At 50.4% G+C, this 143,809-nt stretch overlaps 1 protein-coding gene across 1 annotated transcript; it reads right to left on the reverse strand.

Annotated features, from left to right (window-relative positions):
* Window positions 1-5,612: 5,612 nt before the first annotated feature.
* Coro2b (coronin 2B) lies at window positions 5,613-110,133 on the reverse strand. The gene is made up of 12 exons (XM_050151744.1): window positions 109,980-110,133; window positions 62,180-62,380; window positions 27,243-27,359; window positions 16,688-16,837; window positions 15,557-15,721; window positions 14,583-14,699; window positions 13,404-13,508; window positions 12,423-12,519; window positions 11,048-11,160; window positions 10,671-10,761; window positions 10,337-10,476; window positions 5,613-7,483 (listed from the first exon to the last, which is right to left on the reverse strand). The coding sequence occupies exons 1-12, from the start codon at window positions 109,992-109,994 to the stop codon at window positions 7,352-7,354; spliced, it is 1,443 nt and encodes a 480-aa protein (XP_050007701.1). The 5' UTR covers window positions 109,995-110,133; the 3' UTR covers window positions 5,613-7,351.
* Between the last annotated feature and the right edge of the window lie 33,676 nt (window positions 110,134-143,809).

A 143,809-nucleotide genomic window follows, 5' to 3' on the forward strand; every position in this document is an offset into this window, starting at 1 on the left:
AAAAATCCAAGGACTGAGAGTTAGGCCTGGCAGGTGGTGGTAAGAGGATCAAGAAGAGCCCAGGCTATACTGCAAACTCAAGGTCAATCTGGGCTACACGGGACTCTGTCTTAAATAACAGCAAAACCAATCAAAACCCACCTCCTCTGGAAAACAATTGTGAGCTGTAGAAAAATGTAGATTTTTGTTTAAAAAAATGTGTGTGTGTGTGTGTGTGTGTGTGTGTGTGTGTGTGCATGTGCCCTCTGGGGCCAGAAGAGAGCATCAGATTCCTTGGTGCTGGAGTTACAGCCAGTTGTGAGCCAGGGGACAGGGATGCTAGAAGGGAACTGGAATCCTTCCCAAGAGCATTCGCCTCTGAGCCATCTCTTCAGCCTCCTGGGCTCAATCTGTTCGCCCTCGTGTTGAGATATCCCCTGCTATCTTAGTCCTTGCACACAGGTTCTGCACATGCACTTAAGTTATTATGCCAGACTGCATCTGTCTGAATTATGCACTTCAGTGCACTCTCTCTGAGACCAACAATGGAGTCTTCCTAATTCCTTAGTTTCAGCATCCAGGAGAGTGTAGGGTGCAGAGGGACATTCGAGGCGAAAGCATCTGACTAAATAAATTATTTTTAATAAGAATTATCCAAAATCCAGAGGGCACAAAAAATGGGAGCTTACTATTTTTGCAAATGATTCGTGGGGAAATGTGAATTTCAGGCACCATAAGAAGTCGATGGGAGATGATGTTAGGGAAGGAGACCCATGAGGTGTGAGGGAACTTTCTAATCTTATTGCTAGGAAGACCCAGAGGGTAGCCCCGGTCTTTCAGTGATAAAAGTTGCCAGCAAGGTTAGAATGTAGCTTGGTGGGTAGGGTGCTTGTCTAGAATACAAGAAGCCCTGGGGTAGCGCTCCAACCCCACAGGTCGGGTGCGGTTGCTCAAGCCAATGATTTCAGCACTAGGAAGGTGGAAGTCGAGGGATCAGCAGTTCAAAGTCATCTAAGTCATCTTCACAGCTACCTTTTGAGTTCAAGGGCATTTTGACCCCCAAGACCCCACCCCCGTCTCTCAAGAAAAAAAAAAAACTTGGCAAATAGTTTACATCTGATCTAAAAAGCGGAGAGAAACAGTCCGCATATTTTCTAAGACTCTCTCCTTCTCTCCTTTGTGTGTCGCTAGGGACGTTTGCTAAGGTCCTTGCTGTGTCCCCTTTCATAGTAGGGGTCATCTCATTTCATCTCTAGTTCCACTCCCAAGCATTCTCCTAATGTGTCCCTCAATCAAGGTCAATGCCTTAGCTTTCACCCTTGTCCAGGCCACTAGCTTCCCCCCGCACCCCCCCCCCCCGCACCCCCCAAGCTGGACTGGTGTCGCTGCTGCTTCACTGACGCCCTTTAATCCCCTCCGGTCGACTAGTATCATTTCACTCCCGGCCCTTCCTCCGCTTCTCACCCGAGAGGGGTGCAGCCAGATATCTGGCTGGCTCCACCTCATCTCTGGTCCCGGACATTTTTGTTTTCCAGGGCGGAAGGCAGGAGCTGGGGAGGACAGCTTCTGTTTCTCTCACCAGCAGCTTCCTGGAGATTGCATTGTTGGAACTGGTGAGCCTCAGGAATGGGCTGGGCGGTGACCCCCGGCTGCCAGGGTCTGCCCTGGACCCCTGTCCCCTCCCACCAGCTCCTTTCAGCCCTCCCCTTCTAGTTTCTCCGTTCTGCCCTAAACCTCTCGAAAACAGCTGTGTCTCAGGGCCGAAAGGGCCCCTCCCAGTTATTGTACCCACGGGAACCTTGCTCAAGGTCACCGAGCAGGTCAGACCCGTGCTGGGAAGACAGCCGGTGCCTCCTTCCAGCTCCCCGGCCAGCAGGCGCACAGCCCGCTGTGACAGCGGAATCTGCGGAAGGGGGAGGCGAGCGCCCTCCTCTGGCCGCTCTCTTTACGCCGTCTTCCTGGGTTTAGGAGCCTGTGGATCCCTAGAAAGCCTCCCTCCCTCACGCGTGGTTAGTTCAGATCTGAATGCCTGCTTCGCCGGGAGGACGGGTGGTCTATGCTTGAGTCATTCATTCGGAAGTGAGATGGGAGAGATGGCAGAAGGCACCCTGTTCAGAACAGACTCATAGAAAAGCTGTAATCTTTTAGATTACAGAACCTAGACCTGCTGTCTAGGTTCAAGTTTCTAGCAAATTCTTCTTGGTCCTTGACACTTGCTAGGTGAGCACTATGACCTTGAAACCTAAGCTCTGTACCCTCAGTTCTCATTCCCCTTTTCTTCCCCATTTAGGCCCCATCGTTTAACCTGTTCACACCAGCGTGTGTGGTGTGGTAGGGTGTGTGTGTGTGTGTGTGGGTGCAGTGCTCTGGAAAATCAATGGCTAACCTTAAGGGATGGAACTGCCCGACAGTGACCTCCTAGGGACTCAGGTGTTAGGGAAGGGGTCAGAATAAAGCTAACACCGTCCTTGTTACTGAATTGAAATAGTAAACTTCAGGTTATTTCAAAATAGAAAACATTCCTCAGAATTGGAATCAGCAGGAGCCTGGATTCCAGCAGCCCCCCTCCCCCGTGTGTGTGTGTGTGTGTGTGTGTGTGTGTGTGTGTGTGTGTCTTCCTTCCTCTCTCTTCACCACAGGTCCACAGACTCCAGGGCATCTAGTAATTCTTCCTGTGGCCAAGGTTAAGTGTCTGCCATTGCTACGTGCAGCCCCTGCTCTGGCATCTTAGTTCTTCCAAGCTGGAAGGCAGGGCAGGGCTGGGGGTTGTTTTCAGTATGAAATCATTTCCCACAGTGAAGAAGCAGTCAGGTTCCGCACGGGTCCTCTGACAGTCTTGGATGGCTGCCCAGTGCTAGGAGTCTAAAAATGCCTGAACCCATCTTGAGGTCTCAGGAGACTGGCTGGAAGACAGCGTAGGAGCCAGCCACCTCTCCAGACTGATGACCACCCCATCTTGAACCCATCCCAGAGGGAAGCTCCTCCACGTCCAGGGCTCTGTGTCCTGTTGGTGGTTAGATGCCATAGATAGATATGGCTGGCATTCCTGAGGCTCAGTGCCCAGTACTCAGTTATCCAGCTCTGTTGGTGTGTACTAAACCGAGATGGAAATCCAGTCAGGTTTCAGGGAAGGACAGGAGTTCTAGTCATGCCTAACAGAGGTACCTTGCCTGTAGAGACATAAAGTCCTATTCAAAGAAGAGAAGGACCTGGAATTTAGCCCAACACATCCTTACCTGGGGAAAAAACAGGAGTAACATCTGGTGGGAAGCATGTCAGTGGAGATGGTGCAAAGAGCCATAAAGGGCCCCCTCCCCTCTCCATCTTTAAGTAATTAAAGCTGTGTGATGGGTTGAATCATCATTGGCAGAGATACTAACAAAACAGACTAGGTGTAGAAGACACCATGACAGAACACATTAAAAAAAAAAAAAGACAAGGTCTCATGTAACTCAGGCTGGCCTCAAACTCACTATATAGTAAAAAAATGTTTTCAAACTTTTGGACCTCATGCCTTTACCTCCCAAGTGCTGAGATTACAGGAATATGCTATTGTGCCTGATTTATGCAGTGATGGGGACCAAACTCAGGGTTTTCGGCATTCTAAGCAAGTACTCCACTGAGCTACAGCCCCAGCACAGCATATAAAGAATTTAAGGACACATGGGAACCAATGGGAAGCTAATTATACAACAAACAGAATTTGGAAAATGGGCCGCTGAGGCGGAGGAGGCACAGGTGATACTGACCTTAGCCAGTTTACCATTATAAGCAATGATTAAAGAGTTCTGCTGTGCTCAGAATGGGTGGGCCGGAGGAGCAAAAGGATCATCCTGTTCACTCACTTACATGCTCCCCTGGGTCCAGGCAGGGTAGTCTCAGCCAGGTGACAGCTCTGTCTTCCTTCCCTGACATCTAATGAGAAGGAGATTCGGTGGCCCATACTCTGAATGGACTCAGGGTTCCTTAAAATCTAGGCTTGGAGAATTGATCTAGAAGCAGAAACTCCAGGAGTATCTTTGCTCAAACTCATGTTTGGCAATGTTGCCTTTGGCCCTTCCAGAAGCCCCTACTACTTCTCCTTTCCCTGGCGAGCTTGTTTGTATCACTTGTGCCAGGCAATGGGTGGTCTTGGGAATTTGTCCATCCTCTCAGCAGCTGGCATCATGGAAACCTCAGATGTTCCATCAGGAAGTGACCCTGGGAATTGCTCCCACTCCTCATTGTACCGATAGGGAAAATACGGCCCAGTGCAGAAAAGTGGTGTGCAGGATTTTCCACAATGGGGCCAGAATGAGAACTAAACCCTCATCTGCTCAGTGTCCTGTGCACAGTTCCCCTACGCTCCTCCGATGCTCCCTACTTAAACTTGTGCTAGTTCCTCTGGCTCCCTGAGTTACCTGTGGCATCCCCTTGGCAAACTGACACCCCTCATCTCAGAGAGACAGGCTTGGCGAGGGAGTACTTATGTCCACCATCTCTGATCTCATGATAGACCCCAGCATCTTCCTAGAGCAGACTCCACTCAGCTCCTTAGTCTGTAGATCCAGAAAATTCCCACCTTTTGGCTTTCCTACAACACTGGCTCAGTGACCTTGGGCACATCACTGTTCCACCAGCACAGTAAGAGAACCTAGGGAGTCAAACACATGGACCAGTATCTTGCGCTGTGAAGTGTCACTCCAATGTGAGACACCAGTTTCCCCAGCCCCCAACACAGGATTTGAAGCTGAGCAGACAAGGTCTTATATAGCCCAGACTGGCCTTGAATTCCCTTTGTAGCCAAGGTTACCTTTGAACTTCTGATCTTCCTCCACCTCCCAGGGGCTAGGATTATACATATGTGCTACTGTCCCCAGTTTAAGTAGTATGACCACATCCAGGGCTTCGTGTATTTTGGGTAAACACCCTACCAACTGAACTACTCCCTAGAGTAGACCTCTTCTCAGATAGGGTCTTGCTGTGTATCTCAGTTTGGACTGGAACTCTTGATAATCCTCCTGCCTCAGCCTCTGAGTGGTAGAATCATAGGTATGAGCCCCTATATAGAAAATACCTTTTGAGTAACTGTAGAAAGTAGTTAATTAAAAACTGTAATATTTGTGTGTGTGTGTGTGTGTGTGTGTGTGTGTGTGTGTGTGCAAGTGCACAGGAGTGCCGTGTCAAATGTGTGGTGGTCAGAGGACAATTATAGGGAGTCAGTTCTCTCCTCCTACAACTCAGGTTGTCAGGTTTGGTGGCAGGTCGCTTTTCCTGTTGAGCCACCTTACCAACCCCAGAACAGTAGTTTTGAATTGCGGTGATTCTGATATCCACAGAGGTACTAGGTGAGATTGCTATAACATCTAATGTGTTAGGTCAGGGACACTGGCCAGCACTCATACAGTGTACAGGGCAGATCCCACAGCAAAGCACCGTCGGTCCCACGATAACAAAAGTGCCAGATGAACAGAATGTGGTGGAACAGCTGTACAGGATGTGGCGGGAGAGCCGTACAGATGTGGTGGAGAGCTGTACAGGATGTGACGGGAGAGCTGTACAGGTAGCTGTCATTTCAGAAAGACAAAGGAGCTGTGTGACCATGTGGTGACCAAAGTAGGATCTCCCTGGGGTTAAATGACATGGCCATGCCCTTAGCTTAATAAGTGAAAACATTTTATTTCAATTCTATCCTTGGGAGGCAGCATAAATAATCACAGAAGACCACAAAGGTCGATGGAAAGAAAGTTCCAGAAGTGTGGAGGTGATGAGAGCGGGAAGTCTAGCTGTGGTAGTGCGGGAGGAGAAGCTACTTCAGCAGGCTGGGAGCAGGAAACATCATTGGTTGAAGAGGAGAGGCCCCAAGACTGGGGAATCTCATTTCCCAGCTCCCCAGCAGGGCCTCTGTGGTTGGGAAATTTTGCAGGGTGGCCACAGGAAGGGCAGGCAAGGAGTGTCCTGTGTGTAGCAGATCCCAGGCAATGACAGAGATACCCACATCTCCTCTGCCCAGATGGCGGTGACTGCCATAGTGCTTTTGAGTTCCGTGTGGTAGGTGGAGAATGGGAAGAGGGAATAGAGCAAGCCTGTAGCAGACCAAAGGAGATGTAGCATCTCAGAGCTGTGCACCCGAGGGCCACGTCCCTGTTTCCGTCACTGTAAATTAGGGCAGATGCTATGTGTGAGATCTACGTGTCAAAAATCTGGGAGACTTCAAAGTGCTGTGCGGATGGAGTGGCTGTGGTCATCCTGCGTGTGTAAGGCTGAAAGTGGGAAGGGAAGGCAGCAGGAGACACAGGCAGAGCATCCCTGGAAGCTACCAGACCCTTGCTCTGCCTGCCCTAGGGCCAAGCTCTGCCCTTCTCAGCCTCAACTTCCAGGAAGAGGCCTCATCTCAGATGGAGCCCCCTGGGGGGGAATGAGGGCAAAGAGTAAAGGTCAGGAGAACCCAGGGGCACTGAGTGTGAGGGGCCTCAACCGGGCAGTATGGCATGTTGGCACTACTGGTGTTGGGCAGACAGTAGATAGAAGTGGCTTCCAGGCCTCATTCTGGGGGAGTCCACAAAGGGATTGGCGTCTTAATACACTGGGAAAGGCCCTGGCCAGGGGGTCTGGATGCCAAGGGTACTTTGTCTGCTGCTGCCCCTTTGGATGATTTCGTAAGTTGAAACCTGATTGCAACCCTCAGTTCTGTCATTTGACAAATGGGGACACGAATCCCTACCCTGCCTGGATCACAAAGTCAATGGAAAAGGGGTGTAAGAGCTTTGAAGAGAACCACGGGGGAAGGCAAGGGGTCATTATGGCCTTGGAGAGTGTCCTCTTCGTTCCCTGAAGACAAGCGGGTGGGGGAGAGTTCAGAAAGAAAAGGGCAGGCTGCCGGGTGCTCGCCACTGGGTGAGATGAACTGGGCTTGCAGGGCAGCTGGGAGCAGAATGAGGCGGGAGGCGGGCAGAGCACTCCACCCTCAACCCAGACCTCACTGTGCTTCAGAAGTGACGCTGGGACCGGGAGCAACTAATCCCTGTGTAGACAGGTCCTGGGAGCCCCTCTGCAGGGGACAGGTTCAAGTTCTAAATCAGGTTGTAATCCTGCTCTTTCCATCCCTTGGAGGGCATCCTGCAGGGAGCCAAGGGGAAGCCTGGCTCATGGTGTTGCAGGGAAAGGGGCTGCCAGTCAGGGGTGGGCTCTCCAGGAGAGGCAGGGGTACTGGTATTAGCATGAAGTCAGGAGGTCAAAGGTCAGCTTCCAGTTCTTGAGGTGGTAGATGGGGTCTACCGGCTGGTCCCCAGCTCCAGTTCAGGCCCTGTCTCTGGGCTCCATAGATAAGGGGCAGTTTAGGGACCAGTAGAAACAACGGAGAGATTGGCTTGGAAAACAGCCCGTGGAGGGGCTAACAGTTCTTGGGGTTGTTGCGCAGGTTTTTCAGTTCCAGCTGGAGCTGACGGAGCCGTATGTCCTTCTGTGTCAGCTCCTCCTTCAGCCTCCGGATCTCATCCTGCTGCCTGAAGAACATCCTGAGGAGCTGGGGTGCAGGGAGAAAGCTGGTGAGGACTCTGGAGGACCAGGGCTCTCAGACATCCCATCCCACCCAGGCATGCCCTGCCTCTTCACCTTCCCCATGCCTCCTGCCACCCTGGGACAGCCAACCCAGTGCTCCCTGCAATTATTCTCCAGGCTCATCCCTCCGGGGCTCCTAGCTACCCGTGAGGAGAGAATAGAAAGCCTGCTGGCCAAGCAGACCTGCCCGAGAGAGGCCAGTTCCTAGCATCCCAAGCTTTCCCCTTCTTAGGTCTGAACCTACAGCCTTTGTTTGAGATAGGGTTTCATGTGTAGCCCACTCTGTCATATAACTGAGGCTGGCTTTGAACCCCTGATTCTCCTGCCTCTACTTCTTTTCTTTCTTCTCTCTTTTCCCTCCCTCCCTTCTCGCCTTCGTTTTCTTCTTTCTTGTAGTTCAAGTTGGCTACATCAGAACTTGCTACGAGGTAGAGGATGGCTTGAATGTCATCGGTTTCTGCTTCTGTCTCCCGAGAATGAGTGCTGGGGTACAGAGAGAGGTATATACCACCCTGCCCAGCTCCTAATGGCTTTTGTTTGTTTGTTTTGTTCTTCGAGACAGGGAACCTGTGAATGTCCCCATCCTCAGGTCCATCCAGATGGACATCTCTGTAGCTGGATGTCACTCCACTTAATCCCCTCCAGCCCTTCCTCTCCACCCTCAGGCCTGAGACAGAGTTCCAACCCTCGCTATTTCTCACCTGGGCTATCTCAACAACCCACATCTCTACACTCAAAAGGCAGAGTGCTTTAAAAATGTGTAAAAGAGTGAATATTAAATATAAACAAAACTAGGAAACAGTACCAGAAACTCCATAGTGCCTGCATTCACCTTTGCTCCGATTCTCCCACCACTACCCTGTGCTGCGCTCCTCCTGGCTATTTTGAAAAGAATCCTGTTTATCACAAGATTTCATCCATTCTAGAAATATTCTACATCGACATAACCCCACATTTATTTCTCTTCCTTCCCCCTCCTTCTCCCAGGTCTCTAGCTCAGGCTATTCTATCTCAAAAGGGCTGGGATTACAGGTGTCTATCACCATGCCCAGTTTATATGGTCCTGGGTATTGAACCCAGGTCCTTGAGCATGCTAGACAAGGATCCTACCCACTGAGCCACATCCCCAGCCCACATACACACATTTCATGCCAGTGATCAAGTTGCCTGTGAAGTTCTCTTCTAAGGCGATTCCTGAGGTCGAGTGCAGTCTGATCTTTATTAATGATGGCGAGAGCCTACATTTGTGGACCAGCAGCCTAGTCTACGATGGCACCGTGTTATTCTTTCCCCTTAGAGATTGAACTGGACCTAAGAGCTTGTGTTTGTGCTAATCGGGTATGACAGGAACAATGATGTGTCTTCTCCAGATTAGATTACAGAACTATTTTGGCTCCATCTTGGGCTCCTCTCTTGCTCAATTGGAAGCTGGCTGCCAAGGTTAAAGCTAGCACGTGAAATCCGTATGGCGTGGACGGTGAGGACTGAGGCCCTCAGTGTGACAGCAGCCATGTGAGTGAGTATCCAAGCAGGTCCTTCCTTACCTAGGGCCTGGGATGTTATTGCAGCCCTACCTGACATCGCTGCAGCTTCATGAGGGACTTGAACCACAGGCACCCATAGACACCATGAGCTGACAAACCTTTGTGAGGTGTTGTGCTTTAAGTGAGTGTTAAATGCACCCCAGAGGCTCATGTGTTTCATACTTGGTTTCCAATGGGTGGTGCTATTTGGGGAAGTTGTGGAGCCTTTAGGAGGCAATGTCTCCCCAGATGAAGTAGGTCCCTAGGGTGACAGTAGAGGTTTTATAACTGCTGAACTTCCTGTTCACTCCCTGCTTCCTGACTGTGGAGGTGACGTGACCAGATGTCTCCTACTAATGCTGCCATGATTTCCCTACCGTAATGGACTGTATCCCCTCGAACTGTAAGCCCAAATAAACCCTCTCTGCTGGCTCCTTCAGGTATTCTGGTCACAACAATGAGACAAGTAGCTAATACATGGGGTGAAGTTAATATTCTCTGGGGGAATTTATCACACAGCAATACAGAGCTAGCACAGCTGGCCTCTTTGAGCACTTAGCATGAGCTGCAAAGACTATTGGGTATTCATGCCCTGTCTCTTAAATGTCACAGCAGTTGGAAAAGTCAGGAAACTCACTCTGTCCCAGCCAGGAAATGGCAGAGCCAGTATCCACACACAGATGGGCTCATTCAGCCAACTACTCTTCCAGCTGCAGCAGGCCAAGGGCCTGGCACAGAGTAGGCAATTTGTAGCCGCCAGCTGAGCTGAGCTGAGCTGTGTTGGCATGTGGGCCTGGCCGTACAAACTGAATGGGGATAACTTCAGAGGGCATGGTCAAGAATGGCTCCACTCTGGCTCTCCCAGAATGGGCTTGCACCCATTCTAGGCGGTACAAAAAGCCTTTCAAAGACATTCAGCCTCTTCCACTGAGGCAGGAAACGTGACAGACCATCAAACAAGAAGGCTAGTGGGCTCTGATGATGAGGCCTGGCTGGATCCTGTTCGTTGGTAATTTATAATCCCCATGGCAACAGCTGACAGTAAGGCTCCATGGTGGATTCATGAGGAGATGCTCAACCCCTGCGTTAGTGAATCTGAGGTTGGAGGGGGCAGATCTTTCTGACTTCCCAGCCTCTAGTCATTGAGGTCAGAAGCAAAGGAAGCCAACCACATGCTACTTTCAGAATTTGTCACTGAAAGAAAAATGTCCCAGAATAGAGCTGGCCTCTAAGCCTGAAGCTCATAGTAGTTCCATAAAGGTCTGGCTCTTCCCGAGCCGTGGGATAGACCTTACCTCATTCTCTGTCCTGGGTGGGACATTTTCTAACAGATCTATGCCATTCACGACAACGGTCTTCTTTTCTCGGATGGGGGCTTTAAACACCACTTTTGAAGACTTCTTATAGCCTTCCTTCAAAGACATCAGCACAGGATCTAGAAAGGCAAAGGAGACAGTGTTAACTAACAGGGAGCGCCGTAGAGTGAGGGGTCCTCATTGCAGCAAGCTGGCTGTGTGGGAAGGAAGCGACATCTGGACAGGGGATCATGCAGAGGAAGCAGGATGAACTAGGGACAGGCAGAGCATGTAGCCTCTTGGGCCCTCCTGTGGCGCCTGCCTGCTGAGGTACCTCGGTTGACGCCTCCCAGCCATTCATCTGGGGTTAGAGCCGGCTCCGTGCCTGGTGTCATGGGATAAATGTCTTCTTGGTAGGAATCTGACTGCATGAAGGAGAGAGAAGAGAAGGATCTCTGGGGACTGCTGAGCCAGCCTTGGCCATCCAGCCAGGCACATTCCTGCATTGTCATTGCCCTCCCCATGCCTCCCTTCTAGCTAGAACTGTCCCCTTTCATGCAAATCAACCATCCCCCACCCGAGAGTGTTCTCCACCCTAAGCCCCAGGTGGAGCCTGAATATTCTAGTCCATGACACCTTTTATCTGGCTCTTTCTTGGCTTCTGGTTTGTACGGTCCAGCACGGGGCCCTTTGCAGCCCAGCCCCACTCACCCTCCGGGGCACAATCATAGAGATAGGTTCAATCAGGCCCTTGAGTGTCACCAGCTTGTAGAAGCGGAACACTTCACAGGCGGACACATCCAACCCATGCTTGGGCATGACACCTACGAAGAGAGGCATGGCTTTATGGGGGAATCTCTCTGTCCCCGCTCACTGCCTAATGCTCTTATTTGGGGGCAAAAATCCATCCAGCGGACCGAGGGTGACCATCATGGCCTTGTCTTCAGTCAGTCTCTGACTCTAGATGGTCACTTCCTTGAGGGGGGAGGGCAGAGGCAAGGCCATGCATTTCAGGCTGGCCTTAAACACATCATGTAAAGTTATAGCAAGGCTGCAGGGCCCAGCACCTTCTGGGATGAACTAACTGTCCTTCCCTAAGCTCTGAGTCTCAGTCTGTAGAGAAGAAAATGGAGGGCAAAGCCCATCCCCCACTCATTCAGAGGCTTTAGTACAGCCCAAGAGAGGACTTCCGTTGTTTATATTCTAGAACCAACAGTACGTGTGTGTCCTGTCTGTGTTTCCCTAGCCATGATGTCCCTAGTAGAACAGCTTCTCCAAGGAGGCAGGGTACTAAGAGCTCAGCCTGCGGTTCCACAAACTGAGTTGGAAATGGGACTCTGTTTTTCCACACAGAAGTCCTCAGGGGAATCGCTAACTCTCAACTTTTGGTTGTTTGGGCAGAAATGGCCCCGTGTGGTGAGGCCACTGGAGAATGAAGCACAAAGACACCTGCCTAGCAGCATGCCAAGCGCAGGCAGGTACCTGTGTCTCTCTCGTAATGTGAGTGTGAATGAGGGCTCTTGGTGTTTCCCACTGGAATGGACGCTGCTCTTCCAAACAGAATTCTAGAATGCCCTCCCTTCCACCTAGCTCTCCTCCTCTCTTTTTCTTCACTGCGACAGGGTCTCACTTCACAGTCCCCGGTCTGACCTTGAACTCACAATCTCCAGTTTCCCTCTTTGGGAGCTGGAATCTTAGGATAATGGTGGAACTTTTGTCTGCTCTGCTGGGCCAGACCAGGGCTGTAGCTTGGGGCTGGAGTCCTGGCTTCAGAGACACTAATGAACCTTGAACCATGTAAGACCCATTCTGGAGTGAGTCTCTCCATCTACAGAGAGCTGGGGAAGAAGACACAGCGGCCATGCCCTGCAGGCTGCTGCTGGACAGAGATGGCCAAGTAGTGCCATGAGTGATGGGCCTGGCTCTAGGGGCAGCTGCTGGCTGAAATAGCACCTGTGGGTCCCATTCCCACCTGCCCACTGAGTGTGGCTTTGGAGTCTGACTACTGTGTCAAGGGAGTGAGGCACATTGCCAACGCCATCTCGTCTGCAGAGTGCTGAGATCCTAGGGATCTCAGGATCCTTACCTAGGCCTTTCTGTGGGGCTGGGGAGCGGAACTCCATGAGGTAGCTCAGGTAGGGCTTCTCCGTGCTGATCTCATAGTACCGGATGTTGCCATCTCCCTGAGGGTGGCAGAGAGGCAGTGAGGATGGAGGGCAGGGTCCAGCAAACCCAGCCCCAGGGGGCTATAGAAGAGAGCTGCTCTTGGGCCTCAGAAGTGGCCAGGAGACCAAGGAGGTCTGTAGTTTAGACCTTGTAGCTCTACTGAAGGCAGGGGCGGAGATGGGATAGTGTACAGGTGATATGTGTGTATCACATATGTGTGCTCACAGTGTGTGTCTGTATGGTGTGTGAGATCTGGATGATATGTGTGCAGTGTGTTTGTGTGTGACCTGTGTGTAGCGTGGTATGTTTGTACAGTGTGTATAGGCTGTGATGTATATGGTGTGATGTGTGGCATGTGTGTGATATGCCAAGTATGTATGGTATGGTATGTGTATATGTATGGTGTGGTGTGTATGCATTGTGGTATGTATGTATAGTCTGACATGCATGTATGTGTAGTCTGTGTGACATGCTGTGTAGCATATATTGTGGTATGTATGTATAGTGCAGTCAGTCTGTATGGAATGTATGTGGTATGTACACTATATGTGCAGTGTGGTGTGATGTATGTGGTGTAGTTGGTTTTTTATCATGTATGCAGAGCCTTTCTGCAGTGTCCATATTCAAAGATCTCTTGACGGGTGTTTCCTCTTCTGCCATTGGTCACTGTCTACACGTCAGGGTTAGATCTTTATTCCTCCACCCCAGCTTGTCCTGTAAGGAGTTCTCAGTGACTGACGCTGAACAAGAGGGGTGCAGCTGGAAGTGGTGACAGCCAGGGGCTGGGCTCTCGTGGGTAGCCACAAAGATTAGGTTGGTTTTCTGAGGGGCAAGGCAAGAGTGAAGATCTAACGGGGACTGGAGTCTCCCACTAATTGGCCGTCCTCCCTCACCCCACTACCTTTCCAGCCAGGTAGAGCATGTGGGTGTCCGCATCATAGAATGGGAACAGGAGGCCTGAGAGCCCATCAATCTCTTCCTCAATCATTGGCATGGACAGATCCTCCTGCAGGGAGGGGGTGGGGGTCAGTCCGCATTTAGGAGAGCATGCCCCTCCCACTTCCCAGTAGAGCCACCTGAGCTACTGCCCCTTCTCTGAAGACTCCCCAGGACGCTGGATTGACGTGGGTTGGAAGAAAGGCTGCAAGTATCTCGCAGGTGGGCCAGGCATGGTCTGGAAGCCTTTCTGGTCCCAGGATCCATCTCCTGAGGTCTCTGTCTGATCCTTGCTGGTGATACCGTCAGAGGCTGTGCCAGCAGGGACCTGGCTTTCCCAGGAAGTGCCTCCTTTAACCCAAACCCAGATGGCTGCTCCTGCTTCTCACCGCATGGCTTTCTAGGCCATTCTCACTTCTACCCGTCTGAGCCATGGGCAGCTCTCCTCAGAACACAGCCAGCATGAAACCGGATGGACCTGAGGAATGGCTTTCTGTCCTCTGTGTTAGCTGAGAACAGAAAATGGGCCTGTCTTCAAGCCACACAAGGGGGTTGGCATTCACTTCGGTGATCACTACTGACCTCCAGGCCTGGTTGCTGGCCCATTTTACTGCTCCGGTGGGGGGAGGGGAGGTGGGTGAGAGGACAGGGAAGAAGACTGCAGAAGGGTGGCCACCACCCTACAAATCCAGGAGACCAGCCAGGCCTGCTGGAGGGTGGCACAGATACATGCCAATGGGCATGGAGCTGGGGCAGTGCAGCCAAGCCGAGCTCCTGCTGATTTGTAAAAACGACTCAGTGGCTTGGGGACCCTGAGGGCCCCAGATGTACGCCCATGTCCAGGTGGGTTTGTGAGCACCATCTAAGCTCCACCTGAGGCAGCCCTGTCCTGGCCACTCTCCGCACAGAATGGGCCGATGTTAAGACCTCCGGAAGCAGCGCTTCTTGGTCCCTCCTCCACACAGGCCTTGTTCCAGCCCTTTTCTTTTCTAGTGTGTTTTTCCTCCACCTGCATGGAGGCCCCAGGCACCCAGACCACAGACCTCACTCTGCTCTTGCCCCATCTGGAAATCAGAGGTCCCAGAAGCTCAGATCTAGGCTGCCTGCCTCTCCTTGCCCTCCTGCTGGCATCCTCGTGGCTGACCTGGTCCCAGAGGGCGATCTGTCTGGTGTTCCACCTGGAGACCCCTGTCGTGAGGAGCCGCTTCATGTTGCCCAGGAACACTACCCGATTCACTCTGTGGTTTTTGCAGTTTGCCTCCTGGTGGGGACAGAGACTATAGGTGAGCCAGGACCCTCAACATGTGGTTCTGTACAGAGTTGAAAGGAATGACAGTTCACCCAAGAACCCCCTGGAATCAGGAAACAAGAGCCCTGCATTACCCAGAGCAGCGGAAATAGGAAAGGCTAGGTTAACGTTTTAATCCACACATTTCCTGGAAAGAATCATTCCCCATCTTCCTGCCTCTGTCTTTAAGTTCTGGGATCCCAGGCATGGACCACACATACAGTTTCAGACAGTGCTGGGATCAAAGCCAGGGCTTTGTGCACAGTAGGCACAAACCTGTCAACTTCTTCTTAACCAAGCACTCCCCATCCCCTGTCCTGCCCATCCATATTTTCCATCCTCCAGAGCTGTATGGTTGCCATGTGGTAATTCCTTGGTAATTCCCAAATAGCACTCAGACCTCTTAATCTGAGACTCGGGGACTGACCTCACCACCAGGCTCCCCGTGTGGACCCATCTGTGGAGCTAGAGTCATGTGTCACTTGCCCCAGGATCATCCTGCGCAGGTGGCTGGGTGGTGAATTCAAAGTCCCCTCCCTCTTTACCCATGATGGGACTTGGTTAACCCCTGGGACTCTGGGACTGAAGGTTTACTGCAGAAGGCTGAAGAACCCCATTTAGAGGAGATGTCACTATGACAGGAAAGAGTCTTCTAGTCCTCTGGTTCCTTCCTGCCCAGAACAAGTCAGCATTCCTACAGGCTGAGAATGGCCCTAAACCAACAAGCTGAGCCGCAGGTGTGGGAGAGGAGTGCAAATGGGGGCCCTGGCACAACCCCCTTTTCCTCTACAGCCTCTTAACACCTCCTTCATGTCAACAAAATGCTCCACCTGCAGCACGCGGCCAGAGCGGGGTTCAATCACACGAAGCTTCTTGTCCTTGCACGTGGTGGTAAGCAGGCTGCCATCTGTGTTGAAGGACATGCAGAGGATCACGTCTGTGTGGCAGTCAATCATTTTCACTGGCTCGCCTATGTCCAGGTTCCAGATGAGGACCTGTGAAGGCAGACACGCAGGAGGTAAAGTTAGCTGCCATAGCCCTGGGTGCCTGTCCTCCATCCAACAGACCTGGCAGGAGCTGCCTGCACAAGGCCTGGGCTATGGTGGGATACAGGCACACCGTCAAGGGCTCTGTATAGAGAAGCAGATGCATCTCAACTACACTCCAATGTTTATGATTATCACCCTGACAGGATCTGAAGATTGCCTAGAAGACAATGCCCTGTGTATATCTGTGAGGTAGTTTTTGGACGGGGTTAGCTGAGGTGGGAGGATCTACTTCATGTGGACAGTACTGCTCCGTGGGCTGCAGTTGAATGAAAAGGAGAAAGCCTGCTAAGCACGAGCATTCCTCTCTGCTTCATGACCACAGATGCTGTGTGACCAGCGACCTCATGCTCCTGCCATCATGGAAGAATAAACCCTCCAACTGTGAGCCAAAACAATGCCTTCCTGAAATTGTTTCTTGTTGGGTATTTGGTCACAACAGACAGAAAAGTAACCAACATATATCCACTGAGCTTCCCCCAACAGGTCCCAGTACCAGTCTTGACTTGGTTCCTTCAAGAAACAAAAAGAGACATCCCAGGACTGGACCCAGAGGGCGGGCATGATAGGGTTTGGGGCTGCAACTTGCCCTGTACCCCTGCAGCTTGGCTTGCTTACTTTTCCTACCAGGATGTATGGCTATCTCTTGGTTAGGAAGTTACCAGGCAAAGGATATGGGCATTCTCTTCTAGTCCACAAAACTCCAGAGAAGATAGGAAAGATGCCTTAAGGCCCCAGGTTCCCCAGGAAAAAAAGTGTGCACAGGAGATGCCCAGTCTCACACAGAGTGAATGAACGACTGGATGAATGACTGAGCAAATGGACCATGCCAGTCAACAAGCTTAGGCTATGATCCATTCCCTCTGCCCCCCACCCCCAGCTCTAGCTGGGCTGCCCCACACCCGGGCCCCACACCTTGTAGTCATAGCCAGCGCTGAAGAGAATGTTGTTGGTTGTGGGGTGCCACTCAACCAGCCCCACACGCCGGCTGTGCCCATGGAGCTCCAAGAGCGCCTCAGTCATGTTCCGCTTCAGCCCGCCCTCAGGGATCTCCCAGATCCGCACCTGCAGAAGAGAGTCTGGGCATTGGTTGAATGAGCAGGGGCAGGGAGTGCCACAGAGGGCCCTGTTCCTAGGTGGTGCTGAGAGAAGGACCTGCTGGCTTCGAGCGGTAGACAGAGACCTTGAGGGGAGGCCATAGTACTAGAGACAGTGAAGAGCATCCCTGGTTGACCTCATCTTTGACCTCAGGTGTTCTCAGACAATAAACCTTGTCTTCACTTTTTTTTTCCCTTTCGGATCTAATGTAGCTCAGGCTGGTCTCACTATGTAGCTCAAAATGACCTGAAACTTCTGATCCTGCTACCATGCCTACATCTATTTTATGGGCTGCTGGGGATTGAACTCAGGGTTTCATGCATGCCAGACAAATACTCTAGCACTCGAGCCACATCTCCAGTCCCGGACAGCATGCCGTTCTTCTCCTGCCACGCTCAGACTGTCACAGCAGCTTTTCAGCAAATACCAAGTTAAAAATCTGCCGTTGTTCCTCCCCACCCCAGCAACCTCCTAAGAAAATCTGCCTCTCCTTCTTACGCCCCAGCATCTCTGTGTGTCCCCTACTCTGTCCCTGATCCTGGATGGACATCTGGGCTGAGGGAGGCTCTGGTCTGTGCTAGGAAACAATGTACTCAAGGGCAGAGTATCGGTCTAGAGGTGGGGCCTGAGCCTGGATGATGGAGCTGCTGTTTGCGTCTTGTGGATGCGAAGAAGCTGAAAAGGATGGTCTGTGGAGAGAAGGATGGGCCAAGACTGGTCCAGGTGGAGAGCTACAGAGAAGAACACACACAGTTCCAGAGAGGGGCACTGAGCCGCAGACAGACCTTGGTTGCTGATACTCACTCCAGTGGACTTCGGTGGCTCTGTCCAAACATGCTTCTCAATTTTTGCTATTATTTTTATATCCAAGCTGCAGTTTCCCCTTCTTCCTCTCCTCCCAGTCCCTTCCCCACACCATCCTCTGTTCCCATCTCCAATCTACTCCTCCTCCATTTCTGTTTAGGAAAGGGCAGGTCTCCCACGAGTATCAACAAAACATGGCATATCAAGTTGCAGTAAGACTAAGCACCTCCCCATGTATTAAGGCTGGACAAGACAATCCAGTATGAGGATAAATATTTTATTTTAAAAATATTCATTTTAAATTGTCTACCTGTCTGTCTTTCCTCTCTTTCTCTGTGTCTGTGTATGTATATCTGTGTCAGCGTAAGTACGTGCACTTGACTGCAGTGCTCAGGCAGGCCAAAAGAGGGCGTTGGATCGCCTGGAGCTGAACTTGCAGCACCTGATATGGGTACTAGGAACCAAACTTGGATCCTCTGGAAGAGAAGTAGGCACACTTAATTAACCATTGAGACCTGATATGGGTACTAGAAACCAAACTTGGATCCTCTGGAAGAGAAGTAGGCACACTTAATTAACCATTGAGTCATTTCTCCAGTCCCTTGTGATACTCTGTGATCTAGTGAGTTGGTTTGAATGAGAATGTCCCCCATGGCTCTGTGAACCCTCTGTCTCCAGCGGTGATGCCATTGGGGGAAGCTTAGGAGGTGTGGCCTTGTTGGGGGGGACATATGTTATTAGAGGAGGGTTTTGAGTGTCTAAAGACTCTTCTTTCAGTTGACTCTTTGCTTCATGCTTGTGGTCAAGGACATGAGCCCTCAGCTTCCTGCTGCCACCACCATGCCTCCTCACTATGATGGACTCTGAGTCCTCTGGATTCCTAAGCCCAAATAAACTCTTCTCTAAGTTATCTTGGTTGTGGTGCTTTCTCAGAGCAACAGAAAAGTAACTAATAGACCTAGGAAGGCATGCAGATATTCCCTGTGACATCTAGACAGAACACAGTGACTAACACTAGTGGAACAATGTGATGTCAATATGTCATGTCAACCACTTATTATAACCCCGGAGCCTAGACCATCACAGAAAGCATCTTAAAGGGAACCACAGGCAGACCCCAGTCCCAGGAGCAAGGCTGGAGTTGAGGCTCTTGACGGGAACTCCTTTGTCAAGTTTCCTGAGCTCCTTCAGACTGTGGAAACAAGGCCCTCCCCTTAAAGCACCTAGAACTCATCTATCAAGTTGGTAAGAAAGCAAGCTTTCCCAGGGAGGACTTGAGGCCACCATCTTCAGTTCTGAGAACAAGGTTCCCCTTGGTGGCTCTTCGTAAAGCCCAGTGCCCACCACCACATGCCAGTGTGCAGGAGCGACTGAAGAGGAACTTGGCACCATGACCGACTGTCTTCCGACAGGCCTGTGTAAAGACTTTGGAATGGGGACTAGTTTAGAAATAATAGGGACAGTGGAGTCAGGGTGATGACCAGGAAGGCACACATTCCTTTGCTCCCCAAAATGTATTACAAGAAGGCGACTCTGGAGTTGAGAAGACTAATGCTTGGAAGACATGTGTAACACACACACACACACACACACACACACTTTCTTCTTTAGTCCCCAAAGGCTACTATTATTCATACTATATTCATACTACATAGTCATCAACTTATTTTTTTCATGTGACTTCAGATAGTGTTTTGTACACACAGACATACCATATATATACATGTACATGTATCAGCATATATATCATATACATTTACATGTGTTTGTGTGTAATGTGAATACATATGTATATACATGTTCTTTTGTGTATGTTCATGTGTATTGAGGCCGAAAGTTGACCCATGGCCTCTAGCTAGGGTCCAACCCCACTCACTAGCTGGGTGACACTGGATGAGCCATTAACCCCTCAGAGGTTCTGACTCTTAGTCTAGAAAATAAAGAGAGTCAGGTGCTTTGCAGGGGCTTGTGGGTTCAGAGTCATGTGAACTGATCTGTTAGCATGGCAGCTGGGCTGTGCCCAGAGAATGTAAGGGAGATGGGACCCCAGCTCCAGCCCCTGGGAAGGATTTAAGCCAGAGAGAGAGAGAGAGAGAGAGAGAGAGAGAGAGAGAGAGAGAGAGAGAGAGAAAGAAAGAGAAAGAGAGAGAGAGCGCTACAGGTGGATGCCAGTGATTGTTAAATGTAGGATCCCAAGCAGGGTTTGGGGGACCAGGGAGAATCAATACCCCAATGAGAGGTGTCAAATTTTATTCGATACCTGGCGATTCTCTCCCTGCACCCAGCTTTCTCACCTATGGGGAGACAGGCGTGGGAAGCTATGCACACACCTCTACACATTATGCTGAGTTAGTTGATCTCCCAGACTTCTCTGACACCGCTGAGTGAATGCCTGGGGGAAGGAACCACTCAGCTTGACCCACAGCAAAAAGTTGGCACCGGATACTCTGAAAAGCTCAAGAGGAGCTGCTGGACACAGTGGGCTTAAACCCCCCAGGAGGGAACTCTAGTCCCTTAGAATGCATGGAATTTGCTGGAAACAAAGTGTATCTGGGACACAGGAGGAACACTGTGGTTCTGCTGAGAGGGTGTGCTGAGAGCTTACTTCAATAAGACAGGAAACAAGAGTCTGCCAAACAGGATTTGGGGAAGGAAGGGGTGGAGAGAAGTGTGGAGCGTGCTTCTCCAGCAAGCCAGCTGTGCCCGACTGTCCCCTTCCAGTCCAGAGCCAGAATCTAGTCACACTCAGTCACATTGAATCCATTAGCTAAGGTGTAGGGGGGTGGCTTCCAGGAGCACAGACACGCGCAGACAAGTGAGTGCAAGATGGTGCACTACGGACAGTGGAGGAAGCCTCAAAACAAGTGTGTGCATGGATGGGCAGGGCAGCTAGCTAACAAAGCTGGGCCGTGAGCTCGCACAAGCTCCCTGCAAATTCAGGCTCTGACCTCAGCCAACGGTGTCTGTGGCCAGGTTTCTTAGATCTTCTGAACACCTTTTCCCAGCTAAAGGGTAGCTCTACCTGCTTCTCATCTACGTTTCTCACCCACACAATGGCCAGGAAAACTGAAGAAAAACTGAATATGTACCCCTCCCCCAGGAAGATGACTAGTGGCTAATTTTATGTCGGCTTGACACAAGCTAGGCTCACTTTGGAAGAGGACCACTGTTGTCGAGAAAATGCCTCCATCTGATCGGCCCAGGGTGCATTTTCTTGATTGATGTTTGATGTGAGAGGGCCCGCTGTGGGTGGTACCTCCTCTGGGCTGGTGGGCTTGGGTGCTGTAAGAAGGCAGGCTGAGCAAGCCTTGGAGAATAGCAGCACTTCTCCACGGCATCTGAGTCAGTCCCTGCCTCCAGGTTCCTGCCCTGAGTTCCTGTCCTGACTGCCGTGGACGATGGACTGTGGACGTGCAAGTGTGATAGAAATAAATCCTTTCCTCCCCAAATTTCTTCCGGTAACGGTGTTTTATTACAGCAAGAAAAACCCTAACTAAGCCAAGGACCATGGGTTTATAATGCATACTTACATAATGCTTATGTAAAATTAAAAACCATAGACAACTATTCTATGTTTTATTTTTATTTTATGCGCATTGGTGTGTTTGCTTGCACAGATGTCTGTATGAGGGTGTAGACTCCCTGGAATTGGAGTTACAGACAGGTGTGAGCTGCTATGTAGGTGCTGAGAGTTGAACCTGGGACCTCTGGAAGAACAGCCAGTGCTCCTAACCCGAGTCATCTCTCCAGTCCCCTATAGACAACTTCTCTATAGAGCAAACTTTAGATGTGACTCTTTTTTCTTTTCTTTTTTAAGCTTTATTTATTTATTAATTATGTATACAATGTTCTGCCTGCATATATGCCTACAGGTCAGAAGAGGGTATCAGATTTCATTAAGGATGGTTGTGAGCCACCATGTGGTTGGTAGGAACTGAACTCAGGACCTTTGGAAGAACAGTCAGTGCTCTTAAATGCTGAGCCATCTCTCCAGCCCTCCTTTCTATTTTTTAAAATAATTACATTATATATATGTATACATATATATACATGCGTGATTGTATCTGTACGTATGTGTCTGTGGATACAGATGTATGTAGAGACAGAAGAGAGTGTTGGATCCCTGGAACTGGAATTACAGGCAATTGTGAGCCACCTGACAAGGGTGCAGGGTGCAAGAGCAACAGCACTCTTAGTCACTGGGCCATCTCTCCACTGCTGCTTCTCTCTCTCTTTCTTTCTCTCATTTTGAATCGGTGTTTTGAGACAGGGTCTCATTTGGCCCAGGCTTCCCTTGAACTCACCATGTACCTGGAGATGACCTTGAACTCTGTTTACCTTCTCAATGCTGGGATTATAGGTATGATCTGCTATTCCTACCTTTTTATTTTATTGTCAAAACTAAGGCACAATACCCACACCAGCCTATGCCTACAGGATCAGGATTATCATTACCTCTGTCTTTGGCCTCTGCATCTTTTGTCCCTGCAGTGTCTAGGTCTTGAGAAAAGTAAACACATGCAGCCATGGCCTCCTATAACAATAGCGCCTCTCTCCTGAAGGCCTGCCCAAGGCTGTTCCACAGTTAACTTTGATTTTTAAAAATAGGGCTACACTCTCAAATAACTAAAATTATGCACAAGCAAACAAACCAGGGACAAGGTGGTTTACTATCACTGCCAAGTGTCATGGGCTGATGGCATTATGTGCTGTGTTTTTATTTTTAAAGTTGATTTTGTTTCCTGTGTGTCTGTACATGTGTGTGTGTGCGGTTTTTAGTGGACCCTAAGGATTGGCACTCAGGCCCTCATGCTTGCACAGTTAGGGTTACTGCCCAGTGACACATCTCCTGGATACCCTCATCTATCTGTCTGTCTGTCCATCCATCCATCTGTCCATCCATCTGTCCATCCATCTGTCCATCCATCTGTCCATCCATCTGTCCATCCATCCATCCATCCATCCATCCATCCATCCATCCATCCATCCATCTTGTTTTTTGAGACAGAATTTCTCTGTGTAACAGTCGTGGCTGTCCTGGAACTTACTTTGTAGACCAGGCTGGCCTCAAACTCATAGAGATCTGCCTGCCTCTGCCTCTCAAGTGCTGGGCTTAAAGACCATGCTGGGTTTTGTACTTGCTCTTCTTCACAGGAAAGGCAGTACAGCAAGTCTGTTGACATCAGCATCAGCACACACTGTCCTGTGGCGTTATGGCGGTTACAGAGCCACCAGGCCACAGCAAGTTCCTGCAGGCTTGTCAGCTGCATTGTCCATGCTTAATGGATATACCACTATGTACTCTCCTTTTTTGGGGGTATGGAGACCACCCACTTACAGCTAGCTCCATTGTACAGGCCACTCTCCCTGCCTCCCCAGGAGGCGGATCGTCACCTGGCACAGAATGGGCACCCGGGATATATTTTCCTTCCTTCCTCCCTTGTTTGCAGGGAATTGAATACAGGGACTTGAGTCTGCTAGGCAAGTGCTCTACCACTGAGCCCCTCAGATAGGGCATTCATTAGCTCTGGGTTGTAGACAGCAGATGCAATGGAGGAGCTTGAATAGAAGGTAAAAGATGCTGAGCTTGGCCCACCAGCAAGAGGGACCTCGCTCACTGTCCCTCTTTTCCCTTGGCAATCTTCTCCCCACTCCTTGAACACATTCTCTCTCTCTCTCTCTCTCTCTCTCTCTCTCTCTCTCTCTCTCTCTCTCTCTCCCCTCCCTCCCTCCATCCCTCCCTCCCTCTCATACTCTACCATCTCCCTCTGAGTAGGGGGCTACCCTGTGAAGGTCTGGGAGCTCGAGCCTTAGAAAGAAAGCTGCTCTTCCCTGCCTGCCAGCCAGCTGCCCTCCCTAGCTGCAGCAGAAGCTATAAAAAGTACAGCCCTTCAACAATAGGTGACATCACCCAGCAGGCTGGTGAAAAAAAAAAACTGGATTCTCTGCCAGATGCCAGGCAGAGTTATGGTCCCTTCCCTCCCCCAGGATGAGGTCTCTGGGGAAGAAGCTTGGGCAGGCTCTCTGAATCCTGCAGGGATGGAGGCGGATAGACTACAAAAGACTCTCAAGCCTTGGAGGAGGGGAATTGATCCCTAGGGACACAGCAATCTTGTCTGTGCTGAAGATGTCCCTGGGGCAAGGGATGGGGAGGAGCTGCTGGAGTCTCCCTGTCTCCCTTCAGCATCCTCTGAGTGTTTTGGGACCAGAGAACAATGGGCTCAGTGAGGGATGGGCGCATACTTCCAGGGAAAAGGGCCAGCCAGACAGCAGCAAAGGCTTCTTTATGGTGTGGGGCTACTGTGCCTGGCATACCTGTGGTCCTCCAGACCCACCTCTGCAGTATGATGCACAGTAAGATGCCCGTCAGGCTGGAATGGGTTGTCGGAGGAAGCCCAGGAGATCTGAGAGCGGGAAGGCCTGTCAGAGACTCCTCAACTTCTGGTTTCAGGTCCAGGGGAAGAGGGTTCTCTCTCATGAGTGTTCAACGCCCAGCACGGGCCACAGAGAGAGGACATAAAGATGGCGTGTGCCATGGCTCCAGACTGTCAGCCTGGCATGGTTCTGAGCTCAGTTTCCTCTCCTGTGGAAACAGAACCTTGGCGAGGTAGCAGGGCAGGAGTCTGGGGAGCTGCTCGAGCTCAGACTCCCCATGTAACCCTGGCTTCAGGGTTCAGTTCTCCAGGAGCAGGTGAGCTTCACCCTAGGGTCCGTGGCTCAAAGCCTCAGGTCCTAAGCACTGGAAAGGTGTGGGAAGAAACCTGAGGGCTAAGGTGGGGCTCTGAGCCTGGCTTCTGGAGCAGCTGGCCTGGCAGCTGCCAAAAGCTTAGTCCCTCCTTGATGTCAGCCTTAATCTCCTGTCTAGATCAGCAGCCTGGGGTGTGGGGGGGCACAGGGGGCTCTTCCCATTCTCTGCAGTGCCTAGCTTGCCCTTTCCCTCCCCTCCCTACCTTAGGGCTTCTCTCTCTCTCTCTCTCTCTCTCTCTCTCTCTCTCTCTCTCTCTCTCTCTCTCTCTCTGTGTGTGTGTGTTTGTCTGTGTGTCTGTGTGTCTGTCTGTCTGCCTGTCCCTTCTCCCTGCTCATCCATGCTGTGTGCAACCTCCATCCAGATGGCTGGAGTCTCATGTCCTCCAAAAATGTGGCTGTGGCCCCCTCAGGTTCCTCCCCGTACCCGTGGATCCCAGAGGATGCTCAGATGGCCTGGGAAGCTCAGGTGTCTCAGCTTCTCACCCTGCCTTCATGCCTTGTCTATCCTAATCCTCACTTTGCAGCCTTCTCTCCCACAGTTCCAGCCATGCCAGAGGACTCCCCTTTCTTAGACATATGTGCTCTTCCTTCAGGCTTTGGCCTGGGCCAGGGCTCTTCCTGGGGTTACTTTAACCCTTTCTCTTCAGGTGAAAGTGTAATCATACTGGCAGGAATGAAGATACCCTAAAGAAACTTGTACCCTCCTCTTTCTTATTAGATTGTTGAGACAATGGCTCCCAATAAATTGGAATTCCCACAGGAATCTCATGCTGAGAGAGACAAAAGACTGAATCCTGCTACCAGCCGGAGGCAAAGCTTATCACAAGGAAAGCTTGTTGGCCATCTTGAAGAGAATGGAGCCCATCACTGATGGGTCACTGACTGGAAAGACCGTACCCCACCAGGAGTGCCTACTGAATAAATAATTCACCAAATAAATCTCATTTCTCTGTGTTTCACTATTACTTTGTTGAATTGGCCTATTGTGGATGGGTGGCCCAGGCTCTCGCCCTAATAAACAAATCCTGAGTCTTCCAGGTCCAGCCCTCCCAAGTCCTCTCTTTCTGTATCTGGGTCATCATGAGTCCCTCTCTCTTTTTTGTGCTCACAATTTGTGTGACTCCAGAGTAGCTCCGACTCATCTGCACTGTGTCTTCTATCTAGATGGTGGGCCCTGCGTCCTTGCTGGGGCTGTTTGCAGAGCAGGACCGAGACGGTGGCGTCTGTGAGGTGCCAGGCACAGGACTAGGCATGGGTTTCCTCACACCCCTTCACCGATGCTGACAAGAGTACTGTGATTATTGCCTCTGACTTGAGCAAGCCAGGGCCCAGAGAGGTGAAGCCATATGCCCTTAGGCACCCTGCTAAGCAGTGGTCCTGAGGTCTCCTCCCAAGGTCACCAGATTCTGCTGTTGAGTTCTCTTTGAACCTCAGGAGCCCATCAGGACCAGTTTGTCAATCAGTGGGTACCAACTGTTTGGTCCCCAGCTCAGGGATGAGCCCTGAGCTGATCTGGCCACACATCGTGGATGTCTTATGCATTGGCTACATTCAGGATAAAGCTGCAGTGGATGGACGAGAAGGCTGAGCTAGCAGCATCTATCTATCTATCTATCTATCTATCTATCTATCTATCTATCATCCTACCATATACCCATCCATTCTACCATCTCTGCCAGCCCATGCACCCAGATTCCAACCATCCATCCATGTGTGTATCCTATGCACATCCATCCATGCATACATCTATGTACAAGTTCTTCCACTGGTGCATTTAACTGTTCATTCAATCCACAGCAGGTATTTTTTTTTTTTAGATATGAGGTCCTGTGTTAGATGCCAGGGATGCAGAGCCAAATAGGTCATATTCTCTTCCCTCTGGAGTTCACAGTCCAGCCTGGGAAGACATGGACACAGCTCTGAAACTGTTTCCAGTTTCAGTACCCTGGACCCATGGCCTGTCCTCAGACTATGCCAGTCAGTGCACACTAGGTAGCCCCAGTGGCCTGGCTGAAAAGTAGAGTCAGTCACCTTCACTTGGGAACAAAGGGACTCCTGTACCAGCGTGGCTAACGCTTTGAATCCTTTTCTGTTCCACGGCCCCTCTGAGACAGCCCACACCTGAGACGGAGAGGGTACAAAGCTGTGTTGATGCCAATGTCTCTGGATTTCTCAGCCCCCTTCCCACCTCCATCTCTGCCGACAAAACTCATGCTTGCACAACAAACACTTGACCACCTGGAGCAGGGTCTCCAGCTCCTCCTCTTCCCTCCCATGGGTGTGGCCACCTGCTCTCCACCCATCCCTCTCCTCCTCTCTCCACCCATCCCCTGTCAAGGGGTAGGGTATGGAAAGCTGGAATTCTAGGCCCTTAGGACAACCCTCCCAGCAGCACTGTCCTTGAAGCCACAGCTCCAGAGGACAAAAACTGTGGGACGTTTATCGCCTGAGCCTGCAAAGCTCAGGAGCCCTCTGCCCTTTGCCTCACCCCTCCCTTCTCCTCTGCACTTCCCTCTCCCTCCTGCCCTGCGTCATAGAGCACAGGGAGAGGCTGAATCGCACCTCATTTTTGGGTTCTAATTCTCACCTACAAAAGCAGCACTTCCACACGCAGTCAGCCACTGAAGCACCGGTGTGCCCAGCAAAGATCCTCTCCCTCGGCCCCTCCCTGACCCCTGTCCTCCCTATCCTGGGACTGGCTGAAGGAGGGATAGGGCTGAGAGGAGAAAGAGGGTAATGTATGGACAGAGGTTCTGGGGCAGGGGAGCAGGGAGGTGTGAGCTCGATGTCATTCCTGGGGATGGTCCATTGCTCAGCTCACCGAAGTATCCTCAGAGCAGGAGGCGATGATGTTGTCAATGAAGGGGTTCCATTTAATGTCCAGCACATTGCCTTGATGCCCGCACACCTTGGGGTAGTTTGGCTCGATTCTGCCTGTCTGCAAGGGAGAGAGAAAAAAAAGCATCAGTTTTGTGCCCCTATTCAAAGTGGCTCAGAAAGGAAAGATCTTTGCCAGGGCTCTGGGGTGGACTCCTGTGCTGGGGTGGACTCCTTGCTGGGGTGGGCCCCTTACTGGGGTGGGTTCCCCTGCTGGGGTGGGCTCCTTGCTGGGGTGGGTTCCTCTGCTGGGGTGGGCTCCTATACTGGGGTGGGTTCCTCTGCTGGGGTGGGCTCCCTTACTGGGGTGACTCCTGTACTGGGGTGGGCTTCTATACTGGGGTGGGTTCCTCTGCTGGGGTGGGCTCTCTTACTGAGGTGGGTTCCTTCTGCTGGGGTGGGTTCCCTTGCTGGGGTGGGCTCTCTTACTGAGGTGGGTTCCTCTGCTGGGGTGGCTCCCTTACTGAGGTGGTCTCCTCTGCTGGGGTGAGCTCCTATACTGGGGTGGGCCCCTCTGCTGGGGTGGCCCCCTACTGGGGTGAGTTCCTTCACTGGGGAGGCTCCTCAGCCCCTTTACTCCCAGTGTCCTGATGGAAAGTCATAGGCTGTTTTGACCTCTGTGACCCAGTCAGCTGCTGGTTTCTCGCAGCAGGCTAGAGCCACAGCCAGGGCCTTGAACATTCCTAGGCTCTGATAAAGGTGACAAGGCTATTTCCCCAAATAGGGAGGTAAGAAACCCTGCCTCCTCCATTCCAGAGCCCAAATTCCTTAAACCCTCACATAAACTCCACCCAGCCCCTTCACTGCAGTGTGGGGGGTACTTCAGGAAGTCAACCTGAACCCTGCCATTTGCAGTGTTTCTTTTCTTAGAATCTTGGGTGTCTGGGGGACATCTTGAGGATGCTCTCTTGTGAGAATTATGTTATTTTTTCAGAGTATGTATTGCTTGCATGTGTGTGTGTGTACGGGTGTCTCTCAGTGTGTGTGTGTGTGTGTGTGTGTGTGTGTGTAGGCTGGAGGTCAGAGGCCAACCTCTGGGGTTCCTCAGAAGCCATCCACCTGATTGTTAGAGACAGGGTCTCTCACTGTGACATGGAGCTCACAAATGAACTAGACTGGCCGGATCCCGTGCTATCGTTTTCCCCAATCACTAGGGTGGTAAGCATGAGCTATTGGGTCCCCATCTTTGATGTGGGCTCTGGGGAGCAGATTCCCATGCTCGCACAGGGAACACTTTTCACCGAACTGAGCCGTCTCAGTAGCCCCATTAATGTTATCTTTTGTTTTACATGGATGTCTGTGTACCACATGTGAACCCCCTGAGGCCAGAAGAGTGCGCCAGATCCCCCATAACTAGGTTTAGAGACAGCTGTGAACCACCATATAGGTTCTGGGAGTCAAACCCAAGTCCTTTGGAAGAGCAGCCAGCGCTCTTAACCACTGAGCCATCCCTCCAACGACATTTCTTGTTTTATTGAGGCAAGTTCTTGCTCTTAACTTGACAGAACTCAGTCTGTAGTCCCAGCTGGCCAGAATTCCTGGCTCTCCTTCTAACAGCCTTTCAAGGGCTGGGATTACAGGCATGCACCACCATATCCGGCTTGTTAGGTGGGGTTGGGACACCAGTGCTTTATGCAATTCAGGCAAACACTCTACCAACCAATCCACACCCGCAGCCCTAGACTATATTTTTTTGTGACAAGACTTAGGCTGAGCCCTCTGTGACTCCAGGGTCTACTAAGGCGTTGTCTTTAACTCTAGCAGCAAACCTCTGAATTAGAGGTGCAGAAATGAAGGCCCAGAAAGGCTAATCAAGGCCCCCAGATCAAGCAGCTGAAACCGAGGCTGGAATTTCCAAACAGTATGACTCCTCGGGGCACGCCCTTTGAACCCTGTCGCTCTTCACCAGTGCCCCCTCCCAGTGCCCCTCAGCGTGGCAGCCAGTCTTGCTAGCGCCCCACTCTCTCCCACAGCCACGCCTTCGTCTCATCTCACAGCTGCACTTGAGTGTCTGCTGAGCAAAGCTGTCTGCAGCAAGCTGCTGGCACCCAGCCCAGTTCAGGCCACTCTGAGAGGCACCAGGGCCGGCAGTCAGTCAATAGCTGGCCATCAGGAGCACTGATCTAGGAGCCCATGGGGATGCCCTGGCAGTGGAGAGGCAGGTTTGCCATGTTCCCGGACCCTGCGAGAAGAGACAGACAGGAGCCGTGCTCTAGGAATGGAACGACTTTGCTTATTTTTAAAATATTTGTGTGTGTGTGTTTGGGTGTGCACCCCAGAAGGCGTGTGGAGGTCAGAGGACAGCTCTGTGGATTTTTACCTTGACATGAATTCTGGGGCTAGATCTCAGGCCGTCAGACTTGTGCTGTGCGCAAGCACCTTTCCCTGAGACACTTTTCCGTTTTGTAAGACTTATTTGTCTTAAAGCCCAGGCTGGTTTTGAACTCGATACCCATGGCTAACCTTGGACTTCTGTTCCTTGTGCTTCCAGCTCCTGAGTGCCAGGATTGCAGGTGTGCACCACCACTTGCGGATTTCTGCCATGCCGGAGACAGAACCAGGACCTAGGGCTTTGTGCCAGGACTAGGCAAACACCCTACCAACTGAACCACATCCTCAGTCCCAAAGACTCTTTGGGCAGATGTAATAGACGCGAAAAGCCTCGTGAACAGAGTGAAACAGTTAAGATGTGATGAATTTTTAATACTCTGTGCTTTGGCTTTTATTATAATTTACTTAATTGTAAGTTAATGTAATTTAATTTTTAATAAAGGCCATACTTAACAATCGGCTTTAAAAAATTTCTAGAAACTTAGCCGTAGGCTCTGGCAAGATGACAGACACTGACACAACACAACGCCCCTCCTCCTCCTAAGACTTCTGCACGGTTGCTACATTGACATGAAGATGAAATAAGAAGTCAAATGCCTTGCCAGACATTCCAAAATTACATACACATACATATAGATACACATCTATATACATATACATGATACTATGTATATCAGCGACAGGAGGATCTGAATCTAAGGCTAGACAGACTGCCTCATAAATAAATAAATGAATACACAAACAAATAAATAAAGTAGCTAATCCATTCCCCTTAGGGGCTGTGAATAAAGTAGACCCTCATCTGTCTGTCTCCGAGCCTGGCTGCAAGCTGCTATCTGATCCCGGCTTCCAATACTTAATGCCAGCCCCCACTAACACTCACTCTGACACTAGTGTGGAGAGATACTATTAATCTATATTAGTATAATCAAATCTGGGGCTAGAGAGATAGCTTAGCTGGTACAGTGCTTGCAGACCTGAGGACCCGAGCCTGGCTTTGTGGCACTGGGTAAAAGCTGGCTACAGTGGCATTCATCTGTAAACTTGGGGTACAGAGACAGGCAGATCCCTGGGGTTTGCTGGACAGCTAGTCCTCTTGAATTGGCAAGCTCCAGGTTCAGTGAGGGATCTCCTCTCAAAAACTCAAGGTGAAGAAGGGCTGAGGAAGCCATTTAATACTGACCTCTGGCTTATACACACACAACACACACATACAACACACGCACAACACAGACACACAACACACACGTACGCACACAGACACGCACACCACACTAACACATGCACATAAACACAGACATATACACATACCGCGCAGACACATACACACAAACACACACACACACAGACATGCACACAGACTCAGAGACAGACAGACACATATACACACAGAGACACATAGATAGACAGACAGACAGACACACACACACAGACACACACACTCAAAGGAGAGAGTGACTAGCCCAGTCTCTGTAGGGTCTGTGAACAGAGCGCCCTCTCACCTGTCAGTCTTCAAAGCAGCGCCTAGCTGTTGCTGTCCAGTGCTGGCTTCTCATACTTAATACATGCTTCCCACCAATATTGCTGCTGACTCAAACACAGACTGCTGTTATTAATATCAGTTCCATTTTACAGCCGAGAAAACAAGTTTGGAGTCCTTCGGAGTGTGCTCAGGGCCCTCCACTGTGACACATCGGAATTACTTGCAGGTTTGTATTTGCTGTGGCCCGTGGGCTGCCAGTATCCCAGAAGAGCTATGAATGGGTCCCAAGGTATTTGTAGATACAATGTTATATTGTAGTGTCAAAGGGTTGGACAGCCTTGATAGACGGTCAGTGTTGTTCCTATGGTAGGCTCCTTGGGGGTTGGAGTGTAAGATGCCAAGTGTAAGGTCCCTGAGCCTCTGACGGCTTTAACTTCCACAGAGTCAGGCCGGGACTTAGCGTAGGATGGATGGGAGGGGATCATGGGAAGGAAGGAATATAGATGAGGATTAAGTTACATGGGAATCCATTCTACCTGTCAATATTCCAAGATTGGGCAGTGGCTTTTCTGGAGTCCCCTGGGCAATATCATTCCAGTACTTTTATTTTGCTAAATTTTTAAAGTACATTTACTTACTTATTTATTTATTTAGTGTGTGAGGAAGGGCACACATATGCACACACGTACATGTACGAGAGTAAGCATGTTGTGGTGTCCATGTGGAGGCCATGGGAAAACATTCGGGAGCCAGTTCTCTCTTTCCATTACATCGGTCCTGGATCAAACTGAGGACCCAGGCTTGGTGGCAAGTGCCTCTTCCCACTGACCCAACCATCTCACTGGTTCTATGGTTTATTTTCCAGACCGCATCTCATGCAACCTGCCAGGCCAGCCTCTAACTCATTTTGTAGCCAACGCTGAACTTATCTTCCTGCCTCCAAATCCTGAGTTCTGGGGCTCCAGGCACGAGCCACTATGCCCAGTTTCTGTGGTACTAGCGCTGTAGACTGGGGCTTTGTGCTTGTAGGACAACACTGAATCACAGTGTCCCAAACTCTCTGCCGCACTTTTAACAGGCTCGTGGCCTTTGGGTAACGGGTCCACATTGAGAATTTACTCCAGGGGAGCACACAATTTGGGTTCCTACGTCCTCCACACACCTCATTTCTATGAATTTCACCTAGACAAGGTGATTTGAGAGGTGAGGACACTTGTCCCTAGCCCACCTGACAGTGACAGAGCGGGGACGAGTTTGTACAGGTTGAGAGCAGTAAGCAACACGGTGGAGTGGGAGGGCACGTCATGTTCCCTCACACAGATCCTTCATCCAAGGAGCCGGTTACAGGTCCACCCCAGTTGGCCCAGCATTAGCTCCCAAGGACATATCCTCTTCTCCTGGCTCCAGAGAGGAGAGGTACTGGGGACCCTTCTGTCCTTGGTTCTGGCAAGTGACTGCTCATAGTCCTCAGAGTGGACACACGGATCCCCGAGACTGGAAGGTGCTGAGTAGCGGTGTGTGTTTGAGTGTGGGGGGGGGGGGGGGAGGCTGGCTCTCAGGGCTGGGGATTCCTGCCTCTGCAAGTCTCAGAGCCCATGCTTGTCTTTGCTGTGTGCTGGTTACCGGCCCTTTTCATGAACCCTGTGTTAAACCCAAAGACATAGGAACTCCCTTCACCGCCTAGCCTGGTAGACCCGTGGAGAAGAGGAAAGCATGCTTTTGGGGACAAGCTGGCAAGGGGTCTGAGTCCCATCCCTTGGTTGTTCTCTGCCCCTCAGGTGAGGAAGGCAAAGAGCCGGAGTGTGCTACAGGGGACTGTGTCGCTGAGAGAAGGGTTTGTGTAGAGGGCGGGGAGCAGGGAGACTGAGGAGGGAAGCTGGGGGATACCTAAGCTGCAGGAGGCCCTATACCTGCAGATGTCTGGATCTGCTTTGAAGAGATGAAAATATTGAGAAAGACCAGAGCTGAGCTCAGATGGCTGAGGGACTTTGGCCCTGTAAAACAGTCTGGGCTTTACAAGCAGTGGGTGCCTTGGGTCATCCTAAGCAGGAGGAATGAATGCCCTGGTGGAGGGCCCAGAAGCATTCCATGTTACCAGTATTCTTGGAGAGCCCAGGGGTCTAAGAAAGGGCAGAGGGCATTTAACCCCATGAGCAGGCCTTGCCTGACATCAACACCTTCACATCCTGTGCCATTGAGGTTCCCTCCCCATCCCTTCAGCTAGCCATTTCCAGGATGTTCTTCTCCGGGAGTAGGCAGAGAGGCAGCTAAGGTCTGCAGCAGCCAGCCTACCTGGAGGCCCCTCTACACACCTGGCGGAGCTGAGCTAATCTCCAGGAAGGGTCCTCTGTACCGTGTTCTCCAGCAGGATACATGGGCAGCTGAGGCGTGTGGGCACACCTCTCAGTTGACAGATGAGAGAAACCAGAGGCTCAGAGCCAACAAAGCACCTTATTCAAGGTTATACAACACCACAGAGCGGGCCGCACTGTTACCAGACCCCGCCTGGGACGTGCTCTCAGGGGAATAAGCTGTCTATGAAGAGCCTCGTGCCCTGAGCTGATGAAACCATACTCTTCTGGCATTCAATGCCTTATGTGTGATGGGGGTGGGAAGTCAGGGGAGGAAGGCAAGACGCCAGCATTCTAACCCCAGCACCAAGTCTCTACCATGGAGTGGACTGTGGCACACAGAGCACTGTAGCTGCTGGAAATATTTAAGAAGTAGCTGCAAACAGCTGGAAGCTCGCAGGCCTGGTGTGGCGAAGCCTTTGTATTGCTTGAGCTGCTGTGAGGAGAAAGGTACTTTCTGGTTTAGGCAAGAGACAGAGAAGGATACCGGGCCCCAGCCCTGGGCTGTCATCACCAGCCGTAGACCTATGCTTTACAGGAGGGCATGGAAGTTGGAGACAGGTCCCAGACCACCGTGGTGTGAACTCAGCGACTTCTTGATTCTTGCCCTGAACAGACTGTCATCTGGGAAGAGGGAACCTCAACTGAGAAAAAGCCTTCTCCCAACTGGTCTATGGGACATTTTCTTAATTAGTGATGGATCTGGGAGGGCTCAGAACTGCGGGTGGCACCACTTTTGGGCAGGTGGTTCTGGGTGAATAAGAATGCAGGCTGAGTAAGCTAGGGGAAGCAGGCCAATAAGCCTCTGCTTCAGTTCCTGCCCTGCCTTCCCTCAGTGACCTGACCTGAGGGTTGTAAGATGAAATAACCCTTTCCTTTCCAAGCTGCTCCTGGTCATGGTGGTTCTATCACATCAACAGAAACTCGAAAAGAGGCACAGGCCTTAGTTATCCTGGCTTTCGCCTGGACACCATGCCTGCTCCAGAGGAAGCCTTCCCGGGGGAGAGGCCTAGACAGAGATGCCGCACAGATGGCCCCAGACAGGGCCACACTCTAGATCAGTCTTAGGCGAGGTCTGGTATCCATGGTACAGAGGTATCTCAGAGCACATCTTAGAGGGCCTACCAGGCCTGTGTTATTGCCTGTCTAGAGATCTCTTCTTCCACAGCTCATCAGAGCCAGGAAAAGCAGAGAAGAGGCATTGGTGGCCGGAAGCCCTTCCTGTCACCCCCATCAGCTCTTCCAGTGTAGTTGTTGGGTAGCCCCCAAGCCACGGTCACAGTTTAGACAACAGCAGCAGGTGACAAGGACCCTTCACCTCACCCAGTGGCTCCATGGCTGTTATCACTGCTTGAATTTTTGCCTTTTTGGTCTCAGAGTGAAAAGTGAAAGTTTAGAGAAAGGGCAGTTGGACTGGGTGAAATTGCCATCCTGGTCCTCCTGCCTCCCTGGCAGGCATTCCTAGTCATTTATGGAGTCCTGTCCAAACCTCATATTCAGAGTCATGGGCAGGAGACCTAAGTGGGTGTATGAGATGGAGTTTCAGTCAGCCTGACGACATGGGGTCCAGAGAGCTCTGATGGCCCTTAGCTTCTGAGCCATCATTAAGTCCCACAGAGGCCTATTCCTCCCCAGAGCCTTGTTGAGTTAATCCCCACCAAGGCTGAGCATCAGCCTTTCCTCCCTCCCTCCCTCCCTCCCTCCCTCCCTCCCTCCCTCCCTCCCTCTCTCCCTCCTTCCTTCCTTCCTTCCTTCATTCCAGGGCCACCCCATCCTCAAGAGAACTTTAGTTGACATATGTGTGTGCATGCATATGAATATTTTATTTATAGGCATATAATATATACATATATAAATATTTAGTGAGCATAGGGTGTACATGTAGACATCAAAAGACAACTTTCAGGATACGGTTTTTTTCCTTCCATCAAGTTTGTTCCAGGGCTCGAACTCAGGTCTTCAGACTTGGCAGCAAGCTTTCACACACCCTCTTCAGCACTCCCACTGGCTTCTAAACTAGTCTGCACGGACCCTATGTGGGTCCTGCTGTAATTATGACTTTCCCCATGCACGGTACCCAGCAACATCTGTGGACTACATGGCCACCTTTATGACACGTGGGGAGTCAGGAATCCCCCACTTCCTGATTTAGGGGATACTTTCATTCTTCAACCATGTTAACTCCAGCCCCAAGCGCCGGTGGCCACCTTGGGGGTTCTATACGGGTGCGCACCGCCACACCCAGTGTTTATGTGGTGCTGGGCATTGATCCCAGGGCTCTGTGCTTGCAAAGCAGTTTTTCTATCGGCTGAGCTATGTCTCTATCTCCCAATCAAGTTTTGGCTCTCCGGGTAAATCCCTGGAGCTCTGGAATCTGGCCTCTGCAGCTTTCCTGGCGCCCCAGGGCCTCGGCTTCTGCTGAGGCCTGAGCTGCCGCTGCACTGCCTGAAGAAAGGCTGGGTGCTGGGTGACTTCTGAGGTTGTCATTCTCAGCTATGATTTCTGTTCAGGCTCACAGGGTTCAGGGCACCTTGAGGGGCTCCTGGCAGTGAGGGGAGCTGTGACTTCAGAAAAGGTAAGGAAGGTAAGATATGCAATACAGTCCAGGGAGAGAGGATTTGATGACAGACAGAAGTCCTGCCGAGTCACGGCCCTGCCGATACAGATATATAAAGCATTCTGAGCCACCTCCATGCCTCCTGACTGTGGGTCTCAGGGCAGGAGCAATTGAAACCCATCTCCAGGGTTCCTCTGTATCGACCTACTCAGAGCCAGCCGCAGGCACTGGGGTGATAGATTGCAGCCCTGTCTCTGATGGGTGGAGGATAGCCAGTAACAGCAGAGTCAGCTAGAAGTAGGCAGACTGGAGGCAGCCGCACTGCAGGGCTCCTGGATGATGGCTATCCCAGCTACTGGAGCTAACCCTTACCCTCCTACCTCAGAACTGCCTTTAGTCCATGTTCTGGGGACTGCAGGCGAAGGTGGAAAGGGAGCAGAGGAGGAGGAGGGAGGGCGTGGGAGGGGGAGCACTGGTTCAGCTCTAGCTTTGCTCCCCATGCTAGATGCTGAGACTAGCAGCTGTGCTCAGCGCGTGAGTTTGGACGACCCTCGGCATGCTCACACACGTACGCACCAAGCAAATTGGACCAGAGTGAGCCTCCAATTAAAGCTGAGCCAATCATATCTCTTGATCTCTGGTCTCCTACTTGCTCACCCATACACACCGCTGACTGGATCAGGATGAATATTTAATTTAAACAGAGCCAATCAGGTTTCCTTCACCCTATTCAAAGTTTTAACCCCTCCCACACCCTTGTGCTTGTCCCTAATTATTTCTCCTCCTAGCCTTATTTCTCTTCTCTTGGGCTCTGTGAGTGCCTTACTTTATTAATGTCCCCTTCCCCCGCAACCCATTCAAATGTAGGCCCCAGAAAGGCTGAACTTTTTCTTCCCTTCCCGTCTTCCTTCCTTTCTTTCTTTCTTTCTTTCTTTCTTTCTTTCTTTCTTTCTTCCTTCCTTCCTTCCTTCCTTCCTTCCTTCCTTCCTTCCTTTCTTTCTTTCTTTCTTTCTTTCTTTCTTTCTTTCTTCCCTCCACCCTATTTTTGTCACTGCAGGGTCCCCAGCACTTCCCATGGAGCCTTGTACACAATACCATCCGGTATTCCCAGAGCATCTAATAAGTGTTAGGACTCTCTGAGCCTTAATTCGTTACTATCCCTATTTTATTTATTTAACTTTATTTTATTTCTATTTGTGTGTGTGTGTGTGTGTGAGAGAGAGAGAGAGAGAGAGAGAGAGAGAGAGAGAGAGAGAGAGAGAGAGATCAGTGTCATTAGTGCAGGTGCCCACAGAGGCCAGAGAGGACATCAGATTCCTGGAGCTGGAGTCACAGGCCACTGGGAGTCACCTCATGTTGGTGTTGGAAATTAACTCCACCCCCTGCAGCAGCTCCGCACTGTGAAGTGCCAAGCTGTTTCTCTAGCCTTTATCTGTTTTATATGTGACTGGTCCAAGGTGACAGGAGAGAGGCAGAATTCAAAGTGAGATGTTTGGGGGCTAGAATTCTGTATTAGTACACTAGCCATCTTGCATTTAAGGTTTACAAACATGCTTGTATAAACACATCTTGGGGGAGGAGTCATCTCCCTAACTTTAGGGATAGGAGACCTGAGACTCCAAAGGGTGACGGGACTTGCTCAAGGCCACCCTGTAAGTAAATGACTGAGCTAAAACTAGAACCCCTGACTTCACTTCCTCTCAGTCCCCAGTCCTTCCTGATCTCAGGATACCCAGTACTGTCGGGGAGGAGCTTGAGGAAATGAAGGCGATCTGGTGGCCTCCCCAAGGAAGGTGGAGGAGGCACAGGTTTGTTCAAGTCACAAAGGTCCAAGATTGGCTGACAATGTAGGAGGAGTGGCTAGAAGGGGCCTCCAGAGCACACTGCAGGGGGAGGGCTACAAATTCCTCAGGCCCTGCTGGATTAGCAGCATTCCGCCAGGATGGCTGCCTTCTCTACAGAACCTTCTGCTCTATTTCCCAATTACAGCACGGCTCAGAGAGCTGAGAGCCGCGGCACTCCACCCTCGGGGCAGGCTAGAATAAATGGGAGGGGCGAGATCGCCTCTGTTCCTAACCCTGCTGCTTTGTAAACGGGACTCCTGTCGGCTGAGAGCAGATTCGTTTCTTTTAGCGCATTCTTTAGTGCTCTGCCTTGCTGCTCCACACTTAGTGGTTGCTAAGGCGACACAATGGGAGGAGCCATCTTGAATGACAACGCCTACGTGCCAGAGTGCACGTGTAGAGGTCAGAGGTCTTCACCTTCCTTGTTATTTGGGACCAGGGTGGGAAGGGTGGGGGTGAGGTGCGGGGGATCTTTTTTATTGGTTTGTTTGTTGTTTGTCTTACTGTGTATGTACATTAGGTTCGTTTCTATTGCTGTGATGAAGCACCATGACCAAGTCAACTTAAAAAAAGCATTTAATTGGGCTTATAGCTTCAGAATTAGAATCCATGGGGGTGGAGCCATCTGATGGCTGGAACAGTTGAGAGAGCCCAAGTCTTGTGAAAGCAGGGTCAGAAAGAATGAACACGGAATGGCAAAGGCCAAGAGTCCTTTAAAGCCTCAAGCCTGCCCTCAGCGACATCCTTCCTCTAGCAAAGCCGCATCTCCTAATCCTCCCGAAACAACCACCAACTGGAGACCAAATGATTTAAATGTTCAAGACTTTTTTGGGTCATCTTAATTCCACCACCACGATGCTACATAACTTGGGCTGGCCTGGAACTCACGCAGACATGCTTTAAGAGTGCATGCCACAATACCTAGTGCTCTTGCTTGTCAAGACCTATTTTTATGTATGTGTCTGTGGGCCTGTGGAGGTCAGAAGAGGGTGTCAGATGCCCAGGAGTTGTAGATAAGAGTGGCTGTGGTTTGCCCGACCTGGGTGTCAGGAACCAAAATAGGGTCCGTCACAAAAGCAGCAAGTAGTGCTCTTAACCAGTGGGCCAACTGTCCATCTTTCCCACTGAGGCATCTTTCCAGCCCCTTCTTGTTCTTCAGTGTGAAAGTCAAGCTCGCCCACCTGCAGGTGTCCAGGCTAGCCCACCTGCAGGTGTCCAGGCTAGCCCACCTGCAGGTGTCCAGGCTAGCCCACCTGCAGGTGTCTAGGGATTCTCTTGCCTGCTGTAGGGGCACTGGGGTTACAGATACACTGTCACCTCTAGTTTTACATGGATGCCGTGGAACCAAACTTGGATCCTTGTAGTTATACAGCAAGTAATTCATCTCTTGAGCTATCTCCTCAGTCCCTCTCTCCCAGGCTGGTCTTGAACATTCTCCTATCTCTGCCTTCTACATGCTGCTATTACTCCCCAGGTTGGTACTAGCAGGACTGATAGCCTGCAGCAGCTGGCCACAGGAGAGGCGAGGTAGCCCCCCGATTGACAGAGGCACACATTCAACACCTAGAGGCAAATACTGATGTTATTCGCCCATTACAGGTGACACATAGGGGTCCTTGCCAGGGAGGGGCACAGTTCTAACAAGGATGTTGTACTATTGCAACTTCACCAGCAGAGGGCGACAGCTGCACGGCTCTAGGTTTCAGACAGGCGGCCGCTCAACCTTTTCCAAAACAGAGGCTCAAAAGATGATTTTTCAGAGTGGGGTCTTTCCTTCTACGTTGTGAGTCCCAAGGATCAAACTCAGGCTTGTCAGGCTTGGTGGCAGGGAGGCAGCCTTTACCTGCTGAGCTATCTTGGTGGCTCTAAACAAAGTCTTTATTACCTGGAAACCGTGAGGGATTTCTCCAGTGAGCCCAAACCTGCCCTAAGAATGCTCTCTCAAGGAAACTCGGGTTTCTTCTTCAAGTTCAGAGGCACACATCACAGCTAACCCAGAGGCAGCCTCGCACGCTGCTCTTCAAGAAACTAGGGCCAGGGTCAAGTCAGTCACAGACATGGAGTCACCTTGTTGGTGGCTGGTGGCAAGCGTGTGTTTATGCAAAGTGCTGCCTTTCTCTCAGAGGGGATAGCCCTGTGTCCCCCCCCCCTCTTCAATAGACCCACCATACTCCTGCCTCCTACGTATTTCTGAACCTGCATGGGCCAGAGTGGGTGCATGTGGTTCCCGTTAGGAACTTGACCGTTTTCAGGGAAGCAAAGAGGCCTCCGTCACACTGAGGTGTGACATGGCTCTTTTGCACTCATGAATCCCTGGATGTGGTGATACACGCTTATAATCCCAGCTCTAAGAAGGTGAGGCAAGAGGATTAGATGTTAAAGGTCATCTTTGGCTGTATAGGAGTTCAAGGCCAGGCTGGACTATATGAGACCCACACTCAAGAGGTAAGACCCGAGAGACAAAAGGCATGGACTACTTTCACCTCAGCTGAGGGTCCACGAAGGAACAGGCAGTCCCACCTCAACACCCGAGAGATGTATTATTTATTACATGGTTTTAACTGTTTAACTCAAACAAGAAGCGACTTGAACTTGAAACTCTCCAGTGACTTCTCATAGCTCCTAAAAGAAAACCCAAAGCCAACTCTAACTGCTGCCTGCCCCATGCACTGCGCATGCTCACCCTTGGGGCTCCAAGTCTATGGCACTTTCTCAGTTCCTGCCTCGGTTCTTGTCTCTCTTGCTCTTGCTGCTGCATGCCCGGCACCTTTGCATCTGGAGGCCTCCCTGATCCACTGGCCTCCTAGCCCCTCCCCCAGTTTCTGCCATCTCGTTATGGTTAGAAACAGTCATAGCGTATGTTTTCTTCCTTGTTTATCTCTTGACTGGCTTGCCAAGATCCAGAAGGTTCTCTGATCCTTTGGAGTTCCCTGGCCTCTCCCCACCGCCAGACCTGTGTCTGCAGATGGACACTGGGAGTGGCAGATGGCCCAGGCCACCTCTCAGATGGGAGCACACTGAGTGCCAGGTACTATGTACGCTAGCTGGCTCACGTTTCCCATTCTATTCTGGCCTTGTCACTTTCTGGCTGGGTGACTTTGGATAAGTGGCCCAAGTCTCAGTGTCTGGGTTTTCTCACCTGTGAAATAGGAGCCCTTGTGAAGGTCACTGTGGATATCTGGAGAGAGTCATCCAGACTTCACCAGCCCCGAGCCCATGAGAATCCCCAACAGGTACACGCTGGTCGTCCCCCAAAGTGCTGCAAGGAAGGATTTAGTGGCTTCTGGTTTGTAAATAAGAAGACAAGCTAGCCACTCATGGTGGTGCATGGCTGTACCCTGGCAGGCAGAGGCAGAGGCAGAGGCAGGAAAACCAGTACACTTAGAGTTAGGCAGGGCTACACAGTGAGACCCAGTCTCAGACAGACAGAAGAGGAGAGGCGGGGTTGAAGAGAGGGCTCAGTCAGTAATGTGCTTGCTATTCAAGCATTATGACCTGAATTCAGTCCCCCAGAACCCACAAAAAATCCAGGCAGAACCTACCTGTAGTCCTAGCTCTTGGAGGTGGAAACAGGTGGATCCCCAGAGCCTAATGTCCAGCCAGTTTACCTGAACTGGGGAGCCCCATATTCATTTAGTAAATAAGGGGGGCATACTAGATGTCCATTTATGGCACACACACACACACACACTTAGACACACATGCATGCACACATGCACATACACATATACACACTTGCACACACACGCACACATATGTACATATACACACATGGACACACATACAAGGGAAGCTAAGGCTTTGGTCCTAACTGGGCTAGGAAGTGGCTGAGTCAGCATTCTAAGATCCCCACCAATGTCCTTTCTGGCCACACGTGCTGTTTACTGCGCTGTCGCCCCTCCCTCCCCTTCTGACAGCTTCTTCTTTCTGCACAGCCCCAAACCAGCTCCTGTGTTCTTTTACCAACTGTCTCTAGTGCATGTTCCCATGCCGCAGATGAGGCTGAGAGGGAGCAAGGAAGCAAGCCCAGTGCAAACCTGGCTTCCAGACTTCAAGTTGCCGACCCCCAAAGAGGCTGTTTGTCCGTGAGGAGCGCTTGTGTGTGGAGTGGGATCTGCAGGAAACTCCACCCAGCTCCCAAAGCTTGCTGATCTCCTCAGTGACCTGGGGTCCGAAGCCTAAACCCCTACCGCCAGGCAGACCTAGACCACAGCCAGGAGCCCTCAGCACACTAAGCCACTAAAGGTCTCCTTCTACAGGACTCTGCCTGGCTAGTGGGGAGGAAGGATGGCCTGGTGTAGTGCCAGCCCCAAAGAATTAGAACCTTTGGCTCAGTGGGACTGAGCATAGCAAAACAAGGGTGGGGGTAGGCGGAGCTCGACATTCCTGACGCAAAGGGGACACAATGAGAAGAAGCAAGTGTTAGAAATAATTCTTAAGAGAAGCCTCTCCACCTATGTGAATAATTTCAATGAGACCAGATTAGACCAAATCAAAGATGCCCACATTTAATAAACGCAGTGCTCCCGGGTGGTCAGGAGCATGGCGAGGGAGAGACCATGTAAAACCTGCGACCACATGTTTCTTTTTCTGTAGAGAGCCGAAACAGCCTGTGGGAGTGGTCCTGACCCTCCCTGGGGAGGGGTCAGTGTTTGGTGGGCTTTCCTGGAGGTTTGGTCAAAAGTGAGACCCCAGCCCTCTAACACCCCATATATCTAAGGAGTCTGTGATGATTGGAAGCATCACCCCAGTTCCTGGGCCAATGGAGCAGAATGCTCCGTTCAAGCCCCTCCCACAACTGCCTGAATAGCCAAAAAAAAAAAAAAAAAAAAAAAGCTGTCTCCTTTTTGCTCATTTATCCCTCTCAGATCTGTCTAATGGCATTTGATAATTTAATGTACTGTTAACTTATAACTTCATCCATGACATTTAATGAAGTTTCCTGCATATACAAATACACTTGTTTGCAAATACAGACAGGTGTGCCTCTTTAACAGGCTTCATAGTTCAGGATTATTAGGTTTCAGGTGTATCCTAAAAGCAATAGCCTTTTGCTATGACACCAAGATATAAATCTGTTCCGGTTCTCTTACAGATACTACACAGGTTCCTGGAAAAGTTCTACTGCTGTATCAAAAATCAGGTCTGGTAAAAACTAACAGTCCCCAGAGCCTATTTTAACCCCAGTCTGTTTCAAGCATATTTTACAGGTCGCTCCTGCTGCCTGGGCCAAGACCAACTTACAAAGCGGTCTTCAGACAATGCCAGCATCTACACCAGCTCCTGGGACTTCACCATTGGTACCATCTCTCCTGGATCAAGGACACCCGCCAACTAGAATCTGGTTTTATCAGCTATTGTGTCCCATCCCACGGCTAGCCCCATTTCATAGGGCCAATAATAACGATATTTTTTTCTCCTAGCCACCTGCCTTCTCATCTCCCTCAAAGAGCAGCTGCCTGAGGACTCCAGAATGACAGCAAACCGCATGCCGCTCCAGCCACACCTCTCTCTGAGCATGAGAGCACCAACTCCCAGCTCTCCCCTCTCCCACATCACCCCATGCCTGCAGGAAGTAGCCAGACTGGAGCTGATGCCCCTATATTCAAGAACTCTGGGATGTTTGATGGAAAATGAAACCCAGCCATCTATGTCCAATTAGTCTGGGATGAGTGATTGATAGTGTCACCCCAACCTCTCACAGTCATCCTTGGGGCACCAATGGAGTACTAAAGGAGCAAACTTTAGCAAATCCATTTCAAGCCCCCTCCCCCTGGGAGTTGCCTTTGTCCAGACTCCACCTCTGGGAAAGGCCATCAAATGTTAACCCCTCCCCAGGGAGGGTCAGGACCACTCCCACAGGCTAGTTAGGCTATTTAGGCTCAGGCAGGAAAAATGAAACGTGTGGTCGCAGGTTTTACATGGTCTCTCCCTCTCTGTCCCTCTTCCCCATCCCGCCATGCTCCCAATCACCCTGGAGCGCTGCATTTATTAAACACGGGCATCTTTGATTTGGTCTGATCTGGTCTGATTGAAGTTATTTTGCGTCGGCGGAGAGGCTCCTCTTAAGATTATACCTAACAGCAAGTTGGCCTAGAAAAGGCAGGGGAGGACATGGAAGTGGGGAAGCCCAGGAGAGCTCAGTCTCTGGGCTGGAGTCCAGAACAAGAGAGGCAGGAGGTGAAGCCAAGAGGGTCTAGAAGTAGGGAGCCTTGGGGACTTCAAAATAATGAGTGACCCTGGACCAGAAAGTGTTGTCTGAGGTTTTCCATCCTGCCTGGTTCCCACAGTCGTTAGGTCCCAAAGAAATCACACAGAAGTCTACATTAGATATAAACTGATTGGCCCATTCGCTCAGGCCTCCCGTCAACTCCTATAACTTACATTAGCCCATTATTCTCGTACATGTTAGCCACATGGCTCAGTACCTTCCTCGGCGGGGCAGGTCACTTCTTGCCTCTTCGGTGTCTAGACAGGACTGGGGAGGAATGGGCTTCCTCCTTCCCAGAATTCTCCTGCTCTCATTGACCTGCCTCTACTTCCTGTCTGGTTATCCCGCTTATACTTCCTGCCTGGCTACTGGCCAATCAGCGTTTATTTAAAATGTAATTGACAGAATACAGAATTGTCCCACACCAAGAAAGGGGCTGTTTGTATGGGCTATGCTAGGGACAGGGAGCCAAACAAGACTCCCCCAACAAGGGCAGTGTTTGCCCCAGCAGAGACCCATCATCTTCCTCTGGGGAGCAAGGGCTGAGAGTCATCAATTTAGCTACAGTGATGCTGTAGTTTCTGGCAGCATGGCCACCAAACCCACATCCTGACTAAAATGCATGTGTTTTTATCCATTCATCCACCTGTCCATCTACCCTTCCATCTACATACCTATCTATCAGTCATCTTCCCTGTCTATCCAGTCATCCATCCATCTACCTACTTATACTGTGTGCATATGTGTGTATGTGAGTGTATTTAGTGGATGTGCGTGTGTGTGTTATATGTGCACACACATGTGATGATGCACACATGGAGGCCAGAAGAGGATGTCGGGTATCTTCCTCTATCGTTCTCCATTTATCCCCATGAGACAGAGTCTCTCACTGAACCTGGATCTAGGTTGGCGGACAGCAAGTCCTAGCAATCCTGTCTCCAGCCCTCAAAGTGCAAGTGCCAGGGTTATAGGTGACTATGGCTATACCTGGCTTTTTTTATGCAGGTGCTGGTGATTCGAACCCAGGTCCCAATGCTTTCACCCCAAACCTTTTACCCATAGAGCCATCTCCCCAGCACTGTGCTTTCTCTACTAACTTTTCTGAGTAATTTTACGCAAGGTAATTGCAGTGGTCTATCAGTTATGTCCAAACTGGAGCCCCAGGGAGTCAAGGATGACTCTGAATGCAGACAAAACATTATGAAGGTATCTTTCGTGACTTAATTTTTATGCAACTCTACTGGGCAACTCTGTGCACTTTTTTAGACAACCACATTGAGTCTCAGTGTCAAGAGGTGGGAACAACTGTGAGGGCCTTGTCCATCACAGGGCTGGGAGAGGCACAGAGCTTGTCTGTGTCCCCATCATCCTCCAATACCAGCACCCTCCCTCCATGCCTGCACCCTCCCTTTCCTCACAAGCCATCAGGAGTTCACTCAGGGAAGCTAGACGGACCTTCTCAGGCCACTTCCCTGCCTTTGGGATTCTGCCAAGAGAATCCACTGGGGAGGAACTGAGGAAGGGATGCGAACGAAGCAAAGGAAGTTCCCACCAGTTGCCAGGAGAGAGCTGATCTTCTGGAATATCCTCCCGCCTCCTCCCCTCCCTTCCCCCTCAAGCTGTGCAAAAGCTTAGAACACTTCGGGGAGGGGGAGGGCTCCTTCATCTCCTGTCACCCCATCTTGTCCTAAATGGAGGCTGTCTTCTACTTCTGATACCATAGCCTGATGACTCACAGTGGGCCAGGTCTCATGGCAACCACAGGAAATGTCCTCAAGGAAACGTTCTATCTTGAAGACCCTCCCTCTGGGAAGGGGTCAAGGTTCATCCATGTAGGAGATGGAGAGAACTGGCTCCCACATGCTGACCTCTGACCTCTTCATGCATACAGCGTCACACACACACACACACACACACAGTCATACAAACTCATGCAAGTAAATAAACACGTGTAATAATAATAATTGCAAAAAGACTCCGCCTCACTTTGAACACATGGCTGTCTAGCACTGACAAGCACAGAAAGTTGTTCATGGTCGAATTTAGGTGGTGCTTACTATAAAATCACTCAGATGTTGCAGTGTGTGTGAAATGTCGATGGTAAAATGTTGGGATGCAAATCAATTTTTCTCACCCCAAACTGCCTAAAGGGTAGATAAAGTATTGCGATCAAAGTTGGGAACAGGTCATCACCCATAGTGCAAGACTTTGCTGGAGGTGCCGGCCAGTGCAATTAGAAAAGAAAAAAGATAATAAAAGCTATGAGAAGAAGCAGAGCTGCCCCTGCAATGCCTGTATCCCTTGAAAACTCGAAGGAAACCACAGAAAATCATTATAAACAATTGGTATATCCGGTGACATGATAACATTAGTGTATTTCCACCCATGGCTTTCAAAGATGCAGTCATCAGTGAGAAGATATACCAATGAAAGACAGCAACATGGCAAATGCAGGGAACAAGGAATACGTAAGACTTACACGGGGCTAAGAGTATGAGGACCTAAGTTCAAATCCCCAGAACCCATGAAAAAGGCCAGATGTGGCCACATGCAAGTTCCAGTTTTACTGAGAGACCCTATCTCAAGAGAATAAAAGGAGCCAGGCAGTGGTGGTGCATGCCTTTGGGAGGCAGAGGCAGGTAGGTCTCTGTGAGTTCCAGGCATATATATATATAATAATCTTTCTTTGCTTACTACAGTGTTAGAAACACATTGTTCTCTGTGTGTTTTCTGGGAGAAAGCACATATTCCTGGCACTTTCAGCACAACAGTAAAGATTTAATCTCAAGCTAGAGACATGTCTCAGCTGTTAAGAGTCCTTGCTCTTAGAGAGGACCTGGGTTCAATTCCCAGCACTCACATGGCAGCTTACAGCTGTCTCAAGTCTCAAAGTATCCAGAGCATTCTTTTGACCTCCGCAGGCACCAGGCACATCCGTGGTGCACAGACACACATGCAATAAGTAAATCTAAAATGAGAAAAAAGATCTAGTTTCCACATCCATCTCTATACCTGCAGAAGGAGCATGCCCACAATTATTCTCTGCCACGCCATGATGGCAAAGACTGGCAAATGGTCTAATCACCCATCAGTGTGCCGGTGTGGCTGCCACATGACATACATGTAGGCAAGGGAGTCTGCCACTCAGGAGGAAACAGAAGGGGAAGCTATTGCTATTTGGTGATGTCCAAGGTATACAATCTAGAAAGAAGGCAAGACGCAGAGAGGACAAGATGTCTGCGTAAAGAGGGCATCCACGTGCAAGAGCTCCTTCACACCGGGCAGCAGCATATCCTAATAAACCCAGCACAAGCCGTACATGTGATAGGCTCTGCTGCATGCTACACTTCAGTCTCTTTGGTGGTCACATGGCGCAGGCTGCTGCAGCTGTTGACCTGCTTCACCAGGGAGTGCTGTGTGCAACTGTGAACAAAATTCCAAGCATGAACTAAAATTCACATTGAGCATGTGAAGTTAAAAAAAAAACCTCACCCCCCCCCAACTTATTTATTTGTTTACTTTGAGTGGTGTGGGCATCCATGCCATGGTATGAGGGCAGAGAACAGCTCCCAGGAATCACATTTCTCTCCTTCTACCATCCGGGTTCCAGGGGTTGAATTCAAGTTGTCAGGTTTGGAAGAAAAGCCCCTTTACCTGCCGAGCCTTCTTGTCAGCCCATACATGAAAAAACTTGAGTTGAGTTTCTATAAGAAGAAAACTCTGCATGTGTGACTCTCTCTCTCTCGTGTGTGTGTGTGTGTGTGTGTGTGTGTGTGTGTGTGTGTGTAAATCTTGGGGAAGACACTGATCATGCCGGTTGTCCCCATGGAGGACTTGAGTAGCTTCGCTTTTGGGGTTTCAGCTGCATGAAGGATCAGTGTCTGGAGACCAGGGCTTGCATGTGAGCAGACAGGGTTCCGGGTGGTGGAACTCCTGAAAGTGGATCCTCGTGGGGAAGGCAATGCAAAGAGGGAAGATCCAGAGCGGGCACAAGAAGTGCCTGCAACCGAGCCTGCAGACTTGAGTTAGGATCCTGGTACCCACACAATGGAAGGAGAGAACCAATTCCTGCGAGTCTGACCAAGTGGGCTAACCGGACCTGGGACTGTGGGTCCCTTCCTCTCTTGTATGAGACCTGGATGAGATACGGCAGGAGATAGAGCTAACACGCAGGAGCCAGCAGACTGGCACTCCCCTCCTCCAGGCTGGAGTCTAGCCCTGGCTTGGTCCACACCCCCACTGCCCCGAGGGAAGGCAGGAAGGAGGCCCAGATGGCAGGCGTGGCCCAGGCCCCCAGCCAGACTCACCCAGCTGTCGCTTTGGAGAGGCCCCTAACCAGCCCTCCTCCACTCCCTTGAACAATTGGGAACCAGCCAGCCTGGCCCCAGCTGTTCTTACTCAGCGGTCCAGGGTGCCCACACACCCACACTTCTGGGCTTTGTCTCTCTCAGGAGGAGGAACGCAGATTCCTGGATGTCAGAGACTGCAAGACCTTGGAGGACAACCACTCAACAGCTCACTCTTCAGATGAGGGTCCTGAAGCCTGGAAGGGACAAAGGACTTGCCCAAGGCTCCAAAAAACCTGACAGAGGAGACAAGCTTCCTGACTGCCACTCAAGCTCTGGATCTTGGGACCTTGCCAGGGTGTGGGGCCCTTGCCCGCCATGCTGCCCTTCCACAAGACTTCATCTAGGCAGTTCTGCTCGTCCTTGGGTTATTGAGTGATGTCCTGTCTGAGATTCTGTTTCAGGGGCCTTTAACCCAGGTGGATCCACACACTCCTCACTGAGGCCCTTGAGATTTCTGAGGAAAACTGAAGTTATATTTTCTTAAACCTGGCCCTTAAATCTGACAATTCTTTGTTTATAAATATACTGAGCCCAGTATTTGGCAGGCCCAGTAATCCAGTAATACTTTCTTTAATAGACAGCATGAGATAGCCAGGTCATAGTCTGCTATGGCCTCAAAATACTGCGTATGCTACCTGCTATTATCCCTTCCTTCCTTCCTTCCTTCCTTCCTTCCTTCCTTCCTTCCTTCCTTCCTTCCTTTCTCCCTCCCTCCTTCCCTCCCTCCCTCCTTCCTTTCTTCCTCTGGTTAGCAGAGGTAGGGATTGGACTCACAAACACTAGGCAAACACTTTACTACTGAGCTATGACCCTGCCTCTTTTTTTTTTTTTTTAAGATTTATTTATTATGTTCTGCCTGCATGTTTGCCAGAAGAGGACACCAGATCTCACTATAGATGGTTGTAAGCCAACATGTGGTTGCTGGGAATTGAACTTAGGACCTCTGGAAGAGCAGGTAGTGAGTGCTCTTAACCTCTGAGCTATCTCTCCAGCCCCCAGTTTGAAGCAGTACAGTTAAAGCTGCACCCTACCTGTTCCCAGGGCTGGTACACACGTAACAGCTGTTGTAATGGAACCTGTTTCTTCTCTTTATGTGATTCATGCCCTTATCAAGTTTGCTCTATGGAGGGATCTGCAACGTTTTTTTAGAATGCCCGAGGGTCTATGCCTGATTCTCACTGGACGAGGATGGCACCTCATACGGCAGGTCCCTGGAATGCTCCTGTCACCTGGGTGCCTCTCTTAGTAAAGGTCAGGAGACGCAAGTGAGTTCATAAAGCATTAGGACTCGAGTTCAAGCCCCATTGCCCACATGATCCCACGTGATCACTAGGTGTGGTGCTGTGATCCTATGATCCCAGGGCTGGAGAGGCAGAAATAGGAGACTCCTTGTGTCTTGCGACCTAGACAGTTGAGCCTGAGCATCAGCGTAAGAGTCAACGAGAGATCCTGTCTCAAAAATCAACAATGACGACAACAAAGGATGGAAAACAGTCGAGTAAGATACCTGATATCAACCTCTGACATACATGCACACGTGTGTGCACACACATGTGCGTAGTGCAACCTCTACCAAGTCTCTCACCCTCGCAGGTTCCTTGGTGTTTCCACACGTAGATTGCAGTTTTAAACACACCCTCCTCCCCCGTGCTCCCATCTTCCTCCTCCTGTGTTCACCTGAAGACTTACTTGGAAATTTAGGCACAGGTTGCTTAGCAACTAAAATCAAGGTCTTTGATGAGTACAACTTGGGTGGGGTTGGGGGGGGAGAGAAGAAGCAGGAACCCTCTGGGAGCTGATGCCGCAAGAGCCAGCATTTATTCTGAGACTGTGGATGCAGTGACCCATTCTTCTCCCCCACAAGTCAAGACAACTTTAAAAGCCTTGGGATGGAAATGGGGACAGGGATGAGGAGGGACATCCAGAAATGGAAAGTGCCCCAGGGCTAGCCCAGGCCCCAGGAGTTCTCAGGGGAGGCACACAGGCAGCCATTGTTCACTGACAGAGAAGGAACAGTGTCTTGCTGAGGCCTCTGGATCTCACTGGACCCTGAGAAGATGTTTCGTCCCCTCCCCTCCCTACTCTTGCACATCCTAAGTCGCTTTTGTTCCTCTCTGGGAGGCAGAACTGAAAACGCAGAGGCTCAGGTGGAGGGGAGCTGTGTGTGCATGCACATTCTCGGTCCCCCTCGCCCAGGGGGCTTGGGAATGGCTACCCCACATGGCCCATTTCACTGCCATCCGGAATTTCATCAGCAGCTCCTTTTGGGCTCTTGACCTTGTCCCAGTGGAAGAAGCTGTTGTCATCTCTGACACCTTCGTTCTAAGATCTCTTGAGAAGTGACCAAAGGCAGCATTCCTGGGAAGGGGCCAGAGGGTGTCCCGGCACACCACACACATTTGGTCACAACCCATCTCTTAGGGGTCAGAATTTTTCCCAGTTGTGAGGGCCCTTGACAGATGACCATCTGGTCCCCCTCTGACTTTCGTATCTGTCTCAACCTAGGATTGAGACTCTGAGGTGCATGGGGGAGGACCCTGTGACATCAGGCCAGCTCAGAACACAGACTCTCCAGCTCAGGTCAGTTTCAGGGAGGGTTGGTCTCCATCTGCACCAGCTAGGCTCTGAGGGGCCCTGGCCCCACCCCTTTCTCTCCCACCCACCTGGAGTCTATCTTACAATACAACTGAAGCTCTGGCCTGACAACTGCGCACCCAGAGGCTGTGGTAAAATTAAAGCTAGCACTTCGGTGCCTTATCCCACGTATGCAGGCAGGGGTACCAGCAGGCCCCCCAGAGCCTCCATCCCCGGCACCCAGCCACAGCAGCCATGACCTTGAGGCCGTCATACCCTCCCTGCAATTCCCCTTTAGACTTGTGTGTGTGCTTCTCCTCTGGACAGGTGAGCGCTCACAGACAGGGGTCCTAGGGAACTGTCTCAGGAAGACAGTCCTCCCCTTTGCTGGCTGCAGGCTTTAGAGGCCATTGCTGGAGAGAGGTGAGGGGGGGGGGCAGTCAGCAGGAGCCCTTTACATCCCTGTAGCTCCTGGCCGTTGAGTGCACGCTGTGTGGCGACTATGTGCCAGGCATCTTATGTAACACCTTATTCAACCATCACAACACCCTGAGAGACAAGGACCGTTAGAGTTTCACACACAGGGAAACTGAGGTAAAGCGGCTAGGGTTGTACAACTAGAGGTTGGGACTATGATCCCCAAATGCCTCAGAAAGTGGCGGGGGGGTGGGGGAGCAGATCAGACTAACAAGGGGCGTTGTGGTGCAGACCTGAGGCCTGGGCAGAGGGAGCACCCATTCACAGCCTGATTCGGTACAGCAGGTTCACGGCCCAGGAAACCCAGTGCTATCGTTTCTAGATGCTGGCTTTGTGGGGAATGGAAGCCCCTATTGCACCAGGGGCTAGCTCTGCAGACTGGACTCCCCTGAAAATCCACCAGCTGTGTTGCATCCCTGGCTTAGAGACCCCCAAATCCAGAAAGTACCATGTCTCATAGCTGTGAAAGAAAATGAATTGGAGACACTTGCATTTCTGAGCAAGGGCTTATCTTCTTCGCCCTTTTTTTTTTCTTCAAAAATAAGCATATATTCTTCCAAATAAGGAAAAACCACAAAGCAAGACTGTCAATCTCAGGTCTCAGACAAATGGAATGAAGTTGGGACTTCTGGTACATTCTCTCTCTCTCTCTCTCCCCCTCCCCCAAAAAACTCCCCTTTCTCAAAGTCATCTACTGTACTCAGTCTGTCACCGGCTTTGAGATGCAAATTGCACCAAGTGGAAGGCGGTCTGCAGAACAAAGATGACTGAGGAAAGATGGGAAAAATAGATTTGGGAAAGCTCTCTGAATTCCCTAGGAGAAGGGGGAGGAAGGGGGGGGGGAAGAGGGATGTCTAAGTGGGAAGGAGTTCAGAGCTGATTTCAGGGGAGGGTGGAGCAGCAGGAAGGCTGATCTCACTGTAGTCCTTAGGCTGGGCATCCCAGCATGCTATGAGCTGTGAAGCTGCCTGGCTCAGTGATTTTTGGATCGAACTCCATAGTAAAGGCTGCTGCTAGGTCAGCAGACTTCTGTAAGGGGAGAGAGGGACCGTGCATCTAGGACAAGTCTCGGGTCAGCCCAAGGTGCCAGGTGTGAACCCACCCAGAGCTGGTCTCTCGCCACTGTGCAAACTAGACATACCCTCACCACCAAGGCAGCCAACAAGACTGTGAACTCTTAAGGATAAGGGCTTGGTCTTGTTTACTTCAATCCCTGGTGTGGGAATTAGTTTTTCCTTTGTTTTTGGCAGGGTCTTATTATGTAGACTTGGCTGGTCTGGAGCTCACTTTCTAGACCAGGTTGGCCCCAGATTCACAGAGATCTGTCTGCCTTGAGTGCTGGGATTAAAATCCTGCACTACCATCCCCTGGGCAGGAGCTGTGACTGAAAGAGAGTGGGCGCTGCATCAGCATTTGTTGGTGGTTCTTAGATGGAGGGATGAATGAGTGAGTAGATAGATGGGTGGGTGGATGGATGGGTGGGTAGATAGATGGATGGATGGATGGGTGGGTAGATAGATGGGTGGATGAATGGGTGGGTAGATGGGTGGATGGATGGGTGGGTGGATAGATGGGTTGGTAGGTGGATAGATGGGTGGATGGATGGGTGGGTGGATGAATGGATAGATGGTATTACCATATGGTGAATGGAGAAGCAGGCAAGTGCTCTAGGAGGGGAGACATAGACTATCTGTAGCTAGGTTTTGGGCTGGCAAAGGTCTCACAAGAGTTGGCATTTGAGATGGGTCTTGAGAGGGAGCAGCTGTCTTTGTCTGCTGTCCAGCACTGACTTGCAACACTGGCGAGGACAAGTTTAAATAGAATGGTGTTTGTTAGCAGGGGACAGAAGGTGAGAGCTTCAGAGAATTCTATAGAACATGGAGTCCATCCTGATCAGTTTGTGGATAGAAAACCCAGGGCATCAGAAAGGTAAGTTACTCCAGAGATCACACAGCAGCTGAATAGCAATGTCAGAGATTGGGACAGGGTCTCAGTCACCATCCTGAACAACTTCTCCAGAGCTCTGCTGTTCTCAGACTGCCTGGTGGATTTGTGCTTCCTCCAGAGATCAGAGACAAACAAAAGGTAAGAGGTGGCCATGGAGCCAGGCACAGTGTGCTATGTCTGTAATCTCAGCACTTGGGAGGTAGAGAGAGATAGGAGTACCAGGTTACAGAGCTGGCTCTAACCTAACTCTGGCTAGTGAAACCCAGGTCACAGGTCGTGGGATGTGTTTCCCTGATACCCAAGACCAGAAGGAAGCAACGTCTCTGCAGGCTGAGCCATGGCAGGATGGGCAGGAGGCAGGGAAGCTGTGAGTTTGACCCCACCCAGGGGTGAATAGCAGCTGAGAATATGACAGCCAGAGACTCCAGTGTACGGAGGGTGCAATCACACCTCATCACTTTTCCCCACTAGTGGGAGCACTAGATACTTGAACTCAAATGCTCATCCACCTCATAAGAGGTGATGCTGAGCCAGATGCATGACCCACACGGTAATACCCACCCCCTAGATCCACCTGTGGGATACCCATGGGGCCTTTTGAAGATCAGACCTGGTGGCACCTGGATCCAAGATCCCCAGCATGGTACTGAGGTCCCCAGGCCTTGCACTGTGGCTAAAGGAATGAAATTAACTTGTCTGGGCTTCCTCTCCAGGACCCCTTCCCCGTCTCTCTTTGACCAGGGGCACCTTCACGTCATTCCTCCACCTGGTCTCCTCACCTCTGGCCAGGACATGGTAAAGTCTCCCCAGAGTAAGAGTGACAGGGACATTTATATTCTGTATTATAAATCACATCTGTACATCATATTGCGAGAAGGAACCTGCACACACACATTGTGAACAGCTCAGGAGGAATGCGACTCAGTGGCCTCTGTTCTGGTATAGAATATACAAGCTGGTGATGTCATGGAAAGGTGTATTGAGATTTGGGAACCAGAGTCGTCTGGCTTCCCCAACTGCTGGCTCTCAGGATAGACAGCAGCACAGTTTAAAGTCACTTCCTGTTTCTGATCAGTGGCTTCCTGTAGAGTCAGGCAGCATGAGCTCTGTATTCCAATCACGGGAACAGAAGCGCCTGCAGAAGTGTCCCTTTCTGACCGTCTGTGAAGTACCCAGCCGTGCATCCGGGAGAGCTGGGGCTTTAGGTTCTAGCTGTGCTACTCGCGTGCTGCAGCCTGGGGGAAACGGATCCCTTTGTGCTTCTGTCTCCTTCTCTGTAAAATGGGGAAACAATTGCATTTTCCCAGGGTGTTACACTCTCAAAAAGTTCCCAGGTGACGACTGCTCAGCTCCCTCATGGCCATGGGAAGGAGCTAGACACTTGACGTCCAGGTTAGGGACCACTTAGTGTTTGGCAAGGACCTGTGCTTCCAGTCCTGGTCTTCTCTGGGTTTGGTTCAGCCCTGGGGAGTGCAGCAAGAAAGGGGAACGGCACTGGGTGGCCGGATGGCTAATGAGGTTCTGGGCACAGTGCCTAGGTTCTGCAATATTCATAAGGCCACGGCAGCTGTGCCAGGCAATCAGGGTGCTGACTGCTTGCCCATCTGCAACTTAACATTCCGCTCCTTAGAGGCGGGAGCTGGTAGCTGCATGCTAACTAGGAAAACATCAGGCGCTGACCACCACAGCAGAGGCTGAGCAAGAACCCAGGAAGCCTGGCCACTCCTCCAAACCCACCCAGAGCCAAAAGGACCTGGACATCAGTATCACAGCACTGCCGGGCGTGGATGCAGAACTGGGAGAACTGGCTTTAGTCAACTTCTACCCTGGCCTGGAAGCTGACCTCAGGCCTAGCTCCTGTGGTCTCCTGCAGCCTCAGTTTCCCCACATGGAAGATGGAGGTGGCTCCCTGAATCTCAAAGTATTAAGTAAGATTGAGTTCATTCCTGCCATTACAAATGTCTGCAGATTTTGTCGACAGGGCCTGTCTTTGTCCTTTGTGAAGGTCTCCTGTAGTCCAGGGTGGCCTCAAACCTGCTATGTAGCCAAGGATGACCTTGAACTTCTCCTTCTCCAAAGTGCTAGGATTAGAGACGTGCACACCCGGGGATGGACCACGGCCTCCTACATATTTCTGAACCTGCCTCTTGTAAACAAACACTCTCCCAGCTGATTTCTATTCTCCGTCCTTCATGTTGTCCCCCGCCCCCCCCCTTGATGCTTTTTCTACACAGAATGTGTTAAGTCCTCATTATAAAACAAAATCACGGAGAAAGAAGAAATTTAAAATGTAGAACTAATCACCTTTAACACTGACTAATGTTCCTTTGACCTTCTCTAGATACATAAGGGTTGTAAATGAGATCAAGTATGCATTTCCTCTCAAAACAGGACATGACACATAGTTTTCTCTCATTAATGTCCGTCTGCACGTGTGATTTCCAAAATGTGACCTGGGGTCTTTGGGGGCTCTTCAAGACCTTTCCAGGGACTGATCAGATGTCTTAGCTGGTTAGGGCACTGGCTGTCAAACCTGATATCCCCAGTTTGAATCCTGTGCCCACATGGTGTCAGGAGAGAACCAACTGTGGTAGGTTGTCCTCTGGCCTCCCCATGCATGCCACGGCACTTGCTGGCACCTCTTGTGGTGGTTTGAATAGGCTTGGCCCCCATGGACTCGTGTGTGTGTGTGTGTGTGTGTGTGTGTGTGTGTGAATGCTTGGCCTGTAGGGAGTGGCACTATTAGGATGTGTGGCCTTGTTGGAGTAGGTGTGTCCTTGTGGGAGGAAGTGTGTCATCTTGGAAGCGTGGAAGCGGGCTTTGAGGTCTCATATAGGCTCTAGTCATGTTCAATGTGGCAGTCTCCTTCTGCTGCCTGTGGATCAGTATATAGACCTCTCAGCTCTTTCTCCAGCATCATGGCAGCTGCCATGTCCCACCATGACGATACTAGACTGAACCTCTGAACTGTAAACCAGTCCCAATTAAAGGTTTTCCTTTATAAGAGCTGCTGTGGTCATGATGTCTCTTCACAGCAATAGAAACCCTACCTAAGATACCTTCCATAAATAAATAAAACATTAAGTAGAACTCAAGACCTTTTCAGGGGACCCATGGGGCCAAAACCACTTTGGGCACAGCACCCACGTTCCATCCTGCTTGTCCAGTCTTATGAGTATATGGGATTTTTAAATTGATTTTATTGAGCTCCACATTTTTCTCTGCCCCCCCCCCATCTTCCTCTCCCCTCCCCTTCAACCCTCTCCCATGGTCCCCATGCTCCCAATTTACTCAGGAGATCTTGTCTTTTTCTACTTGTATATGGGATTTTTAAAGCAGCTTCTCTTGTGATACTGCCACAGGCTGAATACAGAAGCAGATGTGAAAATCTAGCCCCTCCGTCAGGCCAGAGGAATATTAAAAGGGATTCTGAAAAGTAGAAAACAGTGCTGTTTTTCTCATTCATTTTTTAAAATTTATTTATTATGTATACAATATTCTGTCTGCATGCATGCCTGAAGAGGGCACCAGACCTCATTACAGATGGTTGTGAGCCACCATGTGGTTGCTGGGAATTGAACTCAGGACTTTTGGAAGGGGAGGCAATGCTCTTAACCACTGAGCCATCTCTCCAGCCCCTTTCTCAATCATTTTTTTTTCAGCACTGGGAACCTAACCAAGAGCCACCCATGCTAGGTGGACACTCTACCACCCAGACCTGTCCTTAAACCCTCATTAACTTTTGGGGCTCTAGAAAATACTATTTCTCACTAAAATATTATTTTTCATAAAATATCTGTGTTTTCCAGGGGTAGGTGAAATGAGTTTCCTATTACTTTAGCTCACTGATACATATTTTAAAGATTTTATTTTTAAAGACAGGGTCTCCTATAGCCCAGGATACCCTCAAACTCACTATGTAGCAGGGAATAACCTTGCTCTTCTGATCCTCCTGCCTCCTCCTCCTGAGACCTGGGAGAATCACAAGCCTGAGCCACCATATTTGGTCTACGCAGCACTGGATCTTGAGACCAAGGCTTCGTGCATGCTAGGCAAGCTCCCTACCAAGTGAGCTGCATCACCAGTCCAAGATGACGTCATGTTTGTGATGAACACGCCATAATGACAGATGTAACCCAGGTAAACGAAAACCCTTCAGGATTCTTCACCACCGAGAGATGAGGAAAATGACCTGGAGACTGCGGAACAGGGCCTGTCTGCGTGACCACAGAACCCATGAGAAGGGAACAGTGCCACCTGCTTCCTCCGTGATGGGCCTGCAGGGTTTAGGCAAAATTTCACTATTACAGCACACTTGTGAATCAGGGTACCCACTGCATGGTGGATCCTCAGGAATATGAAAAAATGAGGTTGAGAGGGTGTGTGTGTGTGTGTGTGTGTGTGTGTGCCACTGCTTCCAGGGAGGGCTACTTCTCTAATTAGAGCAAAGAATTTAGAAGCTTTTAAGCAATTTGTGATCATTGGAATAAGAATGGCCCCCATAAACTTGTTTCTTGGGGTGGAACTCTCTGGTAGGATTAGAAGGATTAGGTGTAGCCAGACTGGAGGAAGTGTGTCAGTGGGGATGTTTTTTGAGGTTTCAGAAGCTCATATTAAGTCCAGTTCTCTCACTTCACTTGTGGATCAGGATGGAGCTCTCCACTCTGCTCCAGCACCACGCTGCCTGCCAATCACGCTCCCTGCCATGATGATCATGGACTAAGCCTCTGGAACTATCAGCAAGCCCCCAATTATGCTTTCTTTTATAGGAGTTGCCCTGTGTTTCTTCAATGCAATAAAACAGTGACTAAGACACAACTTTCCACAGAAGTTTTTTTTTTTTTCTACTGATGAAAATAATAACAACAATAAACTGGAGGTTAAAAATGCTGCAGACAGGCTGGGCATGGGGGCGCACACCTTTAATCCCAGTGCTCAGGAGGCAGAGGCAAGCGGATCAATGTGAATTCAAGGTCAGCCTGGTCCCAATAGCACGTTCCTGCCCAGCCATAGCTATATGTAGTGAGACCCTGATTCAAAAAAAAAAAAAATTTTTTTTAAGTTGCAAACATTTGAGTGTGTGCCTCTGTTAGAGACAGGGTCCTGGTGTAGTTCAAGTAGGCCTTGGACATGTGATCCTCCTGCCTCTACCACCTAGTACTGGGATTCCAGATATGTGCCACCATAGCTGATATTTTCTTTCATTTTTCTTTTTTAAAGACAGGGTCTTGTCATAGTCCTGGCTGGCGGGAACTTGGTACATAACCCAAAGGCAATCATGGGATAACTCTGCTTCCTCAGTGCTGAGGCCATAAGCTTCTTCCACCATACCATCTGCTAACATTTTAAATACACCTGAAGACAATTTGCCCGAACGGCATCCTGAGGTGGAGCGCTGGCAGCTGACAGAGGTGAATAGCGTCTCCCAGCCACCTCACTCACTCTGTCTCGTCAAGAGTCCTGAACACCTGTTCCGCACATCCCGCAGTCCTGGGCACTCTCTGTTAAACGTGTATCCTCTGTGAATTGCTTGTGTACGTCTTTTGTACACTTTTCTTCTGTACTGTGCTTTCTAGACTCCCTATGTTCCAGAACACACACCTTTCATTTGTTATGTACTGAAAATGTTCTGTTCAAACACGTGGTTTCCTTTTCATTTTGTTCAGGCATCCCATTGTGGTACAGGAGTTTAGTTGTTTGCAAATATATTCTATTGTATCAATCATTTCCCGGTTGGTTTGGGGAGACGCTGCTTTGACAAATCCCGCCTTTCCACACAGCATGGTGCACACAGCATGGTGTTCTCCTGGTGCCAGTGAGGCGGCTCAGTGGATAAAGGTGCTGTGATGACCCGAGTTCCATTCCGGGGACCCAGATGGCAGAGGGAAGGGACTGACTTCTGAAAGCTGCCTTTTGATCCTACGCACGCACCATGGCAATATCCTATCCCCCACCATACACATATGTACGCATGCAAACACACGCATATAAACATACCATACACACATTACACATATACATGCACACCACATACACACATGTATACACACATACTGCATATACCACATACACACAGTGCACACATCACATTCATACACTACATACACCACATACATAAACACATACACCATACACACTACATACATACACATACACCAAACACTACACACCACACACACACACACTGCATACACATACCACACAAATACACACATATACATATACCATTTATATACACAAACACACTGCATATACCACATACATACACACATACCACACACATTGCATACATACCACACACACACTACACACACATCACACTTACACACACCACATATATACACATACTACACAGCCAAACATTACTCACATGCCACAAATACACATACTCATACCACATACTCATTCACACATACCACACACATATACACACTCACCAAACACTACATACATACCACACACACATATAAAACACACACATACATATAAACCACACGCATATACACAGACCACATACACTCACACATATACACTATTCACACACACATACACCATATACACTTATACATATTCACCACACACACACACCACATAATACACACATATACATACACCACACAATACACATATACCACATATATACACATGCCAAACACTACACACACACCACATACATCACATATACATCATATACACACCACACACACACAAACACACCCGTAACACCACTCACACATCACACATATATAGACACCACATACACACACCATACATACAACACATACACATACCACAGACCACATGCATACACACATACACACACACCAATCACTATACACACTACACACACATATACAACACACATATGCATATACCACATACACACCAAACACTACACACACCACACACACATGCATACACCATATACATACAATACACAAATACACATGCACACACACACTCATACACACATCACACACATACACACCACACACACATATACACACAACTAACACATCACAATACACACATACACATGCACCACACACAACACACGTTACACATACACACACCACTCATACATATACCTATATACACCACTCACACATACACACGCACTACATATAGAGCACACACATTTACATATATATTACACATACATGCACACACACAAAATAAATATAATTTTTTAAAAAATTATTAATTATGTATACAATATTCTGTCTGTATGTCTGCAGGCCAGAAGAGGGCACCAGAACTCATAACAGATGGTTGTGAGCCACCATGTGGTTGCTAGAAATTGAACTCAGGACCTTTGGAAGAGCAGTCAATGCTCTTAACCACTGAGCCATCTCTCCAGCCCAATAAATATAATTTTAAAATTACTATAAAAACCTTTTTAAATGCCTTTCATTCTTTCCTGCTACCTGGCACTCTTCTTTCACTCCGTCTCTTTTTCCCTTCCTTTGATAAAAACCTCACTCCTGTACCTGCTCCAACCTCCCAAGAGCTGGGATTAAGGATGTGTACCTCCTCCCAGGCTCTCTCCCCTCTCTCTTCCTCTCTGCTTTCTCCTTGCCTCTGCCCCATGTAAACATTTATATCTTGATCCCATCTAGAACTTCTGCTGTACAAGAAGGCACCGAGTGTTGGCTTTCGTAAGTCATGAGGTAGAACATGACGTGGCGCATCAGTGGGCTTGTTCCACCCGTCCCAGAGGCCCAAAAGCCTGCACAGCTGCCCAGAGCTGAGCTAGCTCCCATGGCAGAGAACTGAGGCCATCTGGTTTGGAAAGAAAGGCAAGCTGTGTTTCAGAGGCCATAAGCAAAGCTGCCAACTTCACCAAGGAAACAACAACCTACCCCTACTGCGTGGCTCACCAATGACGGTCACCAAGACACCCCTGCGGGGCAGTTCCTGGGCAACACTCAAGTCTGTTGCCACTTGAGGTACATGTGGCCAGTGCAGGGAGAGGAGTTACAACCCTGCTTTAGCAATACAGGGAAGCAAAAGAGACACATGTAAGGAAGGCCTCCTGGCTGGCAGATGTGAAAGCCTGCACCTCCAGTCTCTACATCACTGCTCCTTAGACCCTTCTGAGGTCTAGTGCTGTCCTCATGACCACTGTAGCTGACCCTATGGTGGGAAAGAGGATGTGCCCTATGCAGTCCCCAAAGCTGTGCCCCCTCTGTGGGAGGAAAGCCTGGAAATTGTCCCCCCTACCAGCCGACTGCATTTCTCGAACCAATGTTGCTTCTATGAGCACCTCCTCCTGGAGCCGGGATGAGTCAGGCCAGGAACAGGAGCTCAGGCATAAACAAGTGAAACAGACAGCAAGCCCTTTGCCTGGGGCTTGTGACCTCCCACAGTCCTCCTGGGACTGTGCCTGAATGGCTACAGCGTCAAAATCGCAGCAGTAAGCTTTGTGGGTTTTAACCTGCTGCAGTCACGTAAGCAGCCCCCGTGGTGAAAACCTCCAGGCAGGGAGTGGGCATCAGGACCCAGCAGATGGTGGCCAGCCTCCCAGTAGAGGGTGGTTCCGAAGTGTACAGTATTTTTTTGCAAATCCCAAAGTACCCATAGATGTCTCGGCTCTCCTCCCCATCTGTACCAAAAGGACACAGACAGAACGGCAGAAGTCAGGCTGGTCCTAGAGACAGTGTTCCAGTCCTCCAAGCCCATCTAGATGCAGATCTCAGGACTCTCAGGTCCAGGCCTGCCCTCCTTCAGAGTCTTAGGGGAACCAGGGACACCTACCTGCTCCAGGGGGATGACAAGAAAGGAGCCACCTCCTGCACTCTCGGTGACTATGGCCAGGAAGCGGGCATTGACTGCGCAGAAGTGGTTGTCGTGGACGTTCTTGGTGATGGGGATCCCATCAAAGCAGTGCTCCCGGTTGGCCACCTTCCCGTACACGTTCCGGAACTTGGAACTGCGGTACTGCGGTCGCCAGGACATCTGCAAGGGACCGACAGAGGCAAGTTTAGGTTGACTATTCACGAAGCAGCTGGGCAGGGCACTGGAGAGTCAGAGATGCGGCGAGCAAATGGTCCCTCAGGCTCACCTTCATGGGGGATGAGAGGTGACAGAGCCGCCAAGAGTGTGGGGCCTACGGTGCTTGCTGAGAGGGTCTCTCTGACCCAGAGCCCAGCAGGAGGATGTTCACAACTTTCCTGTTTACTGTCCACATGCCCAACTCTATTCTGGAAAGAGTACTGGGTCCTCTCACTACCAGTGACAATGACATGGGACACAGTGAGCCAGCCACGCACACGTGATGGTGTCCTGACTGCCCAAACTCATTTCACTCAGCACTGGATGTTAGGCAGACTGAGTGTCCACAAAGACAGAGGACAATGCCAGCGGCAGGGGTGGGGGCGCCACCTTATGCTCAAGGAAGGAAGTCACTACATTTCCTCATGGCCACCATCACCACAGCATTGTTACCGTCCACAGAGAGGTTAAATGGCTGGCACAAGGCCGCACGACTGAGTATGTATATGGGAAGGCACTGAGCACTGAGCCTTTTGAGTCCGGAATGAAGCCCTCAATGTGTGACCCAAAGATCACCTATATCAGAATCACTGAAGGTGGGGGCGGTCTCTGAATTCCTGCGTCATTTCTTGAAGATGCAGTTCCCCGGGTCCCAGGCTGGGTCTAGCAATCCAGTGCAGTATTTTATGAGTCAGGTCCAACACTCAGTATGCTGACCCAGTTTCCCTGCCCACCCCTAAATGACAGAGAAGCTCCCTGAAGCTTGAGAGTCTTGTTCTAGTAGGCTCTCCTCAACCCACCCTGCCCACTGTCCACGGTCTAGCCTCTGAATAGTCAGGAGACTTTACTGTTGATACATGTGGAGGATGAGTGGAGAAACCATGACATCTATGGGATGGTGCCTCTTGCAGGGAAGCCCTACCAATGTAGGCATGAGCCCAGCCAGGGCACACACGGCAGGCACTCAGCAATGGTTCTGTGTAGTGACCACAGACCTGGCTCACAAACTCTGTACTTTATCTTAGCCAAAATGTCAAAAAAGAATCTTTATACTTTTTTTTTTTGAACAGGGTCTCATATAGCCCAGGTTAGCCTGTAGTCTAGGATAACCTTACACTCTTGATCTCCTGCCGCCACCTCTTGAGTGTTGGAATTACAGGTAAGCACTACAACACATCCAGTTAGGAGACAAAAGGTTGTTTATTGGATAGGATCTTAAGGAGTACTTCTCGCTGTCCTGGAACTCGCTCTGTAGACCAGGCTGTCCTTGAACTGATCTGCCTGTCTCTGCCTCCCAAGTGCTGGGATTAAGGGCGTGTGCCACCACACTTGACTAGGAGATGAAGTTTTTAAATTTAACTGTTGTATGTTTATTTTAATTTACATTTGAAAAAAATATAACATATTCCAGACTCTTGATGTCACTGATACTTTTGTGAATGAGTGCTAATGAGGCTAAAAAAAGAAGAAAAGAAAGATCAGTTAAAAAATAAACATGGTGTGAAAAATACACTATGGGTCTGTCACCTGCTTAGCCACCTGAGTGGGAAATTATAGAAATCATGCTCTCCCTGCCAGATAGAACATTCTAGGTTCCACAGTTCCATAGGGAGGTGCTTGTTTGCCCATTCTAGCTTCTTCCAGAGCCATTCTGGTTGGGCATGCTCTTTTTTTCTGCCCAGCCACAGTTCAATCTCAGGGCCAGCCTCATAGCTGACCTCAGACCCCTTCTTGCTGCTGATATAGCCCTCAGCCCAGGGGGCCAGATTCCTCTTGGGGACAGCAGGAAGAGGGACCAAGGCCTTCTGATCAGAACTGAGTTCCAGCAGTTCTTCCTGGCCTGCCCAGCAGGGTTCCACACTCAGGAAGCCCTGTCAGGTCTCTGGGATGATGGAGGCCCAGCCCCTCCCACATCCTCAAGGGCACCCAACCCAGTACAAGTGAGAGAACTCAGAAAACCTCCATCTCCAGTGCCTCCTGTGGCTGGGGTCTGAAACCTGCTCATTTCCAGTGAGGACCACATTGTGAGACCTCCTACGGCTCCAAGGGGAGGGCGACAAGCCTAGGCTGGAAGCTACGCAGACCTAGGTTCCAGTCCCATCCTTCTGCAGATGAGCTGTGTGACTTGGACAAGACTCTGAATTTCTGTGCCCCCTCCACCTGCTCTTAGAGAAGGGAGACTAATAGTCCCTCACCTCCAAGGACATAGGCAGTCAGCGCTGAGCTGCCCAGCTCATGCCCAACACAGAGCATGCGCACCCCAGGCTCTCCTGAGTCTCCCACATCTAAATTTACCCCAGCTACTCCAGGGGAGCCCTCAGCGGTATCATCTCAGCTGACATCACCTCCACCGACGCCTCCCCACTTCCTCTCATTCCCCCTCCCCTGTTCTCTCCCACTCTCTGTCCTTTCCCTCTACTGCCCCAGCTCCCAGCTCTCAGGTGCAGTGATAGATAAGAAGTCTGTGTGACTGGCTCTTGATAGGCATGCTAACATGCTGCCTCTTTCTCCTCTTTCTAGAACATGTAGCCCAGGCTGGCCTCAATTTGATATGTAGCTCAAGATAACCTTGAATGTCTGGTCCTCCTGCCTATATCTCCCAAGTGCTGGGATTACAAGTGTAGGATACCTCCCCCAGTTTCTGCAGTGCTGGGGATCAAATCTTGAGCTTCATGCATGCTAGGCACGCACTCTACCTACCACCTGAGCTACAATCTGAGCCTCTACCTTTGCATGTCTTCATTTTCTGATATGGCCTCTCTATGTGGCTTTGGCTGGTCTTGAATTCTCCATGTTTGGCCAAACAGAGTCACTTTATAAACAAGGCTAGTTCACAGCTGAGGCTAAAAGCTGAGCTAGGCAGATCTAAAATGTGGTCCTTGCTCTCTGTAGGGTTTGGGACTCTGTATTCAGACATCCTCCAGAGTAGGAGGTCCTTCCTCTTGAAGGGTGATAATCTCTGGGAGTCTCCGAGTCAGGGCACAGCAAGGCTATGTGGCTATGGTCATGCAGACCTAGGCAGAGAAACCTTCCAAATGATGGAGGTGCCATATGTGCACGCAGGGGAGGGACATCCGTGCTGCCCAGGGAACAGAGCATCAATGCTATCTCTCTCTGGCCCTATGGTCTCATACTACAGTCTATCCTTTGGTCCCTAGGGCCAGTGGGGCTTCAAGCTGCTGCCCCAACAATGAAGGGCTTGGCTCCCTGTCACTTGGTAGTGGGAAGAAAAGGAGGGGAGCTGATAAGGCGTCCCTGAGGAACTTGGCGACAGGGCTTCGCTGCCCCTTCCTCTCCCCAGGAGATGACCTCTTTGGATCACCACAAAGAGGGGGTGGGGAGGCTTGCTGGTGGGAGCTGTGACATCTCTGTAAAAGGAGAAAGGAAGCATACCTCAGCACTCCAGATAATGAGAACGCTTTAGTACTGTCAATCATAAGGAGGAAAGTAGGCATTGCATCATCCTGCCCACAGAGAAGCAGGCGCCAAGCCATGTGCCCAGAGCATGTTCCTGCACGCATATGCGTGTGTGTGTGTGTGTGTGTGTGTGTGTGTGTGTGCATGCGCACATGCTCATGTGAGTCACATCTCCTCCTGAGCCTTAGAAACCCTTCAAGGGGCCTCCCCAGCTGAAGGCTTTGAAACTGGAGCAGCAACTTTCTGATTGAACTTCATGTTGCTAAGAAAAGAAAGGGGCTTTGTGTGAACACCCCTCTGGTAGCCCTCAGTGTTCCCTGCTTGGCTCTCACTGCCTTGCAGGGATACTCTGAGTTAGCAAGGGGGGGCTATCTTTATGATCCTTGGCCAACAATTCCTGGGTAAGAGCCGCTGCTCTCCCAACTCACAAGGGGCACAGCCTCATCCTAGGTGACTGTGGTGTGATCCACACGGCCTTTCAGCTCAGAGTGCCACTCGGAGAGAGTGACTTACTCTGGGAATAGCAGGGTAGTCAGCAGCTCCCCTTGAAGGGCACACTGAGCTAGGGCTGGCAGCAGAGGCAGGAGATGCAGCTGAGGGAAGAGGGCGGAGGAGAGAGAGGAAGGGACTATGAAGGGGAACTGACAACTTTGTGTCTTCATGTTTGCTTATTTGTGTGAGTGCATTTGTGGGTGTGTTAGCCTCTGGTATCACTGCTCAGGAGCCGTTCACCTTGCTTTAACACACACACATAAATATGAATATATATTTATATTCCCATCACATATATGTTTATATTTATATTACCATTTTCATGGTGTGTATGTGTGTGTGTGTGTGTACACCTGTAGAGGCCCAAGGTAAAATCATCCTTCATGGCTCTTTCACCTTATTTAATGAGACAGGATCTCTAAATCAAACTCAGAGCTCACCAATATGGCTTGCTTCCCTGGCCAGCTTCCTCTGGGGATCCTCTGTTTCTGCCTTCCAAGTCTAGAATTACAGGAGCCCCCCCCACACACCCTGGTATTTACATAGGTGCCTGGTATGCAAACTCTGGCCTGCACACGAGAGGTCCTGGGCTGTGTACAGAAGCTAACTAAGCAAGAGTGGAATGGGCCAGAGAGCCGTGTCCTCCTTCTGCCGTACTTCTGTGTGAATCAAGTTCCTTTGTCGGGGGTAATGTGTATGGAATAGCAAGCAGGCCTGGCTTCAGGCTCCTGCCCTGCCTGCCTTCCTTCCCGGTGGACTGTAACCCAGAAACTGTAACCCTTCTCTCCTCTAAGCTGCTTCTGGCCACAGTGCTGGTCACGCAACAGAATGGAACTGGAGTACTGCCCTTCTGAGAACTAGTGTCCCCTCACCCTGAGAAGGGCGGGGCTGTTAAAGCAATGTTCAAGCACTCCCAGCTCTGACGCCCCAAATGTGGGTGTGCAGTGATGCAACAACCCAGAGGCAACAAGATTTTAGTGCAAGAAGGCCTGGCTAGCTTGGCCTCCACATGAGGGCACAGGGAAGCCACCCTAACCTAGAGCTATCCTGATCACAGCCAGAAGAGTGAAAAGTCACCACTAGATGCCTGCGATCTCATGGATAAGAAGGAATACAGGCTGGGCGCATGTGCGATTGCTGACACACTGGGCCACTGTCTCACAGCTTAATGTGCTGTGTGGGTTGGAGGTGGTGGGAGGGCACAGGAGACTCGGGACTTCCGGGCTGGGATCTGGAAGGAAAGAGAACACTTGGGAACAGCTGACTGAGTAAAAGATGGCTTAGGTAAATCAGGATGGCTGGGTGCAGGGCACAGCCAGGGCAGCCTAGCATGCACCCCTGGCTCTATACCTCTGATGGGTGTGAAGGTCTGAGAGTCACAGGCCACCAGGAAGATGCCATGTGAGGGGACAAGTCACTAGCATTAGAGGGCGTGAAGAGCCAGCCTGGGCCTGGATAAGATGGTCATTGAGACTAGGGCTCAGCAAGGCCAGCAAAGAGTTTGTTGAGAAATGACTCTTGCTAACAGAACCAGAAGGAAAATGAAATAGGAGTTAGCCAACTGCAGCTGCCCAAGAACACCCAGGATAGGACAGAATGGTTACTTCAGGGCCGCCTGCCAGGACATGTTAAGGATGGGATAGCCAGGTGCCATCGTTCCCCTGCCCTTTTCAGGCTTCCAGGCAAAACTCAAATCACCCCCAAAGAGCCCGGAGCCTTCACATAACAATGTGGATGCAGGGTGGCTCCACTCAAGGCACACGTATTTATCCTGGGCAGCTGCACGTGGAGCTCATCTGTATCTCTGCACAATGCAATTGGGAGGGATCGTATGGGGCATGAAGGCTGCACCCTGCTAAAGGGACAGTGTGAATGGTGTCCCTGGAGTCATGCAGAAGAGGCCCCAGGCACCGGAGGCCAGGGCTGGGACAGCATGGTTACCCCAGAGGTTCAGCTGAGCAGATAAGACCACCGGGAAGTTCTGAGCAAGTGCTGGCTCTGCAGCAGAGGGCCCAGCTCTCAGGGGCAGGAGGGTGGCTGCCAGCTACTCTCATTACCCCTAGCTGAAGATGGGCACAGTGTGTTCCCAGCAGACTGTAGAGGTCCTGAGGGATGGCCATTGTGACCTTGGTCACACCCAGCCGGTCCAGCGGCCTGCCCACATTAGGCTAGCAGAGGCAGCTCATTCCTGGAAACTCCTGGGAGATCTTTCCCTCCCAGGGATGTTGGAACTTCTTAAGGTTAGAGCTTTGTAAACTGGTTCCACTGGGGCTTTGCCACTCAGCACCTGCAGGGCATTGGACCGCCACCTGTCTGGCACTTCGTATATGCCATGAGGTTTGGCAATGTTCTGAGGTTGGTGGAACTTAACTTCTGTATAAACCGTCAGTTGTCACCTGTTAGCACTGAGGGTACACAGGGATGCTAAAGCCAGACAAAGCTGGTTCAAACCCCAGCACCGCCTGTAAACCTTGTATTTGTTCATTTGCTTGTGGGGTTGTGTTCTCATCTTTGGAAATGCTTGCCGGACAAGTATGAGGCTCTATGTTCAACCTCTAGAACCACTATAAAAAACAAACAAACAAACAAACAAAAATGCACGACCCAACTGTGGGTATGGTGGTATGTGCTTCTAATTCTAGTGCTAGTGAGTGGAGACAAGCTGATTTATGGGGTTTGGAGGCCAGCCTGATTTGTGATCCCCAAGTTCTAGTGAGAGAGCTTGTCTCAAATGACAAGGCAGACAGCTCCTGATGCATGCACTCACCTGCATACATACACTTGCGCATACACACGTACACACATACATGCATACACATCTGCACATACTTGCACACACATGTACACATATACATATAATCATGCACACACTTGCACACACAGAGCTCATATGCATGTACATATGCATGTACACATGAACACACACACACATACACACAGAGGAAATCTGCTGGGGAGGGGGTGGGAAAGATCTTATTTTTTAATTAACAATAGAAAAGAGACAAACAAGGAAAGTTTTCTCAGCACATTATCTAAGGCATGGCTTCCTGTCTTTGTTTGCATCTGACAATGTAAAGTCTGGGGACGGAGCAGCCATCTTGAGGCCAGGAGGTAATAAGCATAAACCCAAAAAGCAAGCACAAGGATAAGGCAGACCAAAAGGATTAAAAAAAAAAAAAGCCTTACCCAAGCCAACAGGTGCTTCCCCTGCTAGGGGCACAGGAAACCAAGGGCTTCCCCACGTTCCTCCCACCCCTCTGAAGAGGCCCTCTGAGCTAATGCAACAACCTGTTCCTGGCACACACGTTACATAGCATAGGGGTCAGAGCAGGATGGTGGGGAAAACAATAGATGACCTTCCCCTTCCTCCTCCTTGCCCACAGAGCCTGTGCTTGGAACAGTGTCCATGCTGAGCCTTGCAAAGCTATTGCCCTCTCTTCTTCTTCCTCCTGACACTAACTACGGAAGCCTGGAGGAAGAAAGGCAAGACGGAACATAGTAAAAGCTGACACCCAAGAGCAAAGCTGGTGACTGGCACACCTGCCCACAGGCACCTCTAACCCTGATGGGGCTGCTGCCTCTGCACTGTCTCCTCCAGGCTTTTTGATGTCTTCTCTTTTCCCTCCGGGTCTGTCTGACTTTCCGTCACTGCCATGAGAGACTGCTATTTGCAAAGTTAAAAAAAATCATAAAATAGCTCATGATGTTTTATGCAAGCTTAGGATTTGTATTGGGTTGCATTCATGGCTGCTTTGGGTTTTATGAGATCTGTGACCTGCGGGTTAGACACACAGACCAGACGCAGTGCCAGCACCTATGAGCATGCACGGCATCTTTCCTCTGTGAGTTGGGGTCATGGTTCTCAAGTCAGAATTCTCAGTTTGCTTCTTCCAGACCCTCCTGACCTGACCCTTCCTGGGATCCTCGACCCTTCTGTAAGCACTAGGAATCCCCAGGGATCATTCTACACACTTTGTGGTGGTTTGAATGAGAACGGCCCCCATAGGCTGATATATTTGAATGCTTGGTCCACAGTTGGTGGAACAGTTTGGGAAGGATTAGAAGGTGTGGCCTTGTTGAACTAGATAAGATGGTGGATGGGGCAGGCTTTAAGATTACAGAAGCTCAAGTCTTTCCCATCACCCTCTCTCTCTCTCTCTCTCTCTCTCTCTCTCTCTCTCTCTCTCTCTCTCTCTCTCTCTCTCTCTCTCCCCTGCTTGTGGATCAAGATGAGAATGTTCAGCACTGCTCCAGCGCCATGCCTGCCTTCCTGTTGTCATGATCCCCCCCCATGATGGTCATGGACTCTAACCCTCTGGAACTGAGAGCCCAGATAAAAGCAAAGGCAGTTAAGACACATGCCTTCGCTCCATCTCTGCCCACCCCGCTTCTGAAGAGGTAACTACTGCCTCTTTTCCTCCTTCCCTTCTCCTCTTCTTCCTTCTCTCTCCTCTCTCTGTTCCCCCTTCTCTCTCTCCTCTTCTCCCCTCCCCTCCATAACCCCCTACTCTTATACCATTTCCTATACTCACTAAATAAACTCTATACTCCCCTCCAAAAAAAAAAAAAAAAAAAAAAAAAGACACATGCCTTCTCCTCTCTATCCTGGCCCCAGGCTATTCTCGCTGATAATCTCAAATCCAAGGTGTGGTCACTTGAGAGCCACACTGTTGACACTCTACAGACTGGCTTCTGCCGCTAAAATCCATACTGACCGGGTGCGTGCACTGGGACCCCAGCTCCCAGGGAACAAGGAAGTGTGTGTCTCCCTGTGACAGTGGTGGTGACAGTTTACAGCGCACAGTCTGGAGTCTGGGTTGGAGTTCCTGCCAGGTGCTTTGCTGCTGGGTAGAGCCCACAGTTGTACAGGGCAGACCAATGAGGAGCTTCCCAACCCCTCCTTGAGCTCCCAACCTTAGTGCCATTCTCAGGCATTAAGAGTGCCCATTGTGGAGCTCTGTGACCAGCTCAGGGCTGCCCTACCCAGCTCCTGCACACACTCTGGAGCTCCCTAGCATCTTCTCAGTGGCCTCGTCACCCAGGGGCTTCTCCACTAACCCTGCCCAATCCTCACCATTCTTCTGTGCCCTGTGATGCTCCTCCCCCTCCCTCTTCTGCAGTCCTGTCTCCACACCCCCACAGGAAACAGGGTCTTCCTGGGAGCAATAACCTCCAGACAAGACAGGAATAGCAGAGAGATCCCAAGAGTGGAGAAGTGCCACCCTTGGCAGTGGACACAGGCCTGGGAGACACCCCTGTCTTCCACTAGCCAGCTATTGGCATGGAGGCACTTGCTCCACTGCAGGGTGGGTGTCCTGCAGGGAGGACCCTTGGGTGTGTGGGTGTTACTACAAATGTCCATGCACACCAGAACACCCTACAGAGAACGAAGCCTGCCTTTCTATCTCTTCTCCCTTCTAGCATTGACCCTATAGGCTACCGATGCTGCTAAGAGGGATTTCACCCTCTGCAGAAGTTTCATGGGGGGCTGTTGACATGGTTCAGTAGGGGTCGGTGCTGTTGACAAGCCTGTGAACCCAAGATCAATCCCTGGTTTGGGCTTTTTATATCATTTTGCTTTTTTATTACTTTAAATAATTAATTTTATGTGTATGAGTGCTCTATCTGCTGCATGCCTGCAGGCCAGAAGAGGGCATCAGATCCCATTATAGATGATTATGTAGTTGCTGGGAATTGAACTCAGGACCTCTGGAAGAGGAGTCAGTGCTCTTAACTGCTGGGCCATCTCTCCAGCTCTTGCTTTTATTTTTGTTTGTTTTTTTTTTAAATTGTTGAAGATTGAGCCTTTTTTTTTCTTTTCTTCTTTCTTCCTTCTTTTTTTTTTTTCAAACATGCATTGGTGTTTTGCCTGTATGTATGTCTGTTTGAGGGTGTCAGAGTCCCTGGAGCTGGAGTTACAATAGTTATAAGCTGCCACGTGGTTTCTGGGAATTAAACCCAGGTCCTCTGAAAGAGCAGCCAGTGCTTTTAACCACTGGGCAATCTCCCCAGACCTGCCTTTTGGCTTTTGAAGAAGCCAATGTGGAAGAATCTATGTGCGAGTCAAACAAATCATATTTCTGGCTACAAGGTGTTGTTTGGATGAAAGCTGACCTGGGAAAGATAATCTGGGGCTTACTCATGCTGAAATATGGCTGGGAAATACGAGGCCCAAGTCACCAATCCCCACCAGCTCCTGGGTGAGTCCCAAGCACACTTGGCTGAACCAGGTGAGCAGAACCAAGAGCTCCAAGCTGAACAATTCCATTTCTGGGATATCCTGGTGAAGCCCGGATATATAGACAGCACAGGTGAGCTGTGGCAGGTCTAGGAAGGAGAAGAGCTGACCACAGGACAGGTGGGGACTTATCCTAAGAATGATAGTTCAATAGGGGATGCTTCTTATCTTAAGAAAGACTGTTTCTTAGTTCCGTGCATTTGTGACATGCATAGCATGGGATCCCGAGGGGATAGGGACCCCAAAATGGGGTGGTTTTAACTTCATGCAAATTAGATCTCAGTAAGGCTGACTTTAAGAAACTTCCTGAGTTATGCATGTGGACAGTGGGAGAGGACTGGCCTTGCATGTGCAAAACCCTGGGCAGAATACCTGGGTTCTCCCCCACCCACCTCCCACCTCATCCTGACTGTTCTTGTTGCTACAACAAAATACCTAACAAGTCAACCTAAGGCACATGAGGGATATTTGGGTTCTGTCTTATTGCTGCAACAAAACACCATGGCCAAAAAGCAAGGTGGGGAGGCAAGGGCTTATTTGGCTTATGCTTCCACATTGTTGTTCATCACTTAAGGAAGTCAGAACAGGAAGGAACACAAGCAGGCAGGAGCCTGGAGGCAGGAGCTGATGCAGAATCCATGGAGGGGTCTGCTTATGGGCTTACTCAGCCTGCTTCTTTATATAGTCCAGGACCACCAGCCTAGGGATGGCACGGCCCACCATGGGCTGAACCCTCCCCATTGGTCACTGTCTTAGTTAAGGTTTCTATTGCTGAGAAGAGACACCATGACCATGGCAACTCATAAAGGAAAACATTTAATGGGGTAGCTCCCTTACAGTTCAGTCCATTATCATCATGGTGGGACATGGCAGCATACAGGCAGACATGGAACTGGAGAAGCAGCTGAGCGTTGGCTCACAGGCAACAGGAAGTGGTCTGTCTTCCTGGGTGTAGCTTGAGCATATATAAGACCTCTAAGCCCGCCTCCACAGTGACACACTTCCTCCAACGAAGCCACACTTCCTAATACTGCCATTCCCTTTGGGGGCCATTTTCTTTTGAACCACCACAATCACTAATTGAGAAAATGCCTTACAGCTGGATCTCACAGGGGCATCGCCTCACCTGAGGCTCCTTCCTCTCTGATGCCTCTAGCTTGTGTCAAGCTGACACACAAAACCAGCCAGCATAGGGTCACGGGGAAGTCACAGCAGCAGGAACATGAGGCAGCTGGTGAACCCACACTGCCAGGAAGCAGAGAGAGGTGCAGGCTGGAGTTCAGCTTGCTTTCTCCTTTTTATTTGGTCCAAGGTCTACAACATCAGCATGGTTGGAGAGGGCCTCCTCACCTCAGTGAACCCAATCTAGAAACGCCCTGGGTGTTTCCAGGGCGTTTCCAGACCCTGTCAAGTTGACAGTATTAACTATCACACAGGGCTTTCTGGGACCTGGGATTTAGTCTGCAGTGTGCCCCGCCCCCAAGCCCATAGTCAGCTTTCTCGCCACTGTCATTCCCAGGCGACCAGGCCCTGGACACCATGATGAAGCTCCCAGTAGGGTTTCTGGACAGACAGAAGGATTCCCTGGGCTTCTCCCAAGAATCCACACCACTGGCCCGAGCTGCCTCCCAGTCCTCCTGATTGGCCTTAGCTCACATGGTGGGTGGGAGGGCTGACCTCACCCACTGCTCTCCCCTGGGATGGGTTGGGCGGGGTCAGGAGGTGGATGGAGCACAACTGTGGGCGGGGTGGACTGGAGGTCACGCATGTCAAGTTTTCTCACAAGTGCCCGCTGTTAGGATTCCAGCATGACCTCTGCTGAAGAGGAAAGGGTGAGAAAGGACACAGGACCTGCGCTGGTAGCAGGCCTGGCTTCTGCTTGGCTGCCTTAGCAAGTCTAGGTGTCCTGAGTACAGGGAGGGATATGTGAGAGATGGGGGCTGCTTCCTTGCAGTGCTGGCCCAAGCAGGCGCCTCCCAGGCACATCTGGCCCAGCAGTCCACACTCAAGTGAAGGTCACCTTTATGCAGGCTGTGTCACATACCCTCCCCAGATGACACTGAGTACACATCCACACACACACCCCCCACATTGCCCCTACAACCACCCAATGGCCACCTTTGTCATCATTAATCTCCTGAGCACTCAAGGTCAGTCAGGCTTTGGGTTTTGTCCTCTCTCATCTTGTGTCATTCTTGCTCCCAAGAGGACCATGTCCCCATGTAAAAATTCAAAAGTAAGATAGCCAGGAGAGCCCTATACTCAGGATGTAGAATGAGTTGGGGAGGGAAGCCCTTCTTCACCCCATGGCTTGAAACAACTGGCAAGACTCACAGACACATGATGTCCTTCTGGAGACTCAATTTAGTCATCCATCCAACAAGGGGTAGAATGGGGGTAGAATTTTCCAAATGTCGCTATGTGGGCACAACCATCAACTACCACCATTTTTTGTTTTGTTTTGTCTTTTGTTTTTTTGAGACACAGTTTCTCTGTGCAACAGCCCTAGCTGTCCTAGAACTTGCCGTGTTGATGTGGGATACCCCTCTATATGCTGTGGATATGTTTTATTACCATTGGTTAATAAAGAAGCTGCTTTGGACTATGGCAGAGCAGAATATAGCTAGGTGGGAAAGTCAAACTGAATACAGGGAGAAAGAAGGTAGAGTTGAGAGAAATGATAGCAGCTGCTAGAGAATGAAAATGTGAGGCAACAAGCCACAAGCTTTGTGGTAAAAGATAGAATATAGAAATGGGTTAATTTAAGTTGTAAGAGCAAGTTAATAATAAGCCTGAGCTAATAGGCCAAACATCTTGTAATTAATATTACAAGAGTGGTTATTCAGAAACTGGAGGGTGGGAAAGAAACCTCCAGTTACACTGTATAATCTAGGCTGGCCTTGAACTAACAGAGATGATCCACCTACCTCTGCCTCCTGAGTACTGGGATTAAAGGCGTGAATCACAACCCACAACCACCCAGCTTAAGCTGCCACCACCCGACAACCTTCACCATTTCTACCAACCATATAAATAATATTTTGTTTGGACATTGTGAGCGTGTGTGTGTGTGTGTGTGTGTGTGTGTGTGAGCGCATGCGTGCATGCAGGCGAGAGGTCATTTTCAGCTATCTTCCTCAGTTGCTATTCTCATTGAACCTGGAGCTCGCTGTTTGGCTGGACCAGTAAGTCCCAGGGATCCTCCTGTTTCCACCTCTCCAGCGCTGGGATTACAAGGGCGCTGCCACAACATTTTGGGTTCTGGATCTTGAACCATGTTTGCATGGTAAGTGCCTGTCTGGCTACTGTCCCAGCCCCCAAGTCATGTTTGTTTCGGCTTTTTGTTTGTTTTTCTGCAATGCTGGGATGTGCTGGGAAAGTATTCTACACTGCACCCCAGCTCTTAGACCTTTCTTTTAATTGTCTCATTCTGAAACTTAAGCATCTGCCTGAGCCTCCTTCTCAGCAAGTTTAGACTTGGTATCACTGAAGACTAAATACATACATGGCAATTAAACCAAAGCACATTCATGGGCCTTTGAACCTATCTTCATGGCGCTGGTGGTCCCTGGTCATTCCTCAAGAAGCAGGGAGAAGGAGGACCCTTCAAGATAAGTACCACATCTGTCAATCACCTGGCACTTGGACGGATGCCCAGAAGTCCCCCCCTCCTCCTAATTTCTCCTGAGAAGAAACAAACTCCTGTTACTTCCACGTGGTTTAGAGAAAGCTTACTCTTCTTGTGTGTAGGGGAGGTTGAGGCAGGATTTCTCTGTGTAGCCCTGGCTGTCCTGGAACTCGCTCTGTAGGCAGGTTGGCCTTGAACTCACAGAGATCCACCTGCTGTGCCTCCAGAGTGCACACCACCACCGCCAGGTTTAGATAAAGTCTACTCTTAAGACCCTGCACTAAAATGACATCACAGCGCATGAAAAGCGAGATGATGAAATTAAGGCTAAAGGACGATGAGGCTAGAGAACCAAGGCAAAGCAAAATGAGTCCACAGAGGGACTACGGCTCTCAAGGGCTCCCTGGAACAAATAGTACCATAGACCGGGGTTCCGAGCTTCCCAGCAGTCAAAGCGAAAAAGGAAACATGAATTGTTTCCGTTTTATTCTCATCAGCATGTGACGCGGAGCAATGTCATCACCGATGTCCCTAAAGCAGCAGTGCTCAACCAGTAGGTTGCCATCCCTTTCTTTTTGGGTGTGTGTGTGTTCATGTATAAGATATCCTGTATATCAGATATTTACATTAGAATTTGTAACCATAGCAGAATTACAGTTATAAAGTAGCGATGAAATAATTTTATGGTTAGGGGGTCACCACAACATGAGGGACTGTATTATTAAAGGGTCGCAGCATTAGGAAGGTTGAGAACCACTGCAAAGTGAAGATGGTTGTCGGTCTCTGAGGCTGCTGACCTGGCAGCAAAATGATGGCTGCCCTGGTCTCCATCACCTGTACATATGTGATGCCCCCAAAGAAAGCCCATCTCCTGCTGTACATTTGTGATTCTCCAGAAAAAAAAAGAAAGGATGTCCTCCTCTTACCTACAGAATGACACTGAAAAAAAAAACCGCAGCTTGTGTTCCAGCATTTCTTTGAATTAAGCCCAAAGTAAATGCCCGAATCCAAATTCGGCTCTCCTACCATGCCCCTGGGCAGGACACACAGCCCCTCTGAGTCTCCACAGCCTTATTTCATTTCATAAAGGCGCAAAAGAGGCCTCGTGTCCATGCCCAGGATGGCAGCGCACTGAGTCCAATGACTAGAAGCTGGTGCCCGCGTCACGCGCATCTGTCGCCTCCCGGATCCTGCAGCCTATGTTCCTGCGGGAGCTTCCGGCTGGCCGCGGCCTCCCTTTCTGTCTACTGAATTCCCGGCACACTTCTGGATCAGGTTCAAGTGCCACTTGAACTGGGGATAGCCTCTGATTTCTCAATCAAAACAACTCATTCCTTGCTCTCTTTTCCCACAGCACAGAATTAAATACAATGCAACCCACCAACACAGGAAATACTGGCTGGTGTCTCACGCTGGAGGCCTGCCTCCTACTAGGAGCTTATCCAATTAGAAAGATGCTTTTTGATCAGTAATTTTTTAAAAAGTACATCTAAAAATTTTTAATTACAATTTTATTTATTTTATGTGCACGCACATGTACACACACACACACGAGCTGGTGTTTGTGCATCTACCATGGTGTGCTTATGGAGGAAAGAGAACAACTTGTGAAGATCAGTTCTCTTGGATTTGATGCCCAGGACTCACGTGAGCTGTCAGGTTTAGAGGCAAGTGCCTTTACTTGATGGGCCATCGTGACACCCCAGGGTGGTTTTCTTTTTTCTTCTTTAGTGAAGAAGAGTAGAAGCATAGTGTGCACGGTGTGCATGGCACGGCTTTTGATTTAGTTTTGTATATAAAATAACACACAGTATGTTTACCCTTCACCCCTTCTGCTTTCCTTCCTTCTTTCTTTTTTTGTGTGATGCCACCATTGAGCCCACAGCCTAGACTGTGCTAAGCAATTGCTGTACCAACTGACCTCCACACCCAGTCCATGAATTTTCTTCCTGGGCCTTGTAGCTCCACAGGTCTGAATGCCACAGCACTCGGCCTGGGATCCTGGAGGGTGAGGGCTTACCCTGGGTCGCCTCTGTCACCACTGTTTAATGCAGATCTTGACACATTAGCTGCTCAATTAGTGCTTCTTCAAGTGAGCCGGAAAGTTTGGAAATCAGAGGACGATGCTCATAAGCGTAGTGCGGGTGCCTGCTCTGGGGTCAACCCCGCATTCTGCCATAACTTCCCAGGGACCCTCTAGACGTAGGAGGATGGCAAGCCTTCCATGGAGCCTTGAGATTGAGGCTACTGGATGTGAACAGGAGAAAGTGCCTTAGTCCCTGCTTGCCTAAGACTCACCGTGAAGCTTAGAGAGTGGGAGTGGGGGGGGGGAGTGAGGAGAAGAGCCAGTGTCCATCTGATGCAGCTCTCCTCGCTGAGCTTGCCGACAGTGAACCCACACACTCTCGAGTTCTCCTGACGCACACTTGTGCTTACATGCCGGCTCATTTCTCATCTCCTGGGTGGGAATGCAGAGGCCCAGCATAGAATTGAGGCCTGGAACAGATTTTCTGAGTAAGCTGAGGCAGATCTAGGTCTCTTGAGGGACACAACAGTTCATAAACAGAGACTGTCTGGAAAGCAGGTCAGAGCCTCTGAGGAGGAGACTGGAGCCAGTGGCCAGCTCCAGGGTTTGCAGATATGCAGGGGAGGGCAGTGGCCAGCACACCTATCCCTTGCTCTTCTGTCTCTGGGTTCCAGGGTCCCTAGCTGCAACTCTCCAGTGCCGCCACGCAATGGCAGGTGAGGACTGAGAGACTGGCAGGCCTAGGCTGCATCTGTGCCCTGACAATCCCTCAATCATTTTGAACCTCTCCGACCCGGGTGGCCCTTTTGGCAGCTAGATTATAACACCCCTCTTCTTGCCTTTGACTGGGAGGATTGAATGAGGCAAGATGAACACCTAGGAAGTGTTCACGATGTGTGCCCTTCCTTCCCTCCTCCACCTTCCCACAAATCCTTTCCTTCCACCTCAGCGATTTCTCCCAGATGAAAAATAGAACCCCTTGGTCCATATCTTCTCAGACACCTGCAGTGTCCAAACTCCCCCCAATTTTTTCTAAGTTGGATGGCATTCATTTCAGTAAGCTTTTTGTCCATCTAAGTCCCTTGTCACCTCAGATTCCAGTTGACTGAGGGCACGTGCATATGGACACATATGAACATTCACACTCTCTCTTCAGCCATGGCTTCCACACATCCTCCTTGTAAACCCCAGCTTCAAATCCGCTCCCAGACCTGCACAGTTGGAAGCGTGTGGCTGCGTGAGTTCTGTACCCACTGTACCAGTTCTTGCCTGTCGCCCCACAGACCTGTCTGACTCCGGCATATAATGACAGTGCTCCACACACAAGAGCCAGCTCCCGGATCTCAGTAAACCAGGTCTTCATGTGCATGCGCTGTGGATGGCTCTGGCCAGAATCGGCTGAGCGTGTTGTGTTCCACAAGCTGGCATGGCACACTCACGGCCTGTCACACGGTGGACCTTACCTAGAAGATTCTTAAAATGGCCCACAGCATCCAGGAGAATTTTTAAATCTGGGTCCGTTAGACAATTGAGGGAGTGTTATAAGACCAAGACAGGCAGGCCAGGCAATGAGGGACGGGCTGGATGACCTTGAGTGAGGCCTTTCTCTTCAGTGGGAGTCACAGTAAAATTCTGAAGTCTATAAATATGACTTTTAAAAAGCTAACTCTCTCTCTGAAAAGAAAACTAGGGCAAGAGGAGCTTTTTCAAGCAATGCTCATCCTGCCTGAGGGTTTTGTGTGTGTGTGTGTGTGTGTGTGTGCTGACAGTTGAACCCAGGACCCCCCACTTGCAAGGTACCTCCTTTATAGTGATACCCAGCCAGAGCTGCTTAGCTCTCCCTGCCCCGTTAAATATGGTAATTTGTAGGCAGAGAAGGGGCAAAGGCCCTGGTTTACACAGGAATCTGAGGTCGTTTGATGAGAGGTCCCCAGCTGTGACCTACTTATGCCTCTCATTATGCTCTTCTTAGCACAGCTGTAGACCAGGCCTGGGAATTCATCTAACTAAACTGAGCAAGGATTTCTCTATCAGGGCAGGTTTTTTCCAAGGACAGGAGACCTCAAGTGGACAGGGCCACTTGAGGAGGGAGGAGCCGTGTTGACAAACTGCCTTGCATTCCATGCCAAAGTGTCCCACATCCTATCACAAACTGCCCTGCATCCAATCACAAACTGTCCTGCGTCCCATCCCAAACTGCCCTGCGTCCCATCCCAAACTGCCCTTTATCCCATTACAAACACCCTGCATCCCATCACAAACTGCCCTTCATCCCATCCCAAACTGCCCTTCATCCCATCACAAACACCCTGCATCCCATCCCAAACTGCCCTTCATCCCATCCCAAACTGCCCTGCATCCCATCCCAAACTGCCCTGCATCCCATCCCAAACTGCCTTTCATCCAATCACAAACACCCTGCATCCCATCTCCCAGGGCCGGCTCTCCCATGACTACTCCCTCCACTCTCCTTGTTTGGACAATCATTGCATCGCTCCTCAGCAGTCGGCACCAGGCAGTGGGGCTGCAGCCCATTCTGGTTGTTCTAGACTGGGTGGCTTATACACAAGGGGAACTCTGAGGCCCAGGTGCCAACAGTTTCGGTATCTGGTGAAGGCCCACTCTCTGGCACATGGATGGAAACTTCTAGTTGTGTTCTCACATGGTGGAAGGGGTAAAGGCCTGGCAGTCTTTATTTAATTAAAATTTGAGACTCTCATTTTTCTCCAGCTGCCCTTAAACTCTATATGTGGTCAAGGGAGGCCTTGAACTTCTGATCTTCCTGACTCTACTTCCTAACTGCTGGGATTACATGTGTGTACCTCCCTACATTACTTATTTAGTGCTGGGTATTGAACCCAGGGCCTCATGCATGCTAGACAAGCACTCAACCAAGCATTCATGAAAGGTTCTGCCCTTGTGATGTAAAAATCACCGCCTAAAATCCCTACCTCCTAATATCACCACTTGGGGAATGAAAACCTCAACATAAGAAATTTAGGAGACGGCGGCGGAAAAAAAAAAAAAGAAATTTAGGAGAGACAGGCATGGTAGGATAAACCTGTCACCACAGCGACTTAAGCAACTGAGGGAGGAGGATTGCAAGTTCAAGTCCGGCCTGGGCTATCTGTGAGTTCAGGGGCAGCCTGGGCAACTTACAATGATCCCATTTCAGAAAAAGGACTGGGCAAGTAGCTCAAGTGGCAGAGTATTTTCTCAGCATGCACAAGGCTCCGAATTCAGTTCCCAGTCCCGCATGGCAACAGCAACAGTAATCGTCAAGGTCCAGGGAGGATGTAAACTCCCAGAGTGCATCGTATCTGCTTGTCCAAGCTGCGGGCACACAGCAGTGGAACAGTAACTCTTCCGCATTCCACACTCACCATGGAGACGCCCCGTACCAGGCCCTGGATTAGGGTGTTTAGAAAAGCAAGACCTGACTATCCACTCAAGAAGTTCCTTGACCTTGGGGAATGATTAAGTTTGCTCTGATCAGGGGATCACCCCAAGTCTTCTCTCTTGGGTGTCCAAGACCCTCAGGACACACTGTAGGCATCCCAGGGAATGACTGGCTGGCTGGGGTCAGAGTCAGTCGCAGAGGCCCTGTCAATGGCCAAGAAAGTCTGGGTGTTCCAGGAAGCAGAGGGACAATTTCTCTCCTAATCCTGTCAACCAGCAAGATCTACATCCACGCCCCTCTCCTCTCGGGGACCCCCTCTGAGAAGCCTGTTTTTAACACTCAGTACTCCATGCCCCCCTCTCGCCTCCCAGTGCCTGGTAAACAGGTCTGCGTGGGGAAACTGCCTCCACCCCAGCCAGCTCCCACACACTGCAGCTTTGTTTCAGCTATTACTGCATAGTACATGGGCGCAGGCCTGGACCAGCCTCGGGCGCATCTTGGACAACAGGCCTGTCACTAAGAGGCTCTGAGGGGCATAGTCAGGATACAATGATTTCTAGTCACGACTGAAGACTGGACACAGGGCCCCTCCCCCAGGGCACAGGATAGAAATGGAAAAAACGGCCATTCTCCCAAGGACTCTGCAGAGTCCTGAAATCTCCCCAGTGACCCTCCATCCACATCCTTGACCTTCAGGCTTAGCTGCTCTCCCCTGTGACTGCCTGTGGGGGTGGTAGGCACTCTTCCTGTCTCATGAGGTTCTGGGATGCTCCCTTCAGTCTTAGGTCATGGCTTCTGATCTTGTTTGGCTCACAGGTTCCTCAGGCTCCTCTCCCCTACCTGTGCCCACACATGCGTGGGGAAACCATACAGGGACAAGGAACAAGAACAATGTCACGAATCAGCCGCTACATGCTTCCAAAAAATTTTTTAAGAAGCTGTTCACAGTTTTGCATGATGACAGCCTTTCTGCCGACAGATATTTGAGTAACATGAAGCTGCACACAGTCTGTCCCTCTACAGGTGGCGTGGGTGTTGCACACTCAGCTGCTGTTAGCAGGAGGGGTCTTTCGGCACTTGCTTTCAAATCCCTCTGCCAATACATTAAAAATGAGTTCAAGGGTTCTCCCAGGTGCAGACCCTCACTCCAGGGCCAACCAGCCAGAGTCTGTGACTCGGGAGGTCAGGAGGAGAGCCTGAGATCCACACTTTAACAAGCACCCAAGAGAACCCAATCCACGCAGTTACAGACCACACATTTAGGACACAGAGGTTAATAAGGAAATGGTGCAGGTTTCAAACAGGGACCATCCATTGGAAGGTAACTAAACAAGCTACCAGAACCAAAGCTAGAAAGATGAAGCTAAACACACAGCACCCTGTGGTTGAAGAGCAGGAATAGCGGTAATTAGACTCTGGGGCCACCTTAAGACCCTCTGCAGCTATAGCCATAGACACAGGCATATACACAGGATCTTGGCCAGGGGTAGGACCGAGGCAGGCATCTTAGTAGATGTAAGGTCTCAGACCCAATAACCTCTAGGATTATTCTAATCTAGGTTTCTTTCTTTTCGTTTTTTTTTTGTTTTGTTTTGTTTTTGTTTTTCTGAGACAGGGTTTCTCTGTAGCTCGCTGTTGTAGACCGGGCTGGCCTTGAACTCACAGAGATCCACCTGCCTCTGCCTCCCGAGTGCTGGGATTAAAAGTGCCACCACTGCCCCACTTCTAATCTAGGTTTCTAAATGCATGGTCTGATAACCCCTGTTGAAGTCAGAAACATGTCTGAAAGTAAGCTTTAGTTGCATAATAAAACAGAAATCTATGAAATTGTGTTGTCAGTCTTGAAGAAGCCAAAGAAGTTAGGGGTGGAATTTTGTAGCCTGTACAAAGCTCTGGGTTCCAGGTACAGCACCACAGAACCAGGCATGATGGAATGTGTCTGTAATCAAATTACTCACAGGAGGTAGAGGTAGGAAGATCAGAAGATCAAGGGCATCTTAGGCTACACAGAGAGGTAAGAGACCAGCCTGGGCTACGGGAGAACCTGCCTCTAAAGGGAAAACAAATAAATTAAGAGCCTTGCTATCTGCTAGTGGATGAAAGATCGGTCCTTCAAGGTTATGAAAGACAGCTGAGAGGTCTAAGATGGGAGGGGGGAGGTCTCATGTTTGATTTATTCTGACACATGTCATTTTGGTAAACCATGCTAAAGAGTGGCTGCTATCACCACACAGATGTTTGAAGCCCAGAAGCACAGTTGTTTGCAGGGTTTTTTGTTTGTTTATTTTTTGATGAGATGGTTCATTTTCCTTCAGTATCTGTCCTGGTCTCACCTAACTGTAGCTTTAGTTTTTAACTGGGGATAAAAGGACAACATTTCCCTAGAACCTTTGCAATTTAGCATGCGGTCTCATGCTAAATTACATAATTACCACTAGCAGCACCTGGTAATATGTGGAGGAAGGGGAATTAGTTGCTTCTGCTATCTTCACTTCACATGGAGAAAACTGTGAAGTTTCCAGGGAGTCATTTTAGATGACTGAACAATGAGAGAGAAGGAACCTGGGCCCCTACAGCTTAGAAAAGGGGAGTCATCCTAATGGCCAGCACACTTATTTCTAGATTGTGAATGACAGGTAACCAGACTTCTGTCTTGGTCATGTTACTTTGAGTCTCTATTAGAGCATCCCAAATCATGCCTTTGCCCTAAGCCTTGTGTCTAACTCCTCCAAACTTTCATGACACTGCATGGGTGCAGGGTGTGGATGACCTGGTTTTGAGAGTCCCAGCTTAGGTAAAAAGCATACAGCTGCAACTCAAGGCCTCCACCTCTTGCTCTCTCAGACCTAGCTGCAGGAATCTCTGGGGGACCTGACTGTAGCTTTCTCTCTTCAGCCCAGTGCTGTGAGATAATGTTCTTTTAGCCAGTAAAGATTTTGCACTTGTATTGGTTCAATAAAATGTTGATTGGCCAGCAGCCAGGCAGAAAGTACAGGTAGGGCAACCAAACTAGGAAAATTCTGAGGAAAGGCTCAGTCTGCAGTTGTCACCCAGATGCAGAGGAATCAAGATGAGAATGCTGCACCGAGTAAGGTGCCAAGCCACGTGGCTAAACATAGGTAAGAATTATAGGTTAATTTAAGTTGCAAGAGCTAGTTAATAATAAGCTTGAGCTAATAGGCCAAACAATTTATAATTAATATAAGCCTCTGTATGTTACTTGAGTACTGAACTGCTGAGGGACCAGGCAGGACAGAAACTTCCATCTACAGCCCTAACAGTGATCCTGATGTTCTGGATCAGGGTAAGGGATTCAGGCAGAGAGAAACAAATGGGCAACAAAGCAGAGTGGCTGGCGTCAGTTAGAAGCCATGTTGGGAATGCCAAGTGCAGAGCTGGAGGGAGGCAGACACCATCCAATGTAGCAGATTAATAAAAACCCAGAGACAGATATTGGGGTTCATCCTGAAGGTTAGAAAAGCAAAACAGTCAGCCACTGGCTCTTACCTGTACCTAAGTCCAAAGCAGTGATCCTGCCTCCATGAATCTCAGAATGAGGCTGAGACTAAGAGCTGTCTCCTCCTGCCTTATATTCCTTTCTAGAGCATGCCCACTAGAGCATGAAACTCAATCTCAGGGCCGTGGGCTTGAGCCCCATGTAATCCAATGACTTACAAATGGCACCCAAACGTTTGGCAAGAATTTCCACATAAACCTGAGAATTTTTTTTAAAGAAATGATTCTAGACAGACAAGAACAGAGTCAAACACAGATTCTTGGTAACCATCTTTATTCCTGTAAGCTAGGTTTGCTGACGTTGAGCAGAGAGGTGTGGCTCCTTTAAGACAGGCTTCCTGACTCAACATTAGCAGCAAAAACCTCACAGCTCTCTTAAGAGGTTCTGCCACCAAACACTCAAATGGTGTTTATAAGCAGCCAAAATCAGGCTGCTTCGTGGTGGCATGGACTAGACTCCACAGAGTTGTGACAATAAATCCGGCTTCCACCAGTTTCTCTGCCATGAGGCTAGACTCACAGGAAGCTAAGGAATTGGGTGGAGCCAGGCGCCAAAGCCACAGCTTTAATCCTAGCCATGCCATTTAACAGATTTAAGATGCATGTGGTCGGAAAAAGATAGAGATAGACAGTAAAGACATATTCAGATGGAAAAAAAAAACTCTAAACGGTTTACAGTGTGTTTAAAACATGTATAGACTTGGGAGAGAAGAGAAAAAGGATAGAAAAAGTCCTTTGAAAAAGTTCTTTAAAAAGGAATAGAGTAGCCAGGTGTGGTGGCGCATGCCTTTAATTTCAGCACTTGAGAGGCAGAGGCAGGTAGATCTCTATTTGTTTGAGGCCAGCATGGTCTAGAGTGAGTTCTGGGGCAGCCAAAGATAAACAGAGAAACGTTGCCTCAAAAAAAAAAATTAAAAATAAAAATAAAAGAAATAGTGTGTGAAAAAAGCCACATAAAGATGGAAAATACACAGAGAGTCTGGATACTGTGTTATTGTGTTGTCTTTGAATTGTTTGACTGCTGAGGAAGGAGCAACAGCTGCGAAAAGGCATTTGATTACAAACCTATATATTTTGAAAATGCCTCAACTTCAAAACTTAAGTCAAAAGTTATATTACTTTGGAGAAGAGGTTTTGCTTTTATTTTCACAGTAAATGAAATGAGAAGCTGTGGATTCATTCTGGGCTGAGAAAAATAGGGTTTGATCAAGGAAGACCCCTGAAAAATCTCCCATGGGAAAGGAGAGCCCAGATGATCCAATATTTCAGAGCACCTCTGGTACAGTTTCCTTTGAGTTCTACATCCAGAACAGCCTCAAGACTGCTGACTGAGATAATCCCATCTCACAGAATACTCCAGTCAGGATTTGACCATAATCATAAATTTTCTTTAGGTCCCCATAAAGATTATCAGTGCCCTGATCAGCAGGGACTAGCCTAAAAAAACGACACCCATATTCCCCAAAAGTGGATTATGGATGGTTGTCTTTATTTAGAGTATTGGTTACAAGTTGTTGATAATGGTCAGGAAAAAAATCTAAACAAAAGAGATTAGAAGCCGGGCGGTGGTGGCGCACGCCTTTAATCCCAGCACTCGGAGGCAGAGGCAGGCGGATCTCTGTGAGTTCGAGACCAGCCTGGTCTAACAGGATCCAAAACCATAGAGAAACCCTGTCTCGAAAAACAAAAAACAAAAAAAAGAGAGAGAGAGAGATTAGATTCAGAGTTCTTGCTTTGAAAATAAAAAAAAAGGGAAATGCTGTTGGATAATGCTCTTGTATACTGTAAAGATTTGCCACTCATACTGGTTTAATAAAACACTGACTGACCAGGAAGGAAGTATAGGTGGGGCAACCAGACTAGGAGAATTCTGGGAAGAGGAAAAGCAGAGAGTCAGCCACCAGCCAGATACAGAGAAAGCAAGATGAGAATGCCTTACTGAGAAAAGGTACCAAGCCACATGGCTATACATAGATAAGAATTATGGTTTAATTTAAAGTTGCAAGAGCTATTTAATGATAAGCCTGAGCTAATAGGCCAAACATTTTATAATTAATATAAGCTTCAGTGTGTTCCTTTGGGGACTGAACAGCAGGCCCAGGGGGACAGAAACATCTGTCTACAATCCAATCCTACTCTCTTCATTTACAGAACATGCAATGAAGGTGTGAAGATCTGAGGCCACATTCAGAACTAGTGGAAGAGAAAGCAAGTCCTGGCTTGAACCCAGATGGCCCCATCCTGCCCAGTCCAGGGTACTTTCTGGACTGCCCCTGTTGCTGGAACAGCTCAGTCCAGAGGGACCTGGGAGTATGCCAGTCTTAACAAACACCCCGCTTCACCCCAACAGCTCTTGGTTCTCCAGCTCCACCCCAGATCCAGGGCCCTCTGACTTTATTTCCCATGATCATAGATGCATGTGTGCTGAGAGCTGTTCCCACAAGCCATGCTCAGTGGCAGGGCCAGTGCCTGCTCAGCTGAGTCGTCCAGAATGTGGACCGTTTCCCAGTCTCTTGTGAAGACAAACACAGCATTGTCCAAAGTGTTTCCTTTCTTTCCCCCTTGGGTTCTTTTCTCGGCTGCTTCTGTGGTGTGAAAGGGAAGGTGCCACCTGTCACCACTGGCTGTTAGTCAATGTCTCCTGAAGTTAGGGCTAAGGGCAGGCGGGGTCTCTGTTCCTTTTCTACTCTGATGTTGTCCCCATGCTGTGTTGACCCATCCCCCAAGCCTACACCTCACAGAATCTGAAATTCCTCAGCAGGACCTCAGAGTATTTTATTCGGCAAGGTGACAAACCATTTTGATAAGTGAAAAAAAAAAATGCTAGCTCCCTGAGATACCAGAGAGACCCGGAAATAACAGCTACTCAGGACTAGGAAGCAGACATAGGACTGGTATGTTCATCTGTTTTCCATTGCTATGATATAATACCTCAGGTTGGCAATTTTTATAAAGAAAGGAGGTTTGGAAGCCCACGGTCAGGGGATTTGTCTAACACTGGTGATGGAGGTGGGTCTTGTATCTTATCTGTTGCTTTCATTGGTTAACTAATAAAGAAACTGCCTTGGCCCTCATAGGACAGAAAATTAGGTAGGCGGAGTAGACAGAAGAGAATGCTGGGAGAAAGAAGCTGAAACAGGGAGTAGCCATGATTCTCCCCCTCCAGACAGACGCAGGTTAAGATCTTCTCTGGTAAGCCACCTTGTGGGCTACACAGATTATTAGAAATGGGTTAGATTAATATGTAAGAGCTAGCAAGTAAGAGGCTACAGATAACGGGCCAGGCAGTGTTTAAAATAATACAGTTTCCGTGTAATTATTTCAGGCATAAGCTAGCCATGCGGGTGGCCGGGTGCCGGGGACGCAGCCCCGCCGCTTTTATCACTACACATTGGACTTTGGAGCACCTCAGGAGCTCTGCTCTAATGAAGGGAACCAATCCTGACTACTTCCCAAAGGTTCTGCCTTAAACACCATTGCTAACTGCCTTTTCACCCCCTATTTTGGATATTTTTTGTGTGTGTGTGCACATTTGTGGTGTGTGTGTGCATATGTGGAGGCCAGAAGTTGACTCTTGGTATCTTCTATCACCTCACCACGTTTTTTTTGAGTTGGAGACTCTCATTGAACCGTGTGTATGGTGTGTGTGTCTGTGTGTATGTATGTATGTGTGTGTATACATATATAGGAAAAACATGTCTTACTATGCAGTCTTGGCTGGGCTGAAACTATATACCTAGACCAGGCTGACCTCAAAGCCACAGAGATTTGCCTGTCTGCCTCCCAAGTGCTAGATTTAAAGGTGTGTGCTACTACGCCCAGCTTCTTGCAGATATTTTGATCTAACATCCTGAACTAGAACTGTGGAGCCCCTCAATCTACTTGACCTGTCACTGAGACCCCCCCCGGGACATGGGGAGTCACCTTCTGCCCACCTCTAGATCCAGTCCACTGTCCCTTTGCATTTCAGCCTTAGTGTGCCTGTGATTCCTGAAGACATGGCTGTCCTCCTGACCCACGTAAACCCTATACCCCACCGTGTTAAACACTGTTTATGTTTGTGTGTATGCATGGCGTATGTGTGGGCACACACACCACAGCACACATACGGAGATCAGAGGACAGCAGGATTGGTTCTCTCCTTTTACCTTCACATGGGGTGCAGATGTCTCATTCAGGTAGGCACGTGGCAGGCACCTTTACCCCCTGAACCATCTCACCGGTCCCTACCATTGCTTCTGCTTAGCATGACCATTTCCCACACTGTCATAACAGTCTTTCAGGGTTATCAGTGTGTGTGTGTGTGCGCGCGTATGCATGCATGTGTGTGCACAGGCATGTTGCATATATGTGTGCATGTGTCTGTGGAGGCCAGAGCTGCCATTCCTCAGACACTGTCCACTTTGTTTTTTTGAGATTGGGCCTTTCACTGACATGGACCTTGCCAAGTAGGCCAGGCTGGCCAAGGAGCCTCAGGGATCCTTCTGTTTCTTTTTCCCAGGCCTTTGACTACAAAGCACCATCATGTCTGGCGTGTGTGTGTGTGTGTGTGTGTGTGTGTGTGTGTGTGTGTCTGGGGAGGGGGTGGATGTGAGGATCAGAACTCGGGCCCTGGTGGTTGTATGGCATAAACTTTACCAGCCAAGCCGTCTCCTCAGCCCTTGGCATTATAATTTTTAACAGCTGCAGAATGGTCCACGGATATATACTACTTAATGCACTCAGCCAGCCTCCTACTGTCAGGCCCCTTTTCGGCTTCCACTTTGGGGGCTGTATAAATAGGTCTGTGTTGAGCATCTTGATGCTCAGAGCCTTTCTCTGCGTTGGATTACTTCCTTTGGACACATTCCCAGAAGTGGGATTACTAGGTCACAGGATGTGGACATTTTTATGGCTTGTGATACATGTTGCCAAATTGCGCTCCAAAGGCAGACACCTCTTTAGTTTGTGCGTCTTTGATAATGGTTTATACAGTTTTGGACCGCGTTGCCCCAGGACCCAGAATGACACTGGGCAGCTGGGACTTTGGACTTATTCTCTCTTTTGAGAAACGTCTTTCAAGTTGCTTAGTAGTCTCCTGACTATCAAGATAATACATGCGTGGTAGAGAATGGTGGTCAGAGCGGCAGTAGCCAGACAGAACAAAAGCACTGTGGGCCTTCCTTTCTCTCCTTGGAGTCTCAGAAGGGGGGGATTTCTGGCGTTGGAATGCTAGGCTGAAATTTGGGACTGAACTTACCAGGAAGTAAAAAGGTCGGTTTTAATCACAGCTTACACACAGGGAGGGCCTGATCCTGCCAGTGTCCCTGGGAAGGCCTGCACAGTCTAGCCACGTGGATTCCGTATCTCCTTCCTTTAATAGTATGAAATCCCACTGAGGATTGGCAAGACTCCGGCAGGGATATCTTCTAAGCAGACATCTTTGCCTTCACCAGCATGATAGAGACTCACTCAGACACAAGCTTGGTCCATTCACAATGGAGCGATGGTTTGGGCCTGGGCAGGCCATGAAGAGCCAGGCCTATTTCCTAATCTTAGAGGCTAGTGCTGAACAGAAATCACAAGACATTTTGAGCAATGCTGGGGGCTCTGCAGTGACAGCCTTGAGCAGACATAGGGTGAGAAGGGACGGCTCAGGACTGCAGAGCGTTCACCAGACACTCTCTGTTAGGCGCTTTGCACACGTAAAACACACTTCTTGATATGGAAACAGGGGTTCAAAGCTTGTTCACAACCTCAGGATTGGAACCCTACAACCTGGCTCTCACATCTTTCTCTTTTGAAAGACTTCTGCCGCTACCTGGAGCCGACTTTTTCTCTGTTTCTGCCCCTGCCCTGCTCTGTCTACCTCCCTCTCCTCCCAGCATTCCTCATTGCGGTGTCTGGTGTCTGGCAGTTGCCTGGTCATCCCAGCAGCCTCACTCCCACACTGCCCTTGACTGTGACGTTGTTGACCACATTTATGTTTTCATTCCAGCGACTTACAAAAGACAATGTTTGGGGGGGATACTGGAAGGATGGGGTTCGGGACAGGCGATCTGTGAGTCCCTACTACACATCAGCCCACTTTCCCACAGCCCTAAGGCCCGGGCAGGAGCATCTCCTTCAACACAGCCAGGGATGATGCAGGCTCAGAGCAGGTGGAGAGTGGATACTCAGGAGTGCTGGAGCCCTAGGGCGGAGGGGGGTGCAGATCCACAGAAACATTTGTTCTCCCCCACACCTGCATGCCACCTTGTTCCTCCTGATAGTGACACACACCCCAGGAATGCTACTGCCCCAAAGGGTAGCTGGGAGGTATCCAGTCCCTTTTAATTAAAAATCAGCCAGCCGGCATCCTCCCTACTCATTCCTCTCCCTCTCTTTCTAAAAACCCTCGATCAGCAGGGCCGTGAAAGGGAGGGGTGGGGCAGTGGAGAGATTGCTGGATCCGCATCTCTCTCTCCCGCCCTCCTCCCATACACCCTGCTGCAACAAGGGCTATGGGCCTGAGAACCCTGCAAAATGGAGGTCATTGGGGCTCCCTCCTTCTCCAGAGTCCTGATTTTAGGTCACCCTCTTCCTCTGGGGACTGTCATGACTGCCATGAGAGGCAGCAGTGTCTGTAAAGTCCCCAGGAACCATATCAACAGTCACGCTCCAGGCTCAGGAGAAGGGAAACACTGGCAAACCCTTTCACCAGCTGAACAAGCCCTCAGGGAGAGAGAAAGACCCATACTGGAGAAGCTGTCACCCCATGGCAAAGAAATAGTGTGTCCTTTGTGAGGTGCAGGCCTGGAACTGGGCTATAAGAGGGCCCTGGGGCATGAGTTAGCCAAGGGTCATCCTAGAAGTAGGAGAGACAGTAACTCCAAGGGAGCTACCTGGCGGAGGTAGCCAAGAGTCAAGGAACAACACTCATGTTAGGAAAGGAGCTGCAGAAAAAGTGGTACTTAAGCTCTTAGAGTTTGGAGTGTTGTGTGTGTATACATGCACATGGACACATGCATGTGTGCACATGCAAGTATGCATATGAGTATATACATGTATATGTGTGGGGTACATTACATATGTGCGCAAATATGTATGTGTATGCATGCATATATATGTGCATGTGTGTTGTGTGTCTGCATATGCATGTGCATTTGCACTTTAGATGAAGGACTGTTTGTAGGTTGAAGAAATCTATGGCAGCAGCCATGGGATCAGCTAGAAGATTCTTCCTTCTGGGCGGTACAGGGACATACCGCCATGGGCCATTCGTGGTTTGTCTCAGTGTCCTCTCCCCAGCCCTGTGTTCCTTCTCATGGGGGTCTGTCTCGGAAGCAGAGACAGAAAAAGCAGTTCACACAAAGAGACAGGCAAGGGACCCCCAACCCCCCGCCAGTCTCCAAGGACCTAGTTCATTAGGACGCATCCTCAGTTGCCATGGAGACCTGGGGCCCCCCAGAGCCTCGCTAATAGTCTCTGAATTCACTCAGGCCTGGAGCACAATTAGACAAGATGGATTTTTGAGTTGTGGCATAATGAGACCCGGATGTCCGGAAGGCATATGGCAGTCTCCCAGGGGAGGGCTAAGCCTAAGAGTGTACTATTGTCACGGGGTCACCAGGGCCTGCCTCTCTAGGACCGGAGAACTGAGCTGCCCCGGGGAACACTTCTCCCTCAGAATTGTTCCAGAGCAGCCCTGCCTCAGTCTGGGCAAGAGGAGAGTAAAGAATAAGGCCCCTATTTGTCCTAGATGCTTCTTTTCCTGAGTAGGTGCTGTATTCTGTACCCTTTAGAGCAGTGGTTCTCAACCGGGGGTGACCCCTTTGGGGGAGCTGTCCAACCCTTTCACAGGAGGTGCATATAAGATATCTCGTATAGCAGATATTTATATAACGATTCATAACAGTAGCAATGAAAATAACCTTAAGTCGAGAGTCGTCACAGCGTGAGGCCTGTCCCGAAGGGTCGCAGCACAGGAAGGTTGAGAACCGCTGCTCTAATTGGACATCGCAGGGCCAGGCATGCTGCAGGCCTCAGGGCTCAGGCTAGGACAGTAAAGGTGAGACACATTCTAATACAACATCTCACCCTGGCAGTGGCGTGAGGCCAGAGTTCAGAGAAGAAGCAAGCAGAAGGCTCCTTTGGAGCAGGTCATAAAAGACGAGATTAGGCGGCATCTCCAGTAGAAAGGGAGCAGAGAACGGTCGGACTGAGTTTGAGGCCAGCAGGAACAGAAGTTAAGGGGTGTCATGGCCAGAGACGGGAGGTATCCAATGTCCAGGTGAGTGGTCTGTGGAGAAGGATGCTGGCGGCACATCCCTGCTCTTCTTCCTGCTCCTCTAATCCAGTCAGGCCCTCCCTGGTGGACCCATGACATGGCTACCCTAACTTCAGTCCCCACCAGCTTCCCTAGAAGGAAATCCTCCCTTCAGGTTCCAGAAGCCCTCCTCGGAACATGCTTCCTTCTGCAAAAGCTCCTCTTGGGCCTCACTCCTCTCCACACAGACCTGTTTGTTCCCTCAGGAGCACCCAACAATGAGCCCACGGAGAGGGGAAAAAGAGCAGAAATGTCAGCTCTTGTCAAATTGGAGGACTGGGTGGAGTGTGTGTGGGGGGTGCTCCAGAACAGGAAATGTGCGAGTCACCAGGTGCCCACCTCTCCAGGGCACTAACCGGTTACCTTCTGGAAGGTGGAACTTTCCAGAACTTGCCTCTGGACCGTGCAGAGGGGTAGGATGTATGCCAAACCGGCAGACTTTCAGCCCTCACGCCTCCCACCTGGCCAGCTTGCACCTGGTGTGGGGCCTACCACAATGGCTCTGAAACTGGCCAGCTGCCTCTGAGAGCCGTGGGACATGCTGTGCTGACTGGGGATGGGGAGCAGGGATGGGGACAGAAGCATAGCTGGAGTTTTTCCTGAGCCGGCTTCTCTCTGCCCGGCTTTACCTCAGTCACTCTGGTGACGCCGCTTAGCTCCATGGCAACAGGATGGTTTGTGTGTGAGGGCTTTTCCTTTTCTTTCCTTTGGAAATGGGAGGGAAGCAGCAATCTGGAGATGTTATTGGCTAAAGGCAAATGTCCTAAGACATGTGACAGAATCTGGAGCCATCTCTGTCTGCTGTGTGACCTTGGCTATGTTACCTAGCCTCTCTGAGCCTCAGAGCGCCTCTTCACATGATAGGTCGTGTTTACAGGCTGTGGGCAGGGTGCTAGGAGACCCGGGTGGAGGGCTCCACACAGGCTGTGGCAGGGTGAAAAATGGGGAAAAACCGTTTTCTTGCTTCTCACTCCACCCACCCCCACTCCCAGTGCTCCTGACAGATTTAAATTGCACAGTATCTCCACCACCTGAGTCCCCAAACCAGGCCAGCCCAGAAAGCCTGTGCCCAGAGGCCTAGCAAGCAGCAAATTCTTTCTTCTTGTCTCATCTAATTGACCGAGAAGTTTGTGACTTAATTGCTCTTTGAGTTACTCAATTTGAACCAACCAGAGCTCCAATTCCCCATAGGGAAGAAAGAGAGAGATAGAGAGCTGCTTCTGTCCAAAAATACCAATGAGCAGAGGCTGGGAGACAAGAGAAGGCGACCCTGAGGACATCTTGAGCACAGCTGGCCCAGCAGGAACACATGGCCCAGTTTGAAGAATGCTCAGGACAGGAGAGGTGACTGGATCCATGGGCCACAGGTCAGCAAGTCTGGGCAAGTGATGCCAGGATCCCAAATGTTTGGGGATACCCTGGATGTCACCTGGCAATGTTCTTAGTCCCACTTAGTCCCCAGCATTCATGTTATCTCCTGATTGCATCTCTTTCCACAGCTGTGGCCTGACTTGTACCCTCACGGCTCACCATGGCTGCTGGGTAAACATGGTGAGCTCCAGCCTCCCCCCCCCACCAGTCCTCCCACAGCTCTCAGTCAGTAGCCAGAGGAGAGAGCACTTCCTCCTCAGCCTCCTTTCTGACCCAGGCTTCTGGTATTACCCCCAGGGGCCATGTTACGTCTGTGGCAGGCAGGCAGGCCCTTCCCAGCTTTCCAGCTGGCCACTCAGTCAGAGTCTTCAGATTTCCCATGCTCCACCCTTCTCTTTCTTTCTTCCGCTCTCACCAAGGCTGCTCCGTCACTCTGGCCCTTGCCTGGCCACGTTTATTCTTAATGTCATTTACGTCCAACAGATGGGATGTTATTTGTGCTCAGTACAGCCTCCCCACCCTCCTGAGCCTGTCCTTGAGGGCAGGGACCTTTTCTGTTTTGATCACAGGGTAGGTAGACGCGTCCCATTTTCTAGAACATTTGCTGGTCCAACACACCCTTAGTGAGGAACGCTGCCGGCTCCAAGCTTGATTGCTTTGTTTCCCTTTCTAGACAGGCCTCCACTACTGCCCACCCAGCCACCACCAGCCTTCCATCTTCCCGGCCACCAGGGCTCCTCGGTGCCTCCCCCCTCCCAGAGCCTGAGCAGGTCCCCTCTACGGGTCCCCTCAGTCCTCAGGGCTCCCCCTCAGTGCTCGCTCACATATATCCTCGTGTCTGTTTGGCTGCTCACTTCCCAAACAAGAGTTCTGATTCCTTAAAAGCTGGACGGGCCTGTCCCCTCTGTGTCCTCTGAGGCAGAGCGAAGGCTGGCATACAGCAGGTGCTCCCTGGGTGCAGGTTTGTGTGTAGCCTTGATTGCTCTGAGGAAGGCAGCTGTGATGAACTATACTGGGTACACAACCCACCCCGGGAGCAGAGGTGGCAGGCTCCGCTCATGAGACTGAGGTTCAGCCCAGGAGTGTCCCAGAGACACTTGAAGCAGCACCCCAGGGCAGAGAGAGAGCTCTGGGCCCCCTCGTGAGTGGCAGCCAAGTTGACTATCACACCGCCTGGCCTGGAGCCCCAGGCTTTCCCCTCTGAAGACTAGCCCAGCCCACTGTCAGGAGGAATTGCTACCTTACTTCTTGGTTTCCGCAGCTCCCCTGGGGATGTAAACCGGACAACAGATCCCCTTCCTGGGAGGAAATCCTGCCAGCATTCTTAGGGACAAGGGATGTGAAGTCTACCTAAAGAAGGAAGAGGCCCTTTGTCCCAGCCGCTGAGGCAGGGTAGTGCCTGTGTCAAGGGGGCACACCCTCTGCCCTGACCCCATAGGCTCACCTGGGCTCTGGGCTTCCTTCAGTCCTTTCATTGGCTTTAAACCTTGCATATATGGTACTTGGCACAGAGCAATAAATCTTCCGTGTGCCTGGCCACACCGGAATCCTTCTGACCCTCCAAACACTCATAAGGAGCAGGTAGAACTGAATTGGTAACTCCCTCCTTTCAAAATTGGAAACAAAGGCCCAGAGAGGTTAAGTAAATTGCCCATGGTCACTCAACATAATAGAGAGAGGTAGAGTTCAGAATAGAAGGCAGGCTAAGATTCCAGTTAATGTTTGAAGTCAGCAGGAAAGGCTCTCTGGAGCCTGGAAGGACGAGAGGATGCTCTGGCCTCTTCAGAATTCTCACTCCTTCCTCCAAAAGCTCAGCCTCTGCTTGGCTTAAAACCCAGACCAATCATACCATCGCTTGCTGAGACACCGGAAGCCGCCTTTCCCTGTGGCTTCTGCCCCGGAGGATATGTTCAATAAACATAACTACTTTCTCATCTTCCTGTAAACATTCAGACAGCGCAAACAAACAGACCTGCTTTTGATCTACTGCGTCTAACTCAGAAACAGGGTGTCTCTCCCACGCAGGACTCCCCACCCCCAGCACTGCAGAGCCCCCAGGGTCCTGTGGGACAGGGGACGGCAGGAAACGGGCCCTTCCTGCTGAAGCTGCTCGTGGGGGTGTGATCCACAGTGAGCTGGAGTCCAGAGTTCAATCCCTGTCAGAAGCACCCCTCCCCACGGCCCGCCAGGAGGACAGAGTCTGCCGTGTCTGCTGTTGTTGGGGACACTTCAGTCACCCCTGCAGGGATGCCAGATTCCCCCACAGAAAGGCACTACCCACAGGAGAACTATGCAAAGCTCAAACTCCCCAAGGGTACCCTGCACCAGCTCCTTTTGTTTATTTATCCCAGCTTTTGACTTTTGTGGGGCATATTATTTTTGGATCTGGAATATTCAGAGGCTCCTGCTGCCAATGCAATTCGAGTTTTCAGATGGTTATTTCCTGTGCTCCCATCCAGCCCCACCCTGCATCCAAAGCTCAGGGCTGTCTGCTCCACACTCCCTGGAAGCCAGTATCCTTCTTCCATAGCTTCCCCCTCACTCAAACCAGTCCTTTCCATTCCAACAGACTTCTGGAAGAACGTGTGTGTGTGTGTGTGTGTGTGTGTGTGTGTGTGTGTGTGTGGTGGTGTGGTGTGTGTGTGTGTGTGTGTGTGTGTGTTTTCTATGTCCGCTGACCTGCGCCACTATCACCTTCAGCAAACCTTACTTGATCCCCAGTGGTGCCTTGTTCCTCTCCCCTTCTCCTTGTGGCTCTTGGCCACCACCATCCGGGAACTTCTCCTATGGCATTCTCCTTCGTCATATTGTCTCTAGAGAGCCATCTACAGCTCCTGTGTCACCAGCTGTCTAAGGGCCACCGCTAGGCCTGGAAGGGATCTCTAGGAAGCACACGGCCACCCAGGTCACCTCCCTGAGATCCCTGAGATGCCAGGGGACAGGAAGGATCAATGACTGAACTGTTTACAAAACTCTAAACAACTTTGAGCTGGTCACCGGAGGACCAAGAGAGAATCAAGCAACATCCGGGTGCAGGTCCCACAAGGCAGCCCCAGAGGCAGGGGTCAGACCCAGCCAAGTGAGCACCAGCTAGGGCTGAAATCATGGACAGTGATGACAAGGAGTCACTGCTGGTCCTGCACTTCTAAGGTCCCAATGCAGACCCCACACCGGCTCCCCCCATCCCAGATTTGGGTTCTCTGGAACACAAAGCAGTGTCCTAGAGAGGGTTGGTTTCTTCTGCCTATGCGTTCTCACATTTTCTATGTAACATGTATGTAGCATGCCCTAGCGCACAAACCCTACATGTGCAGAGTGATGGAGCTTTGGATGTTTGTACACATGTACACTCATGTCACCACTATCGATCTAGAAGATTCTGTGTATGACCTCACACTCCCGGGCACCATCGAAAGTGGGTTAGAATCGCATCAGAGAAGAGCCCCGTTGCTGAATGAAGGAGGCAGAGGAGCACAACCAAGCAAGGCCCTGGCTGGGAAGACTCCTTCCCCACGTGTCATAGGAACCAGGGTACCTACCATACAGCAGTAAGCCCAGCACTCAAGAGAAGAATACCTTTTCTCAGGCCCAGGGCAGTGGGTAACAGGACTTGAACTTCGCCTCTCTGCCTGAAGTCTCCTGCGGCGCCCCCAGAATGAGGAAGGATGAGGTGTGTGAGGTGTGTGCATTGGAGGACATGCTCCGAAAGAGATGCAGCCTTCAGGGTCTCGAGGAGGAGAGGAGGGTAAGCGAGGGCCACAGTGGGACACTGTGTCAAGTCACTCCTGAACCCAGCCTCACCAGATAATACTACTCAGCTGAGGAACAGAGTCTTGGCAGGAGGGACTGGCCCAGGGTCACACAGGGAGTGAGGGCAGGATTCAGCAGGAGCCCCTGTACCCGACATGGCCTAGTCATGGTGGCTCTGGCTATGTCTTCCTGGAAGGAGACGGGCCTTACCCAGCTTCCTCTGCATCTACCATCTTAAGGTCTAGGATGGAGGACAATGTCATGGAGTGGCCTGCTCAGAGCAATCCTCAGGAAAGGGGGCAGGTGCTGGAAGTATCTGCTTATTCTCTGTCTCCAGAGCAACACAGGAAGAGGCACGCCCTCCAGAAGTGCAACCAGGGTCATGGCTTACTTCTGTAAGGCTGGGAATCCAGAGTCCCATGGCTCAGGCTCCTCCTTGCCTCCCTGCCATGGTTCAACCTCCCTGCTCATCCTCCCACCCAGTAGCTCCCAGTTCTGGTCTGACCCACAGTGAACTAAATTTGTCCCCCTCCCACACTGCTGCTCACACCTCCCATCTGGAATGTCTTCTGCCCCTCACCTGTCCTCACCTTGAGCATCCTTGAAGGTAGAGCCAGACTTCCTCCTCCACACACTCTTCCACCTTTACAGCCCGCTCTTCTCTCTATCTCTGTTCTCTATGACCTGCCTGACTCCCTCTTCCCCAGCACCCCTGCAGCCATGCGTTCTTCTGAGTGGCCTGGTCTCCCTACAGAGATACAGAGATACGGTTCAACCCTGTAGGTATTCCCAGGGCAGCCTAGTTTGCAAATCTTTGCAAGTGTGTTCTAACTGACCCCAGGCCTCTCTGTGTTTGCAGGGGGTAGGAAGGTGACCAGGTCAGAGCTGGCTAGAGAAGCTGGCTGTGCCCTTGCCTTCCCCTCCCCTCCTCTCCCCTCCCCTTCCTTTCAGAACTGACTCAGTCATGGACACTAGCCCTCACCTTGCCTGGCTTTTCCCTCAAGGATCTCTGCTGACTTTTCAGTACTTCAGGCCCCTGTTCTGAAGGCCAGGCCTAGAAAATGACAGTGGTTGAAAGGTTACCTTCCAAGGGACTTACAACATCTAAAGGCCCAAAGGGGTCCAGAGATGGAGCTCAGTTGACAGAGTGCTTACCTGGCATGAACAAGGGTCTGGGTTTGATCCCCAGAAATGCATTTAAACAACAACAATAAAATAAAAGCACAGCATGGTGGTGCATACCTATAATCCCAGTGCTGGGAGGTGAAGGTAGGAGGGTTAGGAGTTCAAGGTTATCCTGGGGATGTATAGTAGATTCAAGGCTAACTTGGGCTTCATGAAACCCTGTCTTAAATCAACAACAAAAACTAAAAGTCCCAAAGGGATTGAACTCTAAAGTTGGTCTAAGCTGGAGGCTGGAGAAGGCACATCCAGAAAAGAAAGGCCAGGGTACCATCCATTACCTACCATCTACAGCCAGGTTGTGGTCCTTGATGCTTCCGTAGATGCCTGAGGCTATGCAGCCAGCATCCCAGCGTTATTCCTTCTACCCGTCCCTACTACATGAGCCAGGGTGTTCACAGTTTTATGCACCTTCCTGGAGACTCAGCTGCCCCAACTGAAAACTGTGGATCAGCGCAGAGTTGTGGGGTGCATGAGGTAGTAGCCCCATAGTGCACATCAGAGGGGCAGGCCTGGGGGACCATTTCTTCCCACTCTTTTACCGGAAACCAAGGCCCACACAATCCCAGTTCCAGGCAGCTCCAGCAAGATGGTCCTCTCTGGCCCCACAGGGGTAGCTTTGTTCACTGCTCTCGAATACCCATTCCTTCCCCTCCCCCATCTTCTCTTTCTCTCGCTCAAATGAGAGTTTCAGCCATAACTTGGCTGAGAATCTCCTCAGGCTGGTGATAGGGGCTGGCCAGAGGAAAGCTCTTAGCAACCCAGGCTCCCAACCCAGGGCCTCAATGATAAAAGGAGGGAGAGCTGGCCAGAGCCCAGTGCACCAGGAAGAGGCTTCCAACAGGGACAGCAGAGGCCACAGTGACAGCCTGGCATGTAGAGCTGGCAGCTGCCAGGCCTCCATAATTCCAGGCTGTTGGTAGAGAAGAGCTCCTCCTAGCTCTGCCACAACCAGAATCAGGCCTCACAACAGAGCACTCTTGATTAGTCCCCTGGGGAACCAAGCCTCTCCACTCAGGGAGCCCTCTCCAATTCAGGCCGAGTTCTCTAAGTCTCAAGATTCTGGAACTTTCCACACTCAATTAGTCCTTGATCTGTTGGCATCAGGCAAACACAAGAAGCTGAGAAACTCCTGCTTAACTGAAGCTTACTAATCGGAGGACAGGGACCCTCATCCCCAGAGCTATATTCTCCCCCAGGCCCCTCAAGCAAAGCTTCTGGGTGGTGAGGGTAGGTAACATTCCTATCTGCCTTCAGAGTCCCTCTGGCTCCTAAAGACCTTGACTCTCCAGCCCTGAGAGTTGAGCCCCAGCAGCAGCAGTTGGTCAGTGTCTTGGGTTTCCTCCAGTCTTGTTCCAGGGACATCACACACCCTTGCCCTTGGTAGACGCTGTGAGAGGTGTTGAGAGGGACAAGCCTGAGACCTCAGCAGGCTCACAGTCAAGACAGGGAGCCAGAGCGAATGCTCAGAAGTCAGCATGCTGCTGGGGGTGTAGTCCAGGGTGTAGCCTGGCATTCACAAAGACTTGGTTTCAGCTCCTAGCACTGTATAAACCGGGTATGGGAGTGGATGCTGGTAATCCTAACGGTTCAAGAGGCAGAGGCAGAATCAAGACTTCAAAGTCATCCCTAGCTATGTAGTGAGTTTGAGGCTAACCCTGAAATCATGTCTTAAAAAATTAAAGAAAGAAAGAAAAGAAAAGGGGAAATTAGCAGCACACACCACATGTGGGGCTCTACCTTCTGGCTGGGATATTGAACTCCAAGCATCTTAGAGCTCCAAGGGCTGAGGAATTCACGTGCTCCAGGATTCTGAAAGAAAGGGCTAGCTCAGGCCCCAAAGTAATCTCAACCCATAATAACTTGGGTTTGTTCCCAGAGACCGTTATAATAGGAAAGAAGACACAGGATCTTTGGAAGACGACAATAAAGTCCTCAGATCTGCAGAAATTCCCTTCTCCACAAGCCCGACTTTCACCGGGGAGTCCATAAGGTGGACTTTCATGTGGTCAGCACAGCAACACAAGAGGAAGACTCAGGAGCGAGGTCCTTCTGTCCCCTTCCTTCCTAGTAGCTTTTTCATATCCCGGCAATCCCAGCAGCTTCCAGATCCCAACTCAGGTCCTGGCGCTTAGGCAAACACTCCACTGACCGAGCCATCTCTTCACAGACTCATAACACAGTTGTCTCACAGGCATTCTGCATGCCCCAAGCACATTGAAGCAGCCCAAATCGACCAAACAGGGAGAAAGAACAACAGCTTCTCGTCTGCACGGAGCAGGAACAGGGACTGTTTGGAAGAGCTTCCTTTCCGCCCACAGATTATGAATCAGTTCTGGTCAGGACTGCAGTAGAGGAGCAGAGAGTTAGCTGCGGCGTGAGATTGCTTAGCTCTGCAGACTGTGAGATACTGGGGGAGGGGGCACAAAAAAAACCCAACACACGATAGATCATCTCCTATGACATCTGCAGAGCATGTAACTTACATGTTACAACAGAGAGGATACTCAAAGAGAATGGCACTTAGAGATGGAGGACCTAGCCCAACACCTCACAGTAAAGAACAGAAGCAAAGACAAGACCTGGGTCTGATGTCTCACGCTCTCTTCTCTTGCCATGCTCTGGGCTTGGCGCCGCCTTGCCTGACAGTAGTGATACTAAATGCCCTGGAGTCTGGCTGAGCCAAGGACTTGCTGTGTGTCCTTAGCTATCTTTCTCTCTTCACTGGTGTCAGTTTCTGCAACTATAGGAAGAAGATTAATAATAGCACAGACGTCAAAGGTTTCCATAAAGATTAATAAACTAAGAATGAAAACTGGTTTCAGGCAATGCTGGGACTGGAACCTAGGCCCTGTCACTGCTGGGCAAGTGCTCTATCAGTAAGCTATACCCTTGGCCCCTCTTAAAATACTTTTAGTGTGGGCGAGGGTGACACCTCAGTCTGTAAGATGCTTGCCTTGCAAACATGAAGTCTTGGGTTGGATCCCAGCGTGGTGGCACACTGTTTTAATTTAATCCCTCTGCTAGGGAGGTAGAGATGGAAGGGTCACTGGGCCTTGCTGGCCAGCTAGATGCGAATCATTGAGCTCCAGGCCAGTACACCATGTGCATGTTCTGTCTGTCTGTCTCTCTGTCTCTGTCTCTCTCTCTCTCACACACACACATGCGCACGCACTAGACATATCCTAGGCACTTTGGGAGTGTTAGCTACCTCTCTTACTGTTGCTGAGTCTGTGAGTCACTTGAAAACCGGAATCTACACCCAGAGAAAAGCCAAGAGCTGCTTCCTAACACAGCAGCACTCATGAGCAAATGGAAGGGACAGACAGGACCATTCCTAACGCTCCAACGTTAGGGTCCACAGGTTCAGGAAGCTTAATCCTATGACTGTGGGCTTCCCTAGAGTTAACTTTGAACCTGGGGTCTCTTGGAACCTTCCTCAGTGGGAATTTTCTTTTGCCTTTGTCTCTGTGTGGCCAGAGCCCCCCCGGGTGTGAGCCCTCATCCTCACAGGTCCCAGTGAGGTTAAGCCTGTGGCGTGTGTGCTGTGTCTAGCTCCTACCTGCTTGATACACCAGCTGTGGGGATGCTCAGCTGCAGAACAGTGGCCTTCGAACAGCTGCAGACATTTCCCTATAGGTCCACTTGAAAGTCCAAGGCCCAATCTGGATAATAAGAAAAGCTGAACGAACACAAACTGTCATGACTGAGCTCCCTGGAGATGGAAGGCAGGGAGTTCTCCGCCAAAGCCAACTCGCCTTTTTCCAGAGCTCATCTGGAAACAGATGATCTCACTTTGCAGCTTGGGGCCAGCGTGACCACTGCCCTCCTAGGAGTCCAGGAAGGCTCTAGGGACAGAGCCAATGTGACTGACCATGCCATGGTCCACATCCCCTGGTCGGCCTTGGGCTACTCTCCCAGTGTCGACTCTTGGGCGGGGGAGGGAAGGAAGCCGCGGCTAGGAGGCCCACGTCTTGGCCATCCTCCACTCTGCCTGACTGCAGACCACTTTGAGGGCTGGATTTGTCATCTGGAAAGCAGGGAGAAGCAAAGCATCCTGCTGCACGTCTTCCTAGATGAAACGATCTGATCCCCGTATTTCACACTCCTCCCTGCAGTGCACGCGCAAAGTCACCAGCGATATTAGAGTCCGGATCCAGACATCTGCCCATCCTGACCCTTGCGCCTCTCGCCCAGCCCTAGGTGACCCCCGTTTCACCTGCTATCTTCTTTCCATTCTTAACACAGCTCATGCCACTTCCTGACCCCTCCTAGAGGGAGCAGGGCAGAATGGAGGCTGCTCCAGGCCCCCCCCCCCCGCCCGAAGCTGCTGATTTCACAGCCTCTGGGATGGTAGTTATTTTTCTACCTTCCTGCTGTACTAATGCTCACTGCCAGCCATGTGGTAAGTACTTCACAAGGACAGGCTTCCTCAGGTTAGCAATAATCGTTCCTGTCACCAGTCTCAACTACTAGAGGGGAAGCATTTTCCGAGAGCTAAAGTAGCTTGCCCAGGAATGCAGAGTAAGTAAAGGAGAGAGACCATCTATCTGACCTCAGAGCCTGCATTCTCCTGCATGCCACCGGCGCCCCTCATCAGCAGGAACCATCTGGAAGGGCAGGGCCACCTCTGGATGGGGCTCAGGCCTGGACCAAAGTCTTCAGTCTCAGTGTCAGGAGAAGGGAGATGACAGTGCGGATGACAGTGGCTGTTAGGACCCCAGCAGGCAGCAGAGTCCAAGTAGCCTCGAGTCAGAAACCATGTGCTGACAAGACGCCCTCTGTCCTTAGAACAGACAGTACACTCACCTCCCAGTTCCACACGGTCTATACGTTCACATGTGCCCAGGCCACACACTTGGTACCACCGGGATGATGGTTAATGTTGAAGGATGGTAACTATCAAGATGAGACTGGAAAGGCTGAGCTTGTAAGCCAGATCTGGGCTTGCGGCTGCCTCTGACCCACATCAGCTCTGCGACTAGGGTGTGGTGACCTCTCCACCCTCAAGGCTCTGTTTACTCATCCTTAAACCTAGGCGACTCTCCAGTGCAGAAGGCCTAAGGATTCAGGGCTGTAGCTCATGCAAACACTCTGTAAACTGAGTCCCCAGCAAACCCCACAGCTTCCTTAATTAATTAGAACGAAGGACCAGGCCAGAAACTGATTACCAAGTCCCTCCAGGGGCCTCTACAGGGGTGAGAGAAAGAGGGAAGGGCTAGTGGCAGCTCCCCCTCCCCCACTCTTTCGTGCCCCTGAGCAGCTGGTGCCACTCCAGATCCACAAAAGGAGGCTCATTCTAAACAGCTCCTTCTCATGTGGCAGCCACTGGCTTTGCATCTGTCCTGTCCTGGCAAGGCCTGCCTACCCTGTGCCAGCTGCTCCCAGCTGCCCTGGCTCCAGGCTGTTCCCCAGAGGCCACCTAGTAAGCTCAGGGCAATTTAGAAGGGGAGAAGGGGAAAGGAGCAGCGTTGGGCACACGGGAGCCGGCCCATTCCCTCATCTTCTGGACAGCACAACAAGCTCTGTGGGCCAGGCAGATGCAAATCCGTCACTAGCTGCCCTGGTGCCAGGAGCCGAGACTCTACTGGCAGAGGTGGCTGCAGCCGTGCTGGCTGGGGCTGTGTCTGCTCCAGTTTGCTGGACTGCCCAAGAGCAGTGGAAAAACTCACTCCATCCCTGAGACTCCAGTCCTGATGCTGCCAGGCCAGGGGCCCTGCCAGCAGCCATGCTCCTAACTGGCAAAGCTCAGGTCTGCACTGACTTCACAGCCCTTCCCTAACGTCTCCGTCTCTAAGAGTGACCACAGGTGCCAGGGGTGAAGTCTCCCATTCGAGAACACAGGGCCTCTGGACCTAGTGTGAACAAAGAATCTAACAGCTTTTCTAGAGAATGGGTTTTACCACCCTGAGGCAGAGAGGGGAAGGCGGAAGGAAGGAAGGAAGGAAGGAAGGAAGGAAGGAAGGAAGGAAGGAAGGAAGGAAGGAAGGAAGGGAAGGAGGGAAGGAGGGAGGGAGAGAGAGAGAGAAGAAGAAAGGAGCCTGCATTTATTGAGTTCTTACAGCATGCAGGCAGGATTGACTGCTCCTGACTGCTACCCACGCAGGCTCCAGATCTAACTTGAGACTCTGTTCCATCCCTTCTTCCAATTCTGTTCTTCTGATGGTAGGGGCTGTGGCTGGTGTTTTCTGTGTCCCTGGTAACTAGCCATGGCCTGGTCGGTCCAGGCAGGTATTCTGAGCCTGAGGGCTGAGTGCATGCTAAATGGTTGAGCCACACACCTTCCTGCACCAGAGTACCAGATACCTGGAAGCAGGACAGGAGACAGGAGAAGGCAGGAGGGCCTGTGGGATGGAGAGCTGCATCCTCTCTGGTACTTCAGGGCCACTGGACTGGGGTTGTGACCTGCAGCTCACATCCCCTTCCCAGTTAGAAGTAGGCGGAAGAGAGGACGTAGGGATGGGCTGTTGGGACCCAGGCCATCCTGACGATGAGACTCCATCACTACCTTAGCACACATGTGTGCATGCACTCCCACACACTGGAGGAAGAGGAGGTGGTCCAGCAGAGAGAGATCCAGATCCCAGCAGCGCAAACATGGAAGGCTGAGTGTGGAGGGTGACTAGAATCCAGCTCAACACTTCCATTCAGGCTGCCTGCGGTCCCCTTTGCAGAGTAACTCCACAGGGAGAGAGGCCATTCAGGATCTGAAAGGCCAGCTTTCAGCCCTCTAGCCCTGGGCTGCCCATGGCCAGAGCAGGTCATGACCTGTGCTCCCAGGATCTCGAACCCCTCATTTTTCAAGGAAAAGCGTAGGATGTTTGACGTCTCCAACATTTTGTTCTCCTCTGGTGATTCCACAGATGTCCAGGAGGCATCTGATGTTTGCCAAACTCTGTTTCCTGGGCAGGGCCATGCCATCCTCGGCCCCTTCACTTTCAGTGGCAGCCAGGGGCCCCTGTAAACAGGCTGAGGCTACGATTAAGGCAGGAGGGAAAAGGCTGACCCACAAAGAAGGGCACGGATGTGGTGACAATGCTACCCCCTTTCCTGGAATCACCGTTCAGATAGGAGGTGGATTCAGTAGAGGGTCACCTCTGCTCACACGCTCACCTCTAGGTCTTGCTCATGGACAGCTGGTTCCTGCCACATGGGGTACATTGTGATCTCCAAGTTAGTCTCAGAGCCCCAAAACACTAAACTCACAAGCCGCTAACTCCACACGGCATATAGGAAAATAGACAAGACCAGCCAGTGGAAGGGACCCTTCATAGACCTACAAACCCACCTCCACTCTTATCTCAGTCAAGAGCCAGGTAAGGGATCAGGCCAGAGTGACTGGTCAGTGAGACGCCTACGTGCAGTGCACAGACTTTTCTTCCAGCCCAGGAACTTGTACTTTGCACACAGTTCTGCTTTCTATACTCTGATCTTCCATCTTACAGCAGTGCAGATGTTGCCAGGTAGGGGAGCAATACCGGCAGAGCACATGTGAAGGACTGGATCGAGATCAAACACTGGGAAAAGCAGGCACGAAAACCTGAGCATGATTGTGGTCTGGAGCTCCTGTCACCAGGAAACAGCCTCTGAGCTGTCCCCCAAGGGCTTGGTTTTTTTTTTTTTTTAGAGGCACAAGCAGAGGCAGGGGCCTTGACCAGGTGTTTACAGACTGGGAAGCTGCACCTGGTCCTTCCCTCTACTACATTTCTTCTTTGCCCCCCTCCCATTCCATAAAGAAATTAGGGTAGTTTGCTAAAACACACTCAGTCGAGCTGAACATCATAACAAAGATGTGCTAACATGCCACCAGCCTAGAAGGCCACAGCATGGCTGTGTCACTATTGGCACAGGTGTCAATTAGGGCAGGTATCCCTCCACAGCTCCCCAGGCTTTTGATACGGTGGCTCCCCACAAGGAAGGGGCTTGGAAACATCAAAAAGACAGAGTGGTAAGTGGGAAACTGAGGCTCAGCTCCAGTTAGGAAGTGCCACCGACAGTCTAGCGACTTACTGCCTGCTTTTGTCCTCTCTACTTGCCATGTCCTTCTGAGAGCTCAGAACCTGGGACCTCCACCAAGCACTAGCCCAGAGGACTCTGCCAGGGACATGGAGGGACCCTGTGACTCTTTACCTGGATCAGGATAACCAGGGATCACCTCTAGTCACTCTCTTTCTACAGTGATCCCGTCTCCCACATTCTCTGCTGGATTCCCCCTTTCAGTCTGTAAGTAACTGGACCACCCCCAGATGACAGAATCCCAAGTGCTCCTTTCCAGCATAGAGGATGTGGCTCACTGGAACCAGCTCTTGCTAGATAGAGGCCTGAGGAAAGAACTGGTCCAAGGTCCTATTGCCAGTGAGTGGCCAACCTAGGACTAGAGGCTACGCCTTCTAACTCTCGGGTCATGTTCAGCCAGGCCTCCCTGCACTGTGCAGGGCTGGGGCAGAGAGAAGACAGGGTTAAAGTGGGGATTTTATTTAATCCTCTGATCTGGCTTAAACCAAAGCCACACTGGTTTGAGCAGGAGACAAGAGAGACACACAGAAGGACTTGCTGGGGGCTGGGCAGGGAGGTGTCAAGTGTTAGAGAATAATGTTTATGCACCTAAAGGCAAGATCTGACAGTGGGCTAAGAGGTCCCCACTCGTTATCTTCCTGTTCCATTCCTGCCCAGGGTGCAGGCACCCAGACAGTGTCCCTCTGCCATGAGAGTCTCGTAGTCCCAGGAGGTTCAATAGTTCAGAGCAATAGGAAGCTCTCCAACTTGGGGACTCAGACAGACTTGAGGGTAAATCCCAATCCTGCCATATATTTGCGCCGTGACCTTAGGTGAGCCACCTCACCTCTCTGAGCCTCTGCTTCTTCCTAGGTTAAGTAGTTTTAGACACAGGGGAGTAAAGTTATCTGAACTATGTACATAGACAGGAGAGGCTGCTGAGTCAATCCTCGGTGCTACAGTTCCCAGCCCAGCGCTTATGCCCCCATCCAGGCCCGTGCATTACTCTTCAGCCCCCACCTGCCTGCCACTTTGGCACGCACAACCTCAATAACAAGCCCTCGGCCTTACGGCAATTGTATTAATTTTAAAATGTCAAGCATCCTACCACTTGATACAGAAGCTTGACAGAGGCACCCCCAGTCCTCAGACTCACGTTCTCATAATGCTCCCAAGTCCCAGCACTGAGGGGTTGACTAGGTCTGACATAGGGTCCAAGCCGGGGTGAGCGTGTCACTAGGGCATTTGGCTTCTTAGAAGGATCTAGAATGGACACCCCACGTCTGACTCTGACCACAGCAGGCGGCCGGTCTTGCTTGGCTTCCTCCTCTCCAGCTGGACAGAAGGTGGAGTGTGGCCTGAGGTGTATGGATGTTTAAGTGCAGGGCTAAAGCCAAGGGCAAGCCCACCGCCAGGATGTGAGGTCTGAACTGGGACAGAGCCTGGGAAGAGTACAGTTCATTGTCTTCACTAGTTTGTCCATCACCACCAAGGCCCATCTTATCGCACAAGAGGAAACCGAAGCCCAGAGAAGGCCTAACCCTCTCTGTAGAGATGAGGTCAAGTCTGTCTTAGCCTCTGGACTCATCCCACTGACCCAACCGGCTTTCCTCTTAACTCTGTCCTTCCTATGACAAGGAAGACATTCCACAAAGTTCCTTAACAAACCCTGCTTCCCGTGTCGAGCTCCAGAACTTCCTTCAATGTGGGGCAGGCCAGGACGCCTACCTTCTCTTCCCTGATACTATCTCTCCTGCCCTCCCGCCCAGATGCAGCAGAACGTTCCCTATCCGTGGCAGCTACCCAGGGATCTTGCAGCGCCTCCACGGGGTAGCTTTGGAGTGGGGCATGGGCTCCTGGGGTACACAGCAGATGAGGGAAGGTGGGGTGCAGCTCCCCTTGCGAGCCTGGCCAGCCTATCCCTACATCATCAGCATGTGGGACCTCAGTCCTCACGCGTGACACTGAGGAACAGACATCCAGTGCGCCCGCCATCCCGAAGCAGTTCTCCAGGGGTTAAAACTGCAGCATCTTCCACAAGGGTTAAAATTGCAGTCCCTGGGCGCGCAGGGATGTGCTCCACACCGCCCAGGGCATCGGCGAAGGAGCATCCCCTCCCAGCATCCTGCAGTTCCCCCAGGGGCTGAGCGACTCCTGGGAGCCAGAGCGTGCGCGGGATCCCTTCCTGCGCCCCTCAGCCCGGGCCACGGGGGCTGCAGCGTCCGCGGGTCCCCAGCGCGGCGATGATCTGCGCTGCTTACCTTTGTGACAGTCATGCAGAAAGCGGGCGGCGGGGCCGGGCGCGGGCGGTGGCGGGCGGCTGGGCCGAGCTGGGGACCGCGCGCTCGGGAGGCCGCTGGCTGATGTCAGCCGCGGCCGAGCATCTATAATAGATGAGGCCGCTGCGCCGCAGGAAGGCGAGGCAGGAAGAAAGGCGGGCGGCGGGCCGGGGGGGGGGGGGGGGGGGGGGGGGGGGGGGGGGGGGGGGGGGGGGGGGGGGGGGGGGGGGGGGGGGGCGGGGAGGACCGACCGGGGACTCGCTACAAAGAGAAGGCGGAGGCAGAGGCGGGAGTGCAGTCCGGACGCCTGGCGGTCCCCAGCTCCGCGCGTCCAGGCGCGGCCCCCTTGGACTCCTGGCACCTGCAGCCTGGTGGGCGTGGGCGGCAACCCGGCCCTCTGTGCCGCGTTGGCTCCGGACGCTGGGTGAAGTCACACGCTGGACGGGCGAGGCGCACGGCCGAGATGCCTTCCCAGGTCGGGTCGCCCCCTGGAGGTTCCGAAAGTCCACCCGCTGCCACACCAGTTCAGGGTTGCTAGGAGGGTTCGTGGAAGCACTCCTTTGGATCTAAGTCCTCAGAGATGAGCTCGCCCCAAGGCCAACGTGGTCCACGTTACATAGGAAGAGACAGGACCTGAGTGGAAAGTGACTTGGTCAGGGGCATAGGGCCAGGCTGTCCACCAGACTCGTCTGCAGCTCTCCACTTGGTGGCAAGCTTCTTAGAAGCCCCCTTTGCAGACCCTGTGTTCTACAGTTAGGGACACCCAGGGAGCCCTCTAGAGGAGGGACAGGGCCGACCCTCCTCAGAAGTGTCCACAGCACTGTTTGGGGAGACGACAGGTGCCGCTGTGCTGCGAGAATCCGGGCCAGGTCACCTGCACTCTTCAGGCGCCGCAGGAATTTGAAGTACAATTGCCTGAATATGGCCACGCAACGAGGTAGGCAGAACCGGTTTAAACAGATAAGAAGAGGGAGGAGGAAGCAAGTTTTTGGGGCACTTCTCTCGGGGTTCTGAAGTGTGCCACCTGCTCTCAGAGTTTTTTCTCTTCACCGGAACAGCCAGACTCAGGCCACACGTGAGCCACCACCTGCCCTGGAGGTACAGGAACAGGGAAGTGGGATGCTTGCCCCAGCCCCCAGCTGTACTTCTAGACTAGTACTATAGTTACATAGTGACCAACATCAGTGAAGGGTTTTGCCGTAGATCCTGAGTTGTTTTTATTTACATGCTTTTGGGTTTTATGTTTTGTTGACTTTTTCTTTTCTTTTCTTTTCTTTCCTATTCCTTTCTTTCTTTTCTTTTCTTTTCTTCTCTTTTCTTTTCTTTTGCAGCCCTAAATACAACCGTTTTGTTAAAGACTAAGCAGATTTGGGAACAACTTACCCGGGATCACACAGTGACAGAAGAACTTGAGCCTGTGAGTGACAGGGCTCCTCCATAGCTGTTGCCATCTTCACACCTCTTATGTGTATTGGGAGGGATATGAACGCCCGTCTAGCCTCCAGGGCTCTTGCAGCAACTTCCTAGGTCTCTAGGGAAAGTAGACACAGTCTCCAGCCTCAGGCATTGGCTCTGGGCCAGACCACTCCTAGGTGTGGTTATGTGAGACCTCAAGTCTTTACTGCCTCACCCCTGCCCCAGGAATGCCCACCTCATCCTTTGTGCTTGTCCGACTGACGCTCCAACCATAGATCTGTGTGCTAATACACTTAGTTCAGAGGGTCTGAGTTTATTCCATGTGTTGTGGCAGTACCTTCTCTTCCTGCATGTGCTGGGGCACACGGTAGAGACCCTGCCTCAACAATAACAAAAATAAAGGTACCCAAATATTAACTGGGCAGTGGTGGCATATGCCTTTAATCCCAGCACTTGGGAGGTAGAGGCAGACGTATCTCTGTGAGTTTAAGGCCAGCCTGGTCTACAGAGCTAGTTCCAAGATAGGCAAGACTACACAAAGAAACACTGTCTTGAAAAACAAAAGAAAAGAAGCAAACAAAGAAACACAACAAAAAGATACACAATGTTGAGTTCTGGCCATCACAAACATGTACACACACATACACACATACAAGAGAGGGGGGGGTATCTCAATGATAGAATGCATGCTGAGAATGCATAAAGCTCCGGGATATTTAATGTCATCAGGTACAAATCAAGGACGTTGTTGTATAGGAGCTGGGGAGACTGCCTGGTTGGTAAAGTGCTTGCCATGCGAGCATGAGGATCTGAGTTCAAATCCCCAGCTGGGAATGGCAGTGCACACCTGTAACCCGTGTGGGGCCGTTGAAAATAAGAGGATCCCAAGAGCTTGCAGGCCAGCCAGTCTAGCTAACCAAGGAGCCCTGGGCTCAGTGAGAGACCCTGTACCAACACTAATAAAGGCAGAGAATGAGTGAGAAAGACACCCAGTGTTGACTTCGGGCTATCCTGAACATGTGCATACATACACACACACGCAAAGACAGGGTGCATCTCAATGATAGAATAACTCACCTAGGGCTCCAGGTTTCATTACTAGCAACACACGCACACACACATACACACACACACACACACACAATTCGAACAAAATAAATGTTCTACCAGTGGAAGAAATGTAAACTAGACCCATGAAAACATTTCCCAGCAGCCAGCTGGCCACTATCAGAAGGATTTGGATTCCGTGTTGGGACAGGTAGTCTTGAGTAGGAAAGCCTTAAGGCAGGAAGATGGATTCATCCTTGCCAGGTACTCTAGGTACTAGGAACCATTGACAGACCAGCCAAGAACACCAGCAACCAACACCCATCACTGTCTCACTTCCCATCCCAGATTGTCATCCTCAGCTACCCAGCATGCCTCTTGGCACCTTCCCCGCTGTCTGCTGTTGTTGTGGGCTCTGGGAATAAGACAAATGCTTAATGTCATCTGGAGCCAAAAGTAATTAGGAGCATCAATCTGCAATCCCCAGGACCCACGTGACGGGCTCTGAAGGCAGAGAGGAGACAGTCTGGACCCTCACACACTGCTGACTCAATCCTTCTGTCAGCTCCATCTCCTCAGAAAGAGAAGGGGTCTGGATAGACAGAATACCCTACCAAGAAGTCCAGTCCCCTGGTGCCAGGCATAGGACCAGTCTGAAGGAGGGAGCCAAAGCTGTGAGTATTCTCACCGTACGCTGCCTGCACCACCAGGTCTGCCCCCAGTCACAGTGCCTGTCTTGGTTTGGTCCACTTGGAACCAAGCTTGAGAACACAGATGGACTCAGAGTTCAACTGGAAGGAGAACCCAGGAGTGCAGGAGGAGATCCAGAGGCCCCTGAGGTTGGTAAAATGTGTTTCCAAGGGAACTTGCTAAATCCTGTTGGAGGAGAGTGCCTATGGAAAAACCTGGCTGCTGTCAGTCAGGGAGGACCCAGTGCTCAGCCACACTCTTTTTCAGCACTGTGTGAGTTCAGGACCCTCCATTTCAGGGCATGTCCTAGTCAGGATACCACTTATGTGGTATCCACATGGCTCCAGTCTGCTCCTGGGATCATGCATTGAGCTGTATGTCAAATCAAGCACAGGCTAGCCCAGGTTGTATGTCACAGATCATAGGGTAGAGAGAGTTCCCAGCAGCGGCAGCTCAGTCGTTTAGAGGCGTTCATGCCCCAGTGCTTTCCCACACTCCTCCCTCGCCCTCAGCACCTTCATGCCTTGTTTTTAGCCCAACAAAACTCATATATTCGTCCTCCAAAGACCAGCTCAGATGGCATCTCTGTGCGGATCTCCTGGTGCACCTGATTCACACTGCACACTTCAATTGGAACCTGTTTACTTCTCTCTTTATGACCTGTGGCTGCCCGCCCCTTCTCTGCTTTCCTTTCTTTCCTGCGCAGACACCTAGGAGGTTCTGGGTGGCTTTTAGCCACCCAAGAAGGCTTCAGTGGGCATCTTTAGCACCTGCTTCAGTAGCCATCTGACTCAGGATTCTGCTCCACACTGCAAGGCATCATTCTGTAGACCCCAGAATTCTCTGGCCTTAGATACTCACTTGCCTTGGCCCAGCCCTGTACTGGCTGCCTCAAACAAAGGGAGGGAGATTTGTTCCTGGCCTGAAGGAGGCTCCAGTTTCCCAGGAAAGACCCACAGAAATGGATAGGCTCCTCTGGGTACTAAAGAGAGGAGTTGTCCTACGGCAAGGAGCCAATGGGGGGGGGCAGAGAGATAGAGAGGGAGAGTGTCCCCCCAGTGAAGAGGCTAGAGAGAGGGAGGAGTTCCCCTGCTCCCCCCCCCCCATCATGCCACGTTCTAGCCTCCCTTGGCTACACAGCCTCTCAACTCTGCCGGTCTTGCTGGCCCCATGGCAGCAGCCCAGCCTCTCCCCTCCTCCCGTCTTCTCTCGAGCTCAGCATTTTCTTTTGCTTCACTTGGCCTTGGCTTCCTGCCTCCTGCGCTCACCATCTGTCCTCTAGCTAGAAGTTCCTGCACTTCTGCTCACACACATGGTCTGTTTGTAAAACCTTTCAGAGGCTCCCGGTCATCCTCGGTGTGGGGTCTGAACAGAGCCCTCTGGACATGGGACTTGCCTCTGCCCCTTGTCCCTTGAGGTTCGCTGTCTTGCCTAACGCTTGCCTTTCCCTGACCTGAAGTTCTAGCTGCTTCTACTTCATCTTTTCCTTCAGCTCTGCCTCCTCTAGGAAGCCCTCCTGGATACATCCAAGGAGGTTTCAAATCCCCAGCCTCAATGCTACTTTGAACCCACTCTGTGTGCTTGATCAGGATTTCATTCTGCCTCTTCCTCTTCCTCTCTCTCTCTCTCTCTCTCTCTCTCTCTCTCTCTCTCTCTCTCTCTCTCGTATGTCTTGTGTGTATGTGTATGTGTGTATGTGTTGTGTGTATGTGTGTGTGTGTTGTGTCTCACTTCCTGTGAGAACAAATGAGTCTGTGGTAGGACGACAGGGGTTGGCTCTTCTGCCTGGCAAGGCCTGAACATGGCAGCTGCTCTGCTCTGTCAGCTGCTGCCCCGCCTCCTGTTTGTGATTCTCAGGGCTGCATTTTCCTTCTCCATCTCTTTGTCTTGCAGCCTCTCCCTCCACTGCTCCTGCCAGGCCCTACAGCTCACAGCCAGACTCCCCTTCCTGTGAGTTTGATCTCCCAGCACCGAGCTTTTCCCGCTGAGCATCCCACCTGGGGTTCACCTGCTGCCACGGGCTCCCCACTCTCCACCTGGACCTCTCTCTTGCTTTCCTTGCTGTCCCATCTCGAGCACTGTGCCCTGCCGTCTCAGCTTATGTTACCTTGTCCCTCTTGCCCCTGCACCGGCCTCTGTCACCCTGTGGTGGTCTCCATGTTCCTCATCTTTTGTTCTTTTTGTTTTTACTATGTTTTAATTAAGTGGTTGGAGCAGAGAGGTGTGTGCACACGGGAGCAGGGCCTGCAAAGGCCAGAGGTGATAGGTCCTCCTGGAGTTGAAGCTACAGGCCACTGTGAGCCACCCAGTGAGGGCACTAGGAATGGAACTAAGACCCTTGAAGGAGCAGTGCAGGTGCTTACCCACTGAGCCGTCTCTCTAGACCCTTGGGCCTCATCTCTCTCACTCCTCTCAGATTCTCTCTGCGGCTGCTGTCATACAGATGCTCACGGTACTGACTTTAGTCAGAGGGATGCCGGGAATCTTTCTTCCACTCCATATCTGCAGGGTGAACATGCTGGGCTACCAGAGAGCAGGCAGTCCTGCATCCTTAGGGCAGCATCCTAGACCAGGGTTGCCTCTCTCTCTGTCTCTCTGTCTGTCTCTCTGTCTGTCTCTCTCTCTCTCTCTCTCTTTCTCTGTGTGTGTGTGTGTGTGTGTGTGTGTGCATATGTGTGTGGTGCTGGGTAGTTGGGGGAGGAAGAAGCAACAGCAACAGAACCAGGGTCACCGGGTCATTAAGGGTCCTCTGAGGCTAGTTCCTCCCAGAGCTTTGTTCTCCCAAGCTGTTCCTGGGGCCCCAGTAGTAAACACGCATGGTCAGCATGGGAAAACAGATGGCTGGCTCCAGAGGGCTCCTCCTAGCACTGTATGGGCAGCCGAGAGCCAATGGCATCCAAAATCCTGCTCCGTATTCATACATTCCAGCAGTTAGAAGCCTGGCTCCAGAGATGCGAGTTCAAATTCTGCCTCCTCTCCCACATCTCAGCCGCACAGCGTGGGGAGTCACATGTTTGACCTCCTCTACGTCAGGCTCCTCTCCAGCACACGGGACAATGGCGATAGGGTTGGTCTTGGAGATCCACGGCTGGGGCTGTGTGATGGCCCAGCAGGTAAAGGTGTCTGCTGCCAACAATGACGGCCAGAGTTCAGTCCCCAGAACCCACGTGACAGGAGAGAAATGACTCCAGTAAGCTGTCCTCTGAGCTCTACATGTGTGCTGTAGCACACTTGCCCCACCGGGAAACAAAGAAAGAAGCATAAAAAGATTCCTGACTAGACCCCATGAGAGAAAGCCGGAGGCTCTGAAATCACCCTGACTGCTGCTGTACACTGCACGGCATCAGGAAGCTCCTGCTAGGTCTTCTGGAAGTGAGGGCCGAAGAGACAGCTACTGTCGCAAACACCATGGAGGCACTCAGGCCACCTGTGGGCGAGCCTCGGCCCATGGCACCTGCAGCAGACTCGGAGCCTGGGCGACACAGTGCAGGTATCCTGCTGTTGAGACCCCCCTCCCCCCCCCCCCACGCTCTGCTTCCTGCAGACACAGAACTAAAACCAAGGGCAAAGGGGAGGATTTAAGGGCCCCAGTCCCAGGTCTATGAGCATGGTGCTTACAGAACCCCCACAGTCCACCCAGCCTCAGCTTCTGTCCACGGGCTGGCATCAGAAGCTCACACCCATCTTAACTACTCCAGGGGGAAAGGAGCTGTCCCAGCTCCATAAAGGGGCTATGAAGTAAACGGAAAACTAACAGAGGACAGATTCATTACCACACATGAGGTGTCTGTTTACCCGAAGGCCCGGTGGCAGAGGGAGGTGGCCTCCGTGGAGCAAGCTCTACCCCTGCAGGAACAGCCATCTGTGTTGTTATCTTTTGAGACAGGGTCTCTCCAACCTGGAGCTCCTGGGTTTGTCTAGACTGGCTGGCCAGCATGGCGACTCGGCTGTCCCCGTGGGGGACACACATGATGGGCACACTACATTCAGCTTTTCACGCGAGTGCTCGGGATAGGAACTCAGGTCCTCAGGCTTATTCAGCAAGCACATCACCGCCTGATCCACACCCCCTCCAATCTCTAGATTTCTCTTTACAGAAGGACAGCTTTTCTGAGTCATTCTGGTGTCTGCAATGTCCCTGAATGACCACTAGAAAACATTCCCAAGGAATGCATCAGGGTGGTCTAGTCTGTCTACTTTCTTCTTCCTTCCTCCTTCCTTCCTTCCTTCCTTCCTTCCTTCCTTCCTTCCTTCCTTCCATCCTTCCTTCTTTTTTAGTTTTTTCGAAACAGAGTTTCTCTAAGTAATCCTGGCTGTCCTGGAATTCACACTGTAGACCATGCTGGCCTTGAACTAGGAGATTCACCTGCCTCGTCTCTGCCTCTCAAGTGCTGGGATCAAAGGTGTTTGCCACCACCGCCTGGCTTTTTTTTTTTAATTTTACTTTTTTTTTTTAAAAAAAATTCTTTCATTTTATTAATTTATTTTATGTGCGTTGGTGTTTTGCCTACACACATGTCTGTATGAAGGCGCTGGATCCTGAAACTGGAGTTACAGACAGTGCTGCCATGTGGGTACTGGGAATTGAACCCCAGTCCTTTGGAAGAGCAGCCAGTGCTCTTAAACACTGAGCCACCTCTCCAGCCCCTCTATCTAGTCTCTTGATCCTGCCCACTCTTCCACCTCTGCAACATCCCCTCTTCCCGGAGTGCTGTCCTAGGGGGATCAGCAGGGGGCTCCCCTTAGGGTGGATTCCTCCCCCTATGCTATTAACTCATTGGAGAGAAAAGCCTGCAGCCCTGCCAGTCGCCAACTGAGGGCACAAGTGAAGCCCAATGTAAACTCGGTTGAAAAGCAAATTCCTAGCCTGTGGCACCTTTGGGACCAAAACTTTGCGCCACCTGGAATATTCTCAGAGTATGAGCTCCACCCTGGAACTTGTTAGATACACAGATTCTCCACTGTACCAGATCAGAAACTCCTTGGGGTGCGGCGTGGGCTCCAGGTACTTCTCGCATCCACCTCCTGGGGGAGTGGAATGGGCTCCAGAGCCTCCCCGCATCCTCCTCCAGCTGCAAACAACTGTTCTTTTTTTGTCAGGTGCCCTGTCAGACAAAGCACGCAGAAGCTACTTTATCTCTGCCTCCTGAGTCACACAGGTGAATTTCAGCCTCGACTTCAATACCTGAGTCAGAGGATTTTCATAGCCTGTACTGAAGATGAGAGGCGCAGGAGGATGATGGAGGACAGAGGTAACGTGAGGGTCAGGAGGCTGAGAGGGACGAGGAACAGGAGCTTTGACAGTTTTTGTGTGCAGCCGTGGCAGCTCCAGGCACCTTTCTATATAAGAGCAAGTATCCTAAATTGCCTCATAGGAGAGGCCTCCTCTGTTTGGTAACAAGAATGTGGCCTCAGAGACGGGAGGAAGAACCCCGAGTTCAATGTATAGGCCGAAAGCCCCTTGGCAGATGTCTCCTCTTCTAGAACAGTGACTCCAGGTCTACTCATTCCTGCTCCTCTGTACCTGGCTCCCTGTCTCAGTGGAGGGTGCTCGCATTAGAAGGAATCTCCTCCCCCGACCCCAGCAGCACTGCCCTCTCCCACCCCTGAACTCCTCAGACTTGGCACCTCCTCAAGGTGAAGTCCCAAGCCTGGCGACCTGTCTTTCATCCCCAGAACCCACATTGCAGAAGGAGAGAATGGGCTCTCACGAGTCCTCTGACTTCCAGGTGTGTCCCGTGGCATGTGTACACCTCCACACACACGGTAAGTAAATAACGCGGGTTTTTTTTTCAAATACAGATTCTTGCAAGTTCAAGAACCATCTTTTGTTCAGATCCAGAAACCACCTCTCTGTGTTCTTTATTGTCAACACGCCCTTCCTGATTAATTTCTTATCCCCACCGCAAAGAGAAGGTAAGGATGCCGTTGTTATTCACAGCACCGCACTCGGGGGACCTGATTGTGCTGAAGCCAGATGATCCTCCTTGCCTCTGCTTTTACTTTTTGGGACTCATCATACCACCCAAAAATATGACTTTAGGAGACCAGAATATGCCGCCTCAAAATACACTTCCTTGGTGTATTTTGAGGCAGCTATTCTGAGGCACCGAAGGCACGGGGATGCTGAAAGGCTGTACTTCTGTGGGGGAAATTGACATCCACGTTGGTAAATGATATCAGAATGATGGCTGCTCCCAGCAGCCTCTATCGGCTAGGAGATGTTATCCGGAACAAGCCTATCTTACCCCCACCCCCTCCCAATGACAGCCCCAAGTCCCCACGATTCCATTCTGTATTTCAGGACACCATGGAAGCGACAATTATCTGACCCATCTTTGGGTCTCCCGTGGGACTCCCCAACACACCAGCACAATTAAATACGGCTTTGCCCCTGTTCATCTATCTCATGTCAATTTAATTCATAGCCCCAAACATGTGCCCCTCTTTCTCTCTGGCTGAACTATTGCAATCAGCCTTGAGCGCTGGGGCTAGCTCCTCTGTTCCCTTTCAAGCAGATGTATTGCTTACCTTCAAGTGATAGAAATGCGTTAGTTGATGCTCGTGATTAAAGAACAAGGATTTCAATGCTAAGTGAAGGTCACCAGATGTTCTGGGTTTTGTAGAGATGATTTAGCAGTAGTTAGCATCTTAATCTCGTAGAGGAGCTTTTCTCTCGGCTTTCGGAATTCAAGGGCCGGGTATGATCGCTAACACTTTCAATCCCAGCATTTGGGTTTGAAGATCACAAGTTCAAGACTCACCTGGACTACATGATGAATTCTATATCAACCTGGGCCAAATAGTGAGGTCCTGCTTCAAAAAACCAAAACAACGTCCACGAGGGTGTGTGTGTGGAGAGAGAGAGAGAGAGAGAGAGAGAGAGAGAGAGAGAGAGAGAGAGAGAGAGAGCTCACATGTGTATCTAGGCCGGAGGATAACCTCAGGCATTGTTCCCCAGGCACCTTCCTTTTTTCCTGTTCTTTCCTCCTGTTATTTTATGTGTTCTGGGATTTTGCCTGCATGTCTCATGTTAAGTCCACCCAGGGCACCTGCCCCATCCCAGTGGACACAGAGGAGGCCTATGGGGCAGGGATAGCTGCTGTCAGAGGAGAGGGTCCCACTGCAAGAGCATCTGGGACCACAGGGTGTGGAGGTTGCAGAGGAATTGGAGTCTGGGGTGCTGGCAGGCCCCTCCCCTTCGGTGCCCAGAAGGCTCAAATGGCCTGAAATTAACAAAGGGTCTCCTCAGAGAAGAGATTTTGGGTGGCAACTAAGAAAGACTGGGGGTTTGGTCCAGTGACAGGGTGCTTGCCTAGAATGCATGAGGTCTTGGGGTCAAAGGCGGGTAATGACAGCATCCATCTCATGGGTCTAAGTCTGTCCATAGCCTGGTGCCGGGACGTCCAGAGCAAGGGTCCACAATATAGCAGCTGTGTCTCACATGTAAGGGGAGGCTTCTAGGTCCAAGGAAACAGCCGCCAGTAAACTGCTTGATGAGTGCAAGTGAGGACCTGCGTTAGATGCCCATTAGATGCCCAGAACCCAAGTTTTTAAAAAGCTGGGATGGGATTTATGGCGGTTTGAATAGCAATGGTCCCCATAGACTCAGATGTTTTAGTGCTTGGCCCATAGGGAGTGGCACTATTAAGAGGTGTGGCCTTGTTGGAGGACGTGTGTCACTGTGGGGGCGGGCTTTGAGGTTCATATGCTCAAGCTGCCCACTGTGGCACACAGTGTCTCCTGCTGCTTGTGGATCAAGACTCAGAACTCTCAGCTCCTTCTCCAGCACCGGGTCTGTCTGCATGCCGCTGTGTTTCCCGCTAGGGTGATGATGGACTGAGCCTCTCAAACTGTGAGCTAGCCCCAATTAAAAATGTTTCCTTTATAAGAGTTGCCATGGTCGTGGTGTCTCTTCACAGCAATGAAACCCTAACTAAGATAGTGGCACATGCCTCTAATTCCAGTTCTGAGGGGACAGAGACCAGTGAGAGACCCTATCTCAAAAAAAATCCCGAGTTGGCTGGTGTCTGAAGGATGACGCTGAGTTTGGCCTTGGCTAACACACACACACACACACACACACACACACACACACACACACACATGAAAATACATGGACACATAAATACATTACAATAGGCATTTTAATTGAACTTCCCATGTACTGATGGATACACGAGTAAGACATTTTGAAGGCACTTCAGGGGGCGCTGACAGTATTTTAAACACCCCCCCTCACATCCTAGAGCTCCCTCCTCCTCTCACCCAGCAGGGCACCTCAGGTGGCTAAGAGCACTGCTTGGTTGTTGTGTGCAGAGCACAGTGCCAAGGCGCTGGCGTCAGCAGCTTCCCGCAGCCGTGGAGGAAGATGTAGAAAGGACTGCAAGAATTCGTTAGCACCAATTAACACAGAGAGGCTTCCTCCCGCTCAGCTCATCCCTCCAGCTGACTCCCTGCTGGTGGGGGTGGGGTGGGGTGGGGGTAGGGGGTAGGGGGGTGGGGCAGGACCCAGAGGAAACAGGACCTGGGGAACAGCAGCCGAGGCTGTGTCCCAGCAGGGCCCAAGCATTTGCTGCTAACGTGGCTGGAAGGCTCCAGAAAGTAAGAATAGACACATGGCATCTGCCGGGTCGGGTTTCTCGGGGCTCCTAAGCTGCTTTCTGAATCGGTGGTCTGAAGCCGGCATCCATCCGACACTGAGTTGAGCCCCGTCCACACAAAAAATCCTGGAGTATGGGTACTGGTCCCCCACACTGCTACCGCAATCTCTCATGGCCCTGGCTGACAGAAACAGCAGTGAGGTATGCGCGTCTTTAATCCCAACACTAGGTGAGAGGATCTCTGAGGTGGAGGACGGCCTGGTTTATATGTCAAGCGAGTTCCAGAGATGCTAGGACTAAATAAAGAGACCCTGTCCCAAACAACAACAACCAAACAAACAAATAAGCCAAAAACAAACTATAAAATTTAAAAGTTAGAGTTCAGAAAGAGGGCTGGGGATATGGCCAGGGGGTGAAGCACTGGCCACAGTTGGGTTCCCCAGCACCGGTGTAAGACCAGTCCTGGCTTGGGACGTTACAAATGCCCCTCTAAGGAGACAGTTCCTGTCGGATCCTAGAAATTTTAATATGCTGTTGTTTTGCTTTCTCTCCAAGCATTTTACCCCCTCCCCCATTTCTCTGGTGATTTTTTTCATTAACATGTTGGGGAATGCATTTTTTAAATTTTCACATATTTGTTAATTACCCAGTTTTTTTTTCTATTGTTGTTCCTAGTTGGAGTCCACTGTAGAGGGACTGTGCTTTTGGGTGATTTCAATTTTCTTTTTTTTTTTCAAGGCAGAGTTTCTCTGTAGTTTTGGAACCTGTCCTGGAACTCGCTCTGAGGACCAGGTTGGCCTTGAACTCACAGAGATCCACCTGCTTCTGCCTCCCAAGTGCTGGGATTAAAGGCGTGCGCCACCACCACCCGGGTATAATTTCAGTTTTTAAAATGTACCAAGCTCTGTCTTGTTGTCTAAGGAATGGCACGCTCTGGAGACTGCCCATGTGTCCTGAGGAAAAGCTGGATTCTGTTGGTGTCGGGTGGTGCTTTCTACCTGTGTCTGTAATAGTCTGTTTGCTATTGCCGTAACTGAACACTACAAACTGGGCAGTTTATGAACAAAAGAGGCTTATCTGGTTCATGCTTTAGAACGGTGGTATCTGGTGAGGCCCCTGCCAGTCACAAAGCACTGTGGGACGTCACCCACTGAGAGGAGCTGAGTGTCCTCTTTTATATGGCCATGTTCCCCTTGGACAATGCTCCTGCTGTAGGACCCCATTATCATCCTTATCATCCCCTACAGGTTCCACCTCCAAAAATCACAGAGGAATTGGGATTCTCCCCTCTTAATTGGTATCTCGCAATGGAGATTAAGTCTCATTGGACACGGATTGGAATGCTCATACCACAGCCAGTCTCCTTGTTTTGTGGGTGCTGATTAGGTCCCCTATCTCCGTTCTGACCTTCCATCTAGCTAGTCTTTGCATTATTGAAGACGAGACATCAGTATTTCTAACTATTGTGGAATTGCCTTAGGTTTTGTCAATATTTGCTTTATATATTTGGGGCTCTGTTATTAGGCATTTATATATTTACAGTCATTATATCTGGATATATTGACCTTTTTATCAATACATGATACTCTTTTTGTCTCTGTAACAATTGTTAATTCAATGTCTTTAAAATATTGGTTGTTATTTATGAGGAATATGTATTTTTTAAGATTTATTTATTTATTATGTATACAGTGTTCTGCCTACATATATGCCTGTAGGCCAGAAGAGGGCACCAGATCTCAATATAGATGGTTGTGAGCCACTATGTTATTGTTGGGAATTGAACTCAGGATCTTGGGAGAGTAGCCAGTGCTCTCAACGGCTGAGCCATTTCTCTAGCCTGAGGAATATCTTTCTTATCTTTTCATGTTATCCTATTTGTGTCTGTGGCGGGCTTCAGTATACACTTACCAGATTTAGCAAATAGAAATGTAGGCTGCTTAGTTATACTTGACTTTCAAGGAAAAACGACAAAGTGCTTCATACAAGTACTTTCTGTAAAACACATGGCGTTCATTTATGTTGGAATTTTTACAATCTGAAATCCAAATTTTTATCTGAGAACCTATACCCATGAGAATATAGAGTCAATTTATTTATTTTTATGTGTATGTGTGTGTGAATGCCTTTACTATAGACATGCAGTATACTCAGAGGCCAGAAGAGGGCGCTAGAATCCATTGGCGCTAGTGATACATGGTTGTGAGCAACCTGACATGGGTTCTGGGACCCAAACTCGGGTTCTTAGGAAGAGAGGAGAAGTCTGAGCCATCTTTCTCTAGTCACTGCATTCTTTTGTTTGTTTGTTGTTTGTTTTGTTCTGCTTTTGTTTTTCCAGACAGCTTTTCTTTGTGTAGCAGACCTCCTAGCTGTCCTGGAACTCCGTTGACCAGACTGTTCTTGATCTCACTGAGATCCCCCTGCCTCTGCCTCCCAAGTGCTGGGATTAAAGGCGTGCGCCGCCACTGCCCGGCTGGCACTGCATTCTTTAAGGGGATAGAAACCCATTCAAGGGGCTCAAATCCTTGCCCTGGGAACCCCAGACTCCGCAGAAGGGTCGGGAAAGGGCATTTCAGCCTTGCCGTAGAAGTTAATGGAGCCAGTCAGCCTTTGCACTCTGGGCTCCTTTTCCTTCCTGGGTCCATTAGATGCCTGCGCCCCCACCCCCACTTCATAATCCTCTTAGTGCCCAACATCTGAAGCCCCCCCCCCCACCTTTGCATAGTCCTGGGTATCAACTTGCCAGTTTTTCTCAGATTGTCCTGATAGATGTGTGGCATGGGAAAGGGTAGGCAGGAGAAACAGTCGGGCCTTTCTCCTGGGCCCTGAGCCCGGGCACCTAGTTAGGGCTGCCTTGTGGTTGAGGAAGAGGCACAGGCCTGTGAGGCACATACAACCACAAGCTCCCCAGCCACCCACATTCATGTGCATGCGCACACACATATGTTCACGCCTGCACATCTTTCTAGATAGACATTCCCAGGTATGAACACAGGCCCATCCAATGCACTCGTGGCTAGGGCCTGTTTCACGCCCTCAAACCCACAGAAGAACACTCCACTCAGACACATGGCCCCTCACACATGCCTACAGGAGGCGACCATCTGGGCTTGGGAGACTGTAGGCACTGCCCGTGTATTCCAGAACGGCAGATGGGCATCACGGTGCCTGAGAAGAAAGGGGAGAGGGGACCGAGCATGTGGCATATGCGGCTCTCACCTGCTCCCTTTCACTTCCAAGTTCTGCCCCGCCCACCCCCACCTTATCTCCCCGGATTCTCTCAGATGGTCGCTCTGAAGTGGGTCCCTCCAGTTCCCTTTCCTGAGACCCACTTGGCACTGAGAGGAAGGTCTGTGCTGAGGGCTGTGAGAGGAACTAACAACCACAGGACTTCGGGGTTCCCTTCGGCAAATGCTCCTCTCTGGCCCTGTCATGGAACCATTCCTGAGGGCTGGTGAGGAGTTATGCTCCATGGTGCCACTGGGAACCCAGAAGATCCACTAACCCATATCTTCTTACTAAGTGGCTCCCGAGCTCCCCCACAGGGTTCCCAGGGCCACCCTGCCCTGCAGATCTTGAAACTGATCCTCCGAGAGGTTACAATAAGCCCAGAAAGAGAGGAGGACGATGACCTTACAGAGGATCTTTCTTCCACACCTTGCTGTCTCCCATCTAAAAAAGACTTGGGGTTGGTACAGGGGCCTACAGGGTCCCCTATCTCGTGCTTTCCACATCCCTCCGGAGTCTCCTGGTGGTTTGGAAGGCTGGCAGTCTACAGATAGCTGAGGCTTCGGTTTTCTGAGTGGGGCCGATCATAAGCCCTTTGCATTCCAAACCCCGACTCAGCATCTCAGTTGGTACCCCCACTTCCAGACCGGAGATCCACAGTCCCCTGGGGATGTGTGAGTTCTTGTGCCGGACAGATGACGCCAAATCTAGAAGAATGTGGTCGGCGCGCCCTCTGATGGCCACATTTTGGAATTGCAATTCCAGAGTCACAGGTCTTGTGCAGCGCGTGGAGATGTCCCCAAATTGCCGTTCCCTATGAGACCCTGAAAGGTCACTGCAGGAACTGGAAACTGAGGAAAGGAATTAGACATAAATGACCTTGGGAGCATCCTACTGCTCGCGACCAAGGATTTCGCTTATGTCCCTTCAGCTCCTCTAGTGCGTCCTGGCTGGTGTTGCAGACTCTGTCCCCTGCGTCTTTATCCACAGGAGTATGTGGGAATTTGGTAGGCCAAGGGCTGGTCTTGGAATCCGCTGATGTGCTCCAAATCACCCAGACGCTGCCGGGGTCTCTAATGGTACTGCGAGAAATCTCTAGAACTTTCAAAGCAAAAGCCTTCAGGGTTGGTTTCTAATTCTGGAACCAGGCTGTGGCTCTTCCTGCCCTGGGCAAATCTGCTGCAAGAAGATTTTTTTCCTTAAGGGGACCCTCTGGACAAAACCTGCTCTCAGGCGGTGTTTATCTAGCAAAACTGAAGACGAGAGGTAAGGGGAGAGGAAGTAAGTGGCAGCAGGGGCCGTGTCTCCACGGATCATCCCAGCGCCAGAGGTCCAGGGACAGGCTGCCCCCATCAGCAGTCTTATTGCTCAGTTATGTGGTCCGGAGTCCAGGGGAGGAGATGGCAGGCCTGAAGTCACCTGATAGAGTCTACCCTGAGTCTGAGTGCCAGGTCCCACTGGTGGGGCTGACACTCTGTTCTGAGGGTAACTTTCTTCAGCACTGAGTTCTCAGGGTGTTCTGACGTCTGAGCAGGGATGGCCACAGGCCTCTCTGTCACTGACAAGGACCAAGGCTTGAGAATCAGGCAGATGGCCCAGGGTGATTGGCCAAGGGGCACGGCCTGGAACCCCCCAAAGGAGGACCCCTGAGCTCCCCTAGCACAGCTGCGCCTCCCCTGCCCTGGTGCCCTCAACACGGTGTCACTGAGACCCTCTGGGAACAGTCTTCAGAGATGGTGAGATTGGGCCTCAAGCCCGTGGAGAGGTCAGACTCCCTCGCAGAAAAAGGGACAGAGCTGAGTCTGCTCTGGACTGGACAGTGTGGAAAATGCTGCCCACGCTCAGGTCCTCTGTCCACCAACAGGGAGGTCCTGGGAGGTCCCCATTGGACAACCCAGTCCTGTCACTGGGGGTATTCCCCTCAGGCTGGGTGCTGCATTTTGGAGTTAGGCCTGACGTCAGGTCCTAGTGCTGCCTTTTACTGGCCGGTGTCTGACTTCAAAATGGATATTTTGGTTAACCCCCCCTTTTTTTTTTTTACCATATGTTGAAGTAGTGCCTGCTTATTGCAGAAAATGTGGTAAAATTCAGAAAACTATAAAGGAACAAAAGCAGCAACAAGAACAACAACAAAAATAAAACCAACCCCAAGGACGCCAGAGCCCCGAAATGGTAGCCAGCTGAGCTTTCCTTTCACGCCTTGATTTTAAGATTCTTTGTAATGTTTTTATTACTTATTTATTGGGGTCCTGGCTCACATCACACATTTTGGAGGTCAGAGGTCAACGTGCTTTAGTTGGCGCTCTCCTTACCCAGAGCTCAGGTCCTCAGGCCTGCCTGGAAGTGAACTTATCTGGGGAACCATCTGGACACCCCATTTGTTTCTCTTGTTTTTGTTACATTTATCAGGGTTGAATTGCACCTCGCAAACGATTTTGTATGATGTAAGCATGTAAGATTGTGGATATATCCTCATGTAATATGAGGGTTCTTCCCCAGATATATCCCCTGTTTGTTGAAATAAGGTCACATATAGTCTCGGCTGCTTTCACATCCGCTCTTTAGGTAAGGATAACTTCCAACACTCGATCCTCCTGCCTCTGCCTCCTAAGTGCTTGGATTCCAGCTGTGCACTGCCGTGCCCACCTAAACATCTCTTTCTGGGGCTCTTGATAGTCTTTTCTCCAAGCAGCTGTGATCACCCTCACTATCACCCTGGTATTAAATAGGTTGTTTCCGTTTGGGTGACTGCAAACACTGCCACCAAACACATCTCTGCACGCTGATATCTCAGTTCGCACGTCCGCTGTCTCTTTGGGATATGTCTCAAAACCTGACATGGCCGAGTAAAAGGAGTACGTTTTATTTATTTACTCACGTAATATATTTGGGACAGGGTCTTACTATAACACTCTGGATAGCCTAGAATTCACTTTGTAGACCTGGCTGGCCTCCAACTCACAAAATCCCCCTGCCTCCCACTCTGCTAGGATTACAGGTGTCTGTGCCTCCATACCCGGGGGGAGTGAGTATTTTTTTAGGGTGATATTTAAGTTACTCTCCCATTTGCCAGTACACACTCCAGCATTTCACAAGTGTACCCCCATAATTGGATGTGAGGGTGCTTGCAGGTAATTGTCATTTCTTTGACTTTTTTCTCCACCTGTGTTTTGGTTGTTTCCAGGCTGCACAGTCGCCCCCAACTCTTGTGGATACTGGGGCAACTGGAAGGTGGGAGAGACTAATAGATCTACAGCTTCCTTGCCCCCAGGGCAGAGTGGGTCCTGCCTATGTTTTTTTTTTAAAAAAATGGAATTGAGGAATTGAGAACACAGAGCTGTCTCTAGGACCTGGCCCAGTGCCCAAGCTTCAGAGATGCGGCCTCTGTGGGTATCTGCTTCCTTCTTCTGGCTGGGACTGCAGGGGAGGAGAACTGGGCTGGTATCTCCCTGAGAACACTAAGCCGGACCCTGGCAGCCCCAGGTTCTCTGGGGGAGCATCCTCTACTTCCCGGTAACTATACCTCCTGGGAGGTTTTGCTCAGAACACTGGGTTCCTTTCTACAGCTCAGATTTCCGGCGCCCTACCGCCCCCTCAGCTCCCCACATAGGCCAATGGCGCCATCTAGCGGCAAGAGCAACCCACCAATTTCTTGCTCTTTGCGTTTCTCACAGTAGGATGGTGCCAGCCCTGAGTTCACCCCAGACTTACCCACCCCCAGCTCCTCCACCCCTCCATCCCGTCACTGCTGCTCTCATCTCCCATCTGGACTATACTGCCTCCACACTCCCTTCTGCCGAAGCCGGTGACCTCCCAGGTAGTGCAGTGTGACTCAGCCACCTCTCCCTATGACCTTCAGTGGCTCCCTGTTACTCCCAGTGTGGCCACTGACTCCTTCCTCATCGTCATCAGCCTCTCCCTCACCACCTCGCTAAAGCACAGCGGGACGGGACCAGGGCACTCTCGCCCTGGCCTTTGTCCACGTGGGTTCCTCTGTCCTTTGAGGGACTCATTCTTAATTCGTTAGAGTTCTGCTGGACATCGCCTCCTCCAGGAAACCTCCCAACCCCCATTAGCTCCTGTGGCCTCTCTAACAAATGACCACAAATTTGATTATTTGAAACGAGACCAATGTGTTCCTTCACAGCTCTAGAGGGCAGAAGTCCAAAATGAATGGTACGGAGCGGGGCCCGAGTGGATGGCTCTGCACCCACGCCTCGCTTTGTGGCCCGCCCTCGCAGCTCCCCTGCCTCTGGTTTCTGCCATCGTCCCCCCCACCCCCACCCCTCTCTTTATTCTCTCTCTTTCTTAGAAAACCCGTGGTTACATTCAGGGCCACCAAGAGGCTCTGATAACTCCCCGTCACACGGTCCCTAACGTAGTCACAGCTGTACTGTCCCTTTGCCTTCACGGGTACTGCTCAAGTTCTGGAGAGGAGAGCACGGCATCTTGGGAGTTCATTACTCAGCCCACCCCTTCCCCCTTTCCGCCCTCAGATATGGAGGCGGTACCCTTCTGTGCCTCCAGGGTTCTCTGGCATTACTATTGATCAGACGTATTTACGATCCGTTTACATGTCCGACTCCCCTGTTCCTCACTGCTTGGGACTGTGTGGCCCTACTTGCTTGCTCTGCGTCCTGGGGCCTGGCAGAGTGCTCACCGTGGAAGCACCACGGGCTGCATGTTTGTTGAGAGAGTGAGTGCTTGAACAGGAGTCTGGAGGCAAGCAGACCTGGACAGCCAAAGCACGCGATACCGTGATGAAGGGTGGTGCAGAAGGCAGGAGGTGAGGTGGGAAAGGGTCTTAGCCTTACTTGGGGGCTTCCCATATGTGCCAGAGGCCATGTGAAATGGGGGAGGGGGACCCAGCCAGCTGGTGCTCCCAAGACTGGAGCTCATAGGCACACTTTGCATGGGGCTGTCACCGAGGCAACAGAAGAAGTTGGTTGCCCAGCAACAATGCCCTGCCCCCCATCCCTCCTATGGCCATTTCTGTCCCAAGAGCTCTGTACCCTTTCTAGATTGTGTCCATGTTTAACGTAAATGGATGTCTTCTGCCCAAATTCCAACAGCAGGAGATGAAAAGGTTGTTTTGTGTGACTGTTGTGATCAGGGTCATGGGTTAAGCATCAGAACAAAAGAGAGCAAGGGTGGCCTAGGTGGGGAGAATGGAGCAGGAAGACATCTGGGCTGGGCCAAATTTTTCCTCGGTACTTTTTTAAATTTTTTTTTTTTTTTTTTTTTTTTTTTGAGACAGGGTTTCTCTATGTAGCCCTGGCTGTCCTGACACTCGCTCTGTAGATCAGGCTGGCCTTTAACATAAGAGATCTGCCTGCCTCTGCCTCCCAAATGCTTGGATTAAAGGTGTGTGCTGCCACTGCCCCGCTCCTGGGCACTTTTATCTTTCCCATTTGAACCCAAAAGAAGCTGGGAGGACATTAATCTAGGAGGCAGAAGACTTCGGCCCATTGCTGGCGCAGCCTCTGGTTTCCGCACTGGTTGATCAAATGACGTCCCTGAGACCCCAGGACCCCATCTGTGAGAAGAGGGGTAGGTCAAGCTGATGACTAAGGCCTCTTTGAACTTTAGCCAACCTCCCTAAGACCGGGCTGCAGGCATGTCTGTAAGGCATTTTCTTAATTAGTGGTCAATGTGGGAGGGCTCAGCCCACTGTGAGTGGTGCCTTGGGCTGATGGTCCTGAGGTCTATAAGAAAGCAGGCTGAGCAAGCCATGGGGAACAAGCCCGTGAGCAGCACCCCTCCATGGTCTCTGCATCAGCTCCTGTCTCCAGGTTCCTGTCCTGTTTGAGCTCCTGCCCTCACTGCTTTTGATGATGAACTGTTATAGAGAACTGTGGGCAAAATAAATCCTTTCCTCCCCAGATTGCTTCTGAACACGGTGTTTCATCAGAGCAATAGTGATCCTGACTAAAATAGTCACCAAGGGGCAGGCAGTCTGAGCCCCCTCTACACCAGAGTCTGAAATTGATTCTCCACCCAGACCCAGGCCAGTTGCTCTGGGAAGAAGGTTATCCTGACCTCAATGGGCAGCCCTGTTCATCCGTGTATTCCACACCTTCCCACACCTGGGAAGCCTGAAGTAAGACTACGGGTATGGACAGCATCTGGAAGGAGCATTTTGCGGAGTTAGAGCCCTGGCTCTGTCACTGCTGGTGAAAAGAAGTGTGCACTTCTTGATCTCAGTGATCCCCTCTGAAAAAGGGAAGGGACTATGCTTCCTAAAACTTCTTCCTGCCGGCTGTACTTCCCCTTCACCCAAATCCACCAGGAACCCACCCCTAGGAAAACCTGTGCAGAGAAACAAGTGGAAAGATTTGTTCTGAGACAGCACCACCTGCTGGCATTTCTAGGTATGGCACCCATCTTTTAGGAGAAGGAGAAGCTCCAGACCGCCTAGGAGTAAGATGGTTGTTACAATTTAACATATGCTCATTTGGCACCTGGGTCATTTTATGAAAAAAAAAAACCTATATGAGATAAGTATTATGGCATCCTTGCTTTATATATTATTGAACTGAACTCCAGAGTACAAGGGTCTCTGGTTTGAGGGGGAAACTGAGGCATGCTCTCCTTTTAATAAGACATTTAATGACACAGCCAGACAGTCATGATAGGTTCTGAAGAGAGTCCAGGCCCATGAGGCTAAGTGTGGGCATCTCTAATAGGTTTCAGAGAGGGGAGGGGGGTACCATTTTGTGCAATCAATGACCAGAGTTCCTGCCTGAGTCAGGCTGTCTGATTCCCAAACAGCGTGGGAAATGAGAAGATCCAGACCCTTAATTACTGTGTATCCGTCATATGGGATATGCTGCCTGCAACCCTGTGAGCTCAGGGTCTTGTGACCTGCAAGACAGTTGCATGGAGTCAGGTGGCGATGTCAAGTGGCGGAGGGAGGAAAGAGGAGGAGGAGGGAGGAGGCCAAACGGGATCCAGTTCCCTTCCTCGGGAATGTTATCTTTGGAGAGTGACTGCAGTCAGCCAGGGAGACCATCTAAGTCACAATTCCACATAAAGGATTGAATTTACCGCCCACATCTGCCTGAGTGGGGGGCAAGGAGCGGAGCGAGACTGTAAATGTTGTACTCGTGAAAATGATGTCTAATGCCCAACCTCTGTGGCTTTCCCATGTCAGTGAAAACAAAAACCAAAAATAAGTGAGCCAAACCCCCCAACTAAAAAGTTAGGGAGTGAAGCGAGAAGGCCCAGAGGCAGGTGTTCCTGAGGAGCAGAGCCGTCCCCGCTCACAATCCAGCCAGAGTCTCCAGGCCTGTCAGGCGGGGATGCTACCTGACGGGAGCAAAGCTGTTCCGAAGAGCCACGTGTGCCCTCTTTTTGGTTATCAGGCTGCAGAGACAATGGTTCCCAAGGGACTGGCATTTCCCTGGGAACTTCATGATGGGAAGGAAAAGGCTGAAGCCTGCTGCCAGTTTGAGGGGGACTTGTCTCCAGGAAAGAGATTCTGAACATCTGTCGGATCACCTCGTAGGGGAGACTGGAACCCGGACAGTAACAGGCAGCATGATCATACCTTGATGGTTTAACATTGCCTACTTCTTGTCTTCTATTTAAAACGGAACCTATGCCAGATGCTGGGACCCTGGAGCTGAACTGGGGATGGGGAGAGTCACTGGGCCTCTGTGTTCTTTTTCCCAATATAGCCAGTGTCTTAGTTAGGTTTTCTATTGCTGTGAAGAGACACCATGACTACTGTTATAATTATAATTATGATGGCTTGCCCTGTCACCTGGATACCCTGTCCCTTTAAGAGACAAGGTCTGCCCATTCCCAATCTCCCCCTTCCCACCCAGGCAAGCCTGTCTTCTCTCTCTCTCTCTCTCTCTCTCTCTCTCTCTCTCTCTCTCTCTCTCTCTCTCTCTGTCTCTCTGTTGTTCTGAAGAGGCAGATTCTGCCTCCCTTCTCCCTCTTCTTCCCCCCTCTGTCTCTGTCTCTCTTTCTCTTTTTATCTCTTCCCCCAATTCCCCCTTACCCTTATACCCTCCCAATATGCACTAAATAAACTCTCCATACCCAGGCTCTCTCTGCATGGCGTATCTGTCCCTCTCCCTCCTGCTGCGGGTCCTACCAGAGTCACCTGCACCATAAATCATAATGACCGCAGCAACTCTTATAAGGAAAACATTTCATTGGGGCTGGCTTACAGATTCAGAGGTTTAGTCCACTATCCTCATGGTGGGACATCAGGGTGGCACACACGCACACATGCAGGGTGGCACACACGCAGGCAGCCATGATGCTGGAGAAGGAGCTGAGAGTTGTATATCGAGATCCGCAGGCAACAGAAGGAGACTGTGTCCCACTGGGTATAGCTTGAGCATATATCACCTCAAAGCCCACCCCCACAATGACATATTTCCTCCAACAAAGCCACACCTACTCCAACAAGGCCACTGTCCTAATAGTGCCACTTCCTATGGGTCAAGCATTCAAACACATGAGTCTGTGGGGACCATACCTATCCAAGCCACCACAGGCAAGTGGAATTCATCTCCTTTTCTGCCTTTTTCTATTACTTAGCTCTTGAACGGGACTGTTGGGGACCGATGGCTGAGCCTTAATTGTCACCAGGGCTCTGACTCTAACAACTCCAGTCAGCAGAGTGTCAGCCTGAAGGCCCTGGTTCCTACCTTGGGGCAGGAGACTGGGACTTGCAAATTTCCAAGTACGTAACCCACCAAAGTACCGACCCAGTGTGCCGTCTGTAAGAAAGCAATGTCCCAATCCAGAAAGCAACCTCCCTTTCACAGAACACAGAGGCACCCTACTGAGCATGTCAGTGCCCAGTTAACAGCATCCTGGGGTCCGGATCGCTTACCTGGGAAGTGAGTTCATATCAAAGAACTGATTGACCACACATCCCGCTCCCCACCTGCTTCCCTGCCTCTGGCCCAGGAATCAGAGGGTCTGGGTATTTCTGTGGAACCTCCCCCATCCTGCCACAGTCCTATTCATCTCTTCAGAGATCCCATCACAATGACTGGCTCTAGTACTGGGGCCTGAACTCTCTGTCTGTCTATCTGTCTGTCTGTCTTTCTACAGTGTTAGCAACTTTTCTAATAAGCTCACCACTTCCCACTAATGTATCTCATTTTCATTCTCAAATCATCACTCCCCCCGACCCCACAAACCTTTCAGGGTCACTGTTAGAGAAGACTAATAAGACTCAGGTCCAAGTGTCAGACACTGATTGGTGAGTGAGTTCTTTTCTATCTCTATTACAAGAAGATGAAGCTATGGACCAATAACTCATATAGAGGTGGCCAGACAGAATGTATCGCGATGCTGCCCAGGACTGCAGAGCTCTCCTCCGCCACCATCACGCAGCCTGCAGGTGACTATGCAGTAGCCATTGCATATGGCTCCAGTCTATGGGCAGCACCAGGCTGATTGGGCGGGGGAAGTCAGAGGCAGGAGGACCAGAGGCCTCAGTGAGTCGTGCGCATTCTGGGAACTGCCAAGTTCAGGGACCAGACACTCAGTGAAGCCTGAAGGGTTTGGCACTGAGGGGGTGTGCTGAGATATCCCCTCCAAAATAAAAGACAGGCTGCTGCCCCTGGCACAGTGTCCTGCGCAGGAAGATAGACCTTAGAAGGCCTCTGGGCACCCTGGAGGCAGCATAGTTCACAGCCAGGCTCACGGCCCCTCCCACACCCTGAGTAGCTGAGAAGAGAGCATGGAGCAAGAGCCGGGACGGAGAAGATCCGGTAGCAGGCCCAGGTATAGCACTGTTATGGTTTGAATATAAAATCCCCCTGAAGCTTGAGTGTTTGAGTGGCTGGTCCTCAGCTGGTGGCACTATCCAGGGAGGTCCCTATCCTCCCAGAGTTTAGGATTGGCTTTGTGTGGTGCCCTTATTCATGCTATATAGACACAGCTCTGTCTGTTCACGTCCCAAAGCGTCTAAACATCGACTTGTCCTTTTCTCTTCTTTACTGAAAGAGGGCTCCTTGAGGCATGGGTGGAGTTCTGGGTTCTGTGTTCCAGTGTTCGCTCAGAGCCTGGGAGGCTCAGTACATTCACGCCTGCTGGAAGGGTCCATAGAGGATTCAGTGGAGAAATCCCCCTGCCACACACACACACACACACACACACACACACACACACGCACACGCACACGCACACACACACACACACACACGCTGTGTATTGTTGTATCTTATCTCGCAGTCACTCCGCTCAGTAATTGTCAGCATTCTCCCACAGACGGGGAAATCAAGTCACCGAGACTAAAGCCGCGTGTGGGCTCTGGAGGTGGCTCAGTGAGCAAAGTTCTTGTCGCCTGAAGTGTGAGGACCCAAGGGTCCATATGCAGCCAGATCTTTTAGATCCCAGCACTCCAAGATGGGAGGTGGAGACAGGAGAATTCCCAGAAAGAAGTCACTGGCCAGCTAGCTTACCTGATGTACCTTCCTGGCAGTGAACGAGACCGTCTGTATCAAGCAAAGTAGAACTGAGGACTGACACCCAAGGTTATCCACTGCCCTCCACATGCGTGCATGGCGTGTGTGCTTATACTCACACAGATACACACACACGCACACATTCATACATGCACACAGGCAGAGAGAGAGAGAGAGAGAGAGAGAGAGAGAGAGAGAGAGAGAGAGAGAGAGGTCCACAGGGGCGATCAGCACTCCTTCTTACCACTGCATATTCTGACTGTGTGGCTGCAGCACCTGAGGAAAGGCGTGAGGTGGCCTGGTGGTGCCTGAGATGCCCTTAGACAGATAGAGGAAGAGAGGAGAATATTCTGCACAGGAGAGCACACTTTCAGGGACTTTCATTTTGGTTTTTTTTTTTTTTTTTTGGTTTTTCGAGACAGGGTTTCTCTGTGGCTTTGGAGCCTGTCCTGGAACTAGCTCTTGTAGACCAGGCTGGCCACGAACTCACAGAGATCCGCCTGCCTCTGCTTCCCGAGTGCTGGGATTAAAGGCGTGCGCCACCATCGCCCGGCTTGGGACTTTCATTTTGTGGTGAGAATAGGTTAGAGTAAGCTGGGACAGGATGGGTGAAACACCAGATGTCAGATGGGTAAGAAGTGCATGGAGAGACCAGGACAAGAAGAACAGGTGGGAAATGTCTGCCTCCCTCCGATGCAGCTCCCAGGGTCCACAAGGGGGTGATTAGTTTGAGCCATGACATGAGATGGTCCCTGGGAAGGGAGCAGGAGGGGCTTCATGGGAACCCTGGACTCTGCCTTGGGAAATTGCCCTCGCTGGCCTTCAACTTGTGTTTTAAAGCCATTCCCACAAGCCCCTGGGGTGAGGGGAGGAAGGACAGGAAATATAGGGCAGGGGAAGCACCAGCCCTTGGCCGATGGCAGTCTGTGTCTGCAATGTCAGGAATGAGCTCAGACATTAAGACAAACAATGCTCTGACCCTGTGCAGTCCGAGAAGGATGCCGTGAGTCAGCCCCAGGCTCTGGTCCAGGATGCAGAGACATTGCCCAAAGACACTGCCCAGCCAACCACTGTTCGGGAAATTTCCACTCACATCATCCATCTTTGCAAGTGAACATGCTCAAGGCCACGCTGGGGACAGGACTTGTCCAAGGTCACAGAGCCAATGAGTGGGATTCAGTGTTGGGAGTGCACAGCGCTTGACGAAGCTGGCTGGGTGCTGCCGCGTGGGGGATTTTTGGCTTCTGGGATCTTTTGGGGCTGTCTCCACTGACCTTCCTGACACTGTTTGTATCTGAATCGCTTTGACAGTCAGTGTTTACTTGTCTACCATGGAGCTGGCCCAGGAGAATCTTATTTAATGCCTCGTTTGCTGAGCACCACTCAGTGGTCACATGTGGTCAGTGACGATCACAAGGGAGCAGAGATAATGAAGAAAATATTCACAGCCTTTGGGAGGGTGTTAGAGTTAGCAGAAAAGATTCCTACTTGGGGAGCAGGAGCAGAGTATGTAAGCTTAGTTGTGTGTGTGCTAGTATCCGTGTGTGACTGACTGGCTTGCTTGGTACGGTTGATAGTATGTTTGACCTGACATACATGAATCCCAGGTATGGTGCTCCGCACTCCAAGGTGGAGGCAGGAGAATGCGAAAATCAAGGTCATTGTGCTGGAACAGTTTTGTGCCAATTTGACACAAGCCAAAGCCATCTGAGAGGAGAGAACCTTAATTAAGAAATGCCAGCCAGGTGATGGCAGCTCATGCATTTAATCCCTGCACCCAGGAGGTAGAGGCAGGAGGATTTCTGTGAGTTCAAGGCTAGCCTGGTCTAGAGAGTGAGTTCCTGGATAGCCAAGGCTACAGAGAGAAACACTATTTTAGAAGAAAAAAAAAAAGAAACAAAAAGAAAAGAAAGAAATGCTTTTGTAAAATCGGGCTGTAGGCACTTTCTTTATGAGTGATTGATGTGAGGGGGTCCAGCTCATTGTGTGTGGATCTATCCCTGAGCTGGTGGTGCTGGGTTCTATAAGAAAACAGACTGAGCGGGACATAAGGAGCAAGCCGGCAAGCAGCACCCCTCCATGGCCTCTGCATCAGCTCCTGCCTCCTGCTCTGTGTCAGTTCCTGTCCTGACTTCCTTTGATGATGAACAGTGATGTGGAAGAGTAAAGCTGAACCCTTTCCTCCCCAGGTTGCTTTGTTCACAGTAGTTTATTGTTGTAATAGAAACCCTGACTAAGACAGTCATCCTTGGCCACTGTGCTCATTAGGTTTTTGTCGATTTGACACAAGCTAGGGACATCTGAGGAGAGGAAACCTCAAGTGGGGAATGGCCTCCATCAGGCTGGCCAGTGGGCATGTCTGTGGGCCATTTTCTTCTTGCTGATTGATGTGTGAGTATCTAGCACACTGTGTGCGGTGCCACCCCTGGTCCTGCGCTCCATGAGAAAGCAAGATGGAGTGAGCCTTGGAGAGCAAGCCAGTAGACATCATTCCTCCAAGGCTGTGGCTTCAGTTCCTGCCTCCACTTCCTGCCCAGACTTCCCCCTGTGATGGAGTGTGAGGTGAGACTTGTAAGGAGAAATAACCCCTTTCCTCCCCAGGTTGCTTAAGGTCATGGTGTTTTATCACAGCAATCGAAAGCAAATACAGACACCTACAGAGTGAGTTCCACACAGCCTGAGCTAAATAAGGTCCTGCTTGTGACGGTTCATCTTGATCGTCAACTTGATGACGTTTAGAATAGCCACAGAAACAAGTCTCTGGGCATACGTGAGAGGGATTATCTAAATGGGTCTAATCAAGGAGGGAAACCCACCCCAAATGTGGGCAGTAGCATTTCACAGTTGAATAAAGAGGAGAAAGCAAGTCAAGCGCCCACATTCATTATCCTATTTTCCAAGTGTGGGAGCAACGTGACCAGCAGCCTTGAATCCTGTCCTCGCCATGATGGACTGTGCTCCTGGGAACTGTGAGCCAAAATGAGCCCTTCCTTCCTGAAGTTGCTTTGTCGTGCACTCTGTCCCAGTAGTAATGGGGCTGCAGGGGTGGCTCATCAGCCGGAAGTGCTTGCTGCCAAGCCTGATGACCCCGCTTTAAGGCCCAGAACCCGCATGGTGGAAGGAAGAACTGATTCCTTTAAACTGTCCTCTGACCACATGCAGGATATGATCTGCAAATGCCTCCAACCCCAACACACACCATAATGCACTGAAAAAAACCTTTTCTTCCTCTTTGGCCCCTGGTAGCAAAGCACATCACTGCTCATAGGATCTGTATTGACCTATAAAATGTGACCAGAGGCGGCCATTGACCTTTAAGAGGCAATGCCCAGTTTCTATGGCTATCCCGTTTGTATCTGTGAAGCCTGCTATTGAGAGGGAGCCTCAAATGGCTGGGGGTCAAATGAGCATCTGTCCCTGTGGATGGAGTGGACGGGTAGTGCGGGCCAGAAGGAGTCTAGCAGTGTGGAGCTGGTAGCACAGCTTGGCCTAAATGCTCTCTGGCATGGGACTCTGAACGTTACAGAAGTCTGGAAAGACGTGGCTTCCCCTTGGAGGGTCCATGATGCCCGTGAGAAAGCCGAGGCTGGAATGATGATCGGGAGTGGAGTGGAGATACACACATAACAAGTATCCCCCAGAATTCCTTGGTGCGGAGGGTAGCCAAGGGATCTGAAGGCAGTTCAGAGGCAGTGGGGGCTGCTTGAGCTTGGAAATGAAGGGGCCAAGAGTAGGTCAGCTTGATGTGGGAGGGTGAGATTTGTATTATTTGAGATCTTCTACCCAGTGCCAGGAAGTGACCTCATAGGCCAGGGAAAGGTCACTTGCTGCCATGTCTGACAAGCAAAGTTCAACCCTCAGGACCCACACAGTGGAAGGAGAGAACTTACTTCCCACATGTTGTCCTCTGACCTCCACACATGTGATATAGCACATGTGTACCCAAACACACACACATATAAAGCAAACAAATGAATGCAATTTTAAAAAATCAATGCATACCCATATTGACAAAGAGGATCCGTTGTTCAGGCAGAATGTGAACCTTAAATCATGAAATGGGACTTAGTTATAAAAGTGTAAACGGATCAATGATTTTCAAACAGCTGGCTACTGAATGCTGGGGGTTACCGAGGTTTTCCAGGGTACCTAAAAAGTCATGGGTATTTTTGTAAAACACCAAAGGCATTATTCTCCCCCCTCCACTTTTTCTTAGGTGAAGATGCAAAGATCAGGAACACAGCTGGTGGCTTAGCGGGAAAAAGGCAGCGTCACCAGAAGTGCTGGCTGGCAGAATTGATAGGGTTTCTACCACTGTCTCATGCAACCACCCAGTTTTATTTAAAGATGCCCCCACAGAAGCAGTAAAAATAACTTAATTAAAAATTTGACCATCGCTGGGCAGAATGCTGCAGGCCTTTAATCCCAGCACTCAAGAGCCAGAGGTAGGAGGATCTCTGTGAGTTCCAAGCCAGCCAAGCTACGTCTCCGACCCACGTTTGAAGAAGCTATGTTCTGTTGCATGCAAAGCTACCAGAGTTGTCTTCCGGAGAAGGAGAGCCTCATATGGACTGTTTGGTTGGGAAGATAAGCTAGACATTCTGTTCTTTTATGGAATCATGTTTTACTGGGAAGGCAAAGTATAGTTATTCTGAGTTGGGTATTTTGGCAGATACTGTCTTGAAAATAAATTCAATGAGCCCACACTCCAAAGAAAATAGCTGACAACATTTTTGCCAACTACAAAATGCAGTATTTCAGGGGCAAATTAAGAGCTGGGAAAACTTTATATTTGCTGCTATGAGACCAACAGCTTTCCGATACTGTGTGATGGGTTGTGATGTCAAGGAATTTTTTTAAAAAAAATTCTGTAATGATGCATGTCAACGTTTGGAAGGTCTACAAGACTCAGTGAACCGATATTTTCTAAATGATCAATATGTGAAGTTTAGAAACCACAAGCAGGCAGAGATCCATGTAAAGTGTGAGGTTGACAAACAGATCTTAATGTAACTGTTTGGAAAGAACATCCTCCCAGACTTTATGTTACGGCTAATGTCTAAGATCCAGTCACTACTGAGCTTTGGCATGCACAGAGTATCCACAGTCATCTTTAAAGACTTCTAGAGCAGGGCTGGAGACATGGCTCCATGGGGAAATTGCTTACCATGCAATCATGAGGATCTGAGTTCAAATCTCTAGTCCCTATGGAACTTCTATGTTGGGTGATGGGGACAAGTGCATAGATTAGGCTGGCCAAGTGAAAACGGTGAGCTCCAGGTTCAGTGAGAGAGCCTATCTCAACAAAATAGAGATTTCGAGAAATCATTAAAACAAAACAAAGCAAAACAAAACCACTCAACATTGACTTCTGTCCTCTTCATGTGGGCACACGCACACACGCACGGGTAATGCATCTGCACCCACATGTGTGCACCACACGAGCATGCGTGCACATACATACACACACACACTAATTAAAAAAATAGAATCTTCACAATGGTCAGTGGTGGCGCACACCTTTAATCCCAACACTTGGGAGGCAGAGGTAGGCGGATCTCTGTGAGTTCCAGGAAAGCTTGGTTTACAGAGTGAGTTCCAGGACAGCCAGGGCTACACAGAAAAATGCTGTCTCAAAACAAAACAACCTCTAAAATAATCTTCCCGGGGTCAGGAATGGAGCTTAGTGGTAGAACATGTGTTTGATGTACACATTGCCCTGGGGTCAATCACCAGCTTCCTAAAAGCAAAAAGCTAAACAAAACTCCCCCTCCCCGATTACTATCTATGGAAGCCCGAGTTTCTCAATATACCACAACCAGCACATCACAATAGATTAGCTTCCAAAGCAGGCAGGAGGGTTTAGTTCTCTACTATTAAAGACACATTTCAAGCAGTTTCCAAAACTACAAAAGACTGGTAGTATTTTCCACAATTTTACTTCTTTTGGTAAACTCAGCTGTTCTTATAAAAAAATGTTACAGGGTCTGGAGATATGGTGCAACAGTTAAGAGCCCTGGCTTCTCATTCAGAAGACACAGGTTCAATTCTGTCTTAGGGTTTTTATTGCTGTGAAGAAACACCATGGCCTCAGCAACGCATAACATCGAATCGTGGTGGCTCACTTACAGTTTCGGAAGTTCATAAGTTCATTCCATTATCATCAGGCGGGTAGCATGGCCGTGTGCGGGCAGACGTGGTGCTGAACAACTAGTTGAGAGTCCTACATCCTGCAAGCAACAGGAAGTCAACTGAGACATTGGGCAGTTTTCTGAACATAGGAAACCTCAAAGCCCACCCTCTCAGTGACACCCTTCCTCCAACAAGGCCATGGCCACTCCAACAAAGTCACACCTCCCAATAACCTCCTTTTACAGGGGTTACCTAAGGCTATTGGTAAACATCAGAAAATACAGATATTGACATTATAATTTATAACAGAAGCAAGACTACAGTTATGAAATAACTGTAACTCTTTTTTAGCGGAGCTAACTTTATGGTTGGGGGGTCACCACAGCATGAGGAACTCTAGGAAAGGGTCGCCGCATGAGGAGGGCTGAGAACCACTGCTCTGGGTAGATATTTTATGGAAGATGACCCGTCACTTTTGCTTACATGTCATTGGTTTATTGGTGTTTATAATTTGGAATCCTGTCTTGTGAAAATCATTTATGAATCTTGGCCTGGAGGAACATTATCTAACACTAGAGCCTTGCTAAAGAGAATCTTGTGTTGCAAAATATTCCAACGTTCAGACATTGGGCCAATAAAAATACAGTGAGAGCCAGGAGTGATGAGTGGCACCTGCCTGTAACTGTAGCAATCAGGAGGCGGAGAAGGGAAAACTGGGAGTTTGAGAGCTACCTAGCCTGCCTACTTCGAAAACAAGATTATGTCATGAATGTTCCGCTGCCCGATAACCTGATGTGTGGCCAGGACTTTCCAACAAGCACAGACACAGTTGCAAGAAACGGTTGAGAAATTTGGTTTTTATTTCTGGCAGTCGAGGGCACAGCCACCAACAAGTGATCTGTAATCAAGAGTTCAAGAAAGAGCAGGCGTGAAAAGTCACCCTGTGGCCACTGGTATGCTGAGGCGGACTGGCAGTCTGAATGGAAAGCACCCCACGTTGTTGCGGGCAGTGTTCCAGACCTGGGTCATAGTCACGCTGGCTACAGGGCTGAGCCCTGGGTTAGTGTAGGTCAAGGGATCTGAGTCACACAAGATGCTCATGGGCCAGCATTCTGGACTTAGATAACAGTCCTCCTGCCACGTTCCAGATCGCATAAGAGTCTTCTCAGCCAAGATGAGGAAGCACAAAATCCAGCCTTCTTAAGCACATGATATTCTTTTGATCAAACGATCAGAAATATATGTCTATAAAGAATGATCTAGAGGCCAAGGTGTGCAGAGAATTATAATACACATTTCGTACAACTGACTTTCAGACTCATACAAAATTCTTCTGGAACAAATTTCTGAAATTATGCAGTCACTATCACCCTGTTCTGGCAGCCGAATGACTGCAACCAGATGGGTTTCTTTGGGGCTGGGTTTTCAGTATCACACATGACAAGTCCAGCTCTCAGAATACAGTGGGTATAAAATGGTACAGGATCGCTAAACCCCAAATCAAATGTCACAGAACATTACAGGCCAGCGTTCCAGAATCATCCAAAGTCCTTTCAAAACGTTGACTCTGGGCTCACCAGTGTTCTTAGAACCCAGTGTTGGGGACAGGTTTGAGACTCCTGCAGCAGCCTTGCTACCTGAGCTCTGAACTCCAGAGGTGACACTCCTGGTCTCTAGATCCCATGTCCTGCAGCTGGGCTGGCAGTGGAAATTAACTGTGCATAATGTTCAAAGCATTTCCATCATCCTCTGGGCTGGAAAGATTTCTCAGCAGCTGAAAGCAAGGGCTGCTCTTCCAGAGGCCCTAGCTTTGATTCCCAGCACCCACAGGAAGGCTCAAAATGGTTTGTAACTCTAAACCTAAGGGATCCAATGCTCATTTCTGGTCTCCCTGGACACCAGGCATGCATGTGATACACAGACATATATATAGGCAAGACTTCCACACCATAAAAATTAAATTAAATTTTAATAATACCCTTCCAATGCCAGAGCAGTCCCTCCCTCCCTTACCTGCTAACACATCCACATGTGTTCACACATTTGTGAATGGCAAGAAGAACAGAGAGAGCAGTGAATTTTTAGTGTATGAAATATTAATAATACATATAAATATTTGGAGCATTTTAGCTGCCCACAGTGTGCTTCCTATTAATGTATTGACATTTAATTTCCCAGCAAACTTATGGTTAGGTTATCACTTTAATTAATAACATTAATAATTACTATAGAAAATTTCATTTTACAGTTGAAAAAT

This window comes from Alexandromys fortis, unplaced genomic scaffold (assembly GCF_014885135.2).
Source record: "Alexandromys fortis isolate MF-2015 unplaced genomic scaffold, M_Fortis_MF-2015_v1.1 scaffold_70, whole genome shotgun sequence".
NCBI classification, from domain to species: Eukaryota; Metazoa; Chordata; class Mammalia; order Rodentia; family Cricetidae; genus Alexandromys; species Alexandromys fortis.

Bases quoted from the DNA above. Each gene is read 5' to 3' on its own strand.
- Coro2b (XM_050151744.1), bottom strand. The intron at 15,722-16,687 runs GTGTGGGGCCCG...CTGCCTTCACAG, and splicing joins GCGCTGGCTATGACTACAAG to GTCCTCATCTGGAACCTGGA. The intron at 10,477-10,670 runs GTACCTCAGCAG...TTGCCTTTCTAG, and splicing joins GCTGGGAGGCGTCAACCGAG to ATCCTGTGCTGATGTCTTTG.